Source organism: Lontra canadensis, unplaced genomic scaffold, assembly GCF_010015895.1.
Source record: "Lontra canadensis isolate GAN:19392208 unplaced genomic scaffold, GSC_riverotter_1.0 scaffold2, whole genome shotgun sequence".
In the NCBI taxonomy this organism is placed as follows: Eukaryota; Metazoa; Chordata; class Mammalia; order Carnivora; family Mustelidae; genus Lontra; species Lontra canadensis.
In genome coordinates this window covers 59047208-59191386 of record NW_022630996.1, presented here as the reverse complement: position 1 = coordinate 59191386, position 144179 = coordinate 59047208, and the positions used below count along the sequence as shown (strand labels likewise).

The 144179-nt window shown below is 38.8% G+C and overlaps 1 protein-coding gene across 1 annotated transcript; it reads left to right on the top strand.

Moving 5' to 3' along the window:
- The first annotated feature begins 53210 nt into the window (after positions 1-53210).
- SDHAF3 (succinate dehydrogenase complex assembly factor 3) lies at positions 53211-113149 on the top strand. The gene is made up of 2 exons (XM_032874576.1): positions 53211-53440; positions 112915-113149. Exons 1-2 carry the CDS (start codon positions 53267-53269, stop codon positions 113116-113118), a joined length of 378 nt encoding a protein of 125 aa, XP_032730467.1. The 5' UTR covers positions 53211-53266; the 3' UTR covers positions 113119-113149.
- The last annotated feature ends 31030 nt before the right edge of the window (positions 113150-144179 follow it).

The window sequence follows — 144179 nt, the reverse complement described above, 5'->3', positions numbered from 1 at the left end:
CAGGCTTTTCAAAATCTGGTCTATAGAGAGGATAAATGCCATACCTAAACTGACCGTTTATCCAGGGGCCGTACTCCTTTTCTTCTGTGAGTTGTGCCATGTATAACAAAGACATTTCTCTCACTGCCAAGGTCTCTTCAAAAAGTGAAACTTGGAGAACTGTTACCTTCCACAAAACTTTTAAAATGCCCTCCCTGCCCTTGCAAAAGATAGGATGATCTGGTGCAATTAATGTTGGACCATAGCCCCAAAGAACAATGGATGTTTCAGACACAAATTGCTTTTGAGAATCGGAGTCCTATTCTGGGCTTGAAGATATTCATGTAGGAAATTAACAGAGAATCTTAATAAAAACTCTTTGGATAAAGAAAATTAGATGAGGAATGCCAGTTTGTCTTTTAAGTTGCTTGAGCACATCTGTCATAACAGACATTGCCCCAGATTGTGGAACCCTTTCCTTCTAACATCTTTTAATGGTAGTAGAACTTACAATGCCATGATTTCCTTTCATTTTTGACAGTGTTACACTATCTTTATAGACTTACACTGACAGCATTTCATCTTGACATCATTAGATCATCTCACCTGACTTTTGCCTGGCGCACATCATTACATTATGGTGAGGGCACTATACAATTACCAGTGAAATGAATAGGGTATTAACATGATCGTTGAAAAAAAAAAGTTAGCAATACAGATATAGTATTCTGCATTTGAAAGCATTTTATAGCTATTAATTAGTCTGCCCAACGCTCCTGGGATCCAGTGAAACTTACTATTCTTTTTTTTTTTTTTTTTACCAAGTAGGATAATGAAATAAACTGATTTTCATTCGTCAGTTTATACAGGACCAGGCAGTGGCTGAACTTTTCTCAACTTCTTTGGCTTTTTTAAGTGTAAAAAAGTGGGACATAAAGATGTATGGTAACTAGTCACTGTCTGAAAGGCTAGGCATGTAAGAAAATTTCATTTCATTTAGTAATTACACTTTTCCTCTCTTTCATTTACATAATTATCATGGCAACTAATGAGCATCAGCTCTTCTAGGTTTTGGTGAATATTGGTCAATATATAATCTGGGCTTATTTAAAAGTTTCATTTAACAAGATGGCATTGATTTGGTCCGAGAAAAATCACTTAGGTTTTCATCACTAATCAGGATATCATGTGATTAAAAATTAAGTAATTTTTCTTATATGTGATAGAAGCAACTTTAGGGCCATAGAAATCTTGATAATGGAAAATTATCAATAGTTCTTTCATATTTTTTTATAAAATAATAATGATAATGCCTTACCAGAGACATCCCAGATATCAGAGTTTATATGTTATCTGGGTAGGAGACGTTGGGCCAGTTATCTTTTCCCAAGTCCCATAATTCACCCTCATTTGCAGTTTTAAGGTGGTGGTATACATTGGTTTTATGAATTAGTCAAAAATTTTATACACTTTCTGAGCCTCATTTTCTCATTTGTGTAGTGATGAAGAAAGTGATTAATGTAAAAAGATTGTCGTGATGATATAATGAGATGTCAGGGGCGTCTGGATCACTCAGATGGTTAAGCCTCTGCCTTTGGCTCAGGTCATGATCCCGGGGATCCTGGGATCAAGCCCCACGTCATGCTCCCTGCTCAGCGGGGCGCCTGCTTCTCCCTCTCCCTCTGTCTCTCCCCCTGTTTGTGCACTCTCTGTCTCAAATGAATAAATAAAATCTTAAAAAGAAATGAGATGCCAGATATAAATCTCCTGGCTCCGTGCTTGGGCATAGTAGGCTCTCAGTAAAGAACAATCGCTCTAACTTGAGAGACCTTGACTAGCCTGGGAACTAGGGCAGAAACTTCGGCAGCTTGGGAGCAAGACTTCTCAGGGGACATTTCTTCACTCTTGGCCTTTCTCTTGCTAGGTCTGCGCTGCCAGGATAGGGCAACATTCCAGAATCTCAGGGATGATTATTTTCCTTGGACATTCTCTGCAGTGATTCAGCAGTGAAAGGGAGCAGTGTCAGCAGATGGAGCCTGGAGATGGATCAGAACCAGTTTATCTAACTTTGGCTAATACTGTTTTACCAAATCTGTCTCTACCCGCCTATAAAAGGAAGAAACCAAAGGAGAAGAATATATATTTTCACCTTAATCGAATAAAGTCCTAACTCCTGGGATTATACATTTTTGCCCATGTATACTGATCTATTTACAGTTAAATCTATTTTGTGGCAAATTCGTATTTTTAATCAAATGTACTTCTGAGGTCAGGAATTTTGCTTCTTTTATGTCTTATCCACAACCTCAGTTTTTCCTTGTACCTTTGAGTTTACTTTTCCCTCTTCATTCCAAGATCTCTAATTTTATTCTGGGCCCTCCTCATCTCAGACCCTCCTATGGCAATAGCCTCCAGTGGGTCTTCCTACTTACACCTTCTCTGCGTTCTATTCCATCAACCCCCACCCCATTCTGCTTCCCCAATAATAGCCATTTCCTATGAGGTCTAGTCTGAACCCCACATTGTGGCATGAAATGCTCGACTCTAGCTCACACCCCATTGTTCCCATGTACCTCTATCTCCTCGAGCTCCCAAAACAATCCCATTTCTTCAGTCCAGCTGATTTCCTCCTTGCGCCCTGTTATACCATAAACCTTTTCACCTCTACATCTTTGACCGTTCTACCCTATGTTGAGGCTCAGGGTGGAAAGCAGAAGTCATTTTAGATGTTTCAGGCAGCAAGGGGCCGCACAGAGGCAGCTGGGTGCTTGCAAAAGTGTTGAAGGGCTGGAGGGAGAGTCTTGGCCCGGCGTCCAGGGATGACTCCTGGAGCACCGCAGAGGCGGCTACCAGACAGAGTTCATTCGCCAACACATTGCAGTGACGCTGGGATCAGAAGCTGCAGCCATCACTGTAATTACCTCTCAACCAAAGAAGCTGAAGGAAAAACAAAACAAAACACTCACATGTGGAAGAGGGGGGAGAAAATCTCAAACTCCGTTTCACATCCTGTGGCTAGCAGTAGAGAGCTCGAAGTGGTATGAAAATGGCCTGTCCTTCACTGCTGGTTTCTACATGTAACACAGGGCCTATCGCTGCAGCCAGAATCCTAGTTGCAAGAAATCCTGGTGTGCATGACAGCAACTAGAAAGAAGGTGAATGGAGGTTGAGAGAGCTAGGCCATGGTTTTCGCACCTGTGCTTGCTCCCCTCCCCTGCATCTAGGGCGATGATATACATGTATGTACGTGGCCTACCACCAGGGTCTGCCCTCTTCCTTGTCTACCAAAATTGACCCATCTCATGGCATAGCTCAAAGGTCTCCTTCTCTTGGAAAAAGCAAACAGTGTCATTGGTAGACCTTTATACTTCCTAATTATCTTTAATGTACTCTGCAGAAATGGTAAATATGTGGTTCACATAGCCACATCCTGCCTGCTTACACCTATGGTGGTTATCCCACTTAAACAGTGAGATTAAAGCACAAGATTTACTCAGCCTGGCATTGGCCTCGGAATCCTTCCTATCCGAGTACTCAAGTCAGCTTCAATCAACTGATAGACCATGATGCTTCAGATGAACCTTGTTGGCTATCCTTGGTGTCTCTGCCGCAGGCATCTGGAAAGCTTTTGATTTTATTGGATTGTAATTCTGACTTGATTGTTCCCCAATCTCACAGTACAATGGCCTGTAGGAAGGTAACTGCGGATATGTTGGGAGAAGGAAGGAGTCCCTGAATCATAGATTTTTTTGATCTGGAAAGGGCTTCAAAAAAATAACCTGGGATAGCTCTTTGTCTGTAAGTAGGAAAAGTATTTTATCTGGGTTTAAAAATGACTGAACTAAGGCCCAGAGAAATTCAGTAAGTTTCTAAGAGTATACAGGTAAATTACAGAATTTTATCTGATCATTAAACATTGCGCTTCAAGGTGGAATTATAAATGAATCACATCTCCCAATTTTTATACTTTAAAATTTTTTTTAAAGATTTTTATTTATTTATTTGACAGAGATCACACGTAGGCAGAGAAGCAGGCAGAGAGTGGCGGGGAAGCAGGCATTCTGCTGAGCAGAGAGCCCAATGCAGGGCTTGATCCCAGGACCCTGAGATCATGACCTGAGCCGAAGGCAGAGGCTTTAACCCACTGAGCTTTAACCCACAGGTGCCCCTATACTTTTAAAGTATAACCTTAGTTACTGGGCCTTTCCCCTTTTTGCTATGTTTTGTCTGCCAGGAAGTAATCACAAATAGCAGAAATAGTACCCAGGATAAGATTGGAGGCTACTGATCTGTTCTGCAATGTTTATCTTTGAGGAAAAACAAAATTTGCAAAATAGGTGAAATTTATCTAACTTAACACCTGTTTTGAAGTGCTCGTTTCTTTCTTTACCTTGGCTTCCCAGGACTGTCTTACGGATACTTAAGGTTTCCTCCCCAGTGAATTGCCCTGTACTCAAGAGCTTTTTCATTAATCAGCACATTCGTTACCTCTATAGTGCTATTAACCTAAAACTGAGAGCTTTGTGTGCCCCTGCCTTCCCACAATCTGTATCTTATTGACTTCTCTTTACTTGCCTTTGCCTGCTATATTCATTTTCTATTGCTGCCGTAACAAACTAGCACAAACCTTAGTGGCATGAAGTAACACAATGTATTATCTTACTGTTCTGTAGGTTAGAAGTGTGGCACACGTTTTGCCAGACTATAATTAAGGTACATGCAGACTGTGCTCCTTTCTGGAGGCTCTGGGGGAGAATCCATGTCCTGCTTCTGGGGACGTTGGTCAGTCTCAGTTCCTTGTAGTGGCAGGGCTGAGATCCCAGTTTTCTTGCTGGCCATCAGTGGAAAGCTGTTCCATTTTCTAGAGGCTGCTGGGCTCTTTGGCTCACTCCTCAGCTTTGTCTGCAAAGCCAACATCAGTGAATGGAGTCCTTCTCATGCCGCTTCTCTCTGACCCACTCTTTTGCTTTAAAAGGCTCGTGTGATTGGATTGGTCATACTCAGATGATCCAGGATAATCTTCCCATTTCTGGGTTGGAAACTTAATTACATCCACAAAATCCCTTTTGCCATGTAAGGTAACATAGTTACAGGTTTCAGGGACTAAGTCAGACAAGGTCACCTTTAGGTGGCCGTTATTCTGTCTGTCACACCTGGCTTCCATGGTGTTACCTCATTCTAATCCACTCTTCCCTCTGTGTTTCTTGCCCTCCCTCTTTCTTTTCTTTTAGTCTTTCTTCTTAATACACTACTGAGCATCTCCTTCAATGGTAGGAACTTATACGTATTAGTGATACAAAGATGACAAAGACATAGCCCCGGCCCTCAAGTATCTGGTGGTGGTTCTTGTTGTTGTTGTTGTTGTTCTTCTTCTTTTTCTTCTTCTTCTTTCTCTTCCCCCTCCTCTTCCTTCATCTTCTCCTTCTCCTCCTCCTCCCCCTCCTTCTTCCCCTCCCCCCACCCCCATGCCCAGCGTGAAGCCCAACATAGGGCTTGAACTCATGACCCTGAGATCAAGACCTGAGCCAAAATCAAGAGTCAGACACTTAACTGACTTGAGTCACCCAGGCACCTCTTTTTTTACTCTTCTGATCGCCGCCTTTTTTTCCTTTTTTTAAATCATCCATCTTTCTGTCCACATGTGGAGCCTGTCAGTGTCCTGGGATAGCTCATTTGGTGCTGAGATTTTCAGCACATGAGCCTTGATTCTACTTCCCTTTTTTCAAATCTCTCTTCTGAATTCCAGTGATACATCTGCAAGTCGACACTTCAACTGATTCCATAATTACCTGCAACTCAGGCAGGATGGACTTAATCATTGTGCTTCTGATTTTCCTCTTTCTTCAGTGAGTCAAAAATTCTCCCAGTCACCAAGGGTAGAAAACTTTGTAACAACCTTGATTACTCTTTCTTATATCTTTAACAGAGATGATATTTCTGGGGGCAGGATATCAAGTTGGTGAATTTTATTCTTGGCAAATCCCAATTCCTGTTATCCCCCAGTTTTCACATCCAGTGTTAGCTAACTTATACCCCTAGAGGTTTTGTCATAATATAAGGAAGATTTACCTTTCTCCTGGGCTGGGTAAGCTGTGAAATTCTGCCCCCGGGGTAGAAGAGAGAGGTGACATAGAAGAGCTTGAACTGAGAAAAAGAGGAAAATGCTTCTTTAAGGCCAAATAAGTTTCCATTGTATATATACTATATTGTCTTTATCCATTCATCTGTCAATGGACATTTAGGTTGTTTTCGCATCTTGACTCCCAAGTCTTTTCTCCCTCATTGCTGTGATGGTACATGAATCTTCCTAACACTGAGATGCATCTTGGGAGGAACGGGGAGAAAAAATCTGAAAGATTAATCAGCTTTCAAAAACAGGGGCACCTGTCTGCCTCAGTTTGAAGAACATGTGACTCTTAATCTTGGAGTTGTGAGTTTGAGCCCCACACTGGGGGTAGAGATTACCTAATGAATATATAAATAATAATAATAAAAAAAAGACTGAGTTTCTGCAAAGTGACTTAAAGCAGGGAGACCAAGACACTTGAAGTGTAAATTTTCTTGATCTTAGATTCATACTTATGACAGTGAGGTCTCATGAGAAAAATAAGATTGGTTATAGAGAATAAAGAAGCACGATTTTTTTCTTGCTTTTTTCTCATGATTTGTAACTATGAAGCTCTGCTACATATCTCTTGTGAAAAGACACCTTCCAAAAATCACTCAAATTCTTTATCCCTCTCTGTATCTGCCCCCTTTGCAACATGAACCTGGAGCTGCCCCCAACAAGAAGTAGAGTATACTTTTTGATTCTGGGCTGAACTTAAAACTTTCTCTGTCCAAAAGAACATGGTAGAAATCATGACATGCCAGTTTCAAGTCTAGACCTTAAGCTTATGCTCACTTTCCTGGACCTCTGCTTTCACCATGACAACAAACCCTGGCTAGCTTGCTGGAGAAGAAAACCACAGGAAGACTCAGGTCATCTCAGATGTCAACCTAGATCAGCCAGCCCCAGCCGACAGAACAAATAACTCATGCCTGTCCCAGCTGAGAAGAATCTTCCAGCCCACTCAAAGATTTGCAAGAAATAATACAGTTATATTAAGCCACTAAATTTTGGGGTGATTTATTATGCAGCAGTAGCTAACTGATACACCTAGAGAAAAAATAAGATGCCCTCCTGCCTCTTTCTTTCTGGCACTGTACCACAATAACCTTATTGCCATACTGTGCAACTCTTTCCTTCTCTAACCATCTTGTACCTCTAAACCGGATCAAGCCTCTGCATGCCTCTTTTTTTTTTTTTTTTAAAGATTTTATTTATTTGACAGATCACAAGTAGGCAGAGAGGCAGGCAGAGAGAGAGGGGGAAGCTGAGCAGAGAGCTGGATGCGGGGCTCGATCCCAGGACCCTGAGACCACGACCTGAGCCGAAGGCAGAGGCCTAACCCACTGAGCCACCCAGGTGCGCCTGCATGCCTTTTTCTTTACCCTGAAGTCCTGAGGATCAAAATCACAATAGTATTTGACACCAAATCCCTCCCTGATTTTATTTTCAGGGTAAAATTCCTTCCCCTTACCACAGCCCTCAGTACTTCTTAGCCTTCCTGGGTCACTGTGGTCATTGCTACCCCGAAGCTCTTCTGGGAGCAGCTGCCCCAGCTGAGGCCAGGGATGCAGGTCACTGGGGCATCACCCTCTGTGTATCACTGCCCCCAGTCCTGACTCCAGAGGGGAGTTTTCCTGATAGTGTTTCTATCCGCCGTTGGTTGGGGAGTCTTTCGGTGATGACAGCTCAACCTAGAATAATCTGCCCTCCCCATGGCTAGTACTCGAAGGCCTTCAAAAGGATGCCTACACTTTTCGTTTTTCAGCTTCAGTTGTCAGAAAAGGTGGAACAAGAAGGAACCGCTGGATACAATGGACCATTACTCAGCTTTAAAAAAGAATGAAATTCTGATACTGGCTACAACATGGTTGAACCTTGAAGATATTATATTGAATTAAATAAGCCAGACACAGAAGAATAAAAATGGTACAATTCGGGGCGCCTGGGTGGCTCAGTGGGTTAAGCCGCTGCCTTCGGCTCAGGTCATGATCTCAGGGTCCTGGGATCGAGCCCCGCATGGGGCTCTCTGCTCAGCAGGGAGCCTGCTTCCTCCTCTCTCTGCCTGCCTCTCTGCCTGCTTGTGATCTCTCTGTCAAATAAATAAATAAAATCTTAAAAAAAAAAAAAAGAAAAAAAAAAAAAAAGGTACAATTCCACTTACAGGAGGTACCCAGAACAGTCAAATACATAACGACGGAATGTGGAACAGTGGTTCTCAAGGGTCAGGAGAAGAGGAGGATGACCAGTGATTGTCTAATGGGTACAGAGTTCCAGCATGGCAGGGGGAAAAGTCCTGGGGGTGGAGAGGCATGATGGTTGCACGACCATATGGACGCACATGATGCCACTTAACTGTCCACTTGAACATGGTTAAAATGGCAAATTTTTTGATTTGTATATTTTACCAAATAAAAAAACACACAATGAGATGTCACTTCACATGCACTAAGAAGGCTAGCATAAATTAAGGAAAAAAAAAAAAAAGGAAGGTCCCACTGCAACTTTCAAACTGGTCTAAACTTGGCATAGTCTCTAAACTCTTTCTAGATCCCTTGAGACTTCATTTTCCTTCTGGGTTTGAAAGTCTTACTGTGCTCGGATGCAAGTCCTCAGCCCCAAAGCCACTTTCTTGTTTGGGCCCTTTCCCATCTCTACTCTGTTGAGTCAAACCCCTCCCATCCTGAGGTCTAGTTTAAATCCCATTTGCTGTATGAAATCCTCCCTGACCTCCCTTGGAGCTCTTCTTGACCTTGTTGTTTGTAGTTACTTAGCCCTTTCCACAAACTGTTTCTCATTATGAAAAGAGTTCTAACTAGTTCTTGACATGTTCAACTCTGTCCACATCACCATCTGTTTACCCTGTGCTGGAGTCTCATTCAACTAATCTGTACACACTTAAAAAAAAAAAGAAAAGAAATGTTGTATCTCTTTGGTTCTCTTGTAATAGCTAACATAGAATGCTGTGTATATTCTTGCTCAGTAATTGTAGGTCAGTCATTGATTTTGTGGTGTTCCTGCTAACACAATCATGACAGAGCTTTTTTGAGGAAAATACCCGAATCCAGTGTTTCTCAACTTGTTTTTCACCATGACACCCTCTTCCTTCTAGGAGCTGTTACAAACATGTTTTCCTAATCTCCTTGCCCCCTGAAATTTTAACACCACAGATAAATCAGTATATCCCTTTCTGCAACATCCGTGTATCCATACATAAAGAGTAAACTTGCTTCTCCTGCTTGGGGGTGATCCTACCATGGAGAATGTATGCCTTAGCCCAAAGAGGGTGTGATCTCTCAGTGGTCTGCAGCCCAGCAGTGAGGATGGCTGATCAGGTATTTCGGATTATTCTAAGCACAGCATCATGGAGAAGTTCTTCTACTCCAGCCCCGGAGTTCCTAAAAAGCTCAGTTCTCCCCATCCCCCCACCCCCATGAGTACCTTGGTGCTAGTCTCTTGCATTCCCAGGTGAGGACAGAGCCTGAAAATCTCTCTGCGGAATGAACCGATTTCTTTAAATCTCACTATTGTTCAGTTATTAACTAATTCACTTACTTTCAAGGGAAATGAGCTGTTGACACAAGGAAACATACAAGGTTCCCTCTTCTCTCAAAGTGAGTGAGACCAATTAGAAAGCCTCGAGCCCTGTTGCACTTTGTGTGAATGAGAGCGAGGAGCCCTTCCTTCAGTCCCGCAGCTCTGGCCAGCGCAGCTGTCTCTCCCCTGGGCTCCCTGGTCTGGAGAGTGCTAACTGCACAGCCTCAAGCAGTAACACCTGACAGGATAAACAGATGTGAGTATAGAAATTAATCTATTTAAAATATATTTTAAATGCTATGAAACATGCCTTGTGTAGCCATACGCTCCTCCTCCCCTCTTACAGACTGTGCGGGGCTTGGAATTGGGAAAGCCAAACCAAGCTCTTGAGTTCACATCCCTTCTCTTTGCTTGGATGTGGTGTGCAGCTGGCACGGGTCCCACACTGGAGTGTGGGAGCATCCGGAGTGGAAGCATTTCCAGAGAGAACTCCAGACAAGTCATCATGTAGAACACATATCTCCTGGGACGCTGTGCCCAGAGTTTAATTACATTTTCCCCTCTGTTTTGGGCCCTCCATCCAAACTATTAAATTTTAGTTCAGATGAAAACATTCTGTTAATTTTGTGACCGATAACAAATTGTTAATTTGCAAAGACATTTTAACATCACCAAACTTATTTTTTTCAAATTACCAGTGATGAAAAAATTTTTCTGTTTCTTTAAGCTGAAGCCTAGGATTTCTGCCAAATGTCTGATTTTCTATTGTTACCACATTTGACCTCAAGTGAAAATAACCAACTACGTTACAAATGTTATTGCATCATATAAATGAGGGAAAATTTGCATGGCTTCTTGGTGGAACAGAGGAATACCAGTAATTTCCTTTTTGGTTGTTCTGAGTAGCCAACAAATGAATTAACAAACTCCCCAAAGTATCGTTAGCATGATTCCTAATGGAAAATATGTAAACTTTTTTATTGGTAAATATTTTACCTTAAAAAATGTAGATTCCACAATATCAGTTTTTTCAGATTGCTTAATTAAGCTTTCTGGATTTTTGTAACAGAAGATGTGATGAAGGTAACTGAATGTGAGCTTAATTTGAGATTTACAAACCTCTGACTTACATATACTTAGTGACAAACAGAACGATCCTATTTTTCCTTCAGTATCAAAAGATGGTTTTAAAAGAAGTTATCCAGGGGCGCCTGGATGGCTCAGTGGGTTAAGCCTCTGTCTTCAGCTCAGGTCATGATCTCAGGGTCCTGGGATCAAGCCCCAGGCGCATTGGGCTCTCTGCTCAGCGGGGAGCCTGCTCCCCTCCCCCCTTCTGCCTGCCTCTCTGCCTACTTGTGATCTCTGTCTGTCAAATAAGTAAGTAAAATCTTAAAAAAAAAAGGAAGTTAACCATATTGTTTCTATGTCTCCTTTTACTTGAAATGTTTCTTTCATTGTATATCTCAGATTTTACTTGTAAGAAAAATATGTGTTCATTCTTTGAAAACAACCAGTATGTGAAAATCTGAATATAACAAGCAACACAAGGACTTGTCACGGTCCTTGTTTATAGTGTTTTAAAGAAGTTGGTTTCCGTAGGGCATTTAACATAGGGATTGATGTACTTTTCCACATCTTCTTGGTCCATAAAGAGAGGCAAAGTTTTCTCATCCTTCAATTCCACATTGCATGGGTATGCTCAAGGAATCTGTCACCTTGAATCTGTCCTTTGCGGTGAGTTAGATTAAGTGGCAAGAAGAGAAGGTTTTCTTTGGAGGGGGTGGAGGAGGAGGAAGAACATCTTTCTCTTGTAAATCGTGGCGCCCTCAGAAACCGGGCTGCTTGCACACTGCCAGACCAGCACACCATGTCCGGGACCTTGAAGAGCTTTGCCGTCAGAATGCTCTGAATTCTCTACCTCGCCCTGACTCTGGAATATTTGGTCTGCTGAAATCACCGTGCGAGATGAATTAGAACACAGGTCATGAGGAGACTCTCAGTTTTTGTGCTTTTGAGAGTCTGGCTGAGGAAGTGGCCAAGCAGTTCTTCAGAGATGCAGATGCCTGGGGGAAAGAGGTATTTTTTTCCAAGGCATAGAGATCTGGCTACATATGCCTCCCAAAGTTCCTGAAAAAGAATGTGGTTTGGAAGCATCCAACATATAAAAAAACACAAAACTTTCCAATAAAAAAAAAATCAGGGCCCCTGGGTGGCTCAGTGGGTTAAAGCCTCTGCCTTTGGCTCAGGTCATGATCCCAGGGTCCTGGGATCGGCCTGCATCTGGCTCTCTGCTCCGCAGGCAGCCTGCTTCCTCCTCTCTCTCTCTGCCTACCTGCGATCTCTCTCTGTCAAATAAATGGATGAAATCTTTAAAAAAAAAAAAAAAATCTGTACTCCCTCTTATGAATCTGAAGAACAATCATGCATCCTCCTTGTCTTTAATCACCTTAATTCAATGAAAGGCTGTTCTGTGAAACCCCATCTTTAGCCCCTTGATGGAGGAACTATTGGAGATAGACACAGGAGCTGGGATCACATGTTTTTGTTACCCCCAAGAAAATGAGGTGGGAAAAAAATCCAGATGCTTCCTGTGGCAGGCTTATGAAGTCAGGGCTTTCATTTCAGTGTGTGTCTGGCTTCCCATCACCTTGATTTAAAAGTTTTCTTTGGGGAGTAGGAAGAAAACCCAAGAATTTGGGTTAAATACAATTCAGTTACCATAGGGAATGGCCATTAAATATTTCATGAGGTATTTTATGTAGTATCTATTTACAAAAAGTACATACAGTGCTACTTAAAAGCCTTTACTAGGTACACAAAAGATATTGTTATAGGATGCTGTGTTCAGCACATAAGCCATAGCATAAACATCTCGAATAATTAAAATATCCAAAATATCTTTAATGGCTTTGTAATGAAGACTGTGTAAACACATGAGAAAATGTGCTTTGAGCTTCCAGATTGCCCACTGTATTAAAAACTCCATCACGGAATAGTGATGCAGGGAACTCTGGGATTCTGCTGTAGCAATCGACCTCTGATCCATGCGACGAGGCTGGACACTACGAATCAGATATTTGGTGAATAAAATTGCAAAAAGTCACTTGAAAAAGAACCAATGTGTTCGGTCAGTAAGGCTGGGTACGCTGCTTAAGAAGCAGCCAGCCCTGCATTCAGCACTGCTGAATGCCCAGTGCTAAAGAAGGAAGCTATTTTAAAAAATAAGAACGCAAGAATTGCAACCAGTTTATTTTAGAAGTTCTAATCTGCCCTCAGACAGGTAGCCTGAATTTGCCTCTTGGGAAGAGATTGGATGTGAGGGAGAGCTAAGTTTTGGGGACAATTTGGCTGTAAATATTATGGATTTTAGATTTTTTCTCTTGCGTTGAAAACTCAGTTTATTTTTTTTATTTCTTAATTTCATTTTTTTAGTTTATTTTTAAAAATTATGTTATGTTAGTCACCATACAGTACATCATTAGTGTTTGGTGTCGTGTTCCATGATTCATTGTTTGTAGCACCCAGTACTCAATTTATTGTAAGCCCACTGAATGCTGTACTTTTAACCTCAAGGTAGGCTGGCAACAGTGACATCTAGTGGTCACACCGATTCCTCTTTTTTCTCTCTGTCTCTATCTCTATCTCCATCTCGCCCCCCACCCCTGACTCTCTCCAAAGAAAGGGTGTTATCAGAGTTCAGCATTTAAAGTTGAATTTCTCTATTAATATCCACACTTAAATGGTCTTTCTGGGTCTCTAAGGTGCTTCAAATACGTGTGTTGATGGATTAAGACTGAAATATTTCACTTTGACCATTTCTTTGACTCGTATGAAAGTCACCTAGCCAAACAGCAAAGGGAGAATAATTGGGCTCAAATATTTAAAAGGACAAGTTTGACAGCCCAGAGCGCTTAGTGATGGAGAGAACGCTCACAGGTGCGGCATTTGCTTTAGCGCTGCCCCGCCCACTTCGTCCCATCCATACAGAAGCCTGGCACCAGACTAATCTTCCCCAAGAGTAACTCTCATCGACCCTCAGTTGCTCCCAGTTGCCTACCACATTGAATTCCTACGTGCCTCCTTGGTTTTCAGACAGCCCCTAAGAACAGTCCACTTTAATCGTTTCTCACCACTCCTCAGCTCATTTCTCCATCTCAGCCAAGTCAGTTTCCTCTCTGTCCTCTGAACCCAACATGTTAATTTCTCCTTTCCTGCCTTTGCTTCTCTTCTTTCTCCCTTTCTTCTCTGCTGCCTATTTTTCAACGCTCATGGTAAGCCCCTCTCTTCTCTGAAGTCATCGCATAAGATTTCTCTCAGTTGGGGCACTTGGGTGGCTCAGTGAGTTAAAGCCTCTGCCTTCGGCTCAGGTCATGATCTCAGGGTCTTGGGATAGAGCCCCGAGTCAGGCTCTCTGCTCAGCAGGGAGCCTGCTTCCTTCTCTCTCTCTGCCTGCCTCTCTGCCTACTTGTGATCTCTGTCAAAAAAAAAAAAAAAAAAAAAAAGATTTCTCTCAGTCTACGCTGATCTCTCTGTTCTCCGAATTCCCATCTTATTTACATTTAGAACCACACTGTGAAGCATTACACTGCTTTTTGAGTATTTCATGCTTCTTTGTCTTGTCTCCCCTTTTAAAACTTAAACCCTGCAAAAGCAGTGGTTTGCCACTTACTCACTGTGTGTCTTTTTAAAAAATATTTTCCTTACTTCTTTGGGGGGTGGGGTGGGGTGGGAGGGTACCACATGACTTTATTTGAAGGAATGGTACAAATAAAAGAACTTAAGCTGAAATTTTGGTACAACGTTAGTTTTCTTAATGGTGTAAAATATGTAAAACGTATCTTTTTCTAAATTGGTCCTTAATCTTCTCTCATGTTTCAGTGGAAAAACTCTATTTCCTTCTGTCCAACCAGCTGATGGACTAGAGTTTTTGGCAGCTACTAGTATAATGTTAAGCTGTGATGCAAATCAATGAAATAAGCCTTAGATCAACTTGAATTGTTATGAAAGTTTATTCCCGGGAGATTTTTCAGGCAACATAAACCTAAAACGAAGGCTTTCACAGATATCAGACCCTATATAACAGAACAAAAAGACGTGTAATACTGTGGAAATCTTTCTCGCTATTTGAAAGCTCTATTTACTTTCATTTAGGAAACTCATCTGCTCCAAAAACGTGATTCTGTATCTCCAACTCCAGTTCTGTTCACTACTGTTTGACATCTCACTGCTTTTCCAATACTGTGATATACTATCATGTGGACTATTTAAAGAACACTAAGTGTCAAATGAAGATTCCTAGTTTCTGCTATTTTTTAAATAAAAGAAGGTTCCATACCAGAACTTGGATAAATAGTATTTAAGATTCTATTACCCGTCGACTAAGCATTGGCCAGGTTCTTACCATGTTGGTTAAGATTCAACTGGAGGATTGAATTCTCTCCTGGGTACCACGTTTTGAAAGAGACAGACAAATTGGAGAGAGTTCAGAGGGGAAGAACAAAAATGATCAAAGGTTTGGAAAATCAGCCCTGTGAGGAAAGGTTAAGAGAATCAGGTCTGTTCTGCCTCGAGAAGAGAGGGCTGAAAAGGGCCATAATAACTCTCCAAAATACATAAAAGGATGTTTTCAGGAGGAAAGGGACCAATTATCCTCATTAGTCAACAAGAACAGGACCAGGAGTAATGGGACTTAAGCTACAGCAAAGGAAGGAAAAAAGATTAAATATTATGAAAACCTTCATTTCAAGGCTGGGCCTAATGCTTTTTCTGAGTTAGGGATAAAGAAATCAGTCCTGCTGTGACTGTAGGAAAATATCAGAAAATTACCAAAGAAAACCTTGACAACTCAGTAATTCTAAGAGAAAAAAAGGGAGGGAATTTTGATGTTACTTTTCAGATTTACATTAATGTCCACCACACCAGCCCCATGAAGGAGTGATTTTCACCCAAAGTCATATAAACACACGTAGACACACAGAGGTGCACAGAGACATAAATCACAAAGAAGAAAGACTATTAATTACCCATTTCTATACCATCTTGGCTCAGTCTTTCACAGCATTAACACACAAAATAGATTTTATCTTAAAGTAATATACTGTCAATGTCCTTCGTTCATGGGTTAAATATAATAATTACGTTAAAGTGACGAGAGGACTGATAGACTTTTAGGTATGTTAAGTGTGAATGCAATGCTGACACATTGGAAGAAAATACAATATATCTGAAAGTGATCAAAATTTGTATGTGATTTGTTTTTATTGCCTGCCATGTACTCACTGTTTCCTTAACCTCCTGCTTCACTAAGAAGGTCGGGGTTAACCTGCTTGAGTGCTTTTTATACGTTCTATGCCTTTTGCATATAGGTACATTTCCTTTCTGCACATTTCTGAGTCTAAACCTCCATTTCTCTGTCTCTTCCTTCTCTTGACACATATTTATGGTTACCTGCTGTTTGGCCAGAAACTAGGGTGCTTTTACCCAGTCTCATTCACTTATGTGATTTTTTTTTTTTTTTTACGATTTTATTTATTTATTTGACAGAGATCATAAGTAGGCGAAGAGACAGGCAGAGAGGAAGAAGCAGGCTCCCCACTAAGCAGAGAGCCTGATGCGGGGCTTGATTCCAGGACCCCAGGATCATGACCTGAGTTGAAGGCAGAGGTTTTGACCTACTGAGCCACCCAGGTGCCCCTGCTCACGCAATCTTTATCAGCAAATACTTATTGGATGTCTTCCGTGCCCTGGGCACTGTGATAAGCACTCTGGCTCTAGCTGAGGGCAGGACAGTTTTTCATGGCCTCACGGAGCATGCGGGGTTGACTTGAGCACACACGCTGAATGTGTGATGTGTGTTGAGAAGGAAAGTAGAGAGAACAGTGGGGCAAAATAACTGGGGGACCTAAGCTTGGGTAGGGAAAGCTGCCTTCCAAAGGCAGTGAGACCTGAAACGCAAATTCGAGTTAGCAGGTACAAGGGCAGGGAAGTATTCCAGGTATAGGGCAGGCATGTGGCAGATTTCAGAGAGGAAAATGAGCGAGCTGTTGGGTTCACGAATTTATGTGTTTTAGGAAACTACCTTAACAGAGCTTTTTTATTTTTTTGTTTTTTTAAAAAAAGATTTTATTTATTTATTTGACAGAGAGACAAATCACAAGTAGGCAGAGAGGCAGGCAGAGAGAGAGGAGGAAGTAGGCTCCCCGCCGAGCAGAGAGCCCGACTCGGGGCTCTATCCCAGGACCCTGAGATCATGACCTGAGCCGAAGGCAGAGGCTTTAACCCACTGAGCCACTCAGGCGCCCCCCCCCCTTTTTTTAAAGTGGGATTGGATGATACCTGTTTGCCCACAGCTTCTTACCATTTGTAGGACATGCCCCATAGACACAGTCTTCCGCGGGAGAGAGATCTCCTCTACAGAAAGAACAAGTTCATAGTTACGTTCACTCTATGAGTGTCATCTGCTCATTTTTTTAAACTAGATTTTTATTATTCTATTACATCTATACATGTAGAGAGATTGTATTATGAATTCATTGCTTAGCTTTAGTGATTATCAACGTAGGTCTGGTTTATCTCTGCACCCCTTCCTCCCCACCATGTCAGTCATTTGGAATTAAATATGTGGCTTTGGGTTTTGGTATGAAATAATATTTTGTGAGCCTGTTCTGGAGTGGAGGCTAAGGGAAGACTATTACTGAGTTTCCTTTAGGAACTTGGGAAGGAGGGTCTAAGGTGCCCTCATAGGCCTGAAAGAGGAAGAAATTGGAAAAAGATGTATGCGTCCAAGAGAAAAAGATCCTCTAAAATATGCTGGAGTGTGGAGTCCAGGGAGAACAAACTTACATTCAGAAATTCCCTAGGTCTGTGATGGGTAAGAATATTTTAGATTTATAAAATTCCACTTAATGTTCTTTATTATTTAAGGCTGACCTGTAGTTTGTCTCCATTTCCCTCAAATTCTAGTAAAAATGTGAATGTCCGTAGAGCTTTGGTTGCCAGTAGCAAACCAAAATCAACTCTGGATAATTACAACAAAAAAAGGAAATTAGTAGAAGGATATTGTTAGCAGAATGAAAAAAAACCTACCAGCTCCCAAAGGATGGGAATTAGAATAGTCTAGAGATGTATGTAGCAAGCATCAGTGGGCTGTTCTTAAGGTTACCGCCATGAGAGTGAATAACTTGAATTTATTTTTGCCTTGGTTACCTGCTCATGGTTCAGATTCCAGCAAGAGAACCTCAGATGGACCTAGCCTGGATCACGGGCTCATGGCCTTGATTTATGTCCTCTTGGAGGCATAGCCGATGGATGAGGCTTGGTCTCCCGGAGCAGAACAGTTAGTAGATGCTGAGCGGGCAAAAACAACAGATGTGTGCTTCTCAAAAGCATTTTCTTTTACAAAAATATAAAGTGCCACATAAGTAGCATTTCCGTTGTACCATGCAGAGTGATTCTTGAGCTTGAAATTTTGATTAGGATTCATGAATGCGAAGCTACTGTCTTCGTGGCTTTTTTGTTGGTGGTGGTGTTAATTCATCAGAACTTAGTTCTAGATTCCAATTAATACGGCCCAGAATGCAGATACCCAAACGCAGAGACACTTCTGGATCAAACAATAGTCCCATATAAATGCAAGTCATAGGCCTGCCTTGAAAACCAGAAAAAGCAAACAGTTTTCCAGAGTCCCATGCTAAAATCTTTTTCAAAAGATAAATCCTGCTCGTAGTCAAATTATGTGTCCGGGTAGGAGAGGAGAGGGAACCACTGTCTTCTCAGGACTTGGGGTCAGCCCTCAGCAAGAAAGGAGGCAGAGGGATGAGCTGGGGGAGGTTGGAGGCCATCCTCAGAGAAGATTGTGTCTTTTTTAGATAAGGGTAGTGACAGTGGAAAGGAAGACAAATATGGAGACTCGAGATATTTTGGAAGGGAGACTTGTAGGATTCTACACTGTAAATACTTTCTGAAGTGAGAATCCAAAAAGGTTGTAATGCCTACTACTGTTTGCTTTTCATGACCACAAAATGTTCCTCCAAATCTGAGTAACATTATTATTCTTCCAGCTCCACAAATACAGAAAGAAGCCCCGCACGTGTTTAGTGATTTATCCAAGATGAAAAATGAATCCTTTCTCTTTGTTGATTTCCAGCTTGTTTTATATTATATTATAGCACACGTGGCATCTCATTTTTCTTAATGATAGGGTTTGAAGGCACTTCCAGGTACCTTGATATCTTCAAAATCAAGATATCGTCTGTCTAAAAGCCCCCATTTTTTTTTTTTTCATGTTGTTCGTTTTGGAATGGATGACAACTGTCTATGTGTTTTGAATAAGAAAACGGACAGCATATCACAGAAATCAGGACCTTTTCAGAAACCTACTTGGAAATTCTACTTCTCTTATATCTATTTTGTCATATTTTGTTCATTCTGACAGATGATGACAATTTCCGTGAAGAACGTTTGGTAGGGCAGAAACCAATCATGATTTATTTTTACCACATCTCCTATGTGGAGACTCCACAGTTGCAAAAAGACAGATGGCAAAAACCATGTCTGCTCCACGGAAAACATGAGGTTTCTTAGCATTTGTTTAATTAAATACGGCTGCTTCCACAGCTTCTGAACCGATGTTTTGAAGAAATAAACTCTCGAAAAAGAAAAACTTATTCATTTCATTTTATTTGCAGAGTTCATGCCAAGTTTTCCAACCAACGCTGTTTCCAGAGCTATAATAATATCCAAGAGAACTCAGGAAACTATGTGAAAAATGGACTGACTCGCCAGTGTTTAGAGCAGGGACTTGGGTTCAGTTCTTAGCGCTCCCTCGTTCATATGTAGCACCTACTGGTGGTGTTACAGTTTGCCTGATTTCTAGCCTTTGGAATGCACACCCAGAAAAATCCAATTGCTGAGGTTATGATGCTTGTTGGAAGGATCTAGGGACTAGACCGGAGGAAACAGGATTTTGGTTGCTGGCTCTGTTAGTGATTGTCTGTGTGACTTTAAACAAGTTCCTCAGCTTCTTTGTGCGACTCCCCTTCCCCACCTGACACCTTTCTTTCCCCCCAGCAATGAGAGGAGCCATGAAAAAGAGAGGGGAAGACACTTCCGGGCCAATCTAAGTAAATCTGAACTCAGGGTTCGTGATACTCAGTCTCTTTAAGTGGAAAAGAGGATGATTAAGAAGACCAAGTAACTGACAAGTGATCCTATGTAACCCGGTTCTTTGGTCTACACTTCCGGGGAAGTCTTTTTTTTCATTTGATTTTGACATACAGTGTTAGTTTCAGGGGTACAATATAGTGATTTGACACTGTATACCTTGTGAAATGATCACCACCATAAGTCTTGGTCTCGTCTGTCTCCATACAAAGTTGATACAGTGCTAGCGACTATACTCCGTATGCTGTACGTGACACCCCCATGACTGGCTTATTTTTATAACTGGAACTTTGTACTTCATCCTTTTGGCTCTCTCCCTCAGCCCCTCCGCTCTGGCATCCACTTATCTGTTCTCTGTATCTATGAGTCTGGGTTTTTTTTGGTTTGGTTCTTTTAGATTCTACATATAAGTGAAATCGTGCAGTATTTGTCTTTCACTGTCTGGCTTATTTCATTTAGCATCATACCCTCAAGGTCCATCCATGTTGTTGCAAATGGCAAGATAGATTTCATTCTTTTGTGTGTGTGTATGTGTGTGTGTGTGTACTTTTCAAGTAGTGTTTTTGTTTTCCTCACATAGATACTCAGAAGAGGGATTGCTGTATCCTCTGATAGCTCTAGCATTAATTTTTTGAGGAACCTCCGAGCAGTTTTCCATAGTGGCTGCGCCAAATTATATTTCCACCAATGGCATGGGATAGTTGGTTCTATTTTCTCCACATCCTTACTAGCATTAATTATTTCTTGTTATTTTGATACTAGCCATTCTGAGAGGTGTAAGTTGGTATCTCACTGTGGTTTTCATTTGCATTCTTCCAATGATGAGTTAAGTTGAGCATCCTTTCCTAAGCCCATTGGCCACTTGTATGTCTATTCAGAATCTCTGTCCATTTGGGGGGAAATACCTATTCAGAATCTTCGGGAAAATGTCTATTCAGTATATCTGTCCATTTTTTTAAAAAAGGATTTATTTATTTATTTCGGGGGAGGGGCAGAGGGAGAGAGAAAGAGAATCTCAGGCAGACTCCCTGCTGAGTGTGGAGCCCAACTTGGGGCTCAATCCGAGGACCCTGAGATTGTGACCTGAGCTAAAATCAAGAGCCGGCCACTTAACCAACTGAGATGCCCAGGCGTCCCTCTGTCCATTTTTAAATTGGATTGTTTGTCTTTTGGTCATTTAATTGTATGAGTTCTTAAATATTTTGGATGTTTCCCTGATAGGATATATGATTTGCCTTGTCTCAATCAGTAGCTTACCTTTCTCTTTTTGTTGATGGTTTCCTTCATTTTGCAGAAGCTTTTAATTTTAGTGTAGTCCCAATAGTTTATTCATTTTTAAAATTTATTCATTTTTTAATATTTTATTTATTTATTTGACAGAGATCACAAGTAGGCAGAGAGGCAGGCAGAGAGAGAGGAGAAAGCAGGCTCCCCGCTGAACAGAGAGCCCGATGCGGGGCTCGATCCCAGGACCCTGGGATCATGACCTGAGCCGAAGGCAGAGGCTTTAACCCACTGAGCCACCAAGGCGCAGCCCAATAGTTTATTTTTGGTTTTGCTTCCCTTGCCTTTGGAGTCAGATCCAAAAAAATAGCACTAAGACTATTATCAAGGAGCTTATCGCCTTTGTTTTCTTCTAGGATTTTTTTTAAAAGATTTTATTTATTTATTTGACAGACAGAGATCACAATTAATCAGAGAGGCAGGCAGAGAGAGAGGAAGGGAAGCAGGCTTTCTGCTCAGCAGAGAGCCCGATGCGGGGCTCGATCCCAGGACCCTGGGATCATGATTTGAGCTGAAGGCAGAGGCTTTAACCCACTGAGCCACCCAGGCACCCCTCTTCTAGGATTTTTATAGATTCAGGTCTCACATTTAGGTCTTTAATCAATTTTGAGTTGATTTTTGTGTATCGTGTAAGAAAACGATCCAGTTTCATTCTTTTTTTTTTTAAGTGCATTTGTTTATTTATTTATTTTTAGTAATCTCTACACCCAACATGGGGCTTGAACTTAACTATCCCGAGATCAAGAGTCGCGTGCTCTTCTGACCGAGTCAGCCAGGTGCCCTACATTCTTCTGCATGTGGCTGTCCACAGTCCCTGGCACCATTTATTGAAGAGACTGTCCTTTCCTTGCTGTATATCCTTGCCTCCTTTGTTGCAAATTAATTGACCATGTATACTTGGGTTTTTTTTTTGGGCTCTCTAGTCTGTTCCAGTGGTCTGTGTGTCTGGTTTTATGCCGATACCATCCTGTTTTGATTATGATAGCTTTGTAGATGGTGTGAAATCAGGGAGTATACCTTCAGTTTTGTTCTATCTTTCTCAGAATAGTTTTGTTTGGTTCTTTGGAATCTTTTGAGGTTCTGTATACATTTTAGAATTATTTATTCTAGTTCTGTGAAAAATGCCATTGGAATTTTGATAGGGATTGCACTCAATCTATAGATTACTTTGGGTGATATGGACATTTTAACAATATCAATTCTTCCAATCCATGAGCATGGAATATCTTTTTCTAAATTTGCACCTTCTTCCACTCCTTCATCAATGTCTTATGGTTTTGTTGTTGTTGTTGTTTTGTCTTATGGTTTTCAGAGTATAGTTCCTTCACCTTCTTTGGTTAGTTAAATTTACTCCTAGGTATTTCATATTTATAGAAGACTTTCATTGTACAATTCCACGCATTGTTGAACTTCTAGATTTCAAAATTCAGTTCAATCAGCTTCTAATGGTTTATATCTATCTGAACCCTACAAGCTGAAAATGTTTCTCTAAAAAGATATACTTTTCTGTTATTATTTTTTACAAAGCTTTTTATTGTTCTTTTTTACTCCAGAGAAATTTTGTGCGGAGGAAAAGATAATAATGACTGATGTGTCAAGGGAAGGTTTGTTTAGACATGCGTTAAGGATACAACCTGATGTTGTCATAATATACTGTGTACAGTAGATCTAGTCCAATTCTTGCTTTTAGCAGATGCCTAGCTCTAAAAGAGAGCATTAGTTTTGTCTGTGGGAAGTTAAGTACTCGATAATTGGTCACCAGCAAGTACATCCTGCCTTTTACAAATGATTACTTTGTGATTATTTGTTCTTCAATTCCCTTTAGCCCAGGAGAATTTACACCCAGTTGAAGCATGGAAATACACTAAGGCCATACGCCATGGTGTATCTACAGTTAGGGACTGTGTAGTTTTCCTTGGCTTGGCTCAGGGGCTTGTGCCATGCAATCCTTGTTGCTCCAAGCTCAGCTGGACTGACTCCATCCCCTGGTATCTTGGTTGGCACATGACCTAGGCTTCACAAATGAAAGTACTACTCTATCCCTTGCCCCTCGTGACTGGTTCAGGACTCTGTGTGTTATCCTCTCCAGGCCAGTGATAGTTTGGGAAAGAGAAGTTCTTTTGGCACGGCCTTGCTGGTAGGATGTAAGCCCAGAGCTGTCTTGCCCATCTTTGCCATCATAGCCTATTTGTTCTTGTAAAAGGACATAAAAAGACAATTTGCTAAAAAAGTAGTAAAAATGAGTAATAAATATTCAGTCTTATTAGTAATTAAATCAATGTAAATTAAAACAACAATAAGACATGATTTACTTTTTGAATTGGAAGGTGACTGATTAATTAGATGACAAGTATTGGACAGGATGCTATAAATGCTCAAGCTTATAGGGGTAGAAATTTCTGTGGTGTTTTTGAAAGCAATTTGAATGTGTATCAGTATTCTTTTTTAATTTTTAATTTTTATTTATTATTGTTATTTTTAAAGATTTTATTTATTATTTGACAGAGAGAGACACAGCGAGATAGGGGACACAGCTGGGGGATTGGGAGAGGAAGAAGCAGGCTTCCTACCCTGCAGAGAGCCCAGTGCGGAGTTTGATCCCAGGACTCTGGGATCATGACCTGAGCAGAAGGCAGAAACCTAACAACTGAGCCACCCAGGTGCCCCAATATTCTTTTTTTTTTTTTTTTTTAAGATTCTATTTATTCATTTGAGAGAGAGAGAGAGCACACACAAGCAGGGGGAGCAGCAGAAGGAGAGGGAGAAGAAGGGTCCCCAATGAGTAGGGAACCTGATGTGAGCCTCGACCCCAGGACCCCAAGATCATGACCTGAGCCGAAGGCAGATGCTTAACTGACTGAGCCACCCAGGCACTCTTGTATCAATATTCTTTATCAATATCATATTCTTTGTTGCAATAACTGGGAATCTATTTTAAGGAAGTAATTCTAAATACAGAAGAGTTTGGGGCACAAAACCAAAAACAATTACTATCTAAAGGCATGAAAATGTTACATAAATTATAGTAGATGCATTTGGGATACTTTAACGTCAAGCAAATCCAGCAGAATATAAAATTGTAGTTTCATAGTCTCTTAATGCCATTTGTAATATAATTGAGTTGTTATATGTAATAGGATTTGTCTCTATGATATTTTCCTTTGAAATAAATACATTAACCAATGACTATTGTCCACTTTCAAGATCTTTTTCCTCCTGCTGCAAGGACTGCTGTGCTCTCTCCTCGGGTGAGACCTAGGGGAGCCTCGGGTCAAAGGTCACTAACATCTGCCAGCAGAACAGGCACAGGTGCTATTTACACTTTGGAGGGTCCCTCTTCATACAGTTTGTACTGAGTGAAGGGTTTTGCCTCAAAATGGTGGACACAATGTACGTAAGTGGTAGTGGAACCGGCACTTCCAAGCATCGGGTATTAAAGCCCAATTTTTCTGGAAGCTTGAGGAATCTTCAAGGAAATGGCAGAGGAAATAAGAAGTGAAATAAAATGAGTAAAGAGGATCAGGAGGTTAGGGATTGGGGGAAATCCTTCAACCTTCTGGAAGCATCTAAACATCACTGCAAATCAGTAAGCTTTTTTTTTTTTTTTTTAGATTTTATTTATTTATTTGACAGAGAGAGATCACAAGTACGCAGAGAGGCAGTCAGAGAGAGGGGGAAGCAGGCTCCCTGCTGAGCAGAGAGCCCGATGCGGGGCTGGATCCCAGGACCTTGAGATCATGACCTGAGCCGAAGGAGAGGCTTAACCCACTGAGCTACCCAGGCGCCCCAGTAAGCTTTTTTAGAACAGAATTTCTCTTTTTGTTTATGGGAAAACAGCTCTTTCTGACTATTTTTGTAACACATTTTTATAACACATTTCTGACTAAATTTATAATACATAGGGAAAATGTAATACAGACTCTCTGTAATGCATGCATAGTACTCTGCAGAATAAAAACTTTCCGACTACGTAATTTTTAAGTCTCAATGCATAAATAGAAATATGGAGCCCTTGTTTAAAAGATTTTATACAGAGAGAGGAAACATAGCCAGAGAGGGAACACAAGAAGGGGGAGTGGGAGAGGGAGAAGCAGGCTTCCTGATCCAAGGACCCTGGGATCATGACCTGAGCCAAAGGCAGATGCTTAACAATTGAGTCCCCGCACCTTAACAACTGAGCCCCCTGCACGTCCCTGGAGCCCTTGTTTAAAAAGCAGGGGGGAAAATAAACAAAAAGTGGGGAGAAAAGTGCTGTTAAAGGTACGCATGAAGCCTTTTCCGTTTTGCCGTGGCCTCTCTCTCTCTCTCCACGTTGTCAATGTGTTTTATTTGGTATCCTATGTCATTCTAAGTAAAGAAAAATTTAGATATTAAATGTTTGCATGAGATTTCCCATTTATTTTTATACTGTGCAATGCCAATTTTCAGTGTAAATATCAGGACACAGTATAAAAACGAAGGGGAAATCTGCCTCCGGAGGTTCGGAAGAGAAATACGAGCCCCACTGAGGCAGAGTGGAAGAAGGGCAGGAGCAGAGCAGAGCCATGGGGGGAGTGCAGACCCTCACAGCTGTTCCAGGGCGTACGTGGCTTGTGTGCAGGGCCTGATGGTTACTGGCCTCTGCTGCCGCCAGCTGCTGCCAGCCCAGCCTTCGTGGGGAGAGGGACAAGCGCGGGATCACACAAAAGCTGAGGCTCCAAGATCCAGGGGCGTGCTCCACGGTCCCATTGGACTTCAGTCACAAAATCCAAATCCAAAGATAACATTATTAAGCATTTCAAGGCGGTGACCACAGAGCATGACACCCCCGTGTGAGGCCCTCCTGAGCACCTGGCCCCGTGACTGCCCTGGTCTCACAGGAGGTGAAGAACACACCTCTGCTTGCTCGCCTTGCTGCCGTCTCACAGTTTCGGGATATGTGGTTCCAGTCTAGGTCACATTTCTCTCTCCCTGGGTGCAAACGGAGCTTAAGATTATATAATTGAATTCCGTGCTTATTAAAAAACATTACCCAGGGACGCCTGGGTGGTTCAGTTGGTTAAGCGGCTGCCTTCGGCTCAGGTCATGATCCCAAGATCCTGGGATCGAGTCCCGCAGCGGGCTCCTTGCTCGGCAGGGAGCCTGCTTCTCTCGCTGCCTTTGCTTGCCTCTCTGCCTGCTTGTGTGTACTCTCTCTCTCTATCTCTGGCAAATAAATAAAATCTTAAAAAAAAAAAAAATTACCCATGGGTGCCCGGGTGGCTCAATCAGCTAAGTGTCAGACTTTTTTTTTCTTTTTCTTGTTAGAATGGCTATTGCTATTTTTTTAAACTTTAAATTCAAATAGTCAATGTATAGTCCATCATTAGTTTCAGTTGTAGTGTTCAATAATTTATCAGGTGCATATAACACCCAGTTAAGCGTTGGACTCTTGATTTCAGCTCAGGTCATGATCTTAGGGTAACGGGATTGAGCCCAGCCTTGGGCTCTACATTCAGCTTGAGATTCCCTCCCTCTCCCTCTGCCCCTCCCCTCTCTCAAATAAATAAATGAATCTTCAAAAAAAATATTACCCAAATAAAACCACTGGACACTAATTAGACCCTTAGTGTGACAAGACCAATGTGAACCTTACTTATTTTCTTACAGTGAGGGTTCTGTTTCCCTAGCTGGTCTGCAAAAGCCCTTGTGGGCGGAGACACTGTTTTGTACTTCTTGAACCCCTTGCCCCTCTCATCACCTCCTCATTGCCTAACATGGGACTGGAGTCTTCTATTTCTGATGGTGATAGCTTGGCATGTTAAGGTTGCTCTCTCCAAATGAGGTAGTTTACTCTCTTTAGAACAATAAACCAGTGCCGAGTCCTGGGTACTGTTCTAAAATTATTTGCAAATTCGTTAAGAAAGCATATTGAATCATAGGATTTTTTTTTTTTAAGATTTTATTTATTTGAGAGACAGAGATCACAAGTAGGCAGAGAGGCAGGCAGAGAGAGGAGGAAGCAGGCCCCCCGCTGAGCAGAGAGCCTGATGCAGGGCTCTATCCCAGGACCCTGAGATCATGACCTGAGCTGAAGGCAGAGGCTTTAACCCACTGAGCCACCCAGGTGCCCCTTGAATCATATGATTTTAAAGCTGGAAGAAGGTGGTGGGGTTCACCAGCAGGTTTGCACTCCTGGTCTAAAGTCACACAGCTCATTCCTGACAAAGCCAGGACTAGACACCCCATCTCCAAATCTCAGGTCAAACGTTCTTCGTAATACATGAAACTCCTGCTAAAGCTTTAATTAGCAACCTAATTTGAATCCTCAGATTCTGTATGACACACGATGGGGGGGAGATGGCTGATATTTGAGAATGAGAAGAGTAAGAACGGATGAGAACTGATAGAGAAATGTTAGAATGATTCATTAGTAACTTGAGAAGAATAATGAGAAAAAGGGAACGGCTTCTTCACATGATTTAAAGCACAGCTGTTTGTATTCTCCTGCTGAGTCTCCATTGCCTCCGTGTAGTTTATCCTTTGTGGTATAGAAATGGAAAATGTAACCTCCAGACCAGCTCCCCCATCGTTCTCCACTTGGCTGGCAGCCTTCCTCCACCGTCCACGGTGCTAATATTAACATCAGTCTCCTGTTCCCCTAAAGCTACACCCGTCGATTTCCAGCAGGTTTTTGGTGCATTTATCTTGTCTTGGCTGCAAATCTAAGCTGTTGGATACTGTGGAGGATATAAAGGTAATTAAATAAACAACAAGACAATTCTGTTTTTAAAGAGCTCAGAAGCAAGGGCAGGAGACAGCGGGTTTCTTTGCTGTTTTGTTTAATCCGAGTCACTGCTACCTGTTATTATGACTAATCAAAAGTTGAGGTGTACTAGAAAAAAACAAACAGCAGATGGGGAAGCTGGAGACACTGAATCTAGTTCTTACTCAGCTTTTAATTAGCTGTATGACTTGGGCAGCTCACTTAATCACACTGGATCTCCAGTTTTGTTTTTTCATCTCTCAAATGAGAGGTTTAGATGGGAAATAATTTCAAAGCGCCCTTCGAAGTCTAAAATCCCAATTTATGATTACAATATATTTATGCGAAGTAAGCCATCACCTAATTTATTCCAGATTATGCTGAAATTATCTTATGATTAACTGATGTTACCCTCACTCTCATTCAGAGTGCCGAATAAAATCGAAGTTACAAATTGAAGTGAAAACGAAACCGAGCTTTTTAGCGTTGGTGATGTTGGCAAGAAAGTCAGCAGGGAAGGTTTAAATGATGATTATATTATATTCTTTTTGTTTAGCCTTTGCCTAATCCATAGCAGCTGAGGGGGGAGGCCCCGCCGTGTCCTGTCTTTTTATTTTAAGGTACAAAGCGCACACATGTGTGTGCGTGCACACGCACACATCTTATTTCAGGGCAAAGGAAGGTAAAAGAAGGTATTTTGGCCCAGGGCTCACAATTCACCTATTCTTTGCGCCAAGTGAGGGTTTCCTCTTTCAGCTGTGGTTAGTCTTGATTTCTGCATGAAGCCCTGGGCAGGCTGGTACATATGCATATACAGCTTTGCCACAGATCATGCCCAGAAACCCTAACAGCTACAAACTGTGCATTGGTGGTCCTGACCCGAGGACCCCGATTGGATGGGACACAGTATAGAACGTGTGCTCTTGTCCGCGTCCTCAAGGTTGGCTTTTTTTCCCTTAACATTTCAGCATATCTTTGCTTTCCTTTGATTCTTCTGAGGCTTTAGGGCGGCCACTGGCAGAATTACACAAATAGAGTGTTCACAGCTCAGCAGTCCTTGGGTCCACATTGGGAGTTCTACGTGGGTGGCACGGGAGTAAATGCCAAGAAGAAGCCAGGACAGATCTGTTAACAGAAATTAAATGACTCAGGATACGGCTCTGAAAGCTTCCATTAAAAGGCTGGCGACACTTAAAAATTGTAATAGGAGAAGAGAAACGTTGATTTAAAAATTGCTAATAGTTTGAATTTGTGGGCCTTTTAAAAATACAACTTTTCACATGTCTGCCAATTAGTATTTTTTGTACTTTTAAAATTAAGAGGCAAGGTAGCCTTTAGGATAGAGTTTAGTTTTGCATTGGACTTTTTAAAAAAATTGAATTCAGCAACAAATTTTCTTTGTGTTTCTACTCTGGCAAAAATAGGGTTGTGGAAACAGATTGAAAGGTGAAGAAAATATCAGCAAAATGTCACCTTAAACATAGCCTATTCGTCTACATTTATATCTTCTAAGGGATGCTATCATTTATCTTGGTACAATCAAAATCAATTTCACTGAATTCAGTGTGACTACATTGAATTTCCAAAATCTGAATAACTGCTTATTTATTTGAATTTCCAAAATTTGAATAACTGCCATATCAATGATCTGTGCCCATCTTTCTCTTTTAAGATTAATGATCTTACTATTAACGCATAACCTGCTCAGGATTTCCATTAAAAAATTACAATGATTGGGGTGCCTGGGTGGCTCAGTGGGTTAAAGCCTCTGCCTTTGGCTCAGGTCATGATCCCAGGGTCCTGGGATTGAGCCCCGCATCGGGCTCTCTGCTCAGTAGGGAGCCTGCTTCCTCCTCTCTCTCTGCCTGCTTCTCTGCCTACTTGTGATCTCTCTCTCTGTCAAATAAATAAATAAAATCTTTTAAAAAAATTACAATGATTGAGCAGTTCATATTACATATATTTAAAAGTATAGTCATTTCCCCCACCCCCCAGAAAATAGTCTCAATTTTAGCTTTTCAGGTGGCAGTTATTTCAAGTTCTGTTTTTGCCTGGTTAGAGGCATACCTATCTGAATATACAGCAAAATAACTTATTTTCATTATTTTCCTTTAACTATTGGACATCAGAAGGTTAAGAACTGTCCCTGCAGTTCCTTCCCCCTGGTTGTTAGCCTCCCCGCGCTGAGCAGCCACAGAGCCTGGTTTCTATACCAGAGCAATCTTTTCCTCCAGGAGGCGCCACACTCAGCTAAGATCCACATCAAGTAATGGCTTCGGACAAGGCTTTCCTGGGACACAGTTATGTGTTCTTCCCTGCCTCATTGCCAGGACCATTATTCTCAGGGAAAAACTATTTCCAGAGAGAATATAAGAGACTTGCTGGCTGCCAAGGGGAGGAATTTTGAAAAGAGCTGTGGAGCTGGAAGAAATGAATCTGACTGTATACGTTCCCTGGGATCTCAGAGAGAGCAACTCATAACAAGAGAAGACTTCAATTCTTTCTCCTTCCTGAAGAGGAAGGGAGTCATCCCCCTGTGGAGTAACAACAGAGATTTAAGATGGGAAGCAGCATTCCCCCCTACAATCAAGGAAGGGCTAAGATCTTTCATCTGTAATGGAGTAAGTCAGAAGATAACATTTAATTGTAGTCGACTCTACTGAGTCTGTTGGCATTGCAGTAGAGGGAAGCCTACCCATCAAATTGTTATCCCTTTCATGCAGCTTTGGCTTCTTACATGACCTTCCTGAAGATGAGCAGGCATGAGGCAATCATGGTAACATTTCATGTTACCATGGTAACAATCAGGTAACATTTTCTGAACACTTTCCTTGGGAGGATTGTTCCTCTGGTGTCTTGTTGTCCTCTACAGCCTTCCTGAGAGCCACACAGGCTCTTTGTAGATGCAGATTCTGAAAAACTCAAGTAAATTACTGAAATTATCCTTTATAAACAAGTTCAAACAAAGGGTAAAGACCAAGACTCTTGAATCCAGACTCTGTGGTCTCTATGCTAAAATTCTTAGGTTGCTAAAATTCTCCCTCATGGTCCCAGCAAAATTAGGTAGTGGGTTCTTTGCTTTTGGTGACTGTTATAGTCATCTATGCTGTGTAACAAGCCACCCCAAAACTTAGTGGCTTAAAATAATAGTATCTTTTATAGTATTTCATTTTTTTAATGGTATAGCAATTTAAGAAGGGCTCAGCTGGGTAGCTCTGGCTCAGAATTTCTCATCTGATTGTAGTCAGACAGTGGTTGGAGCTGGAATCGCAGATGGCTAGAAATCTGAGATCTGGCCAGTCATCTCTCTCTTTATATAGGATCCCAGGCCTTTCCCTGTGGACTCTCCCTATAGGTTTAGTTTGTGCTTCCTCACAGCATGGCAGCCCCAGGATAGGACTTCTTAATGTGGTATCTTAGGGCTTCAGCATAAGTGTTTCAGCAAATTAGGTAGAAGTTGTATCTGAGATTGAGAGTTAAGAGGTATGCAGCTTCTGGCTTCTCTGATTGGAGCCCTCCTTCTAGGACCCCAGTTTTTAGACCTAATGTGTTCCTGGAAAATATGCCATATGGTAGAGTTCTTCCTTGGACTACTAGGGCATTGTTGAAAAACTGCAAATGCATGCACTCATGTAACAAAAAGTGACACCTAAGTCTGCATTTGGCAAAAGAAAGACAAAATGAGAAAAGGCCAAAATTCGATGGCCACCTCCTAGAGAAACCACAGAAACCACAGTCTGTAACTCAAATAAAACAATAGTTGGTGAAGGAGATGTGCCATGTCTGTATTGTTATTACATTCTTAAATAGGTTTGTATATTGAGATCAATCCAGCCAGAAGCCAGATCCTGTGCATAAGCTTCTGGAAAGTAAATTATGTGGTGTAATCAAGGGACAGAAGTTGTTCTTATCAAGTCTTATTTATCTGGAAAATGTCTATATTAATTAGGGTAAAGGATAAGTGACTCTCACAAAAAGATTTGAAAATACCATGGCGCAAATGAGAAAGAATGTTATATTTCCTTTATACATCGGTCCAGAATTAATTGGCAATTTAGAGTATGTGGGTTGTTAAGCTTCATGACGTAACTTAGGGACTCAGGGTGCCTTCGGTCTTATTGTTAAGCCACCCTCTCATGTGCTGGTATGTTCAAAATTGGTTCATTAGTTTTTTTTTTTTTTTTTTTTTTAAAGATTTTATTTATTTATTTATTTATTTGTCAGATAGAGAGAGAGAGAGAACACAAGTAGGCAGAGAGGCAGGCAGCGCAGAAAGAGAAGCAGGCTCTCCGCTGAGGAAGGAGCCCGATGTGGGACTCAATCCCAGGACCCTGGGATCATGACCTGAGCTGAAGGCAGTGGCTTAACTGACTGAGCCACCCAGGCATCCCGGTTCATTAGTTTTATGCTCTGCATTTGAGCCTGGGTGCCGGAAGGGGAAATAACTTAGATAGAAAAGAATTTCAGTTCTTATTTGGTGGATCTGACTCAGAATGTGCACACATCACTTTTGTTTGCAACCACGGGTTAGGATTGAGTCATATGCCTCTGCCTAGATATAAGGAACACTGGACGAGGTGATGTCGGCTTGGCAGCTACGCGTTCAGTTAAAATGTGAGATTTCTGTCTCTAAGAGGAAGAAGGGAGAATAGTATTAGGGGACCATGAACAGCCTCTGCCACAAAATTATCCTGGAGTAACAGAGCCTCATGGAAGTGCTAGGTCGGGAGGTAATTATGCTAAAGACATGATGTTCATCTCATTCTCACTTTTGACATCTGAACCACTGCCACCATATCTAGTTTGAATATTGTTGGAGAATATGCAGGGTTCTGGCTGAGGGTCCAAAAGGAGTGGAGCCAGATAGCTCATCAGCTCCTGATTACAAGGCAAGTTTTTCTTGTGGTATTTCTATGGGACCACTTTGCCATATCAATGGCAAATGTGTTGCATGAGAAATCAAGAAACCCGTACCTGTCAAGCACCTAACATATGCCAAGTATTGTTTTGGGAGCTCTGTTAGATAAAAGGAGTGTGAGGTGATCCTTGCCTCCGCAGAGCATAATATCTACTTGGGTAGGGTCAATCTTGAAAATTTGAAGAGAATGAGATCATAAATAATGATTTAACATCTTTGATGACTCATTGCGTGCTCTATAACCCAAAAGGAACCTATGGCCTGTTGAAGATCCATCTAAGGTCTCAGCTGGGTGGGCTGCCTTATGCAGGCAGAAGACAAGCAAAGACAGAACAAGAACAATACTGAATGGGAAGGAGCTAGAGAGAGAAGGTACTCCAAGAGTGCGTGGACGGGCGATTGACAGTGCCGTTCAATCCAAATCATCTACCTGTTTATCCCGACTCATGGTCTAGTGAGTTCTACAGAGAGTAGCACGATGATGTCCAAGGATGAAAGGCATTCTCGGGGTTGAAGTTCTCTTAGGGAATTTCCTGGAGAAGTAAATGTCACCTATCTTGGAGAATGGATACAATGGAGAAAAGAAAGGGGATCTTTGAGGATAAAGAGACAAAAATGGGAAAGGGAGAGGCGTATTCTAGAACCCACTAGTTTTGCCAGTTGCCTGGACTGAAAGGTTACACGGAAACAGCCTGGGAGGAACCAGGGCTGGCATCAGTTTATGAAGGACTTTAAAGGCCTCGTCAAGAAATCTTTTTAATGTGCTGTCTGTTGTGGAAAGCAACAGGGTGGGCTTGGCAACAGATGTTTTTAAATAACATGCTACACCTAGACAGTGAAGGCACATGACTTAGCTACATTAGAATTTAAATGTTAGCTGGGAGTTGTAATCACAGTGGTTTCTTGTGGAACCTGGGGCACACACAAAAGTTCCATTTTGGAGATCTATATTTAACTAGCTAAGCATCTTTTACTGACTTTGGTCTTTGAGTGTTTGATCAGTTTCTGTTTATTGTGTTTAATGAGCCTGGTCTCACACAGCCTCCTTTGGGGCTTCCTAAATATGAGTGTCTTCAGCAGGGGTTCACTGAGGCCTCCCCAGGCCTGCCTTTCCCTCAGAGGAGTGTGGGGGCTGTGGTAGCATTACTGGTTGTTGGCACAAAGCCATGAAAAGATAGACCCGGGGCCTATACATGTGTGCTTTCATGGCCAAAGTCAGGTACTCCTGTAACATCTGGGGACATCATCTTACAGATCTGAACAAAGTGATAAAAAAAAAACTCGCTTGAAGTCATTCTACTCTACCAATATTATAGAAAGGCAGAAAATAAGGAGAAATTGAGTAGAGGAGCAGGTGTAACCTGGTGCCTGCGTTTCTTGCACCTTTCCACAGGCCAATGAAAAGCATTTGGCTAGACATTTGTTTGATAAAAACATGTAATGTGTGTATATTGGCACATTCCCAATGCCAAGCACAATGTCTGGCACATCGGAGATTCTTAATAGATTGTGTTGGACGATTGAATTAGTGATCATGTAAAATAGTTGCGGGACAAAAAGCAACAAGAAAAATCATTATGTGCCTGCTTGTGGAATAGTTTTTTTGTTTGTTTTGTTTTAAAAAGGTTAAAGGGGGGAGGGAGAAGTAAGACATAAAGAGAAAAATGAAAAATCACTTCTAATTTCACTTTTCCAAGATAATCACTATTAACGTTTAGGTGTATTTCTTCCATTCTTTTTTCTTTGTATCTCTTGGTCGTATATACATTTTAGCTAATTTAAGCCTAGTACATAACCTGCAAAACAGAGACATAGATTACAGAATACTGCAGGGACTTATTAAGCTTTTTTATAAGACATAAAAAAGATAATGCAAATTGATAACTACATCTTATATGAGTCACCATTAGCTTTTTTTGTGAAACGAAGTTTATTTATCAAAAAATCACTTAAATGCTGTGAAGTGTGTAAACCTGGTGATTCACAGACCTGTACCCCTGGGGATAAAAATATATTATATGTTTATAAAAAATAAAATAAAAAAATCACTTAAACATTAATATTAAAACAATGATTGATATTTTTACAACCTTTTTACATTTTATTGTGTTAGGTCTGAGATATCTGATGTTACAGAGCAACATGGGTTTGAACGACATGGGTCTACGTCTATGCAGATCCTTTTTGATAAACACAGTATGGGATTATAAATGTATTTTCTCTTCCTTATAATTTTCTTCATAACATTTTCTTTTCTCTAGCTTTATTTTAAGAACGCAGGTACACTAAATGTAACGTACAAAATAATACGTTCAAATCAAGTATGTTATTGGTCTGAGATAATGGTAAGTGGGTTAGTAGTAGTTAAGTTTTGGGGAAAGTAAAAAGTTATACATGAATTTTTGACTGTGCAGGGGTTTGGCACCCAACCCCTGTGTTGTTCAAGGCTCAACTGTGTTTGATTTTACGTTTAATTCAGACCCGCCGTATCCACATTTCAAGTGCTCCAAAGCCAGGCGTTCGTCCCCCATGTTTGGAGCCTACTGTATTGAAACACATACTTTATGTTGTGCATATGCTCCTTTTTCCTCAGATTTTTAGCAGCATTCAGTTAAGGTCTACTTGATATTAAACTAAAAGAGAACAAGATTAAGAAAAAAAAAGCAGATAAAAATTCGAAAGGTTTTGAAACCACTCAGTAGTGTGTGTGCGTTAGTCAAACTTGACCTTCTCTGCTGAGGCTTAAACAAAAGCAAGAGGGAAGTGAGAGGCGTGTATCCTGATTGCCCCCGTACTGGTTATTTTGCTAGGACATGATTGCAGCCTCTAAGAGGTGGCTTCTCAGAGGAGCCTTCAGTCCAGAGATCTAGGGTGAAGATAGCACTCAGGCCAGGAAAATATTTTAATACATTGGCATTATGTAAATTGGATGCTATCCTTGTTTTCCATGAGCCCTGGAAGGCTGTCCACACACTTGAAGTTCAATGTTTGAGCCTCCTCTGCTCTATCAGTACGCCAGGAAAATAATGGGCTTTTCTTAAATACGATATAAGGCGGCTTCTGTGAAAGGCATTTATTGTGCAGTTGGGATGTTTTCCCCTCCCTTTTCTTCTGCTTTCCTATCTAGCTGCACAGGAGGTACGATCAGGCGCCTGGGAGGGACCCCGGGGGAGGCTGGTATGTGTTCTCCCAAACCTTCACCACAAACCCAGGCTGCCTAAGCTGAAGCAGCCACACAGAGAGCTAAGGAAACTTTAAAAACTTAATTAAGGGAAAAAAAGCAAACAAAATAATACTATAGTGTATTTACTTCGTGCTGTAGCCTCGCCAGGGAAACCGCAGAGCCTGCGTTTATATGTTTCTTCTGTAAGACGTATCTAATTAAAACAGGAGACCAGACAACAAGCTTTCTTCTAAATTCATTTAAATACATGTTTATGTTTGTGTTTAAATTCCCTGTGGGGTAATGTAACGCTGATCCAAAGGCATAAAAGCAATTTGGTTAGGCAAGTGTAGGCCTTCATGAATACTTTTAGCCTTAAGTACTTAAGATCTAATCCCTCCCTTACCTCATACAAAAGCTGCCTACTGAGGCTGGGCAAGCCCCATGACCTGAAGAGAAAACTTCCCTGTTTGGCCTAATTCACATCCGTAGTATCTTTTCTCTATTGCCTTGGCCTCATTAACTCAAAGATTCTTATACCTGAACCTTATTTTTGCTCTTTTTTTTTTTTTTTTTTTTTTGCTCTCAATTATATATGTTATTCTTTCAGATAAGATTTTTCTTTAAAAAAATTACTATTTCTCTTTTCTTTTTCTTCTCTCTCTTTTTTAAAGATTTCATTTATTTCAGAGAGAACAAGCAAGCACAAGCAGGGGGAGCGGTGGGCAGAGGGAGAGGGAGAAGCAGGCTCCCCGCTGAGCAGGGAACCCTGGGATCATGACCGAAGCCGAAGGCAGAGACTTAACCAACTGAGCCAATCAGGCTCCCCTTCTTTTTCTTCTCATACCACTCTTTTTTTTTTTTTTTTTTGAGAGCAATGAAAATATTTTACACTGGACTTCAATTTGGAAAAATTTTAGATAATGGCAAGTTATCCAAAATATCCACATTATACATATCTGAATAAGAAGATGCAATTTGGGGAGGTGAGATGTCATTCTCTGTTAGCTGAAGATATGGATTATGTTTTAGGACCTCACTTCTTCATGTGTGGTCTGTGGCCCGGCGACATCGGCATCACCTGGGCGCTTGTTAGAGATGCAGGGCCCCTCCCCGCCCAGTCAGCTGGATCGGAATCTGCATCTCATTAAGATACCCAGATGATTTGTGGGCACTTTACGGTTTGAGAAGCAACAACACAGGGTAAATGCTCTTTCCACACAAATTGTTCTTCCCTCAGGCTTATCTTCTGGCGACATTATATAGGTTCTTCAGTAAGAAGACTATGGAAAACATGGTGTGTGCTGGAATTAGGCATCTCAAGTGGCCTTTTATGGACCGATTAGGAGCCTTTTCAATAGAGTAAAAATGAAACATTACTGAATAATTTTTTAAGCCTTCCTTTAATTATGTCTGAACTGAATTTATTATGGTGCCGGACTCTAATTAGGTATCTTTTTTTTTTTTTTTAAGTTTTTATTTATTTATTTGACAGAGATCACAAGTAGGCAGAGAGGCTGGCAGGGTCGGGGCTGGGGGGCGCAGAAGCAGGCTCCCTGATGAGCAGACAGCCTGATGTGGGGCTCAATCCCAGGACTCTGAGATCATGACCTGAGCCGAAGGCAGGGGCTTTAAACCATTGAGCCACCCGGGCACCCCTCTAGTTAGGTATCTTATAATGTGATTTGTTTTAATTTGTGAACGTGTATACATTGGGTACCTGTGAACAAATAAATTTCTTTCTTTCTTTTTATTTTTAAAAATTTTTAAGTAATCTCTACACCCCATGTGTAGAGACTCAAACTTACAACCCCGAGATCAAGAGTGTCATGCTCTACTACCTGAGCCAGCCAGGTGTCCCCCCAAACTTTTCTTTAATATCATGCATGTATACACAGCATAATAGACTCTCTCTATTTCTTCTGCCACAGTACTCAAGAGAGGCTGTAATTCCATAAAGGAAGATTGGACTTATATTCTTTTTCTTTAGTTCTTGGGGCACCTGGGTGGCTCAGTGGGTTAAAGCCTCTGCCTTCGGCTCAGGTCATGATCCCAGGGTCCTGGGATTGAGCTCCGCATCAGGCTCTCTGCTAAGTGGGGAGCCTGCTTCCCCGTCTCTCTCTGACTGCCTCTCTACCTACTTGTGATCTCTCTCTCTGTCAAATAAATAAATAAAACCTTTAAAAAAATAAAAAATTAAAAAATTTAAAAAATTTGTTCATATGATCCTATTTGATCTTAGAAATGTATATTTCATTACCAGTTACATATGTTGTGACATACTTGAGAAAGGCTATAATTCCATCATATCTCCATTTTAAAATAATCTCAGGCAAGGGAGCCCAATGTGGGGCTTGATCACAGGACCCTGGGATCATGACTTGAGCTGAGGGCAGATGTTTAACAACTGAGCCATCCAGGCGCCCCAAGAACAGTTGTTCTTAAAGAGATGATCTCTTGGAAATCTGCACCACGTTTACTGATTCAAGATAAATACTGCAAGATCTGACAGACTCTCAGCATCAATGATAGGAACAGAACGTTTTAGTCTTGGACTTGTGTTGTGAAATCACTCGAATTGCTACTACTCATGCCACCTGAGAATGACAAATTAAGTGAAAATTAGTGGTTAGTCTCTGTCTACCATTCTATAGTCATGATGATGAAGAAGGATCATTTATCTGGGGAAAGAAGTGCGGAGGCTGGGATAATTCTAGGGACTACATTATTCTGAACCAGTAATGTCTTAGAAATTCTTTTCAAGGTTCCATTAAGAGTGTTTAAGCAAAGTAACATTTGTTCTTTCTTCATAAAATAAGACTTTGGCAGTGAATGTTCACAGGATATTTTAAAAAAATATAACAGCAAATATCACAGATGTCTTAGAATTAGGCTCAATTTTAGAACAAATCATAAATTTTTTAACTACTTTATTTAATTGGATCTCAAAAGGCCTTTTGGATAGTACGATTTCAGTTAATTTAAGTTTCACACACCCTAAATTGATGTTATGTCTAAAGTGAGGTAAGTTTAGGGGCACCTGGGTGGCTCAGTCAGTTAAGTATCTGCCTACAGCTCAGGTCATGATCCTGAGGTCCAGGGAGACTGCTTCTCTCTCTCCCTCCGTCCCTCCCACCTGGGCTTTTGTGCATTCTCTCTGTCTCTCTCTCTCTTGTTCACTCTCTCCCAAATGAATAAATAAAATCATGAATAAAAAATAAAGTGAGATAAGATTAAAAAGACCTACTTCTTAAAATAAGAAGTGCACTTTCTACAGGCTATCAGTTCATATCATCATCATCGCTAACACTAATCAGCATTTTTTTCTAAAGATTTTACTCATCTCTGACAGAGAGAAGGAGAGAGAGCACAAGCAGGGGAAGTGGCAGGCACTTCAGACGCAGGGCTCAATCCCAGGACTCTGGGATCATGACCTGAGCCCAGGCAGCTTAACCAAGGAGCCTGGGCGCCACCCAGGCGCCCCTAATCTCCAGTTTTCTTTTTCTTTTCTTTTTTTCTTTCTTTTCTTTTTTAAAGTTTTTATTTATTTATTTGGCGGAGAGAGACTCAAAGAGAGAGGGAACACAAGCAAGGGGAGTGGGAGAGGGAGAAGCAGGCTTCCCGAGGAGCAGGGAGCCCGGTGCGGGGTTGGATTCCAGGACCCTGGGATCATGACCTGAGCGGAAGGCAGAAGGCAGATGCTTAAGGACTGAGCCACCCAGGTGCCCCTAATCAGCACTTTCTATGTGCTGTAGACTAGCTAGTCTAAATCCTTTTTGCATATTAAATTGTTAAAACACAGAAGAGGCTTTTGAGGTACAAAATATCATTCTCATTTTAAGAGACAGAAACAGACCCAGAGAACTTCAACATTAGTCCAAGATCATGCAATTTAAAAATGGCAGAGCTGGAGTCTAACTGAATATAAATATGATTTAGTCACTTTAAATTTGTGAGTATGAACAACACATATTGTGAACTTACTCCAATTTGGGGGTTGGGGAAGAGGAATGACTTCCCTTGTCAGATAATTATTTTTTTGTATTTGTTTATACATATGCTTACCTTTGCTTTCTGCAGCTTAAAACCATAATGGCACTATGAAGTTGAAATCTTTGTCTATCATTTAGAATTTTCTTCTTCAGTTTTTTTTTTTTTTTAAGATTTTATTTATTTATTTATTTGACAGACAAAGATCACAAGTAGGCAGAGAGGCAGGCAGGGAGAGAGGGGGGAAGCAGGCTCCCCACTGAGCAGAGAGCCCGATGCGGGGCTCAATCCCAGGACCCTGGGACCATGACCCGAGACGAAGGCAGAGGCTTTAACCCACTGAGCCATCCAGGTGCCTCTTCTTCAGTTTTAAAGAAAATTGTATAATATACAATTTTACATTATAATGTATATATAATAAAATTATGTTGTATATTATAAAAATTCTTTTATACATATATAATATAATGAGAAAGTAGATTAATAACTGCTCAGCTGCAAGTCTTGCCTTTGGTTTCAATGTGATGTTTTAATCCAGTTTTATATTCTGTGGGCATAGACTTTACCCTCAAGACAACGGGAAAACTTTGAAGACTTTGAAGACATTAGCTGACTGTGTGATCATTTAAATGAGGGAAAGAGTCTCGGCAGGTAGATCAATGACATCAGAAAAAAGTGATGTACAAAAGAAGGTTCAATAAGAATTCCTCAATAACAAGATAGAGGAAGAGCGTGAAAAGTGTTATAGATGTCTCTCCAGTCTTGAGTCTAGGTATACTGAAGAATGGTAGAGAAAGAGGTCTTTGGAGGAAAATGATGAGTTTAACTAGGACCTAGACTCTAAAGAGATGAGGCGTTGTCCAATTTGAACTTATCCTATGGTTAGATAGAAGGGAAGGCTGAAATTGTAGAGAGGTCAGTGGTGTGTGTGATTTGATAAGGTGTCTTGGCACTTTTCCAGGCAAGGGTACATTGAGAACCTCCAAAGTGGTTAGAATGGGCTTGGCCAGGTGGGGGCAGCAGAGCATCACCAATCGCTGGGGACTGCTGGACAAGACAGTCCACTGACTGAAAGCTGATATTTGGACTGAGACTTTTATATTAACATTTAGGGATGGGAAGAAGAACTGCAGCTAGCTAAGGACACAGAGGAAATGGGGCCCTAGATCTGGGGTCACTTGCACAGTACAGACGTATGGGAGCCAAAAGATTTGATTTCTAGAAAGATTTCTAGAAGGTCAGGAGACAGTAGGTATATAAACCGAAACCAAATGTCAAGTGACTTTGAAGTAAGTGATTTTAGAAGAGTAGTGGGGCCAGTAATATATTAAAAGGGATTAAGTGGGGGAATAAGAATGGAGATAGAGAAATATGTAATTTTTTTTCAAGTTTGCCAGTGAAGGAAGCAGAGTGATAGGACGGTAGTTTGAGGGGGAGGCAGACTAGATGGAGGCCTTTTTTTTTTTTTTAATTTTTTTTTAAAGTATTCTCTTAAGTGTTTCTGAGCTGCATAGAATAATCTCATAAACAGAATAACTGAAGATACCAGTGAGAGAGAGAATGAGTGGATAATTATGAAGCCACTTTGCAGAAGGATTGGGATATAATCAAGAATGGAAGTCTTGGGTTGGAGGAAAGTAGGAAGGAAGATCAGGATAATGGAGATTTTGTGGATCTTTACTGAGAGGGCCCACTTTTTATAGGTAAGCTGTGTTCTGAGTGCTGATTAGTTACTTGGAGAGCTTGCACCATGTTCGGAGAGAAATACTCCGGCATATGGGGAATGTGGCATGTGGGAAGCGGGGGCAGTTCTGGACTGAGCTCTTCACCTCCTGCTCTGTCATTGTGGATACAACCCAGAGTTCTATCCATCTCTTTTCACTTTTACATTCTCTTCCTCAGAGATAATTTTTGCCTTTATGGCTTAAAATATTGTTAGCTATGTAAAATCTCCATTCCCATGATCGTAGAAACTCTTTGGTATTGAAGTACTGGATATTTAGTAGCCAGTTTTTAACACAGTATCTTAATATCTTGGGTACTTTTCCCAGAACCCACGTGTCTCCAAGTTGGAAATTTAGACCATAGGTTCCCAATCCTGCCTGCACATTAGAATCACTGGAGGAGCTTCTAAGCAGTGTCAGTGCCTCACCCCACTCTCAGGGATTCTGATTCAAGTGGTTTGGGGTGGGGCTTGATTATCAGTTTTTTTTTTTTTTTAACTAGTTTTCCAGGTGATTGTAGTGTACAGCCAAAGTTGAGAAGCACTGACACAGGCCAATAGCAAATTCCACTGGTACAAAAAGCAACTTTTCAATGCATGATGTAGGATTGGGCTGTCCCTTCAAATTCAATGTGACCAAAGTATAATGCATTTCCAAAAGCAGCAACCCCCAACCGACTTTTCTGTCTTTGTCAGTTGTACCACCCAAGGGAGACCAGGGTTACTCACTCTTTCATTCAGCCAGTTTTCCCATTTCCCCCGATCTGGTTTGTCCCTAAATCCGGCGTCCTTCAAAGTCCCACGACTGTACTCCCAGAGCTCTGCCTACCTCAGCCATCACCTCCTGGCTATCTCTTTGTAGTCATGGGTTCATTATAAGGCCCTTCTTTCATTTGAATGAAAGTAGGTATTAATTTTTTCTTTTAACAGCCCACTTTGCTCATGGCTGCCAGATTATTCTTTTTCAAGCACTGTTCTCACCATGTCCTTCTGGTTCAAATTTTCTAGTAACTCCTTATTCTTACCCTCTAAATAGTGAACTGTGGGGGCATATGGCTGGCTCAGGCTGTAGAGCATATGGCTCATGATCTCGGGTTTGGGGTTCAAGCCCCACATTGGGCATAGAGCTTACTTTAAAAAAATGGTGAACAGTGTTGTATGCTTTTTAGGGCTCTTCATATTTTAAACCCATTCAAATTGCAAAGTCACTTCTCTGGTCTCAGTTTCACCAACTGTAATCAGATGTTAAAAAACATGTATGTGTAAAATATATGTGTTATATCTACCTACCTATCTATATATATCTATATCAAAACATATTTATATTCTTTTTAGCGCCAAACATTGTATTTTTTGACAATTTCCTCCTACTGTCTGGACTATTCACAGTAACTAGCCTATTCACAATTCTAACTAGCTTGATTCTTCACTGTTTTAATGTTTTAATGACACAAGTGCAATGTTGCTTCTTATGTTGTTTTTCTCTTTTGAAGAGCTCTCAGTCTTTCCTTCACCTGCCCATACTGTATCTACCATTCAAGGCCTAGCAGAAATGCCAGTCATCTCTAACGTCTTCCTAGAAGAGCAACTGAGTATACGTCACACAACTTAAAATGAAGTGCATGTTTCGTGTATTTCCCAGTCCTTTGCTACCTCCTTTTAATATTTTCTAAATACTCTGTTATTGTTATATCCCTTTCTCTTGCTGTAACATTTACATAAGAGAATATTTGAAAACTTCCAAATGGTTGTACTTTTCTAATGTAAACTTTTGTTATGATTTTCTAATTGCATGTGTGGTGGTCAGAGCATTTGGTCTGTGTATTTCCTGCTTTTTAAAAAAATTCATTGAAGCTTTTCTTTATGATACGGTCTACTTTGTTTTTGAAAAGATTTTATTTGTTTGAGAGAGACAGAGTGCAAGCAGGGGGAGGAGGAGAGGAGAGGGAGAAGGACAAGCAGACTCTGCACTGAGCAAGGAGCCTGATGCAGAACTTGATCCCAGGAGCCTGAGATCATGAGATCATGACCTGAGCTGAAACCAAGAGTCAGACACTTAACCAACTGAGCCATTCAGGTGCCCCATGAGCTAGTTTTTGATTAGTTTTTGTAAAGATTTCATGCAAGCTTGAAAATAATATGAACTCTTTTTTCAATAGCTTTTAAAATAGTAACATAAAATAAAACATATTTTATAAATACAAGAGATAGAACCTATTCGGAATTGGAAAGTACATCAACAATCCTCCCAGAAACAACAGTATTGTTCATATTTTAAGTATTTATTTCTAGATTTCCTTTTTACCTTAAAAAAATCACTATTTATCTGTCTGTCTATCTATCTATCTATCTGTCATCTTCTGCTTTTGGTGCTGGTGCTTAACAATAATTCAGATGCACTTTCTCACACTAAATATCATCATAGGCATCATTTTTAAAAGCATATTAGATATTCCATTGCATATATATCTCATAATTTACTTAATCAGGTCCCTGATGTCAGACATTTCATTTCATTTTGATTTTCTTTCATTTCAGTTTGATTCTGATTTTTACAACAATAAATAATGTTTTGTACTTCAAATGTTAAGGAAATAGGCAGGAAAAATAGTATAGTCACTCCTTTCTGCTAATTCTTAAAAATGCAAATAAAGGTATATTTTCAAAAGCTACAACTGGATTGGAAAAATAAAGGAAATTCATCACGTTCTAGGAAGAATCCCTGAGAAAAGGAGAGTGGATGGAATTTCCTTTAAAAAGGAAATTAAGCTCAAAAGGTGAGTAGAAGAGTAGTGCTAGCAGCAGATGAGAGTGATTCAAAGAACAGGCCACGTTTGGGGAGATGGAACTAGGAGCAGGGAGGGTCCTGGCAGGTAAGAAGGTGTCTGGTTCGGCGCTTACCCGCTTACCGCAGGAGCAGCCAGGTATGTCTGTAAGCAGGTGACTGCGGTGAGTACAGGAGCCTGGCTCAGAGAGGTGAGTGCCCTTTGGTGGCTTGACAAGGGGAAAGGAATTTTTAGAAGTGGAAGACTTCCCACTGAGATACCCACACCAGCATGACAGCCTACTGGCTCAGCCTTTCAGTGCTGCTACTCTCACTGAAAATAGATGGGCAGACAATCCTTCGAGCTCACTTTGCCTTTCCCTTGAATAAAGCAGAGAGGATAGAAGCACTAATACAGCGTCTGAACCCAACAGTAAGTCCCCAATGAGAATCACCCACATTTGAGGAGAACCAATATCAGGAAAGATAACGAACTTAAACCGAGGAACCCACACCTCAGGAAATAGTTACAGACAAGCAGAACAGGGCTTTAGAGGAAGTAGACAAGGACTTTTGCATAAGAGTATCCAAGAAGAGAAGAGACGAGAGTGCATTGTTAACTAAGAACAGTGAATGAGACAGAAAGCTTAATGGGTGAGCCGAAGGGCAGAGGAACACACTGGGAGAGTCAAGGAATTCTTCCAGAGCAGACTACCAGGGGATACAATTATGTAAAGTAGAGATATAAGTGACTAATGTAAAGTCTCAGCATTCATCCTGCATAAATTCCAGAAGGCAACAATGGAGATAAGAGAGGGAAGATACATTTTAAAGAAATATAATAGACCAGCATGTCTCAGATTTGAAGGTCACATACCCTCAGTTTGAAGTGGCTCAGAATTAAACCCAACCAAAGCAAACCTAATAAACCCAAAGCACCAGAAGCCTAGTCCTAGGTTTGAAAATAAACTGAGGAAGAAAAAAATGGGGTATAGAAGTTGTGGTGAGGCAAGAAATTCATAAAAATTAATGTTAAACTTAAATATGTATTGATTATTGAGGAAGAGTACTTTTAAGCAGCACACAATTCCAACTGATAACCACAGGGGACTTGGCTGAAGGTAGGCAGGCAACGTTTTTAATTTTAAGGGAGGAGGTGGCTACTGCTTAACTTTAAATATTATTTGAACAATGTAAGAGTATAAACATACCTTTAAAATGCAAGAGTTATAACCAGAAATACCGAAATAGAATATAAATCTTTCCAATTAGTAGTTCAATAAAAGGAAATACAGTAGAAATAATTTGGACTTTGTGGTAAGCAGAATATAAAATATGACAGCAGGGACTAGTTCAAAAAGGCACAATCAGTATGAATAGGCTAAACTCATTTACGGAGAGAGTTAATAAAAGTAAATCTAGCTATAAATAATGAACAGGGGATGAAAGAGAATGATAGATGATGGCTGACAATAAAAAGGTACCAGAAACAAATACTAATAAAAGGAGAGGTATTGTAACTATGTATTAATATTAGACAAAATAGAATTTAAGACAAACTATTTTAAGGGTCCAGAGTAACTCATTGCTAAAAGGTACAAGATATAACAATCATAAATCTTTTTTTAAAAGATTGTTATTTGTTTATTTGTCAGAGAGAGAGAGAGCACAAACAGTAGGGAGCAGTAGGTAGAGAGAGAGGCAAGGGGAGGGAGAAGCAGGCTCCCCGCTGAGCAGGGAGCCCGATGTAGGACTCAATCCTAGGACCCTGGGATCATGACCCGAGCCGAAGGCAGACAGACGCTTAACCGACTGAGCCACCCAGGTGTCCCAACAATCACAAATCTTAATAGTCTAACATAACTGACTTTCAAACTAACTTTTTTGTTTAATTTAACTTCCGAAACATAGAAAGCAAAACCAGATATAACCAAATAGAGAAACGGACAAACCTACAGTCATACTGGGCAACTCCAATGCTCTACTTTCTGAAACTGAAAATCAAGTAGACAAAAACTTAAAAAACAGAAAATTTGAATAATTTAGCTTGATCTAAGATATGTTTCACATATACATTTTGTACCTGCACAATAGAAACAATGTAGTCTTTTAAAATTTATTTATTTTTACTTTTTTATTGTTTTTAATTTGAATTCCAGTAAAGTTTCCATATAATGTAATATTAGTTTTAGGTGTGCAATATAGCGATTCGACACTTCCATACAACAGCCAGTGCTCATCACATATCTCACCCATCCCCCACTCCCTCCCCTCTGTAACCACCAGTTTGTTCTCTATAGTTAAGAGTCTGTGTCTCTCTCTCTTTCCCCCCTTTGCTCATTTGTTTTGTTTCTTAAATTCCACATATGAGTGAAAGTATATGGTATTTATGTTTCTCTGAGTTATTTCACTTAGCATTGTACTCTCTAGAATCATCCATGTTGTTGGAATGGCAAGATTACATACCTTTTTTTTTTTTAAAGATTATATTGATTTATTTGAGAGAGAGAGAGAGTGAGAGCACACAGTGGGAGTGGGAGCAGAGGAAGAGGAAGAAGCAGACTCCCTGCTGAGCAGAAAGCCCAATGCGAGCCTGTATCCCAGGACCTGAGATCACGACCTGAGCCCAAGTCTGAGGCTTAACCAACTGAGCCACCCAGGCATCCCAAGATTTCATTCTTTTTTAATAGGTACGTAATATTCTATTGTATATATGTACTATATCTTCTTTATCCATTCACTTACTGATGGACACTTGGGCTGCTTCCATAGTTTGGCTATTGTTGATAGTGCTGCTATGAACATAGGAGGGCATATATCCCTTTGAATTAGTGTTTTTGTATTCTTTTGGCAAATACCCAGTAGTAGAACTACTGTATCATAAGGTAGATCTGTTTTTAACTTTGTGAGGAAACTCCATACTGCCCCAGTGGCTGCACCAGTTTGCATTCCCACCAACAGTGCAAGATGGTTCTTTTTTCTCCACATCTTCTTCAACACTTACTGGTTATTGTGAAACAACATATTCTTTTAAGCATACTTAGAACCTCAAAAAACTGTATAAACAGGCTCAAAAGAAATTTGAAGAATTCCTTTTCCCAAAAGTCGATAAATTACAACTTTTCTGTTGATTATAATGCAGTAAAATTAGAGAACAGTTATGAAAGAGAAGTAAACATCATTTTTTACATCAACTAAATAACTTTTGGGAAAGGAGGCTATAGGTGTAAGCGATGTACTATTTTGAACAAAATTCACATTGTATGGCCAAAGCAGTGTTCAGCAATCATTCTTAAGGTTTGCTTTTTTTTTTTTTTTTAAGATTTTATTTATTTATTTGTCAGAGAGAGAGAGGGCGCAAGCAGGCAGAGTGGCAGGCAGAGGCAAAGGGAGAGCAGGCTCCCTGCCAAGCAAGGAGCCCAATGTGGGACTCAGTCCCAGGATGCTGGGATCATGACCCAACCTGAAGGCAGCAACTTAACTGAGTGAGCCACCCAGGCGTCCCTTAAGGTTTGCTTTCTATATTAGTGTTAACTTCTGAAAAATTTAATGTGTTTTCTTTTTTTTCCCTATGTAAGATATTTTCATTGCTCAAAAGTTGAAACTATATAAAAATGTAAACCTAGGAGCATCTCACTTTCATTCCTAGCCTCTCTGCCTTGCCTCTCACTGAAACTCATCCCCATAGGTAACTTTAAAAAATAATTTTTGTTTTTTTTTTTTTGTATGAGGGATATATCGTATATTTTCTTTTTCAATTCCCGTTTATGCAAAAGCTTGCCTACTCTATTAGACATTTTCCTATTAACTAAGATGATGGATTTTGTGTTGAGAAATCCATTGATCTCTGGGGTGCCTGGGTGGCTCAGTCAGTTAAGCATCCGACTCTTGGTTTCAGCTTAGGGTCATGAGATCAAGCCCCATGTTAGGCTCCATGCTGGGCATGCCTCCTTAGGATTCTCTCTCTCCCTCTCCCCCTCCCCACTTCTCTAAAAAGTTAAAACAAACAAACAAACAAACAAAGGAAATATATTGATTTTATTATTATTTGAAAATCAGAAATGGGTATTAATTTGTTTTTAGCTTCTGGGGCAATGGTCATTTTTTTCCTCTTAGGAAATACTCGTATCATTAGTATTTTAAATTATTACATATGACAGTGTATCTCAAGTTGGTTAATTTTACATCCTCATTTATCAGAAATTGTAAACACTTAAAACATTCCTTAGAGTTAGATATTTCTGTCCAGGTATAAACACATTTAGTGCCTCTTTGATATTTCTTATGTAACATACTTCAGAAACTTTGGAGTATACTAAATGAAGACTAATATATTTTCTAAACTGACTTTCAAAGAATAGCCTCTCCATGAATGTATTTGCTTCTTCCATTCTTTGAACTGTTATGTTTAAGCTTGAAATTTTGGCTTTCAAGAAAATGTGCTTCCTTACCATTGCATTTCCGTAGTTAAGAGATACTCAGACACCAAGTAAAAGGGTTTAAAGTAGTCCTTCCTCTTAACATTTTCACCTTCACGTAGTAATGTTCCTATTTAGGATTCCAGGGTAAAGCGGAAAATGAAAGACCATTTGTGGTGCTGTTTGGGGGACTATAGGTAGTGACCATAGTTAAATCCAACTTATTCATCTCTCCAGGCTTCTAAGCATGTGAAGTTTATTTGAGTCAAAGATGTATCTGGTTCCAGGCATTTAACTTTTCATTATTCTCAAAGACTGAACATGTAGAATTTAGTAGAAGTAAGTTAAAAAATGAGCCACTTCTGCAACAAATCCAAGTCTGCAGGTGTGTTTCCATACCTAATGACATAAAACAATTTCCAGATCTTTCACTTTTTTCCCATTCACCAACCCTCTCTTATTCTGCTGTAACCTTATTCCCTAGTAAGAATTATTTTTCAACATACTCATGTAAACACTAGAGAATAATACAAAGTAACAGTGCAGTATGCTCCACACAGGTGTTTCCTCTCTTCTTTCAGTCTACTTTTTCTTTTTTTAAATTAAATTAAAAAAATTTTTTTCATTGCATTTTTTATTGATCACAAGAAAAAACTGAATAGCTTTTTCTGATGCATAGAAGTACACAATTAAAAGCTAAAACAAACAAACAAACCCAGCGACATAAGTAATATAAAGCTATAGCCTAATATAAAGAAATAGGAAATGTAAATGTACAGGGCGCCTGGCTGGCTCACTCAGAAGAGCATGTGACTCTTGATCCTGAGGTTGTAGATTCAAACCCCACACTTGGTGTAGAAGTTACTTAAAAGTAGAATCTTCCCTCTCCCCCCCAAATTTATTTTTTCTTATTCACTGTTTTTTCTCTGTCTCCTTTGACCTCAAAGTTCTCTATCTGCTTGTCCGGAAACTTCTCTAGCAGCCTCTTCTATGTTTGTGCGGGAGTTGGTCTGCACAAGTACCACACTGCAGAGAGCACCTGCTGCGCTGATCTTCTTTATGGGTATATCGTGCTGGTTATGTTTTGTGTGCCCTGAAAGGCTTACATGATGTGTTCAACACAGAGTTTGGAGGAATTTCCCCTTTCTCTTAAAAGTCCTTTCAGAGCAGGGTGCCTGGGTGGTGCAGCCAGTTAAGTGACTGGCTCTTTTTTTTTTTTTTTTAAGATTTTATTTATTTGTTAGAGAGAGAGAGAGAGAGATAGAAGGAGCGGGGTAGGGGAGAGGCACGGAGAGAAGCAGGCTCCCTGCTGAGCAGGGAGCAGGGTGGGGTTGGGTGAGGAGGGTGGGGGGTGGTGTCAATCCCAGCACCCTGGGATTATGACCTGAGCAGTCACTTAACGGACTGAGCCCTCCAGGTGCTCTGGAACTGACTCTGATCTCAGCTCAGGTCTTGATCTCATGAGTCTGAGCCCTGCACTGGGCTCTAGCTGGGCGAGGAGCCCATTTAAAAAAAAAAAAAAAAAAAAAAAAAAAAGATCTTTCAAAGCAGTGATTTCAGAATGGATATGTGTCTGCTTCTACGTTTACAAAACATTTTGGAGGGAATCTGGGAGAAATCATGATTAGATTAGTAGAAGTGGGAGATACTGAAAATTACCTAACCCAGCATTTGGCATGTAAGACAATCCAGCACAGAGTGGTCGAGTGACTTGCTTAATAACACACAGGAAAAAGAAACACATGGAAGAAGGATAAAGGAAAGGCCTACATGAAGTGTACTGATCCAGATTAGTGGCCAGGAACAAAACTCAGATCTTATTTTCAGTTCATGGCTATTTTGACCACAGAGGAAAACTGGTCAGCCTAAACTGGAAGCTCAAGGAATAAGAGAAAATTTTATCTTCAAAACATACCTCACTGTCTAGCTCATTGTAAATAATAAATAAATAAATAAATAAATAAATAAAGGCCATCTGTCATTATAGATGTTATTACTTGATTCCTCTTCCCAAGGCCTAACAGCTACATCTTGGCTTCTCTCTCACCCATCATTTGTCATTTCTGAGTATTGATTGCCCAATGTTCTGTGGCCCTTTTCTGCTCCCTTTAGACTGAATTAAGTCTTTTATTGTTATTTTTTATTAATTCATTGGCAGAATGTTTTTCCCACATTTTTATAAGAGTTTTGGCTCTGAAAGAAGTATTTATTATACATGTAATTTAGCACTAAAGGAAACCAGAAAAAAAGTAAACGAACAAGAAATTAATTTTCAATTTATAAGGATATTAACAGATGAAGGGTGGTTAAAAAAAAATTCCTGAAGTAAAATAACCACACTGCCATCAGTTCTTGCCATTAATGTGGTTTGTCGTAATACCAAATTAAATCCATTTTTAAAAAAATGTTCTGTGCTCTTTTAAACAAATATTTTTCCATATTTTAAGCTGAAGGAAAAAGTCCATTCAAGGTAATCAATATTAGAGTACTTACTATTTGTCAGGCACTGTGGTGGGCCCTGAAAAGGACACCAAAATGAGTAAGTCCCTGCCTTTGCTAGCAGGGTGTAGGCCTTCCTTGTCTTTCAAAAAGTCTTTGCACAGAAAAAAGTGTTTGAGGGAATCATATAAATTCCTATTCTCTTGCCCCTTCATCACTAGCAGGTCATATGAGTCATTTGACACCCTCAAAATAACGAGATGTCTGTCCTCATGGAATCTGTATTCTAGGGTGTGTGTGTGGGGGGGTGTGCAGACAATCAGCAAGTATGTAAAATTTGTGTTTTAGAGGAAAATAAAGCAGGGGGGAGCATAAGGAGTTCTTGGCATGGTGATGTAATTTCGAAGAGGGTCTTTGAAGGAAGAGTCTCAGAAGGGGAAGTGAAGTAAGGAGCTGGGTGAAATGAAGGTGTTAGACAAGATGAGATATATGTGGTAGAGAATTTGAAGCATAGGGAACAGCCAGTGCCAAGGCCTTCTGTTAGGAGTGTGCCTGGCCTGTTCAAAGATGACCAGTATGTCTGGAACTGGCCTACTAGGGAGAAAGCAGTAGGAGAAAATTTAGAGAGCTAAGAAGTCAAGAGTGGGTTTTCCTTAAAGATTTTGTTGAGCAGAGGAGTAACATGATCTAATTCACAGTTTAGGTGCATCATGACCAAAGCTGATCCTGGCCAGAGCGGGTACCCAAGAAGCTACCACAGTATCAGGAGGTGTTGACTGGAGAGAGAGAGAGATGGTTGTGGTTGAGGGCATGGGGAGAAATGGTCGAGTTCTGCATGTATTTTGCTGGTGGAACCATCAGGATTTGCTGAAGGACCAAATGTGTGATGGGAGGGAAGGAAGGAGGCCAAGTTGCCACCAGCTTTCTATAGAGTAGCGGTACTCTCAGTATCACCTTTGAAAAAGGTGGAGATTTTATGTTTTCAGCTAGGCAATTTAATCAGCCTCTCCAGGATAGCAGCCCTGGAAACAATACATTTAAAATGTTTCTAGGGGCGCCAGGTTGGCTCAGCCGGATTTCCACTCAGGTCTTGCTTTCAGGGTGTGAGATCAAGCCCCGGGTCGGGCTCTGCACTCAGAGGGAGTCGGCTTGAGATTCTTTCTCCCACTCCCTCTGCCCCCCCCCCCCCCCCCCCCTCACAAAAAAAAAAAAAAAATGTTGGGGTGCCTGGGTGGCTCAGTTCTTAAACACCTGCCTTCCTCTCAGGTCATGATCCCAGGACACTGGGATTGAGCCCTGCACCGGGCTCCTTGCTTAGCGGGAAGCCTGATTCTTCCTCTCCTGCTCCTCTTGCTTGTGTTCCCCTCTCGCTATGTTTCTCTTTGTCAAATAAATAAATTAAAAAAAAAAAAGTTTCTCTATGATTCTTCTGCAACCAGTCTGACTTCAGCTGATGAAACCTGCTGGCTCACGGCTCACTTGAGTTAAATGAAAGAGGCTGCACCTTCTGGGTACCATTTAGGAGCACAGCACTGTGCAAAGTACGTGGGTTGATGGGCTCCTGAATGGAGAGATTAATCCTAATCCCACTCTGATTCCTCTCGGACAACACAGGAATTTGTAAGATAACTGAAGTGGGTCTAGTTAACCATGTAAGACTTCCTCTTCCAAGAAGAGGATTTGATGAAGGCTTTCTCAGGCCTTTATCAGCAGAGAAGGGTGAGATGAATGGAAAAGAGGATGCGACGTGACTGAGGGGGTGACAACAGGCCCACGCCAGTCCTCTGGCCGGCTGCCTCTCTCCTTGGGACAAATTGGGCTTTAGCAATCTGGCCCGACCGCAGGTACATCTCCACCGAGGCCACGCCCCCTCCAGGCAAGAACCCGCCCACTTCCACGTCAGCCGCAGCCGCTCGGTTTCCGGAAGGTCCTGATTTTAGAGCCGACCAAACCGGATGAAGGTCGCGCGCCCTCTTCCGCTGATACCCGGCTTAAAAGTGCTGTAAGCGCGCTTCGTTCCTTTGCGCAGGCGCGGTGTGCGGTCCACGCGTGGGGCTATGCCGGCCGGGCACGTCTCGCGGGTCCGGGCCTTGTACCGGCGCATCTTGCTGTTGCACCGGGCTCTGCCCCCAGACCTCAAAGCCCTTGGCGACCAGTATGTGAAGGACGAATTTAGGAGACATAAGACCGTTGGTTCTGACGAGGCCCAGCGTTTCTTGCAGGAATGGGAGGCAAGTGAATGCCAACTTTTCTTCGTCCCAGACCCTAAAAGGTGCCCCTGTTTGTCCCTGTGAGAGACAGCCCGTCCCTGCTGGTTTCCCCGGGCGCCGCGCAGGATCCAGCAGCGGCAGCCTGTTCCGTTTGAATTAAACAGCGCAAAGCTGTTCAAACAGTACTTCCCAAAGTTACATCCCGAGCCCGTCTTTCTCTATGGGTTCTTGGCTGCAGCTGATCCCGTTACCTTGGCGTCCCCAATACAGTTCCTCCTTTTAAGCTCCTGCGCGTGCCAGGCACCGGAGGGGTGAGAATGGCAGCTTACGAAACTGAATAAATCACGTCAAGTAGCTTTTTGCTCCTCCAATGCCTTGCACATAGCAAGCTCCTGTTAATAAGTGAATGGTTTTCTCATTATCTAGTTTTCAGATTTACAGGATTGTTTCCGTAATTACTATTTTTTTAAACTTCCGTGCTCTTTCTTGGGTCTTAATGTTCTCAGTTGACTGAGACAGGTATCGGATATGACCATAAGCGGTGGAGGAGAAAAATGCTCAGAGTTAAGTCAGGCTAAAGTTGATTTCTCCGGAGTCTCACATTGCGTTACTTTGTTACATTGCCCTGTCTCCTTGCCCTAAATCTTAGACACCTGCATTAGCGATTAACTCTTTGACTATCCCCCACCCCCTTTTTGAGTGAGGTTAAAAGAGTATTTCGTGGGGTTGTGGGCCTAGCAGCATTGCTCTTAGATATGATTTGCAAATACCAAGAAATGAATGGAATTGGAAATTAGAGCGACATCTCAGGTATTTGAAAGCAGGAAGCAGTGTCGGTAAAACAGCAGGTAAGGGATTATTGGAAAGCCCCCAAAATTGGTGGCTAGACTGTTATTTTATTTATTTATTTATTTTATTTATTTATAAAGTTTTGGGTTAGGGTGAATACAGACCGTTTTCACTGTATCTTAGATTCTCGATTGTAGCTTGCAAGAGTTATTTAGGACAATCTTGAAATTTAGAACTTTAAAATCATGTGTGTGAGTGGTAATTAGCCTGTATGGAGCCAGGGGAAGTTGAATCTTAAATGCAAATGCTTTCTTTTAATATGGTTACTTGGTCTTAGAGCGAGAAGAACTGTATTCAAGTTCAGATTCTGGAATTTGTTAAATGTCATTATCACTTAATTTTTCCTAGTCTTCTTATTTGTGAAATAATAAGTATTTATGCACCTCTAAATTAGTGTATGTTAATTCATTTAAAAGCTCTTTGTAAATTGCTAATTGCAGTGAGTCTGTAAGAAATTAAGAGTGTTTAAGTGACATCTTTTAAGCCAGGTCAGTTTGTGGCAGGACAGGAAGGAGAGGCTAGCTTTGAGAAGAAATAAGGGCATTTTGAGAGTTCTAAAGTATAAGAACTTGGATGCTTTTCAGCAAAAGAGTAGAAACTCAGAATAAATTGTTAATAGGCTGGAGGAGAGAGTATGGGTGAATGTGTTGATTGACTGAGGAGGTTTGGTATCAGGAATTCAGCTTTTTTTTTTTTTTTAATAATTTTATACTTCCAGAAGAATTACAGAGACAGTACTGAGTTTTCCTCCATACATCCTACATCCACCTTCCCTGTATATAAACATGTATGTAACCATGGTGCAGTTATCAAAAATAAGAAATTGACATAAAGAAATTAACATTGCTGCAGTGATGGTAACTACAGGCTTTATTCACACTTTGCCAGTATATCCAGTAATGTTCTTACTCTGTTGCAGGATCCAATCCAGGATCCCACACTGCATTTAGTTATCCTGTCTTCTTAGTTTTCTCTAGTCTGACAGTTCTTCGGTCTTTTCTTATCTTTCATGTGTGACACTTTTTGATTATCTCTCAATTTGGATTTGTCTGGTTTTTGTTGTTGTTCTCATGATTAGATTTTGATATTGTGCATTAGTGGGAGGGATACCAAGGGTGAGGAGTTTTTCTCAACATACCATATCAGAGGGCACATGTTATCAATACAATTTACTACTTGTGATGTCAACTGTGATCACTTGGTTAAGTTTCTCCACTGTAAAGTGACTGTTTTCCTTTTTGAAATTAATATGCATTTTGGGGAGAAACTCTGAAACTGTACAAATATTCTGTTTCTCTGATTTTGCCAACTAGTTTAGCATCATTGATGGATCTTGCCATTGTGTTCTCTTGCTGATTTTCTATTTCTCTCATTCCTTTTGAACTTATTTATTGGAAAGTTTCAGTAGGTAAGCTGTGTCCCTTCTTCCCCATTACTGATCTGACATTTCCACTTATTTTTTGGAATGAAGAAAAGTGTATTCCGTGGGGGTAGGGCTCTGTAATTAATGAGTTAACAGCTGGGTAAAGTTCAGTTTAAACCTAGTAATCTAACTGTTTGGATAGAGTAGTAATTCTCACAGTTGTAAGGCAGCTCAATCTAAGCCTGGAAGGGGTGGGGTGATGTGGGCTCTGCCAAGAGAGCTAGTTTCTCTTTTTTTCAAGGATGAAGGATAAAGAAGATTCTAATGACTTGGAGGGGAGAAAATATTGGAAAGTGTTATCCTTCAGTCTTCTGGGCTTTTCCCTCCTATGAGTTCTTCAAAACATCTGATTTATGATTATGTTATACCTGTTGTGACTAGTTATGGCCTGGATTTCTGTTTTGGTTAATGATGATTACATATTTGGCACACATGAGTATTACTAGCTTGATGCCTATGTTTTTGTCAAGCTAATTGAGAGTAACACAGTTGTGGACTTCCTGTGCTTTGTGGTCTTTGGGTTTTGACACTCTCTCACTTCTAAAATGACTTACGAACTTGAATGGATTCTGAATTTTTTGTACTTTACGGGGCAAACTTAGGTATGGGTCCCACTGGAGAAAAGAGAAGGGAAAGCTCAGGCATCTTAGAGGCCCCAGCATTAGGAGGAAGTTTCTCTGTTCCTTTCATTTGTAATCACGGAAAACCATGGCAAATGATAGAGGGAATTCAGCTGGGGAAGTTTCTGTTCCAGGACCACTTAGGGGAAGGTAGGAGAAAGTATTTCATTTTATCTTAAGGATAAAAATGTATATGCTTATTTACAGAGTAAATAGTGAATTTATATAGTATTTTACCACAAGAGAAAAAAAATGGAGGTTCAGAAGAGCTGTTGGAAATATTTGAAGGAGAATGTTTGATATCTGGTTGGTAAATATTTATTGTAATCTTAAGTCTTTTAGGAGGCAACTGTTAGAAGTGGAATTGGGTCTGGGTGGATCAGGGAGGGGTCTTATTTATTGCATTTTTAAAATTCTAGCTGCTCAGTTTTGAAGAGAAGCTGATTTAGGTAATACTTTCCATTTTTTTCTCTGGTGTCTGTCCAGTTGTGGAGAGAACTTCTTACCACTTATTTTCTGGGAAATTAGAATAAGCGCTGAAGATTAACTGGCAAATAAAACATGTTTGTGATAGAATGTGAGATGAAGGGTAAAAAAGAGTGAGCTCTCGGAAGCCACTCTGAAGAGACTCCATACGTTTAATTTTTCCTTTTCTGCCCTATTTGCTTATGTCTCCTGCTTTCTTGCTTGGTTTCTTTTGCTTTGCTTAAGGAACTGTTTTGCTCTGTGTCTATAGTTTGTAGATGTTTACAGTAGAACTTGTTTCTGGAAAAAGCCAAATGGCTTACACATTCTAGAAGTAGATATTGATCACTTATTATTGCAGGGCAAAGTGCTAGGCATTGTGGGGCACAAAAATGAACAACAGTTGTATTTTACTTTGACATGTCCAAGATTTAGTTGTGTGTATTATACAATTATAATACAGTATGAATGTGTGTCTGTTAAATGTGATGGGAGCAGGTAGAGAATGGAGGAAGTTGAGGGCCACATACAATGTCTGAGCTAAGTCTTGAGTAAGTCAAAATTACCATGTCATGAAAAAGACTTTCTAGGCAGAGGGAGTAACATATGCCGAGGTACTGAAGTAAGAAACAGTATGACTTTTTCCAGGATCTTCAGTAATGTGTTTAAAATTTAGTGTCTAAAGTGAGCAATTAGGAAGAAATAAAGATAGAGAGGTGGCCGGAGACAGGATATTCTGCTAAGGACTTTAGATTTTTATTTGGAATTACTGAAAGATTTTAAGGAGTGGTGAAATGACTCAAATTATATTCTAGAAAGATCACTTTAGCAGCAATATAAAGGAATGATTGAAGAATGAGTCAGATTGAAGGTAGGCAGAACTGTTAGGAGAGTTGTAGTAGAGATGGTATCTATCTGTCTTTATATATGTTGAGAGTATAGGGTATGGCTGTGTGTGTTATCTTTTATAAGGCAAAAATGGGACTTAACTTGAGGACCCACATAGGATTAGTGAAAGGGAAGGAAAGAGAATAGAAAACTCTCAGGTTTAAGATCACGATACCAGTAACCAGACTATGTATTTAGAAGGAGCCTGGTGAAGAATGAGTATGGTATAGTACATTTTGTGGTAAGCATTCTGGTGGGACAGTCAAGTGGAGATGTTCTAAGGTATATATTAGTCTCATACTCAGTAGAGAGATTGTAGCTGGAGGTAGAGAACTGAAATTCCTTATCTGTAGTTAGTTGCTGGTTCAAAGTTGTGGCTGAAAGTGCCCAGGTTGGGTAAACTGTGGGGGAAGGTATGCAAAGGTAGACCACTAACATTCAGGAGTTAAGAGAATGAAGGTAGTAGTATGGTGCTGGCACTGTTCTGTTCTTCTCTTCTGTATCTGGTTGTTTCTGGCTACTTCTGCAAAGGAGCATACTTGTGTCCTTCTTGTGTTTAGTTCTTTAGATTTGTATGGTGGTCTAGATAGCATATGTAACATTTGATGTTTTGTTTTGTTGTATTTGTTGGAGAAGAGGAAGTTCTTCATATTTCCTGTAACCATCCATTTGTAACTCACATGGGATATCTTTGTCTTGTTTAGGACTTTGAAGTAGATCATCAGATAAAACATGTATGATTAAGTTGCCTGTTGCCTATATTTAAAGTTTCCTTAACTTAGGATAATTAGGCTTGGATGGGTATTCTGCAGTTCTTAAAATTGTATGCCTTTCTTGCCTGATTTGGGGACCTCATTTTGTTGCTTTTGAACATTCTGATTTGTAGTTTGTATTTTAGCTTGCAGAAGAAAAGGAATGAATTACCTCTCTGTTCAGTAGACAGATCATATATGTCCGGGATGCATCTACCAAGTATGAGTGAACCTCTCAGTTGTACGTTTATTCAGCATGTTACTCAGTGTAGTGTTTTTGTGATAGTTTGTTGGATGTGATGGTTTACTGAATAGTGATGTATGTTTTCAACATTAAGCTTTACCTCTTAAAAATTTTTCAACCATATTCTGGTCCTTATCTAGTGGTTGAAAAAGGGATAAAAGAGAGGATATGAAACTCAGTCATTGGAACATAAAACATTTTTTTCCCATTTCTTAGCATTTGGCTTTTCAGTGATACTTTTAAGATACTGTTTTTATTTAGGAATATTTAACTTTTATTGGTGTCATGAGATGCGTTCTAATAGTACTTTTGTTATAAAGGTATTTTAAAAATTCTAATTTGATCAATATTGCCTATATTGATGTTGTTACCAAAACATAGAGGTCTGTTTTATTTAAATGATTTAAAATTTATTTGAACTTATGGATTTAAAATACTGGTGATAATATAATAATAATATACTAGTGGTTATGGTTCTAAAATAGATCTCTACACCCACTGTAGGGCTTGAACTCAAAACCCTGAGATCAAGACTTGCATGCTCTAATGACTGAGCCAGCCAGGAGCCCTAAAAAAAATAAAATAAAATAGATCTGTTCATGTGTACACATAACACATAGTCTTAAAGATCTGAAATAAGTTTTTGCATAGAATTTAAGAAGATAAAAGATTGTATGCATATAGTTTTACTGGTTTTACCTGTTTTTTAAAGTATATTTTACAGTGGCTTAATAAGAACAAATGTCTGAAATTTTACATAAAGAGTATTCGAATTTAAAGGGAGCTTCAGATTGCTGTAGTAAACTCATTTTTTTCAGTTAATGTACTTAAATTAAAAAAAATCAAAATAATGTTATGTGATTAAAAAGTTAGTGTGGGAAGGTTTATAATAAAGAGCAGTATTTTCTATTCTTTACCTCTTTTTAAGGTGACATTTTTCTTTTTATTTTGATGTCTTTTATGTTTCAAATATCTTATGAATTTTGGTTTTCTGTCCTTATTTACAAGAAAGCAATAAGAAAGAGAACTCTGCCTACATATAGGCCTTGTCGATTGGAAAGTTACTTTTAGGCTTACAGAGTTTTCATTATCTGCCTTAGATTTGCTTCTCACTCCTGATTTCCTTACCTACATGGTATCTGTGTTCAGTTGGTTCTGGCAGTTTGGCTTTTTCTTCAGCTCTGTTCTCTCTTTTCTATTCTAAGCTGTAGATCCTAAATCTGCACTGTTTCATGAGTTCACTCCTCTACCTGCTTCCTGTCTTGAGAAATTCACTGAAATCTGTTGGTGGCTAATGCCTCCATTTTTGTTCTCGATCATTATGGATTACTCCTTTTGAAAATCCTTTATTATCAGTTCAAAGGGGTTTTGGGAGGAGAGGAAATAACAAATATGCTGCTATAATTTCTCCAGTATGTCCTCTTAAACTGAAACCCCAGTTCTACCATTTTAAAGAGAAAGTAACTGAGGCTTATAGAAGTAAAATGACTTGTTTGGTATCACACAGCTAGACAGGACCAAAGTCTTGTGTTCTTACTTCATGAAATTAATGTTTCCAAAAAACTATTAAACTTTTGCAGTATAAAATGCTATCAATATTTTTCTTTTGAATTTTGCTTGTTTGCTTGCTATAATTTGTGTATTTGCTTCTCCATTTTTTGTATTTTTCCTAAGGGAAAGAGAAGCTGCTTTTCTTTTTTTAAAAAAATATTTTATTTTTTTATTTGGCAGAGAGAGACAGAGAGGGAACACAGGCAGGGGGAGTGGGAGAGGGAGAAGTAGGACTCCCTGCTGAGCAGGGGGCCCAATGTGGGGCCCTATCCCAGGACCCTGGAATCATGACCTGAGCCCAAAGTAACTGCTTAACAACTGAGCCACCCAGGCACCCTTGGAAAGAGAAGCTTCTTAATCATGTTTTTATCCTGTATACCTCTAGTGTAATAAAATGTTTAATTATTGTTTAAAGAGTGATTTAAGTTTCTTAGCCCAAGGTGTGGTTTTCAAAATTCTTTTCAGTAATGAAATGAGAATAGAAGTTGCTGTGATATAACTGTTAAACTGTAGTTAGTCAGGCACATGTGTTTTCTGTGAAATTTTTGGAAGCTCTATTTAGGTCTCAGTGGTCTCAGTTGGAAAAATAATGTTTTATCCTTGAAGATAAGGATGCACCCATAAGTTCTTTTACCTCTAAGATATGGTTATATTAGATGAGTTAAAACTATATCAAATGGCTTAACCTATTTTACAGTTTTCATTGGTAACACAGATTTTTTTCTCTTTCATCTTTTCTGTTTTAGGGTAATATGTTTTTATAGTAATAGAATGGTTAAAAAAAATTTTGTTTTTTGTAATACAGTTATAATTAACATAAAGTTAATAACCCCTGAATTTTAAAAAGTTAAAAAAGCAAATGAAATATATTTTGAATTAATGTGATAACATGCTTAATTAATATAAAAAGCTGGTTAGGTTGGATTGGGAAAACACAGCTTTTAAAAAGAATGGGCAAAAGGGACCCCAGTAAAAGACCATTCTATGATTTATTTACAAGGATATTAATTGTGCTGTATATATATGGTAATAATGACAAATCAAAAACAGTATAGATACCCAATGATGGCAGAAGAATGAAATGATAGCATAGCCATATGATGGGTGGGTCACTATGCAGCTAGAAATAGTGTTTCAGAAGAATTAATGACTGGGAAAACTATTCATGTTATAATCAAATGTAAATGGTGTTTATCTTTGGGTCATATGGTAAAGGATGATTGTAATTTTCTTCCTTGAACCACCTATTTTCCAGATTCTTTGCAAAGATGAGTGCTACTTCAGTAATTATAAGAAAAGCCAATAAATGTTATTTTTAAAAATGCAGCTGTGTATACTCAATATTTTCGTTACCAGTCTCATGTCATAAAGCACTTGAGGTAAACACATTAAGAGTCAAATACCAGCACCTTATAAATACATTTCCTAATTTTGCCATTTAAATTTTGTAAGTTACGGGTGTCTGAGTGGCTCAGTCGGTTAATCCTCTGCCTTTGGCTCAGGTCATGATTCCAGGGTCTGGGATCTAACTGGACTCGGGGTCCCTGCTCAGTGGGATGCCTGCTCCTCTGTCTCTCTCTGACCCTCCCCCCCCAACCTTGTGCATGTGTGTGCTCTCTCTCTGTCTCAACTAAATAAATAAAATCTTTAGAAAAAATAAATTTTGTAGGTTAACTTAAACTACTTCATGATTAATAAATAATGTCAGCTATATATTTTATGATTCTTGCTGAGTTTTGTAAATGAAATGAAAAAAAAAAAAAAAACCCTAAACATGTATTCAACAATGTAAATGGCCACTTAAATGAGACAAAAGAAATGAAAGGTATCCAGATTGGAAAGAAAGAAATAAAACTCATTTTATTCACAATGGGATTATGTAGAAAATCTGATGGAATCTACAAGAAAAATCTAAAATTAGTAAGTCAGTTTAGTAAGTTTGTATGATAAATGATCATTATACAAAAATTAACTATTTTTATGTAGTAGCAACGCAAACTTGGAACTTAAAACTTAAAAATACTACTTACCATAAAAAAATATTAAATACTTAGGGATGATGTAAACAAAGGATGTACAAACCTGTACACTGAAAACTATAAAGCACTGCTGGAGAAAAGATGTGTAGACTCAAAATAAAACTTACCTAGTTATTATTTTTTTAATTTTTAAATTAAAAAAAATTTTTTTAAATTTCTTTTCAGTGTTCCGGAATTCATTGTTTATGCACCACACCCAGTGCTCCATGCAATACATGCCCTTCACGATACCTACCACCAGGCTCACCCAACCTCCCACCCCGCTCCCCTCAAAAACTCTCAGTTCCTCAGAGTTATTCTCTTTTACCTAACCACTGGAAGACATATTTTAGAATCTTTAGTGCTCTAAACTGATATCAGAAAAGAATCATCAGGGCTATTTTCTGGTATAGTATTAAGTTTATTTATTTATTTTTAAAAGATTTTGAAAGAGAGTGCATGTACGCACACAAGTGGGGTGGGGAAGAGGGGAAAGGAGAAGCAGGCTCCCCACTGAGCAGGGAGCCCAATGTGGGCTGGATCCCAGGGTCCTGGGATCGTGACCTGAGCTGAAGGCAGCTGCTTAACTGACTGAGCCACCAAGGTGCCCCATGTTAAGTTTTTTTAAAACAACATGAAGAATCTTCTCTTGCTTAATTTCCGAGAGATCAAACTTAAATATCAAATGAATATTTGATCAAAATTAAATTGCTACTTAATAACTTTAAAAAATCTGTAGTAGTTTAATTGTTCGCATTTTCTTTTTCTAAGTATTCTAGAAGACTTGTCAGGCTGACAGGTGGGACTGGGAGGGAGATTGGTTAACTATTGGTTAGTCTTCTGGTAGGAATACCTGTAAATAGCTGAATTGGTGGCTTGGAAGCTAGTAGGTTAAGAAAGAGATTCCAGGTGGGTATGTGTCACTTAACATTGTGGTTATAATTCCTGGTAATTGACCTTGTAGGTCTGGAATTAGACTTTATATACCAGTATACCCAGAGATGATCAGATGTTGGCATCAGACTCACACTAACTAAATTTATAAATTTTGAAATATAAACCAGAATGATGATTGAAGTATAAACTAGAATATTCATTTTTGTTGGTTGGTTATGGGGACTGGTGAATTGGGGTGGGGTGGGGCTCTTCTTTTCCAGGAGTCAGAATATTTATATCTAGATCCAGGGAACTCTTTTTCGGATGTGTCTCAGAATTCAGAATTTTTTAGATTTTTAGAAAGGTAATAAGGACTGTGACTGAATTTTAAGAAATAACTGGGGTGGCACCCTGTAATCAAATACATTAATACTCCACACTAAAATATTTGACTTTTAATATTAAGTGAAGTAAATAAAGGGTTTATGTCCATTTAGATCAGGATTTGCTGCCAGGTAAGTTCTGAAAAAGCTTTTGTTTGTCGAAACTTTTTTGACTTCAGAACTGTAAGTAAGGGATTGTGGACCTCTATTAAGCTTTCTCGGAAACTGAATTAGTGTTTAGAAGGTTGCCGAGTAAACTTGGAATTAAAATAATGGGAAGTGGGTAGGCATGAGAGATTTTTCATCAGGCCTCACTATATCTACAGCAGAGAACATCGTGGGTTCTGCTGCTTCCCTGCTCTTTTTTTCCTGGACAGTGCTGAACACATACTAGCAAGTTTGCCTCCTTGTAATAGTTTATTATTTTATTATTTTCATTGTAAGCACTTTCTTTCTGTCAAAGCATTATTATTATTAACATTAATGTGTTAATAGATTAAGCTAGCAAATTTCTCATCTGGGCCCTAGAGAATTCAGATACTTCCCATGGTATGTAGATTTAATTAGCTTAATTCCAAAGGGAGGATCATATTTATCTTATTTACAAGGTTTTGCTCTTCTCAACTCCCTAAATCACTAGAACTTGGAAGCATTTCCAAAATAAACTGCATTTTGACTTTTGTGCTCTCAAACATTAAAATATTTATGCTTTATTTGAGTAGATTTTAAATATATACACCCACGTGGTTTATTTTCCTTTGGAAAGGTATCATTATTATAAACAAATAAAAATTGTAAAATGTTGCTTATTGTATGTTTAAATTGGAGAGGTTTCTGGACTTTGATGCAGTGACTCTTTGCTGAAGGTGAAGAGGTCTACAGTTTGTTTGAAAATTATTCCATTGAATAAAAAAATGCATACACTTCTCATAGAAAGCTTACCCCTTCCAAACTAAGAACGGCCAGAGGTGGCATGGCAGACACACATGTACACATATACAGAATCAGCTATGATGACACCGGCGTGTAGTATCAGCGGGTGTAGCTTCACAGCACACGTTCTAAACCGTGACTCCTCCGAAAGGCATCTTGTTCTAGTGCCTCCCACTTCCCAGCATGGGCTTCAGTGGTTTGTGCATGTTACTTTTACATTTTATAAGCAGTGGATATGTGCAATTGATAACTCAGGATTTCTGGCCAATAACCTTAGTTAACAATCTTAGTTAATAACCTTTTTTAGCTTGTAAAAAAGGCCATGAACATCTTTGGATGCTTTTACAAGGCCAGGAGCAAGATGCACACAGTGAGAAAAACTTATTTTATTTTATTTTTTATTTTTTTAAAGATTCCATTCATTTATTTGACAGAGATTACAAGCAGGCAGAGAGGCAGGCAGAGAGAGAGCGAGGAGAAAGCAGGCTCCCTGCTGAGCAGAGAGCCCGATGCGGGGCTTGATCCCAGCACCCTGGGATCACGACCTGAGCCAAAGGCAGAGGCTTTAACCCACTGAGCCGCCGAGGCGCCCCAAAACTTCTTACTTTAAAATATTTGGAAATATGTATAACTTTGATAAAGTGTCTGAGTGTGGTGACTCCCTTGGCTACTTCATTCATGTAAATCACTTAATATTTCTAAGATTTTTTTAGAAACTGCGGCATGATCATATTCTAACTTTGTAATTAAATCCGATGAGGGGCTGCTCTTTTGCTGTCAGATTATTCCACATCTATTTGGTCTTCAGTGGATATGCCAGGGTTTTTGGATTCGATCGTAAGCTAGAACTCTGAACAGAACAGGAAAAAATTAGCCAGTAATGACCATTTGGGGACATTAGGATCTTTCCTTCTTCTCTTAGTTGGTCCCAAATGCTCCATTTTTGGGCCATCATGTTTGGATTTCCCAGATACTTCTACATCTCAGCACTTGGAGCACTGCAAAGGAAAAACAAAGCAAAAACTGCAATGCTGTTTGGGATCTCTGGATTTTTCTTTTTTTGTACTTCTGGCTTACTTGCCTGAACAAGGCAGTACAGACTCTTTGTTCTTTGGTTTCATGGGTCACTGTTAGCCATATTGAGTATTGTTTGCTAATCTGTACATATAATTTTAAAGAAGAATTGGTAGTTTAATGATTATTATTAGGTCAGTTTTAAAAGTATATATTTATATACTATATATTTAAGGACTATTTAAGATAGACATTTCTACGCCATTTTTGGCTATTTAATTTGTTAGTTTCACCTAGATTGGACAAGATTTTGTGACAGAGTTTGTAATAATAGAAGTTTCTGAAGCTTGATACTTTTTGTAACTACTTTAATGCTATATTTCTGAGAAGTTGTTTATAAATTGATTGCTTTTGAAATTTAACTATATTTTAAGTATCCTGGCAAACTTACTATTACAGGGAATTCTTTTGAGAATCCTTTTGTGAAGTGAATAATCAGCCCATAATTTGTTTCTTTGTGTAAACCTGCATTTGCATACATCAAATTTGTTTTAAATAGGGTGTGTCTACAAATGTCGATGGCGTGTGTCTAAAAAGAATAAAATTTAATTTCTGTTTGATGTGAAGAACAAATTCAGATTTGGCACTTTTGATGAGTGAGACATAACAGATTATTTTAGTTCTATTCTTTTCAACTAAATGCTATCAAAATGTGCTCTACACCCTAAATTAAGGAGGTGGCAAGTGTTCATATATTAAGATTGAACTACAGTATATTTTAAACTATGTTTTCTTAAATAGTAAGAGGGTTAGTATGAAGTTATCCAAAGTTTAAAAAGTTATTTAGTAGTTTTATCTTTCTTAAAAGCAAACTGGATCCCAAATCCTAATGATTTGTTTTTCTTTTTGTTTTATCTTTTTAATTACAGAAGTGTATGTTGCTTTTAATTACAACATGTTTGTTAGCTTTCTAGTTTAGTTTGATTCCCAGCAGCTTACTGCCTTGCTTAATACTTGGAAGATACTAATGATAATTCATCCTTCTTTTATGGATACTGAAATGCTTTTAACCAGAATTAACCATAAACAGCTATTTAGTCCATAATATAGCATAAATACGGTATATTTATAATGAAAACATAAAATGTAATAGCTATTGTGTAATATTCTAACTGTTCTGTGGTTAAATAGACTTTTTCTGCAGGACAGTCTAGGAGCCCAACTACTATTTGTTACGTTATTTCTCTGGGAAAGGATATACAAATCAAAGCTGAGAGCATTGGGAACTTGGCCCCATCTTTCAGATCCTCTGCACAGCCTAGTGGATAGTAGGAGAATCTTCTCAAAATTGAACATGGGTACTGTTGGATCCCATGGAAAGTAAAGCCTTTCTTTGATAACTGAGGAGGGAGTCAGTGGATTAGGGAACCTTTGGAAATGTCCTGGGATTTAGGAGAAACACCTCTTTCAACATAAACAGAGCTAGCCATTTGTTTTTCCATGGTCTTTACAAATTGAGGGTGTTGATGGGTAATCCAGAGGACATTAATAAGGTCGAAACCTGGAAAGGAAGCAAAGAATCAGGAGAGAGTTTTCATCACATCCAATCAGGAGAGAGTTTTCATCACATCCAAGAGAACAATCCAAAACATTGTTCCAAATGTAGGCCTTGAATTTTGTAAAGATGTTGGTCACACTGTGCCAGGGAGGACTAAACAGAAGCAGCCCACCTGAGTTGATTTCATTCAGTGCCTCATTCAGTGCTCACTCATTCATTCAGTGCATACGGTTTTTCAGGGGATTCAGAGATTAATACATGGTCAGTATCTTTAAGGAGTTTATTAAGTTTGCTACAAGTATGTTTAAGATAGTATGAAATCAATTTACCTGAAAGAATAGCGGTAGAGGGGTGCCTGGGTGGCTCAGCCAGCTAAGCATCTGTCTTTGGCTTGGGTCATGATCCCAGGGTCCTGGGATTGAACCCCGCTTGGGTTCTCTGCTCAGCCGGGGAGTCTGCTTTTCCCTTTCCTTCTGCCCCTGCTCGTGTTCTCTCTCTCAAATAAATAAATAAAATCTTAAAAAAAAAAAAAGTAAAGTGGTTGAAAATGTTGGTCTTTTGTCAGAGCAAACAATGGGTACTATGAGTTCATTGGGAGGAAAACTTTTTAGCCAATTGAATTTATGATTAGGCAGTTTTCTACTCAGTGTATCTACCTTGTCACTTGTTCCTTGATATGGATCCATTCTGTTGGATTTGAAGATCTTTTTATCTTTGAGCTTGTTTTAAAAATATGGTTTACCCCTATGGGAGATTGCATTGTAACCTTTCGTCAGTAACACTTAAATGATTATCTGACATTGGCTAACATCCAGTCACTTACCTTGTGACCTTGGGTAATTTGATGAACCACTCCAAGCCTGTTTCTTCATCAGTAAAATGGGAATACCAGCAGTAGTTACCCCTTAAGGTTAAGGAGTCAGTAAGATAATAGATTCATAACAGTTGCCTTCTATGGTAGTACTCTAGAAATGCTAGCTATTTTACCTCTAGTGTGGGGTACGATGGAGATTAAAAGCAAAGAGGCAAGATTTCCAGGGAAGACCTTTGAGGGTGCTGAAAACATTTTGTGATTTCATTATTTTTAATTCTTCCTTCTCTCTTATCTTATATATCCAGTTAGTTGCTAAATCCTATTCTGTTTCCTTTTACCATGCCAGAACCCTGACTTACTGCCTCCATTCTCATTACCTCTAGATGTTTGTAGTAATTTCATGAATAATCTTGCTGTTAGTCTCTTGTCAGCTTATAAAACACAACTTTGACCATATTATTGCCTCTGTCAAAAATCATCACTGTTTTCCCATTGACCTCTCCTTAACCTAGAGTTTACAACTGCAAAATCTGGCTCAAATATATTTTTCTTATCGTTCATCTCCGTATTCTCTGCTGTGTATCCTACGTTCCGCTTCTACTTGCTTGCTGTTCTCTGGATGTAGTCGTAAGTTGTTTGGCTTTCACTGTTCATTTGGCCTAAATATTTTCCTATTTCTGTATGACCAAATCCTAAAATGACTTTCACAACAGCCCTAGTACTTTCCTATCCACCCTTTCTTAATTAATTCTTCCAGTAAAAAAGCAAAATTCTATTTTCCAATTTCCTGAACAGTATTTTTTTGGTATTTTTGTTTTGGTACTTAATGCTTTCAACATTGTATTATAGTTATTTGTGTACATCCTTTTGGTAATGTTGGTGTTAAGTTTGTTGAGGACAAAAATTATGTTTTACCTATCTTTGTGTACTTTAAAGCTCTTAGGACGGTATTTTGCTTATAATAAATGCTCAGTAAATCTCCCCACCCAAAGAAAAAATGTGTGATTATATTTCAGATGAAGACCAAACATACTGATGTCCATAGTTAGATTAAAAAGTTAACCAATCATTTGAATGTGTGAATTGTAGTCTTTGTAAATATTAATAGTTTAAGCAAAGGCTTTTACTCTGATAGAATTCTTATGTTGTATCTTATAAATACATAAGAAATTTTATTATTATTTATTTATTAAAATTTTTATATTATATAATATTAATATATTATTATATATTTATTATTATTAAAGATTTTATTTATTCATTTGAGAGAGACTGAGAGTACAAGGAGAGGCAGAGGAAGGGGAAGAAGCAGACTTCCCGCTGAGCTGGGAGCCTGACATGGGGTAGATCCCAGGACCCAGAGGCAGAGGCTTAACCATGTAAGCCACCTAGGCACCCCTACATAAGAATTCAGTGCTGTATTTCATAGGGTACTATGAATTCATGTTTTTATCTAGATATTGATAAGTCAGCAGGCATCTGAATGTATGAAAAGCAGGCTCAGTTTTTATTTTTTATTTTTTGCTATGTAAGTGTTAATAAGCTTTTGGTCTTTATAAAATTTATATTCAACACCTGTGGTTCCTAATTACTCAGGACAAGTTAGTGTAGCTTATATTCCTGTCTCCTTTTCCACTGAAAATAGTCTTGTAAGTACCTAAAGTGGGAAAGAGATGAGGAGTAAATATTTAAGGAATTTGAGATCATGAACTGGGAGAGACCTAGGATAGCCATAACTGCTAAGAGTCTTGGAAACAAAAAAGAGGTTGAATGTCTGTCTTGCAGTTTCCTTAAGCTGCAAGGAACACTGTCTTTTCTTAGGAAGAAGACAGGAGCAAAGAGTTCCTGTGCATGATCATTTTCACTAAATTCTTCTAAGAATATGGATCTAGCTTATAACCGGATTCTAATATTGGGAAACAAATACTCTAATGAGATGCTGGCATTTTTTTGTGCAAGTGTAATTTCAAAATTTTCCACATGATGGCAGAAGATCCTTTTATCTGGAAAGGCTAGTCACTGAAATTTAGAAAAGTTGGTTTCAATTTTATCTGAAATAGTATTTATCTTTCATATTGCAACTAGTAATTTTCATGTTTATATTGTCTGGTATAGATACGTTATTGCTATTTTAAGTATTTTAAATATTTTCACTAATTTTAAAGTGGGGTTCCCCCCCCATTTTCTTGTATACAGTTTAAATCCATTTTTGAAGATTTCATGGGTTTCTCTAGAATAGTGTTTAAAATAATTGTTTTGGTGTCTTTTTTTCTTATTAGTGTAGGGGAAATTTAATATGGTTTTTTACTATCTATGAAAGTATGAAGCTCGATAGGTAGAATCGTATTTGACTTTATTTTAGAAATTGAGAAATTGACATAACATGCATTTTTTTTATGTTAACTTGCTTAGAATTTTGAATGGCTGTTTCATGTTTCTTGCTCTCTTTACTGTTTTCCCTATCATTGTCAGGTCTTCTCTGAAATCACCCTTGTCTTAATTTAAGAAATTCATTCATTCTATAATTATTTATTAAATTCTTGCTGTGTTTCATCTACCACTATAGACAGACGATAATTCATAGTGGTAAAAAATTTCACCAGATATAATCTGTTTTCTGGAGTTCAGTCTTGCAAGCAGATAGCTACCCAGATACATTGTTGTGTTTGAGTTAATGTTTGTGATTCTCACTAAAACAGTATACTTCTACTAAAATCTTAAACACCCTGCAAGTTTTATGTAGGTACAGCAGATTAGCTGTAAAATTATGAATTATTCAAATGAATACTTGAAAAAGATCAAAATAAAGATTTGGAAGTTTCATAGAAACTTAAATAGGCCAATTGTTTTGTTTTGAACACTAGATGATTATCTGGTTTAAAAAAAAGGAATAACATGACATTTTTTACTTGTAGCTAGTAACATTCTGGCCTTTTTCAGTGTGCAAGTGTTTTATCTTAAATATTATCTGTATCATTTGTCAAAACTGAAATGCTTGAGAGTAAAAGCACGAATATAAAATTGTGCAACATACATAAAATGTATGTTTATTAACTTATATATTTGGCTTATATTGGTAGACCTGTAAAATAGCTCTTTATGGGGGTTCCTGGGAGGTTGAGTAGATTAGGTGTCTGCCTTTGGCTCAGGTCCTGATCTCAGGGTCCTGGGATTGAGCCCCATATCAGGCTTCCTGCTTGCGGGGAGCCTGCTTCTCCCTTTGCCTGCCCCTTGCCCTGTTTGTGTGCTACTCTCGCTCTGACAAATAAGATCTTTAAAAATAATGGCTCTTTATGAAAACTTTCCAAAAATAAATTGTCAAAATATAAAAATTATATATGTATCTGTTTACTTTAAGGCAGACCCCTCCCCCCCCCATAGTGATTATATGAACAATACAAAAAGAACATTTAACTCTTGGGATACATTAATATTAGACCTTTCTTTTTAGCTGTTTCTCTTTGTAATTCTGGGTCCCTTTTTTGTGAAGAATATAGTTTTGGCAATATGGTTTTGTTATTGAAGGTTTTCCCTTAAAATTGCTTGCTGTAAGCTTTTTCAAAGTTATGTTTTATGATTAACAGATTTTTTTTTTTAAGATTTTATTTATTTATTTGACAGAGATCACAGGTAGGCAGAGAGGCAGGCAGAGAGAGGAAGGGAAGCAGGCTCCCTGCTGAGCAGAGAGCCCGACGGCTGGATCCCAGGACCCTGGGATCATGACCTGAGCGAAGGCAGAGGCTTTAACCCACTGAGCCACCCAGGCGCCCCTGATTAACAGATTTCAATTATTGACTTCTTTAATTGAGAAAACCACTTTTCTGTAGGTGTTGAGATATCAAAGGAGTTAAAGGTAAATTCTGCTTAATGGAGGATACTTTTCAGATCAATATTTTGTGACACTTAAATGTATCAGTATTTAAGCCCAAATATTTTAATAGGTACTATGTTTTAGTCTCCCTTCAGAATAGTTTTCTTAAGTATTTTTAAAAAATATTTTATTTATTTATTTGACAGAGAGAGAGAGAGAGAGAGAGATCACAAGTAGGCAGAGAGGCAGGCAGAGAGAGAGAGAGGGAAGCAGGCTTCCTGCTGAGCAGAGAGCCCAATATGGGGCTCCATCCCAGGACCCTGAGATCATGACCTGAGCCGAAGGCAGAGGCTTAATCCACTGAGCCACCCAGACACCCCAGTTTTCTTAAATATTTTTATAAGACAGAACTTGACAGACAACAACAGAGAAGTTGTCTTTATGATTATTTTGAATGTTTTGCCAAATTCAGATGCTCTAAAATAATAGGACTTTTCAATTTTTATCATTTTAGTATGAATATAAATACTTCCAATTATAAATAGCCTTTTTAAAAGATTGCTGTCAGAAATTGTGATAGATATGTAATAGAACTTGAGAATTAATTTTGTATACTATTTGTACCCTTAAAATTTGATTTCTTGTTTTAGTGGCAGTAAATTTCAGTCTTCCTGCTTACAAGCTTTGTTTTAAAAAAAAATGCCATTTATTGAAAGTTAAAAGCTTAAGCTTTTTGCCTCTTTGTCTCATATGTTAAGAATTCCTACTGATTTGAACAAAATGCAACCCAAATTTAAAGACTCGTTTACAAAAAAAGCTCAATATTATTGTAGAATACTTAGATTGATTTACAAATTAGTTTTTTTTTAAAGCTCCAGTATTTTTTAAATCTGTAGATGAGAGAGAGCACAAAGAGAAAGTTCATGCAGCCATGCTGAAGTGTTGCATTCAGTGTCAGCTTTTTACAAAATTTTGTGGATTACTCTTACTGTGTAAACTACGGCTTTTTTACAAGTGTCAATTTTGACAACAAATTAATGTTTTGATTAGAATATCACAGTTTGGGCACAGTTATAAATTATGTATGCATCACAACTAATTCCAAGTACATTCCTTCTCTGAGGGTCTCTAGATTTAATAATAACTGTTTCTTTGGCACTCCACCAAAATATGTTCATATTATCACTGTAAAAATGATGTTGAACTCCCCCCCGCCCCCCCGGAAGAATTTGCAGTAGCACTCAAATGTCAGATATTTCCCCTTTAAGAGAGTGAATTTCTGTCTACTCTAGACTGGAAAGTTAAGAATCTGCAGCCACTGTGTGTGAGTGCCCTTGCTTATCAGTCAGGTGTTGCTTGCTGCATCAGGAAAGGGTCAGGGAAGAGACGTGGGTTATTAATAGTCATCTTCTAGATTTAACAGCGCATTAAATTGAAAGCTTGTCTTTGTTGCATCTCTTACACTACTAGACCAGACCGGCAGAAGTTGGAGGTACAAATGAAGCCTATCTTAATGCTAATACTTTGGTAAAGAGTGAAAAAATTTCAGGACAGATTTTAAACTGGATGAAATGTGAAAACCATGGTAAAAAACCAGGATGATCCTTTACCATCCAGAATGTGTGGTTGTTATATTTTTATCCACTTAAAGTTTATCAGGCAATAGTTTTGGTAGCTAAGTAGTGTACTATAGTTTTGGGAATAAAATACTGAATTTAGTCAAGATTTCTTATTAGTTCTTGACTGCACTGATTTGCTCTATCACCTTTGTCATATTTCATAGTTTATTATTTAATTTCTCCATCTTCCAAATAAAAAGAATATTTGCCTCATCCATTTTGCTAGAAAGTATTACATGAACAAATTAGACCTGGCAAGACATTTGGATCTTAAGAAGCAAGTCTAAACCTAAAAGAATTATTGACCGCATAAGGTGAAAAGTTAGGGCTGCCAATAATAAGAAATACCAATGAAAACGTTCCACTAAGCTTAAGGGCTTAAATCCAGACCTTGCTGGAGGGCGCATAGCTATAATTTACTGGATGACAGAGAAATTGCTGTGGTGCCTTGCTGGCAGAATGTGCTAGAAATCTGCCTTTTGAAGTTTGTCAGAAATTAGTATCCAAGCTGTGTACAAGGCAGTGTCTCACTGAAGAGGGGCGCTGTTAGCCACTGGTTGGTTGGCCACTGGGCACTGCCTGAGTTGAGTGTTGTAGAGGAGCTCTGAGGGAGCAAGTCTGAGGTAGAGGAGCTCTAAGGGAGCAAGTCTGAGGAGGGGAAGTTATGTATTCCTACGGAGGCTCTCCTATGCCCTCTACTGACAAAGGTTAACACTGTGCCAGCTGGAAAAGAAAAATATTTAAAGGGCCCAGGTCTGTTTCACAGAGCAGTCTTTGGGTGAATTTGGAGCTATAAATTAATAATTGGCACAAAACCAAACAGCTTCCTCATTTTGCTCTGCTCTGGTAAATCACAGTTGCCATTCATCGTGAAATTTGTAATTGCTTCTTCCAAGGTTTTTTCCTTTTCTTTCTCTTCCTTTCCTTTCCTTTCCTTCCTTTCTTTCTTTTTTTAATATTTTGGTCCTAGTTGTAGCTTTTGAATGTACTCAGTTCTGCATCAATACTATCTTTAAAATTTAAAGTTGTCCATACTATATTTTTAACATGAAACAAATTTAATTATATGTTATTTAAAAAACAGGTATTTTGATTTAATTACGATTTAATAGGTATCACTGTAAGTCATGCTGTCTTGCATATTCTAATATGCCTGATACTGGTGCCTAGAAGAACATCAGTTGAGCTGAAACAGTTTGTGGACACTAACTGGGTTGGTTGTATGCCTGTGTGTAGCACTAAAGTTATGCTTGCGCTTTCTTCCCTTAGTACAACACAAGACAATGTCTTTACACAATGCAGGTTTTTTTTTTTTTAAGATTTTATTTATTTGACAGATTTTATTTATTTATAGGCAGAGAGGCAGGCAGAGAGAGAGAGAGGGAAGCAGGCTTCCTGCTGAGCAGAGAGCCCAATGTGAGGCTCGATCCCAGGACCCTGAGATCATGACCTGAGCCGAAGGCAGGGGCTTAACCCACTGAGCCACCCAGGTGCCCCTACACAATGCAGTTGTTAAAGTAAAATGTTTCCTATCAAAACAGGAAGGTTATGTTTATTGGGGAAAATATTTTATTCAGCTCAAGTCTATTTTGAAAGGAATTGCCAAACTATATTCCAGAGTGACTGCACCATTTTACATACCTGTCTGTAATATATAACCAGTTTCTCTACATCCTTGCCAGCACTTACTGTCACTATTTTGGTGGCCATTTTGGTAGTTGTGTAGTGATATCTCATTATGTTTTAATTTACGCTTTCCCAATGACTGATGATGGTGAACATCTTTGCATATGCTTCTCATCTCAGGTATGTTGTCTTTGAAATGTCAGTTCATGCCTTTTGTCCATTTTCCAATTTTTTTTTCTATTGAGTTTTGAGAATTCTTTATATGTATTCTAGATTTTAGGCTTTTGTCAGATATGTGGTTTGCATAAATTTCTTCTAGACTAATTTTTTTTCATTCTCTTATAATATTATGTCTTTTTCAGAGCAAAGTTTTTAGATCTTGATGAAGTCCAGTTTATCATTTTTTCTTTTTATGTATCATATTTTTGGTGTTAAGACAAAGAACTCCCATGTCCTGAAGATTTGCTCCTATGTTTTTTCTCCCCTTGAAGTTTTGTATTTTTAACATTTAAGCCAGTGAACCATTTGAATTAATACATGCATAGTGTAAGGTTTAGTTCAAGGTTCTTTTTTTTTTTTTTAGGCAGTGGATGTTCAATTGCTTTGGCACCATTTGTTGAAAAGACTATTTCTCTTCCATTGAATTGTTTTTGCACCTTAAATCAATTAGGCGTGTTTGTGTGAGAGTGTTTCTTGGTTCTCCATTCTGTTCCATTGATGTGTGGCTATTCCTTTACAACACTGTCTTGTTTGCTCTAACTATATAGTAAGTCCTAACATCAAGAAGAGTGATTCCTTACACTTTATTCTTTTCCAAAATTGTTTTGACTATTCTAAGGCCTTTCCCCCTCCATATACGTTTGAGGATAAGCTTATCTATGCCTACAAAAGCATTTCTGGGATTTTGATAGAAATTGTGTTAAACTTGGGGGAGAATTGTTATCTTGAGTGTGCTGAACTGCTTCACTCTTTAAATGAAATAAAATTAAGAATACAGGTTCTCAGTGGTGCCTCAGTGGCTCAGTGGGTTAAAGCCTCTGCCTTCAGCTCAGGTCATGGTCTCGGGGTCCTGGGATTGAGCCCCACGTCACGCTCTCTCTTTGGCAAGGAGCCTGTTTCCCTCTCTCTCTCTACCTGCCTCTCTGCCTACTTATGATCTCTCTCTCTCTCTCTGTGTCAAATAAATAAATTAAAAAAAAAAAGAATACAGTTTCTCAGTAATCATTATTTCAAGAGTTCAGGAGTCACGTTGGTTAGTGGCTATGCTCTTGGACAACATAGCTCTAGACTTCTATACATGCTGGTCGCTTTTTTCTGGAACATCTTCCTCCTATTTAGTTTGACCAACTTCCTATACCTTGAGTGTCCGTCTAGATGGCACCTTGTTCCAGGCCTCTTCTCTGCCTCATGTCTCATTTCTCAGCCCAAGGGCTCCCATTGAACTCTAAATTCATTTCTATTTGTGGCAGTTATTCTCTCACTGCTTTTTATGATTACATTGTGTATTAATTACCTTTTTACTTCTCTGTTTGATCACTAAATTATAAGCTGCTTTGAATCAGAAATTGTATGATTATCCTCGTATCTCTAGCACCTACATTTAATGTGTACTCAATAAATAATTGGTGATATATTAACAGTAGTATCACACCTAATTAACCTACTCACCGGTTTTTAGAATTGTGGTCTCCATGCTTTGGGGGCATAGATTTATATATACTTACTATTTTATAACTTGTGAGCATGTCTTATGATTAGCTAGTATCTGAAGCACAATATACACTTCAGGCCGAATGTTCATCATTAACAGCAGTGAGTATAACTTTGTATTGCAAGTAGTCTTGATGATTTTGAAAATTTTGGGCTGAGTTTTTTAAACCTGAATATGTTGCCATTTTTCAAAAAGTAAAGCATATTTATCACAACCAATGAAGTTCATTCTGTATTCATATTTGTTTAGTTTTAACCTAATGACCTTTTTTCTGTTCTAGGAATTTGTCTAGGAGACCACATTACATTTAGCTGTCCTGTTTCTGTAGCCTCTTCTGGACTGGGAGAGTTTCTCAGACTTTCCCAGTTCTTGATGACCTTAACAGTTTTGAGGATGCAAGTTGGGTATTATGTAGAATGTGCTTCAACTGGGACTGTTTTGACGTTTTCCTCATTAATAAACTGGGTTCTGAGTTTTGGGAAGGGAGACCATAGAAGTAAATTCTATTCTCATCACATATCCAGGGGACATTTTTGCCATTATTTTTACTTCATGAATCTGGTCGATGTACTAGCAGTACAGGTACTATTAGTGTGATGTACTAGTGCTAGTAGTTGGAAAAGTGACTGTTGTATTTGCTATATCTTCTTTGCTGGTGCTTGTGTTATTTATTTATTTTTAAAGATTTTATTTATTTATTTGACAGAGAGAGACACAGAGAGGGAACACAAGCAGGGGGAGAGGGAGAGGGAGAAGCAGGCTTCCCTCCTAGCAGGGAGCCCGATGTGGGCCTCGATCCCAGGACCCCAAGACCATGACTTGAGCTGAACGACTGAGCCTCCAAGGCGCCCTGGCACTTGTGTTATTAATGCTGTGTTCACCAAAAGATTATTCATAGGCATCTTTTAAAGCCACCTCACCATTTTATGAATTAGTTAAATTAGATAATATAAATTGAAAATCTCTTTAACTGGTTTATCAAATTAGCACACCCAAATACCATACACCAGAAGCAGACAGAGAGGTAAGAGGGAGAGGTCTCTGTCATCTTCAGTGTCACGGAGGACCTGGAGAACTAACCTCATGTACTGTGTGAATCCTACATGATTGTGTTACAGAGTTTGGAGGGTGCCAGTGACAACCTGTAACTTAAATACCAATAAAACAAAATTTCCCTTATTTTTTAAATAAGAAACTTATGTGGAGATTCTGATTCTTTTCTTCCCTTGCTCTGGTGGGTTGCCTTGCTGGAATCCTGTATCTCTCAGGAGCTCACATCTCACCCTGGAGACAATGGGCTAGTGAACTCAAAGAATTTCAAAGATCATTTGTCTCTCTAAATTGATTCTTCTCTATATTCTCCAGACTTCTTCAAGTTATTATTCCTTTGTGCATGATACCCTTGTTAGGACAATTTCCTTCTGTTTCCAGATAACAAGACAATGTTTTGGTTTCTACATTCCATTAAGTTAGAAGGGGGACCCTTAAAGAAATCACAGCCATTGTTAGGTTCCTTGGTTTCCTTTTCAGGGTGGGTTAATGAGATTATTTCTAGGAGACTGACATTTATTTCTTTAGGAATATAGAATTTGAATGCTGTCATTGTTTTTCCTTTTTTCTTTTTAAATTTGCATTTCTTTTACACTTTTAAACTTTATAACCACTTTCCTAGTTTATTTATAAATACTTCTTTGAAATGGGAAGATACATGTGCTATAATGCTAGAAAAAAGTAATTAGAAAATAATATAGAACAAAATCATTTTAAGGAAACCCAGTGTACAGAATATGAACTTAAGCTGTGATTAACTAGGACTGATGATTTTATTTCCAAAGGGATTTTTTAAACATTAACAGAGTTTTAAGAATAAACCCTTTCAGTCTGTAGTTCATTTAACAATTCAACTTATAAAATTAGGTGCATGCGACTTTTTCAAAATTGTCCATTATAAACTAAGGTATATATCTTTAGTCATTTTTGACAGATTCCTATTGTTAAGAGTTAATAGATTCTGTATAAAGCAATATTTGGACAATCTGTGCTGCCATAGATTACAAATGTAATAGTTAATGAGCCATATTTTGTGGGGGGCGATTTGGGTGGACATCTGTAATCTTTTTAAGGAAAACATTTACCTTATGCATTTAGTCTATAATCTATTTTACCTTATATAATGCTATATATTCTATACATATTAATATAATTTTGTTACTTTTACTTATTTTAGCATTTATGGGCTATATAATAATCAGAAAATTGAAAGTACATTAACTAAATAATACCAACTATTAAAACTCCAAATAGGAATGGTAAATTGGAAAACTCTGTAACTGGCATTATGATGCTGCTGTAAGAAAAAGAAACTCATGATACTTTTAAATAAGGCGTGTGGCAACATGCTTAAGGAAATTAATATTTTATGTCTATTCGACATTTTTTGAGATGCTTCCAATTTTTTTTCTGTATATTTTTTAGGGCATTTTGTAAGTGTATTGTTAATTTTTTTGTTTAAAAATATGAATTCAAGGTGAATGCATGCTTAGGGCGGTGGTCATTCCAGGTGAACTGTTAACAATTTCACATTTTTCATTTGTTACTTTGCCTTCCCATTGTTTCAAGAGATTCTCTTTTTATTATTCACAGTTATTCTTTGTCATATAGTTCTCATCTGAAGCATTACCATTTAGAAGAATAATTGCATAGATTTGAATACATATGAATATATTTGTATCGATTGTGTTGTTGTTCATTTTTAGCTTGAAACTAGTTCATAGTTGTTATTTTCAGTTATTGCTCCCAGGTGTTAATGCTAAAACTGTCTGACTCAGGTGAAACTGACCTTTATAAGAAAGATGTATTCTAGCAAACTTAAATTTGAGTACATGAAATTCTATTTACCTAACAATATGTATTATGAAATTTAAGATGTGGGGGAGCTAACATGTATTGCTCTAAATAACTTAGAGAAAAATATACCTATATACACATATGAAAACAGCCTATTTTATGTTTTCTTTTCAGTGTTTGTTGATGATTCAACAACATAAAGAAAATACATTTGCTGAGAGCCTGAGTGAACAGAACATAGTATAAAAAAGTCACTCATTTTCTTTAGACAAATTCTTCATTTTACAGCAAAATAGCATGCACATTTTCTAGGTTCCTTAGATTCTAGGTCTGTAATATTCGTATAATTAATGCCAACTTCTGTAACAATCCCAAAGTCTCAGTGGTTTATAGTAAAAATTTGTGTCTTCCTCTTGAAAAGTGTGTGTGTGTATGTTCCTGTTCAGGCAGCCCTCCTGGAGGGCTTTCCTCAAAGCAGTGACACAGAATCTAAATTCCTTCAACATTTTAGACATGTGGCCATTGTATATGACCTTTAAATTCCCAGAAATATGTGGGTGCTTTCCAAAACCTTTATTTTGCAAAGCATCTCATTCATTAGCCTTTTATTCCAAGTTTTTTGGTTAGTCTGGGTTTTTTTGCCTCAACTGTTAATCTCTTGCCCCAGGCATCAGTAACTTGTATGTTTGCCTGATATATTTTTGACAGATGTCCCTGTTGATCCCCCCCCCCCCCCACAGCACTGGGAGAGTTCTGAGAGGACAGATAAAAGCAAGCCCTTTGAGCTGCTCCTCTAAGGAGTCACCAAACAGGTCTCAACAAAAGAACCCTAATTGTTTGAGAATAAGGTCTGTTCTGTTCCCTCTGATACTGGATACCTGCACTGGGAAAGTGACCTGTTGTCCTTCACCACTGTCTAGCTGGAGAGCATGGGACAGGACCAAAGTGAGTTCAAATATCACAGAGCTCCCTGACCAAGATTTGACTATTTTTTTCATGGCTAAACGTTTACTTGGTTGCTACAAGCTTTCCATTAGTTTCCAGAGTTCTGAAAAAGTTGGTTTTGCCAGTTTTTGCCAGTGTACTTGTTGCCTTTATGGAGGGATAAACTATTGGAGTTTCCTACTCTGTTATTTTTGGTGACATCTGTTTGTATGATTTTTAATGTTTGAGAATGATTCTATTCTGATGACCTTGGGAAAGACAAGGACATGTTACCTACTGGATGCTGATGAGAAAGTATCCAAATGGAGAACTGTAGGCAGTTGTCAATACAAGATTGTAATGAAAGGCAGAGATGTCAAGGTTTGAGATTAGGCTTTGGACTTGGTAATGTCGAAATTTGGGAATTTAGAAGTAGATTTGTGAAAGTAGCAAAGGGCTGCTAAGGCCTTTAGTTTGGATAACAATATATAGTCATTGTGTAAAAGGAAACCTGTGAAACTGGTGTAGTAGATTTTTTTTTTTTTGAATGAGAAAATTTGGGGGATTTGGTATAGACTAACACATGTGTCAGTTTCTTTGTCACCCCTTTTTTATTTCTGAAATTTATGTATTTATTGAAATGTGATTGAATACATTATCCTATTAGTTTCAGGTGTACATCATACTGATGCAATATTTTTATACATTATGAAATTCCCACAATAGGTCTAGTTACCGTCTGTCACTGTACAAAATTATTATAATATTATTGACTATATTTCCTATACCTTACATCTCCATGATTTATTTTGTAACTGGAAGTTTGTACTTCTCTCTTATTTTTTTAAAATTTTATTTATTTATTTGAGAGAGAGAGAGAATGAGAGAGAGTATGAGAAGGGGGACGGTCAGAGGGAGACGCAGACTCCTTGCCAAGCAGGGAGCCCAATGCGGGACTGGATCCCAGAATTCCAGGATCATGACCTGAGCCAAAAGCAGTTGCTTAACCAACTGAGCCACCCAGGCACCCAAAAGTTTGTACTTCTTAATCCTCTTTACTGACTTAGTCCTACCTATCCCCTCCCCACTCTGGTAACCAGCAGTTTGTTTCTTGTATCTGTGAGTCTGTTTCTATTGTTTGTTTGTTCTGTTTTTTAGATACCACATATAAGTGAAATCATATGGTATGTCTTTGACTTATTTCATCTAGTACAATACCTTCTAGAGCCATCTGTGTTGTCACAAATGGCAATATTTCATTCCTTTTTAATGGCTGAGTAATAGTTCATCACACACACACACACACACACACACACACGTCTTCTTTACACATATGTTTATCATTGTACACTTAAGTTGCTTCCAAATCTTGGCTACTGTAAATAATGCTGCAGTGAATCTAGGGTCTTTGTCATCTCTTAAAAAAAAGAACTTAAAAAAAAAAGAACTTAAAAAAAAAGAACTAGCATGTAGTCTGTGAGACTGTACTTAATAATTAGCTGCTGTTGGGACTGGAATGATTACAATAGCAGCGTTTCTTAGTTTTAAATCAGAGAATCACTAATTTGTACTAAATAAGAAAGACCTAAATGCTCAGAGTCTTCTTTATTTTTGTTATTCTTTTCCCCTCACTTTGCCAATTCTTTCTTCCTTCCAAAACTCAGGTAGCTTATTTCAAGTTACCATTAATACCAGAACTTTTAAATCTCTGCTGAATCAACTTGAACAACCATTTTAACAAATATTTTCTGCTATCCTGTCCTTCAAGTAATCAAGCTGATCTTATCCTGTTCTCCATTTCTTCTCCTTCCCATATTTACTTCTTCATATTTAACAGTTTGTTGCAAACCTGCAGGCATTTAAGAAAAAGCAATGAGATGAAATTTATAAAAAATTCCAATATACTTTGCCAATTTCCAGGGTGGAATACCAGAGGCTCTAATTATTTGGAACTGAAAAAAAAAATCCCATTAAATTTCAAAAGTGTAGTTCATAAATGTAATATAGACTGAATCATGGCCCTTTGGGAATTTCAAAATAATTTTTCTCTAGTGACTTGTAAGTTATTTGTCTTTTAAAAATCAATCCATAATTAGACTGGAAAGGGAAGGATCTATCATGAAAGTTTTAATTGCTCCCTGAGTGTATTTTACTAAAGTAATAGCATTTTTTTTAATTGGAAAAGGAGGACTGTATAGTATTAGATTGTGTTATTGAAATCAGAAACACCAAAAGCATTTTCCCTACCATAGTGGTCTAGTTAATGTTAACAATTTGTATATGTACTAATGAAGTGTAGAGATTTTAAGGATTCTATTTAGGGCTGAATATTCAATTATGTGAAAATGTATTTTTTAAAAATATTATTGTTCTATCATTGTATGAGGATTAGTATAAAAACTTACCTCTTTACACTGGAGATTATGTATATGTTTTGGAAGCTGGTATCATTTCAAGGTCAGGGCCTAACTCAGTGAAATGGGGAAACTTATTAAGAGAGATGGGAGCAAAAATTCTGTGGAATGCAGCATCTCCATTTCTCTGCATTTTCTTACTGTCTGAATATGATCTTCCCAAAGTGGGAAGTGAAAAAGATGAGAATTAGAGGATGCTGGCTCAGTTCCCCTTGACTCAGTAGGTTGCATGGGGGACAGGTCTAACACTCACTGTCTCATTTTTCTTGGAACCTGTAGTGATTAAGATTCTTAGTAGCTGCAGTGGTTCTGAGCTCAGCTTGTTAAAACTATAGTATAGCAGGTCATACTGTTTTTGGAAAAATAGTCTAAGGTCTAGTTCAGCTGAGCAGAGTATACATCAAATGTAACCGTATGTGACTTGTATTATACTCACTATTGTATCTCTTTGTTATTATGGCAGTTCAGAACTATTTGTTGTGGGAATTAATAATGTTTACATTTTGAGATTTTGTGGTTAAATTGTGTTTAAGAGCCTTTTAAAAATAGGGTCCTATTTCTGTTTGAGAAGTTACTTTTTTAAAAAAGAATAGATAAGACTGTATGTGAAATTGTAAATTTGTTTTGTAAAAGAGAATTGTTTTTCTTAAATTGATTCTACTACAGTATGGTATAACATTGAGAAATAAGCCAGAGTTTACAGTTGGTCTTACTACTATATGGTATAATATTTATGAAAAATAAGACAGAGCTTATAGTTGGATGTACTGTGTAGCCAGGTGCATTATAAATGATTAGAAATTATGTCTTCATAGTTTTCACCTTGAGTCATTTTATGGATCGGCCATCATAGAAATTTGTCCAGTTTTTCTTTATTTTGATTAAAGCCTAGAATTTTTAAGGTGAAATTATTTGCTATATGAAACACAATATGGACCTCGTGTTTCTAGTAAATCTAGGCTAACATGTTTTGGTTGAAAAAATTTCCCAGAAACATTACTTTGCTAAATATATATATAAAACTTTTTTGCATAATATTTTTTAATAATCATTTATAAGTCTGTTATTTTCATCCTGAGATCATACTGAATACATTAAATTTCCACTTTGGGATGAATGTGTGACTCAGTGGGTTAAGGATCTGACTCTTGATTTTGGCTTGGGTCATGATCTCAGGGTCCTGGGATTGAGGCCTGGGTCGGGCTCTGTGCTCAGCAGGGAGTCTGCTTGAGGATTCTCTCTCTCACTCTGCCCCTTCCCTGCTCAGGCATGTTCTCTCTCTCCCTAAAATAAATAAATTTAAAAAAAAAATTCTATTTTAATATAATGAATAAAAGTTTTATTAAGGAAAGTAACCTTCCTCTAAATCCATACCACTGAGTATATTAATATATTTGTGTTTGCTTGAAAGTGTTTGCAATTTAAGATATACCAAAGTAGGATAAATATACAAAAAATCTTGCTAAGATTCTGACCTGTATAGCCACTTTAATTTTAATACTGATTAATTTTTAGATACTAAAACTAGCTACATATTACGATTCCTGCAATTAAAATTTACTTTGGTACTAAGCTAAGCTCCATTTAACTATATTGTTTTCTTCTCTAAGAGTTGATTTCAGTTTTGTTCCAGGGTCCATATTAGCTTTTCATTGTTAGAATGACAGTGACAATTGGTTTTTCCAAATACTTATTGCTGTGAAGAATTAATAATCCTTAGAAGCTTCATTTTGGTTTATTAGCATTTATGGGCATGTGTTATAGAACACATTCTATGGTGTTATTTGATGCAGAATTAAGAGAGGATGAGTCAAAGTGATAAAAAGTGATATTGTAAGTACATCTATTTTTTTTTTAGTGTTATAGTAGTTGTTTTTATTGTCATTTATAGTTATGAAAGATTTTTTTTTTAAAGATTTTATTTATTTGACAGAAAGAGGGATCACAAGTAGGCGGAGAGGCAGAGGGAGGGGGAAGCAGACTCCCCACTGAGCAGAGAGCCTGATGTGGGATCGATCCCAGGACCCTGAGATCATGACCTGAGCGGAAGGCAGTGGCTTAAACCACTAAGCCACCCAGGCGTCCCATGAAAGATATTTTTATTTGATGAAAAGCTCTTCAGGGCATCCCTTTCATACTGTTTCTTTTTGTGCAGCACTTAAAACATTGCAATTTTATTATTAAACATTATCAGTTTCTGGATATTAGAGGGTGGAATTAAGAGCAGGGTTGGTGATAATTGGCCCCCTTTCCCAGGTATTTATGTTAAGTAGCACCAATTTTTTGCATGGGCTGTGAATGTATATCTTTGTTTATATGGATATTGTTAGGATGCAACCTTTGTGAAGGAAGGAGTCACGACAAGAGACTGTTAAACTATTATAGTGGTGGTTCTCAAACTTCAGGGTATAGAAGAATCATTTGGTCAGCTTCTTAAACCACAGATTATTGGATCCCACTTGAAGTTTCTGATTCTGTAGATCTGAGATAAGACTAGAAATTTGCATATTTGTAAGTTCCTGGTGATGCTAATGCTGACTCTTCTTGTCTTAGAGATTTAAGACTGATAAAGCTGACAGAAAAATCTGAAGACAGACTTCACTTTAGGAAATGAATGTGGATTAGAAATCTAAGAGGCAGTTAGGGTATATGGTCACCTGCCAGAAAGACATAATTATCAAACATTCTTTTTATTTTTTCAAAGCTGTAAGTTTACATAGCTTTAAAAGTTAGTAGCACCAAGACATTTATAATAAACATTACTGTCCTATCCCCTTCCTCCCCATTCCTGCATTTTTTTGCTTCCTAAAGGCAGTCACTTTTAATTAAGTCAGGTGATCTGACGTTCACTTGGTCTCTCTCTCATGAGTGCGCACACACAGAATGCCTTTATAGTGTATGCACATCGCCTGTACAAAGCAAAATAAATTTGTAAGCATCTAGTTGAAATACAGAGAAGGGAAAACATAAACATTTCTAATGTGCAAATAAGTAGAATTGGACAAATTATATTAATTTACTGTCTAGTATTTTTTAAAATGTGAATCTTAAAATATGAAGAGCTCTGATAGCTATAGTTTCAATGTTGGTCTACCAAATCTTCCCTACAAGGTTTTAGATTGATAAATAAGAAAAAGGAGGGCATTTCAGATGGGAAGAATAGCTGGTGTAGAAGTTTAGAAGGAGGAAAAAGCAGATGTAGAGATGGATCTAATGAGAAAGGTGATTTGGTATTTATTTTCGTAATTCATTGATCTTTCCTTGTCTATTTGAATAAAATATCTTCCCTGCTAAATAGCAGCTTCTAGTGGCCGTGATAGATACATAAGTAAAATAATAAAACTGTGGTGGTACATGCCAGCATAGAGTCAGATACACACACATACACACACACACACACACACAGTAATATATATTATTGTGGGAGTAGGGAATACTTGTTTAAGTTGAAAATAATTTGGGGGTTGGTTCATAGATAAAATTTGAATTTGATCCAGTGGGAAATAGGACAGACACCATTGTGGTTTCTAACATAAGAGAATGACTATATTTCATATCACTGTTTCTGAATGTATAGTGGCAAGGTAATAATTATCCCCAAACTAAACTTATGGTGTGTTGATTCATGGTTCTTTTATATATCTGTGACAGTTGTACTGCTGGTCCTCTTGATGAATTGTTTGAATAACCAGGAGTGAAGTTGTGGAGTAAAACCTATCTACCAATTTGGGGATGGAGGAGGACAGACTAACATAATTTCGCATAATTTGCTGTACACTGAAGCCATATACTATTATATAAATAATTGAATGGTGAACTTAAAACTGTAAGAAAGATGGAAAAATAAATATATTAGGGAACATAGTTAAAAAGTTGTTACCGTGGCTATGAGGAAACTCTACTGGAAAACAGTAGCTTGGAGTTCTTTGATCAGTGATGGAGTAACTCACTTTGAAAAAGATTAAACTGTAGTTGGTTGAAAAGGAGAGAGGTGGTATCTCAATGAGAATCATCCTCTGAAAATAACAGTTTCTGTTAAGCAGTCTTTAAATTTTAATCATCATTTGACAAAGTTTACACATACATAAAATAGCTACATTTTATCATTTACATAAAAATGAAAAGCTAAAGGAAACTGATGTGATTATTTACTACTGAGACTATTCTTTTAGGATATAGGTTTTACATACAGAGGAAGTGAGGAAAGTATGGATGTCCTTACATAGAGAGGAAGCGATGTCCTTAGAACTGCTTTTAAGTTTAATTTTAGGATACCGGGTTATACTTGTATTTTATATATTGGCAAAATACATTTCTTGACTTCAAATTAGGTTATCTGAAAGAAATTTTCCTGTTTTTGTTTTGTTGCTTGTTTTTCTTCATTTTGGTTACTGTTTAGTATTTATTTGAGTGGTTTTTAAAGTATTTTATTGATTTGAAGATTAACATTTGACTCTTAAGTATAGGATTAAAGAGACTTTTCCTTTTAAATATTTTTTGATGAAAAAATTAAGATCTTAGGGCAGATTCTGTGAAACAGTATGAAGGAGACATGAAAACCACCCCCAGATAATCACATTTTTATTAATCCTCACTGAATATCTTCATTTTTATTGGGATAAATTAGGGTCTGAATTCTGATATTTAGATTTACAAGCTCATCCATTCAAATTCGTCAAGTTCTGTATGCTTTGTGAAATGTAAGGGGTAATATACAGATGGCTGAATTGGCTATTTCCCTCTTAAGACAAAATTTGTTAGGTTTTGGTAGGTCAGCACATTTTATTCTTTTTCCTGCCTGTTTTCTTTAATAACTATATATTGAAGTTGGTGATGCTAAACTCTGAAGGCATGAGTGCCTAGCCCTGCTCCTTTGCCGGCAGGTTTTTTACTTCAAAGTCTAACATAAAGAACATAATAACATAAGTAATTGCTGTAAGATGTATGCTAGCAGAAATATGTACAGAGTGCCAGGGGAGCTCCGCAGGCAAATGGGTTAGGGATACAGATGTAATGGAGAAGAAAGTGACACATGAGCCGAGTCTTGAAGTCGTATGCTGTGGAATGAATAAGGACATTCCAAATAGAGGGAATATATGCCTGTTGTTCATGCGTGAATGAGAATGGGATCTGTTTGGGAACTATAAGTAGTTTGTAATGAGTCTGGTGACATAAGCAGGTGACATAAGCAGATGATGGAGCATCTTGTAGAACAGTAGAAATAATGGTAACCATCCTTGTAGTTTGAAGAAATTGCATGTCTGAAAGTTATTAAGCATACTAAGAGTGACATAAAAGGGCTTTTATAGTGGTATAACTTTCTCCACCATAAGGTCATGCTTAGGGGGTCAAAATACTCATTTGACTGATCCAGGCAGTTGGACACTTGAAAATGCTTGATAAAAGTTTTAAAAAATTCAGTGCCCTTCTCACGCCAAGGCACTTAAAAGAGGAGTGTTGAGGATGGATTTACACTTTGGCTTTGTGTTTTCCTCATGTTTTACATTTTTTAAAAAAATTGCGTTGTTTATAAACTAATTTCTGTTCTCTCTTCTTATTATTATTTCTCTTTTTGAATTTATCAGTAAATATCCTAAGTTCATTTTTCATATGCCTAATCATATAGTCTCTTTTATTTGTGTTTATTTTTTTCTTTTTTTGGTTTGTTATAGGTAAATGTTTTCTGGGTAACTCATATAGTATATCACTGTGACAGTGATAATGCTACACTCTCTTATTTGGTTCATTAGAATAATGTTTAAACGCAGTAAATAACTTTTTAAGACCTAGTATATTCTAATTTTCTGTTATATTTGTCTTCTGGAAATAAAGTAGTATTTAACCTGCTTTGGATCACGTCACATGACCCCAAATTTAAATGTAAAATTGCTGTCAATTTCATGTGTGATTTAAAAAATACTTTAGTTTGATCAAGAGTAACTCACCTGATCTTTTGATAGATTGCTTTGGAGAATATCTGAGAATTGTGTAAATTATTTCGGATTTTTTTGGATGCAAGCCAAAATATAAATTAGTAATTAGAAAGCACTGCTCATTTTCTAAAAAGATTACATCAAAGTATAATTTGAATGCATCATGTTCTTTCTAAGTTAGTTTATGTAATTGTTCATTTCATCTATTTTTAAAAATGGATTATCCTGCCCTGTAGATGAATGGTAAAAATACTAAAAAATTTTTAGAAAAATGTATAGACTTTATACAGCTTATTTACCAAATGTAAATCTGTAGAATAAGAAAGTAAAATAATTACTGAATTCCAAAATTCATTGTTTATGCACCACACCCAGTGCTCCATGCAATATGCATCCTCCACAAAACCCACCAACAGGGTCACCCCATCCCCCACCCCCCTCCAAAACCCTCAGTCTCTCATGATTTGTCTCCCTCTCCAATTTTCCCCAACTCACTTCTCCTCTCCATCTCCCAATGTGAAAAGAGGGTTTATTAAAATGCTTTTTGAGTCTTGTCATAATGATACCAGAGTATCACCCACATAAGCTGTTTCTGTTTCCTGTGAATTATTACATCAGTTATGTATTATATTCAGTTATGTATTATATTCTCACTGTATTCTTGCCATCTTTAGATATTATAGTTAATTTTATCTCCTTGCTGATTTCTTAGACTCCCCCTCCTCCAGTGGCATTGGGTTTTGAAGAGGGAGTAAGTAAGGAGGGGGTTGGCTAGTTTTTGTTTTGTTTTGTTTTGTTTTTACCAGCTTTACTGTAGTGCTATTGATCTGCAGTGATTTGCATATATTAAAGTGTACATTGGATGAATTTTGACCTGTGAATCTATCACCACTATCAAGGTGACAAAATACCCATCACTCCAAAAAGTTTTCTTGTGCCTCCTTCTAGTCTATTCCTTTTATTGCTTTTCCCCTTCCTCCTTGGGCCCATGTCAGCAGTGATTGTTTGTGTCACTATGGATCAGTTTATATTTTCTAGAATTTTATATAAATGGTATTATACAGTAAGAACTTGTTTTTGCCTGGCTTCTTTTACTCAGCATAATTATTTTTGGGATTCTTCAATGTCGTAGCTGTGTAATGGGTAGGTAGTATTACATTGTATGGCCATACCAGAATTTTTATATCTATTTATCTCTTGTTGAACAATTTGAGTTTCCAGTTTTGGTTATTACAAAGCTGTTTTGAACATATAGGTACAAGTCTTTGTGTAGACATATACTTTGATTTCTCTTGGCCAAATATCTATGATTGAAACAGCAGGCATTTCTTTAACATTTTAAGAAACTACCCAACTCTTTTCTAAAGTGGTTGTACCATCTTCCATTGCCAGCAGTTGAGAGTTCTGGCTGCTCTGCATCCTTGTCAACACTTCATGTGGTTAGTACTAGTATGTATGGTTAGCCATTCTAGTGGGTATGTAGTATAGCTCACTGTGATTTTAATTTGGATTTCCTTATTAATGATGTTGAGCATTTTTCCATGATCTTATTGCAGTCCCTATTTTCTGTTTAGATCTTTTGCCCCCTCCCTTTTATTGTTGGTCTCTTTATTATCAAGTTATAAGAAATCTTTTTATATCCTATTCAGGTTGTTTGTCAGGTCCATGTTTTGCAAATATATTTGCTCAGTTTGTGGCTTATCTTTTCATTTTTCTAACAATTAAATCTACTTTATCAACTTTTTCTTAAACAGATTGTTTTTATTGTTGTATATAATAAATTTTTACATACCCCAAGGTCACAAGAATATTTCCTTATGATTTTTTTCTAGTTGTATAAATTTTTATATATGGCGTGAGGTATGGGTTGAGTTTCACTTTTTTGCATTTTACAATTACTCCAGCTTGTTTTGTTGAAAAGATAATCTGTTTTCCAGTCGGTTGCCTTTGCACTTTTGTAAATAATTGTTTGGCTGTAGGGGCTATTTCTAGGTTCTCTATTCTGTTATTCTTTGTCTTTTTGCTAAGTAATACCACATTTATCCTGGAGTACTGTAGCTTTATAGCTAGTCTGGAAATCAGGTAGTATAAACCTTCCAACTTTGTTCTTGTTTCTCAAAACCATTTTGACTATTCTAATTCCTTTGACTTTCCATATATGTTTTAGAATCAGTGTGTCAATTTCTACAAAAATGCTGTTGGAATTTTGATTGGGATTACATTGAGTCTATAAATCAGTTCAGGGAGAATTCACATGGTTTATTTCTCTAAATTATCTTTGATTTTTATGTGTGGGTGATGCTATTAATTTAGGTACTAACTCATTTTACTGAGCACCCTTACTAATTCTAATGTTTTTAGTCTTTTAAAGTTTTCTTGATTGGTAACTGTATTATATGCAAATCATTTTGCCTGTTTTTCTGTAGTTTTATTTGTTTCATATTTTACTGAGTTGATGATTGATTTCTTCACATTTTGACACGTTTTCTCCCAAACAGAAATTATAGAGATATTAATCATGTTTTTTATAGATTGTATTTTTGTTAAATCCTATTAGCAGTCAGATAATGATAACTAGAGTAAGGACTTAAAGAAAAATGCAAAGTCAAAAAGAAGAGTAACTCTTCTAGAAGGCAAGTTGGAATCTTCATATTAAAGATGAGGTTTTATAGTTCTACTAATGTTTTCTCAAGTATGTGCTTTGAGATCTGTTTAATTTCTTTATTAAAGAGGTTCTGTAGATTTTTTTTTTTGGAACATTTGTTAAACAGAGTTTTACAGTTTTGTTTTTTTTTTTTTTTTTTTTTTTTTTTTTTTTACTTCGGTACTTTTCAAACCCTAAAATGCTAACAAATAGAGTTAATTTCTAAGAGGGCATATAGTATGCAGCATTTTCCAAATCTAAGCAGAGAATTTTCTAAGGAAGAGCATATAGTCAGTGAAAAATACTTTGTGAAAGACTGTGCTCTAAAAGTGCAGCTGATGGTTCAGAACCAATGATGGTAAAACTGATAGCAGTTAAGCACAAATTGAGGCCACAGCACAGGTTGAATTGTATTCATCACTGCTTTGCACTTGCAGTTTTTTTTTTTTACTGAAGTATAATTAATATAAAGTGTTATACTGGTTTCCAGTGTACAACATGGATTTTATAATTCTGTACATTACTTAATGCTTACCACAATATGTGTAGTTACCACGCAACATTACTACAGTATTATTGACTATATTCCCTATGCTGTACCTTTAATATCCATGACCTATTTTATAACTGGAAATTTGTACCTCTTAATCCCCTTTATCAGTTCCACTCATCCTCTACCCATCTCCCTTCTGGCAGCCACAAGTTTGTTCTTTGTATTTAAGAGTTTTTGTTTTTTTTTTTCCCCTTGTTCATTTTGTTTTTTAGATTCCAAATATAAATTAAATCATATGGTATTTATCTTTCTCTGACTTATTTCACTTAGCATAGTACCCCTTCTGCCCATTCATGTTGTTGCAAATGGCAAGATCTTGTTCATTTTCATGGCCCAATAATATTCCATTGTGTGCGCATGTGTATATACATACATACATACATTCATATTTATCTATATATAGCATATCTTCTTTATCCTTTCATTTATTAATGAGCACTTGGGTTGTTTCCATATTTTGGCTATTGTAAATAATGCTGCAGTTAACATAGGAGTGTGTGTGTTTTTGAATTAGTATTTTCATTTTGTTTGGGTAAATACCCAGTAGTGGAGTTAACTGAATCACATGGTATTTCTATTTTGGATTTTTTGAGGAGCCTCCATACTGTGTTCCACAGTGGTTGTACCCGCTTACATTCCTACCAACAGTGCACACAGATTCCTCCTTCTCTACATCTTCATCTACACTTTTTTCTTTTTTATGCTAGCCATTCTGACTGATGTGAGGTGATATTTCACTGTAGTTTTGATTTGCATTTCCCTAATGATTAGTGATGTTGAGCATTTTTTCATGTGCCTGTTGGCCATCAGTGTCGTCTTTGGAAATATGTTTACTCAGGTCCTCTGTCCATTTTTAAAATTGGATTGCTTGATTTTTTTTTTGGTGTTGAGTTGTAGGAGTTTTTTGTATACTTTGGATATTAGCCCCTTAGCAGATATATCATTTGCAAATATCTTCTCCCATTCACTGGATTGCCTTTTTGTTTTGTTGATGGTTTCCTTTGCTGTGCAAAAGCTTTTTATTTTTGTGTAGTTTCAGTAGTTATTTTTTATATTTTTACAGATTTTACTTGAGAGAGAGCACAAGCAGGGGGAAGGCCACAGGGAGAGGGAACAGTAGACTCTTTCACTGAGTGTGGAGCCCAATGGAGAGCTTGATCCCAGGACCCTGAAATCATGACCTGAGCCCAAGTCAGATGCTTAACCTATTGATTGAAAAACCTATGATTTTTTAAAATGTATTTTTTATTTTGGTTTGCTAATATTTAGTTGAGGATTTTTGCATCTATGCACACCAGGGATATTGACCTGCAGTTTTCTTTTTTTTTGTAGTGTGTTTGATGTTAGGGTAATGTTGGTCTTGTGGAAGTTTTCCTTTCTCACATTTTAGAAGAGTTTGGTTTGGTAGAATTCATATGTGAAACCATCTGGTCCTAGACATTTGTATTGTATTAAGACTTTTTTGATTGCTTATTTAATTTTGTTGCTAGTAGGTTTGTTCAGATTTTCTCCCCCCCCCATTCAGTTTTCGAAAATTGTATATTTTTAGGAATTTATCCATTTCTTCTAGATCGTGCAATTTGTTGGCATATACTTTTTCATAATAATCACTTAAAATTCTTTGCATTTTTATGGTGTCAGTTATTTCTCTTCATTTTGGATTTTGTCTTCTTGGTTTCATTAATCTTTTTAAAATTTTATCTGTATGTGTATCTATATATCCATCTATACACATAATTTCCTTCCTTCTATTGGGTTAGGCTTTTTCTTTTTCTGTAAAGTTAGTTTGAGATTTTTTGTTTTGTTTTGTTGAAGTAGTTCTGTATTGCTATAAACTTTCTTAGAACTGCTTCTGTTCTGTCCCAATGATTTTGGATTGTGTGTTTCCCTTTTTATTTGTGTCCATGTGTTTTTTGATGTCCTCTTTGATTTATTGGTTAACTCACTCATTGCTTAGTAGCATGTTGTTTAGCCTCCATGCATTTGTGTTCTTTCCGGATTTTTAAAATTTCTTTAGATTTTTTTTTTTAATTATTTATTTGTCAGAGAGAGAGAGAGAGAGAGAGAGAGAGATCACAAGTAGGCAGAGAGGCAGGCAGAGACAGAGGGAGAAGCAGGTTCCCTGCCGAGCAAGGAGCCCGATGTGGGACTCGATCCCAGAACGCTGGGATCATGACCTGAGCCGAAGGCAGCCGCTTAACCAACTGAGCCACCCAGGCGTCCCGATTTTTAAAATTTCTTATTTCATATCGTTGTGGTTGGAAAAGATATGTGACATTTCAATCTTCTTAACTCCACTTTCTCTTCCACATTTTAAGTATATGATCTCATATCTTACATCTTTTTGTGTCTCTTGAGTAATTTATTGAGACTTATTTTGTGGCCTAACATGTGATCTCTCCTGGAGAATGGTCCATGTGGACTTGAAAATAATGTGTATTTTTGGATGGAATATTCTGTATATATGTTTGGTCTATTGTGTTTTTCAAATCTACTGTTTCCTTGCTTTTGAGTCCAGGTGATCTATCCATTGATATAAGTAGATGTTAAAATTCCCTATTACTTTATTGCTGTCAAATTTCTCCCTTTAAGTCCATTAGTGTTTGCTTTATCTATCTAGATGCTCCAGTGTTGGGTGCTTATATATTTATACTTGTTATATCCTTTTGTTGGATTGATCCCTCAATTATGTAGTGTATTTCTTTGTCTTGCTACAGTCTTGGTTTTAAAATCTGTTGTGTCTGATATAATTATTACTGCCCCAGTTTTTTTTTTCTAATTTCCATTTGCATGGTTTATGTTTTTCCATTTTTTTTCACTTTTAGCCTGTATGAGTCTTTAGGTCTGAAAGAAGTCTCTGGTAGGCAGTATATAGGTGGGTCTTGTTGTTGTTTTTAAAATCTATTCAGTTACATATATTTTATAGTTGGAGCATTTAGTCCATTTACATTTAATTTTTGATAGCTATGCATTTATTGCCATTTTGTTATTTGTTTTCTGGTTCTTGTAGTTTCTCTTTTCTTGCTCTCTTGCCTTATGTTTGATGGTTTTGTGTGTATCTATAGGTTTTTTACATTATGGTAATGCACATATGTATATTTGTATTAAGTTGATGGTCACTTGAGTTTGAACATATTCTAAATTGAACACATTCTGTAACTGCTATATTTTTACCTCCCCCTCCACATTTTATGTATATGACTGCATATTTTACATGTTTTTATTTAGTGTCTCTGGACTAATTTTATAGACCTAATTCACTTTACTACCTTTGTATTTTAACCTCCATATTGGCTTTATAAGTGATATATCTACTACCTTTACTATATGTTTGCTTTTATAATACACTTCACGTCCCTTTAACATTTCTTGTAAGGCTGGTTTAGTGGTGATGTGCTCCTTTAACTTTTTTCTGTCTTTATCTGTCTTTTAAAGGTTTGCAAAGTTTCTGCTGAAAAATCAAGCGATAGTCTTACAGGGTTTCTCTTATATGTAGCTTTTGCTGCTTTTAAAAATCTCTTTATCATTACTTTTTGCCATTTTAATTATTATATGTTTTGGTGTGGAACTTCTGGGGTTAATCTTGTTTTAGGGGCTTTCTGTACTTCCTAGATTTGGAAGTCAAATTCCTCCCCGCCGATTACGAAATTTTCAGTTATGATTTCTGTCCCCTTCTAACTTCTTTTTTTAGGGATTTTTATAATATAAATGTTATTACACTTAATAGTATCACTGAGTTCGCTTAATGTATTCTCAATTTTTATTACTTTATTTTTTTCTTTCTGCTGTTCAACTCAGTTGCTTTCCATTATCCTGTCTTCCACATTGCTGATCCATTCTTCTGCGTCCTCTATTCTGTGGATTCCCTTTAGTGCATTTTTTCACTGCTTGAATTCTTGAGCTCTATGGATTCTTTCTTATATTATCCATCTCTTTAAGTTCTCACTGAGTTCTTCCACTCTTTTCTCAAGTGCAGTGAATATCTATGATCATTACTTTGAATTATCAGGCATTTTGCTTATCTCCATTTCATTTAATTCATTTTCTGTCCTTTTGTCCTGTTCTTTCATTTAGGACACACTCTCTCCTCATTTTGTCTAATTCTTGTGTTTGTTACTATGTATTAGAGAAGCTGGCTCCATTCTCCTGGTCTTGAAAGTAGTGGCCTTGTGTACAGCAGGTCCTGTGGTGCCCTGTTGCTCAATCCCATTTAGTCATCAGAACCAGGCACTCCAGGGGTGTCTTCTGTGTGGACTGCATGCACCCTACTCTTGCGGCTGAGCCATGCTTGTTTTCAGCCCGGTTAGCTGCAATGACCTGATCTGCCTGCTGTGAGTGCACCCGTCAGGGTTTTGTCCCTGTGCTATTAGGAGGCTTTACTGAGGCCACCACAAGCTTTAGGTGGGTGGGGCCAGCAGCCAGACGAGTTGTCTGCAGTTAACCTCCCTGCCACAGTTGCAGGTGCATTGAATGGAAGGGCTTGCTCCCTGTGCAACCAGCTAAGAGGCTCGGTTATACAAGAACCGCAGGCATGCTGGTGCGTGGGGTTATCTTCCCCTCTCCTCAGGACAGTCGTCACTTTGGAGTGGTGGTCTCTGCAGAGGATGCTTGCAGGGTGTGGTAGAGCTGGAGGTGCTTTGGAGGGAAGTCAGCCAAGGCAGGCAGGATAGATGGGTGGGTCCTTAGGAGAATGCAGGGGCCAGGCATGTTGTACTAGCAAGATAGATACTGTTAGTTCTGGCTTTCCAGGTTGGGGAAAGGAAACAACAAAATGCCAGCATTTTGTTCCTGGAGAAATTTCCTGAAGATCCCTGCCCTGCCCACATAGGTTCTGAGATTAGTAAATAAATCTCCTTCATGTATATCCAGGCACTTTCAAACTGCTGCTTCTGTGCTGTGTCTCTGGCCCAGTTCATTATGCTGGCTCTTAAATGGCAGGGACTAGGTTTCCTGTCAACCTTGGCCCTCCCTGGTATTAAGCCCAGTGAGGTTTAAAGTACCTGGAGTTAAGTCCTGCTTATTTGAAAATCTTGTGAAGTTAAGCCCCACTTGTTTTCAAAGCCAGATCTTTATTGTGGGGACTCATCCTCCCAATGTGGATCTCCATTGCCTGGTGTGGTGTCTGATTTTCTGGTTTCTCTGTGCTTGGGGTGTCCCTCCAATTTGTGTTTAGTTTTTTTGGAGTTTCTAACTCTCCTGCCTTTTCAGTGTGGCCTCTTCTCTGTGAGTAATGTGGAAGGTCTTTTCTGCTAGTCTTCAGGTCATTTTCAGAGCCAGTTGCATATATGTAGTGGTTATCTTGTTATGTCTGTGTCTGTGGGATGAAGGGAACTCATGATCCTCTTCTGGATCTTTCCTGAACTCCCCTGCCTCTCTTTTTTTGAAAGCCAATTTTGTTTAAGAATATCCTTAATGAAACAGCAAATGTTATTAATTTTATTCAATCTTTACCTTTGAGTATGTTCTTTAAATATTCTGTGTGAAGAAATAAGAAGTACTTATGAAACAGTTTGGCCTCATACCAAAGTATGATGATTGTTTTGAATAAAAGCACTTATAAAGATATTTGGGTTGAAAGTTAAGGTACTCACTTTTTAAAGTTTACAGTTTTTACTGAAAAGAACGACAACAAGTAATCATTTCTCAGATGTGGGTATTTGCAGATATTTTCTCAAAAATGAATGGAGTGAGCCTGTCACTTCATGGAAAATTGACATTGATGGCCAAAGATAAAATTTGAGCTTCTGAGCAAAAATTTGGATTTTGGAAAACTGTCCTCCCTCTACCCCCAATTGGTAGACAGTTCCCAAGACAAAGACTTTTCTCATTTTATCAGTGGAGATATTAGTAAATGTAATTTTAAAATATTGTATAGTAAAACCTCAACATTTGGGAGATCAGTATAACTTAGTGAAAGTAGTGATTTTACAAATGACCAGTGCATGGTATTACAAAGCCATGTAGAAATAAAAATTTCATTCAGAGAGTAAAGTGGAGCAAGTAAGAAAGGTTTATTGATATGGTACATTGCAACTTTCCAGAAACTCCTACTTGTTTAGTTTTGGTGTAGTATCAAAGAATAATAAACACAATTATCAGAAAAGTTACTAAAAATGCTTCCCTTTTACAACTGTTAATCAGTTTGAGGTTAGATTTTCTTTACTTCAAAATTAAATATTGCAATAGAAAAGAAAATCCAGATGTCTTTGTAGTGAACCAGTCATTAGATTTGCAGACCTATAAAACAGTACCATTCTTTTAAGATGTTATTTTTGAAGTTATTTTTCATAAAAAATGTGTTGTTACTTTGAGTTTGTTGGTAATTTTTAATGAATTTTAAAATGTTTTAATTCTTAATATGGTGAATATTGATATAATTCACATAAAAACCTCTTTGTATTTAAGAATAGGAAATTTGAGACTAAAATATTTGACAACCATGAGCAAAGATAACCTTTGACAGTGTCATCAGTAAGAAATAAGATTTTGTATTTTCACTTTATGAAAATATCCATACTCCCCTCAAATGTCTGAAATTATGAATCTTAAAAAAAAAACTAGATAAAGCAGGCATATTTGGAGATTATGCATTAACTTTGTGCCTATAATACCCTGGGAGAATGGTTTCTGGTAGATGTGTGGACAAAACTCATTTAATTCATTATTAAGATGGTAATAATTATGGAGTACTTTCTTTGCTCTAGGCACCATGTTAGATGAAGGGAATTCAGTAGTGAGAAAGAAAGATGTGTCCCTATGTTCATGGACTTTTCATTCTAGTGGGAAAAATAATACCAGATTAGGATTAGAACTGAGCAGAAATTTAGGATACTGAGAACAGGAGTAACAGTTATATAGGAAGGAATCCGGAAGGCCTAAGGAAGAGACATTTAAGCTGTGACTTGATGGTAAGAGGCCAGGCATGAAAAGAGTATTCTAGGCAAGAGTACTCACAAACACACATAACCACAAAGAGAATTCTACAGTCTTTTACAGACTAAATGCAAAGATCTTTTAAAAATATTAACTGTTTATAATTTAATTCTCACAATAATCCTATACTATACATGTAGGGTAGTTCTAATTAATAAAGATGTCCAGTTAGAGAGCTTGACAATAGTTTTTATCATGTTAAAATATCCTGTGTTAATTGTTCATAGTATTATACATTTAATTCTATATCTAGAACATAATGAAGTATTATAAAACTTATTGAAGCAGATTATATTACAAAAGAATAAAGTTGCTAAATCACAAAATGTACATATAATGCATTTGCCTTCATAGTTTTATTTATTTTTAAAGATTTTATTTATTTATTTGACAGAGATCACAAGTAGGCAGAGGCAGGCAGAGAGGGAGAGAGGAGGAAGCAGGCTCCCCTATGAGCAAAGAGCCTGATGCTGCGCTCGATCCCAGGACCCTTCCTCTGAGGCTTTAACCCACTGAGCCACCCAGGCGCCCCTTAACTTCATAGTTTTAAAAATGACCAGGAAATTTTTTTTTTTTAAATTTTGTTTTTGGGTGATGAAGAGTTGCCTTTAAGTAAGATATCTTATGTAATAATATTTACCTTAAGTACAATGCTAATAGCAAGCTTCTAGGAACTTTTGGATGAATTTCATAAACAGAAATGTACTTACTTGTACTGATTTCTCATTTCTGCCATTACAAAATATTCGATTTGTATGGGACTAATGTCAAGGACAAATAGAATTCAGAGTAAACAAGTATGAAGAGTGTTTGTGAACCAGATCTCCTCTACATTTCCTTACTACATCCCTACCAGGATCCTTCCATGTTCATGCTTTTTAGTCTCTTTTTTTTGCTCTGCTTTGAGTAGCCACTAACACCTTTTTTGCTTATCCCTGGAGTCACAGGTGAGTCCTGAGTCTGCCTCCCTTCCCTGGACAGAGGAACCTGGGGAACTTGATTCCAGAGAGGCCCAGCTCATGGCCACCTGAGAAATAGAAAGAAAAACTACTTTCTATTCTTGTTGTTTGTGTTCTGTGAATCAGTGTGATGTTTTATAACTATTCAGGTGCTGAGAAATAGTGTAAGTGGCATTTGATGTTTTGTGCTATAACAATAGATCTACTATCACTGACGTGAAAATTATAAAATCTGTCAGCCAAAAAAAAAAATCAGATTATTAACATAGATTCCTTTTTTTCTATAATATAACATATTCTGTATTAACAACTTGGGCAGCTGTGCTTCAAATCCCTAAGGTGTCTTTGAATTTAGTTATTGTAATTCAGGTGACTTTCAGGTTTCTTATGGAGGGGGGTGTTTTGTTGTTTTTCTTCCTCCAGAAGGCCTGGCATTTTTAATCAGTTCTCCAGGGAAAGGTTGACTGAATGTTCCAAACTTTGTTGGTTCAATGTTGCTAAATAAAATCTTCCAGTAATTAATTTTGGGGAGAAAGGTAACTTTCCTTCTGGATCTACTAGTTGTCTTTCTCTTTGGGAGTTTACATTGAAGGAGTACAAATAATTTAATTTAGCAAAACTCTGAAAGATTACTCTTATTTTAGCTTTCCAGGAGATTGTGGGCATGGCAGCACCGTATATGCCTGTAAGGGGTATTGATATGATTAATAATAATATATATAATACATAGTTCAAAAGAAAGATTAGGCTTCTTAAACCATTTGTTTTCACTTTTCAAAGGGGCCTATGATAAATGCTTTTCTAAATATGAATATCCTTTTGTGAAGCGATTTTATTTAGGGTTTGACAATTTGCATTATCATATCATGATTTTTGGGCTGTTCAGTTGTAATTTTGTTTTAAAGAACAAAGGGCAAGTAACAGATATGTGATTAAACAAAATGAGAATTTGAGTTTTCTTTTGTTCGTCTTTATGGCAAATTGATTTGGTCTCTGCTCTTGGGGCAAATCATGAAAACCAGAGCTCTAACTTCCTCCATTCCAAAATTTGTCAAAAAAAGCTTTTTGCTTTGTTTTCCTTCCATTTAATTACTTAAATAATATTTAATATTATAAAAGATCAAAACATTACAGAAGTGAAATGTTCAGAACAAAATATGAAAGACCACCCCCCCAAACTTTTGTGGGCATCCTTTCAGCTTCTTCATTTTCATGTATAAATACGTAAGTATTCTATTACCTATGTAAATGTGTATGAATTTTAAAAACATATAAAATGACTTTTTTTTCAAAATTTTTTTAAAAAAACAATCTGCAAGCTGCTTTTTTCACTTAGGGGCCTCTTTTTTAACTGTTGCATAGTTTATGTGTACTATATTTAATTTGACCAAACCTTATATCTGTTTCTATATACATGTAAGACTTTTTTTTAAAGATACGAATGGGTCTAATACCTTTTCTGCCCTGATAGTCCTATTATTCACAATTATAGACTGAACTGCCTGAAGTCCATAGATTTATTTACTTGATTCCTGGCTTTTTGTGACTATCACTGTCCCATGTTCAAATGTTTTTCTCTTACCAACAGTGTTCATTATTGGCATCTTAAAAAATTGTGGCCCATATTTGTCTCAGTTTTTTCTATGCCAGGTTTATAAGGAGTCTTATTCTACTTTGATGCTGGCTTGTGGGGCAGATGGTGCAAATCCAGTGATTCAGATTATAAATCCAAGTGGTAATTTAATGGTATTTAAAGTGAATTTAATCAGGGTTCACAAGCATATGCTACAGTATCAAGTTGAAATCCTATTTATTCTTTTGGTAAGGAAACTGCTGTGAAACCTATTTAAAAAGTTTGTTACGTCTTACTTAGATTTTAAAAAATATGTATGGCTTAAAAATGATGACAATGATAAGGTATTTAAGAAATAGTTCCAGAAACAGAAAGAAGAAAAACTGCTAGTAACAGTAGAGTTTTTTTCATTAAAGAACCTAAGTGTGTTCTCTAATGAACATTTACTACAGAGGAAGGAGAAACTTAAAGAAGTGGCTAATTGGCAGGAGAGTGAGGATCAAACAATAGTAATTAGCAGGAAATAAAAGGGACAAAACTTTGTTACCCAGGTAATCGTTAGGACCTAATTAGAAATAAAGATCTCCGTGTGGGGTGGGGGGCAGCGCCTGGCTGGCTTAGTAGGTGGAGCACGCACTCCTGATCTTGGGGATATGAGTTCGAGCCCCATGTTGGGTACAGAGATTACTCAATAATGTGTGTGTGTGTGTGTGTGTGTGTGTGTGTGTGTGTGTGTGTAGTTTAACAGAAGTTTATTTCTCATTCCCATAAAGTCTCATTCCCATAGGACTGTGGGACTCTCCAGCTGCGCTCTCCATGTAGGGGGCTCAGCATTCCAAACTACTTTGAGTTTCTGGCCCCTTTTTCTGTGTGGGCTTCCATGACTGAGGCAGGAAAAGTACTAGGGTCTTGCAACAACAAATAAAGCCTTAAGCCCAGAAAATTAAGTCTTTAAAAAAATATTTTGAGGATAGCCTCAGAGCAAACTAGTTTTCTTCTTTGAACCCTGATGACTCTGTAAGTAAAAAAAAGTTATTTTAGAAGTTGACATGGCAAAGAACAGTTGATACTTAATCTGAAAAAGTTTTTTTTTTGACTTACAAAAAATAAATTTAGCAGTAAAAACATTTACTATCCTTCATTCTTTGAAGCAAAAAGAATTGAGAGCTATGGTTTTTGGTTAGAGAACTTAGTATGGGAGCACACTAGTCTAGAATTGAGAGCTATGGTTTTTGGTTAGAGAATTTAGTATGAGAGCAGACTACTATAGAGTCACAGGCCTGTGCTTAGATTAGGCCAAGGGAGCTTTCCAGTGCTTTGGGAAGCTTTGTAGGTATATTTAAAGGACTGATTGAAATAATAGTTTTAGTTGAATGGTATTTGTACATGGCTAATTCTGTTTAAATTGTGTTATGTGTGTGTGTGTGTGTGTGTGTGTGTGTACATTTTTCAGTGAATAGAAAAAATTTCAAACATACACAAACGTAGAGAGAATATAACAAACCACCATGTCCCTATCACTTGGCTTTAGTATTTTTCAACTATGGCCAATCTTGTTTCATTTGTACCTTCATCTACTTTGTTCCCTCACCCTCAGATTATTTTAAAGCAAATCACAAGCCTAATTTTATTCACAAATACTTTAATATTTATCTCTAAAAGGAACTCTAAAATTTTGATCATAATACCATTATCATAACTCCAAAATTAATGGTAATTCTTAGTATAATCAAACATCCAGTTTTTTAAATTAGCATTTTTGTTTGAATAAGAATCAAAATAAATTGATATATCATAATTGATGTCTGTTAAATCTCCCTTTTCTTGAAATTTAAAAATAATTTAGCTTTTTAATTTGAATTAACTTTAGATCTACAGTGGCAAAAATAGTATAGCTCCCCTACTTGTTAACATCTGGCATAATTATAGTACAATGATCAGAACTAAGAAATTAACATCAGTATAATATTATTAACTACTTAGTAAGTTCAGTCTCACCAGTTCTTACGCTAATGTTCTTTTTCTGTTCCAGGGTCTAATCCAATGTTCTACACTGCATGTGGTTGTCATGTTGCCATTCTTTCCTCTGATCTGTGACAGTTCTTTAGTCTTTGCTTTCATGACATTAAAGCATTTGAAAACTACTGGTAGTTATTTGATGAAGAGTCCCTTAGTTGCAGTTTGATGTTTTCTTATGATTGCATTGAGGTTGTACATTAGAGAAATATTATGGAGATGACATACCCTTCTCAGTGCAGCATTATCAGGGGTTCCATGCTGTCAGTATCACTTATTACTGGTGATGTTAACCTCGATCACGTTAAGGTGGTGTCTTAGTGGTTTCTCACTGTAAGGTTATTTTTCCTTTATTTGTTCTTAGATTGAGGTTGTTTCTGTAGTTTTTTTTTGTAGCCTGGATTTTGCTGATTACATTCCCATAGTGATGTTTAACATGTGATTATGTAAACTGGGTTAGATGTATAGGGTTCTTAGGTACAGGTTGATTTTTGGTATAGGTGATAAGTATCGGGGGGTACTCCTGTCTGGTTGTTTCTCTTGTTAGATTATCCTTTTAGTTTTATTAATTTCCAAAGCTGGCCAAAAATAAAAAAATCTATAGTTCACTTTTGGGGGGGGGATTATTTATTTATTTATTAACATACAGTATATTGTTTGTTTCAGGGGTACAGGTCTGTGATCCATCAGTCTTACACAATTCACAGCACTCACCATAGCACATAACCTCCCCAATGTCCATCACCAGGCCACCCTATCCCTCCCATCCCACTCCCCTCCAGCAACCCTTAGTTTGTTTCCTGAGATTAAGAGTCTCTTATGGTTTGTCTCCCTCTCTAGTTTCTTCTTGTTTCATTTTCCCCTCCCTTCCCCTATGATCCTGTTTTGTTTCTCAAATTCCTCATATCAGTGAGGTCATATGATAATTGTCTTTCTCTGATTGACTTATTTCAGTTAGCATAATACCCTCCAGTACCATCCACCATTTGTTGTTGCAAATGGCAAAATTTCGGGTTTTTGACAACTGCATAGTATTCCATTGTATACGTGTGTGTATGTGTGTATCATACATATATATGATGTCATATATATGTCACATATATATATATATATGACATTTTCTTTATCCATTCATCTGCTGATGGACATCTAGGCTCTTCCCATAGTTTGGCTATTGTGAACATTGCTGCTATAAACATTGGGGAGCATGTGCCCCTTCAGATCACTACATTTATATCTTTAGGGTAAATACCCCATAGTGCAGTTGCTGGGTTGTAGGGTAGCTCTATTTTCAACTCTTTGAGGAATGTCCATTCTGTTTTCCAGAGTGGCTGCACCAGCTTGCATTCCCACCAACAGTGTAGGAGGGTTCCCCTTTCTCCATATCCTTGCCAGCATCTGTCATTTCCTGACTTGTAAATTTTAGCCATTCTGACTGGTGTGAGGTGGTATCTCACCATGGTTTTGATTTGTATTTCCCCCATGTGAAGTGATGTTGAGCACTTTTTCATGTGTCTATTGACCATTTGGATGTTTTCTGCCCATTTCTTGATTGGATTATTTGTTCTTTGGGTGTTGACTTTGGTAAGTTCTTTATAGATTTTGGATACGAGCCCTTTATCTGATATGTCAGTTGCAAATATCTTCTCCCATTCTGTTGTCTTTGGTTTTGTTGACTGTTTCCTTTGCTGTGCAAAAGCTTTTGATCTTGATGAAGCCCCAGCAGTTCATTTTGTCCTTGCTTCCCTTGGCTTTGATGATGTTTCTAGGAAGAACTTGCTGCAGTTGAGGTCGAAGATGTTGCTGCCTATGTTCTCCTCAAGGATTTTGATGGATTTTTGTCTCACATTGAGGTCTTCGTTTTGAGTTTATTTTTGTGTGTGGTGTAAGAAAGTGGTCTAGCTTCATTCTTCTGCATGTGGCTGTCCAATTTTCCCAATACCATTTGTTGAAGAGACATTTTTCCTGTTGGATATTCTTTCCTGCTTTGTTGAAGATTAGTTGACCACACAGTTGAGGCCCATTTCTGGGTTCTCTATTCTGTTCCATTGATCTATATGTCTGTTTCTGTGTCAGTACCATACTGTCTTGATGATGACAGCTTTTGTAATAGAGCTTGAAGTCCAGAATTGTGATGCCACCAGCTTTGGTTTTCTTTTTCAACATTCCTCTGGCTATTTGGGGTCTTTTCTGGTCCCATGCAAATTTTAGGATTACTTGTTCCATTTCTTTGAAAAAGTTGATGGTATTTTGATAGGGATTGCATTAAATGTGTAGATTGCTGTAGGTAGCATAGACATTTTTGCAATATTTGTTCTTCCAATCCATGCACATGGAACGTTTTTCCATTTCTTTTTGTCTTCCTCAGTTTTTTTCATGATTACTTTATAGTTTTCTGAGTACAGATTCTTTGCCTCTTTGGTTAGAATTATTCCTAGAAATCTTACGGTTTTGGGTGAAGTTTTAAATGGGATTGATTCCTAATTTCTCTTTCTTCTGTCTCATTGTTAGTGTATAGAAATGTAACTGATTCCTGTGTACTGATTTTATATCCCTACACTTTACTGAGTTCATGTATGAGTTCTAGCAGTTTTGGGGTGGAGTCTTTTGGGTTTTCCACAAGTATCATATCATCTGCAAAGAGTGAGTATATTAGCTGTTGTGAGTAAGCTGTTATGAACAGAGGTGTGAAAGTAGCTGAGTTCCTGCTTTTATTTATTTCGGGTATATACCTTTGAGTGGAATTGCTGGGTCATATGGTAATTCTCTCACCTTGTGAGGAACTGCCAAATTGTTTTCCACAGTGGCTATACCATTTCATATTCTTATCAGCGTTCCCCAAGGGTTCCATTTTCTTCAGATTCTTGCCAACACAACAGGGCTTTGATTTCCATTTCCCTAATGATGTTGAATATCTTCTAATGTGTTTGTGGACCATATGTATATCCTCATTAGAGAAATGTCTACTTAAGTCTTTGTCCATTTTTAAATAGGGTTGTTGTCTTTTTGTTGCAATGTAGTTCTTTTTATGTAAGTCTGAGTTTTTTCATCAAATAAATAGTGAATATTTTTTCCCATTCTGTAGTTTGTTTTTTCATTTTCTTAATAATGTTTTCTGCTACATATAGAAGCTTTTGATGAAGCCCAGTTTATTCTTTTATTGCTCATGTTTTGGGGTCATATTTCAGAATGTGTTGCCAAATTCAGGGTCATGAAGATTTATCTATTTTCTTCTAGGAGTTTTATGATTTTATCTCTTATATTTAGGTCTGAAATTTCATGGATTTTTGTGTTAAGTTTTGTTTATTATGGGAGGTAGGGATCCGGTTTTCCCAGAAGTATCTCTTGAAGAGACTATTCTTTCCCCCACTGAGTGAACTTGACACCCTAGTGGAAAAACAATTGGTGATATGTGGAGGGTTTATTTCTGGACTCTTAGTTTTATTCTGTTGGTCTGTATGTTTATATTTTGATTATTTAATGTAACTTTGCCAGTTTTTAAGTTGTATGCTGTGAGTGCTCCAGATTTGTTCTGCTGTTTCAAGGATGTTTGGCTATTCAGAGCCTCTTACCTTTCCATGTGAATTTGAGAATGAATTTTCCCATTTCTACAAATGAATAATTTTTTTAAAATTCACTTTTCGATTCTGTTTTGGACATTTGTCCATGCTAATAGGGATTTACTTAATTTACCTGTTAATGGATTATAAAGGAGTATCTGAAATTCTAGTCCAAGATGGCAACATAGAAGACCTTACCTCCAACATTGACACACCAAATCCATAACTGTTGTTAGAGCAGTTCCTCCTGAAAAAAAGCTGACAGGTGACTGAACAGCTTCTTCACAACAAAAGATAGATATACTATATTTCTGTTTCTTTTGTTGTTCTCTATGTGGTAACATATGGAACCCAAACCACTGCAGACTATAGTGGGGAGGGACTATAGTACTGAGGGATGCTAAGCAGATATGTTTGCTCTAGACAAAAGAAAAAAAAAACTGGTTTAAAATGGTAACTAGAATGTAAAGGAACCAGCTCTAGAGCCCTGCCAAACAGCAGGAGAGCTGTTGGTAAGCACTAGACTTTGTGTTCCTCCTCCATCTTGGAAGTACAGCTGGGAGAAGAGGCTGGGTGCCTTGACAGGCCTGCTGCCTCAGGGAGCCCCAGGCCATCTAGTGCATACCAACACCAGATGCCTTGGGGCACAGTAAAAAAGGCTGCCATTTAAAAAGAGCAACTACAAGAAAAACAGAACTGGAGGCATTACAATTCCAGACTTCAAATTTTATTACAAAGTGGGAATAATTAAAATTGTATAATATTGGCATAAAAATAGACCTATAGATCAATGTGACAAAACAGAAAACCCAGAAATAAACATGACTATATAGTCAATCAATCTGTACGAAAGGAGGAAAGGATATACAGTGGGAAAAAGACAGTCTCTTCAACAAATGCTGCTGGGAAAACTGGACAGCCATATGCAAAAAAGTGAAAATTAGACCACCTTTTTTTTTTTTTTTTTTTTTTTTGCTATATGCAAAAATAAATTCTAAGGGCCTAAATGTAAGACTTGAAACCATAAATATCCTAGAGGAGAGGACAGGCAGTCATTTCTCTGACATTGGCCATACCAACATCTTCTTAGGTATGTCTCCTGAGGCAAAGGAAATAAAAGCAAAAATAAACTTTTGGGACTACAGCTAAATAAGAAGCTTCTGCACAGTGAAGGATACAACCAACCACATGAAAAGACAACGTACTGAATGAGAGAAGATATTTGCAAATGACCTATCGGATAAAGGGCTAGTATCTAAAATATATAAAGGACTTAACAAACTCAACACCCCAAAAAACAAATAATCAGTTAAAAAATGTGCAGAAGACATGAACAGACATTTTTCCAAAGAAGCCATGCAGGTGGCTGACAGACACATGAAAAGATGCCCAGTATCACTCACCATCAGGGAAATGCAAATCAAAACTACAATGAGATATCACTTCATACCTATCAGAATGGCTAAAACCAAACCGCAAGAAACAAGTGTTGTCAAGGATGTGGAGAAAAAGGAACTTTCATGCACTGTTGGTAGGAATGCAAGCTGGTGCAGCTACTGTGGAAAACAGTATGGAGTATCCTCAAAAAGTTCAAAATAGATTCTATAAGCCAGTAATGCTGTAATAAACTATGGAAGGAGGCCAAGTGTCCACTGATGTACAAATGGATAAAGAAAGTATGGTATGTATATACAGTAGACTGTAGCTGAGCCATAAAAAATGGAATCTTGCTATTTACAACAACATGGGTAGAGCTAGAGAAAATAATACTATGTGAAATAAGTCAGAGAAAGACAAATACCATACGATTTTACTCATGGGGGGTGCGGGAGAAGAGAGACACCAAGAAACAGACTAAGAGAACAAACTGATGGTTACCAGAGGGGAGGTGGGTGGGAGGATGGGTGAAATAGGTGATGAGGATTAAGGAGTACACCTGTCATGATCTAAACAAAACAAAAACCAAAGAACAACTACAGTATAAAGGATCTGAACAAGAAGGGAAAATCTGCCAAACAAGAAGGGAGCTGTTGAAATTCTTTCTGGGTAGGAGGGGCTGGTAAGAGCCTTGCTTTACATTTCCCCTTCACCTTGATAGCATGGACAGGAGAAGGATATGGGTGCGCTAGCTGACCTATCACCCCAGTGAGCCTCGGGGCCCTAGGCCACACCAGCCCCAGCCATCCCACCAAGGCAGCCTCAGAGCAACATAAACCAGGACTCTCATGGTCAGCACTTACTGCAGTTCCAGCCATCATCAAAGGTGACACAGGTACCAACCATCCTGGAACACTCTAGACCCATACCACTCTGGCTCCAGATGGCTTTGCTAGGGCCCTCTTAGAGTGCTCTGGAACCTCCTATCTTAAGTGTACTGAGTGCGCAAGGACACCCCACTTTTCTTTCACTTTGGCTCTCCTGCCAGGGTGCCTTCTGCACAGAGAGATTTGGGACCCCCCAGCCCATGCCAGCCATAGCTCCAGGCAGCCAACCCGGCACACATAGCTTCCACTGGGGATGACCATATAAAAGACCATTTCCTTCAAGTTTAGGAGAATTCTAATTCATAGAAAGAAACACCAGATGTCAAAGTGAGACAGAGGAATATACTCCAAATGAAATGGAGATAAGCAATATGTGTGATAGAATTTAAAGTAATGATCATGAAGGTGCTCACTGGACTGGAGAGAACTCAGAAAATACAAAACAGAACCATCAGAGTTGAAGAATACAATAACTGAAACAAGAAATACACTAGAGGGAATCAACAGTAGATTAGTGGATGCAGGGGAACTGATCAGTGATCTAGAAGACAAGGTCATGGAAAGCACCAAGCTGAACAGCAAAAAGAGTTTAAAAAATGAGAGGCTAAAAGATGTCTTGAACAATATCAAATGCACATTCACATTATAGAGGTCCCAGAAGGTGAAGAGAGAGCGGAAGGAAATAGGCGTCTTGGTCAAGGAATCACACAGAGTTCTAAACAAGATGAACCCAAGGAGGTCCACATCACTCGACACATAGTAATTGAAATCTCAAACATTAGAGATAAATAGGAAATTTTAAAGCAGCGACAGAGGGAAACAGCAGCAACTTTGAATGTATATTATTACTCCCTTTTGGCCCGTAAAGAGCTGAGAGAATATTCTTGGTTGTAGAGTTTTTTTTTTTTTTTCTCCTATTTGGCAAAGAGTGATAGAGTTTTCCAAAGAAAAGTTAAACTAAACCAAGCTTACAAGAAATTAGTTAAAGGGAATTCTTTAAGTGGAAAAGAAAAGGCCCTAACTGGAAGTAGGGAAATATGAATAAAAAGATGTATAATATGCCAACATTTATATGAACTGTGGAAGTGGGAGTTAAAAAGTTCCTTTAGAATGTTTTCAAACCTAAGTGGCCACCATTTTAATATAACTTGGAATGTTACATACAAACCTCATGTTAATCACAAACTGAAAACTTACAGTAGGTACACCAAAAAATAAAGAGAAGCCAAGCATAACATCACAGAGTCACTAATCACAAGGGAAAAGAGTAAGAAAGGAAGAAATGAGCAGAGAACTACAAAAGCAACTGGAAAACAGTTTAACAAAATGACAAAAACATACCTGTCAGTCATTACTTCAAATGTAAATGGTTTATATGCTCCAATCAAAAGATATTAGATTACTGAATGGATTAAAAAAACACAAAGACCCATCTATATGCTATCTACAAGAGACTCACTTTAGAGCTGAAGACACATATAGACTGAAAGTGAAAGAATGGGAAAAGATACTCCATTTAAAAGGGAGGAAAAAAAAAACGGGGAAGCAATACTCACATCAGACAAAATAGACTTTAAAACAAGGACAGTAATGAGACAAAGAAGAGCACCACATAATGATAGAGGGATCATCCAACAAGAGGATATAGCAGTTATAAATAGCTATACACCCAAAAGATAGAAAGGGAGAAATTGGGAGTAATACAGAAATAGTAAGGGACTTTAACATCCCACTTGCATCAATGGGTAGATTATTCAGGCAGAAAACTAATAAGGCAACAGCAGCTTTACATTTTTTTTTAAGACCAGATGGACTTACATATATAACATTCCATCCGAAACAACAGAATATACATTCTCTTCAAGTGCACTTGACAATTCTCCAGGATAGATCACATGTTAGGCCACAAAACAAGTGTCAGTAAATTTAAGAAGATTGAAATCCTATCATCCATCTTTTGTGACCACAAGGGAATGAAACCAGAAACCAGTCACAAGGAAAAGATGGAGAAAACCCATGGAGGCTAAACAACGTGCTACTGAACAAGCAGTGAGTCAACAAAGAAGTCAAGTGGAAATGAACAAAACATGGAGACAAATGAAAATGAAAACACGACAGCCCCAAATCTTTGTGATGCAGCGAAAGCCATTTCAGGAGAAACTTACAGTGGCACAGGCCTACCTCAAGAAATGAGATAAATCTCCAACAACCTAAGCTTACACCTGCAGGAGCTAGCTAGAAAAAGAACACACAAAGCCCAAATCTAGTAGAAGTTAGGAAATAATAAAGATCAGAACAGAAATAAATGAAATGGAGATGAAAACAACAACGGAAAAAGTCGATGAAACCAAAAGCTGGCTCTTCGAAGAGATGAAGTAGCTGAATAGACCTTAGTGTATTTGTCCTTCCTCCTACTGAAAACTACCATGAGATCGCTTCCATTTTTGCTTTGACAAGGAATACCGAGCTTCTTGTGCTCCTCATTCACATGTTTGAAAGTCTCTTTAGGGTCATAGTTCTCAACCTGGATCGCTTTTGCCTGCCAGGGAACATTTGGCAATGTTTGCAGACATTTTTGATTATCAAGATTGTCAGGCATACCTCAGGGAGGTATGCTCCTGGCATCTAATGGATAGAGACAAGAGATACTGCTAAAACATCCTACCGGGTAAGAACAGACTCCAATCCACCCCACCACAAAGTATTATCCAAATTATCCAGTTTGTTAATAGTGCGAAGGTTGAGAAACCCTGCTGTGGGGCATATACTTTGAGGTGGGATTGCTAAAGCTTGGGGTATGTGCAACTCTTTTCTAGTTATTTTATGAAACAGATGTCTGTAAAAAATATTTTCAATACAGGTAAAGGTTTGGAATGTCTTGAATTAAAGTTTCTTTGGTGATAATGGCAACCCAGCAGTTATAAGCAATTTAATTAAACCAGATGGAGTTAGTGGCATTACATAGAGTTAACTCATATATTTACTTACATAGAGGGTGCATATAATCTTTTAACTTCATGAACTAAAACACATGGTTGCCTCCTGTCTGATGAAAGATTAACTGTACAGGAGAGTCTGCTTCAAAAAAGTATCCCTTGTGTAAGACAATAGTAGTTGGAATATTAGGCTGAAGATGATGATTAAATAAGAGAAAAATGACAGCATGAAAAATGTAGAATTTTTTCCTGACAGAAATTATTATTAAATATAGAAGGGTTAAAGGTTTGAAAACGTTCTCTCTAGTGTGATTTAAATTAATGCTTTAATTGTAAGCAAGGGAATTGATCATGAATTTTGCAACCCACTTATAAGTCTTTAAGACCCCTCCACCCCCATAAAAACCCAAGGAAAGCTACAGCCCCAGAACTATCGGCAATGCTTGTGTGCATACAATTTAGCACATGACTGTTGGGTGGTTTATGCATGTTCTTTGAGTCTGTTCATGGGTCACACCCAGCCCACAGATTTCTAGGTTAAAAACTTTGCTAAAAAGGTATATTTGAAATTGTCAGTGAGTAGTAAAGACACAACTATATTGTTTGTATCTTCAGTGATGGAGAGAAATAGGTGACTTGGAATTAGAATTTTTCAAGTCCTCTAACATTAAGTGGATGAGTACTTAATTATATATATAAACATACATATATATGTGTGTATATATACATATATATATAATTTTATATATATATATAAACCTTTTTTTTTTTGTCTTTTTATTAGGTGTATGCAGCAGTGCTATGGCAACAAACTAATGAAAACAGACAAAATTCAACAGAAAAAGTATGTTTTGGAGTTGCCCTCCCAGAAGAAAAACTTAATGAGTTTCGTGATGAACAAATCGGACAGTTGCAGGAGCTGATGCAAGAAGCGACTAAACCCAATAGACAATTCAGTATGACTGAATCCAGGAAACCAAAATGTTAGACTATACAATAAAGCTTAACAAGTATTTTAAGTTGCACTACTGGTTAATTACCCCATAGATACAGGTGTAGTGAAAAGAAGGGCCATCTGTACCCCAATGTTCACAGCAGCAGTGGCCACAGTCATCAAACTGTGGAAAGAAACAAGATGCCCTTCAACGGACGAACGGATAAAGAAGATATGGTCCATATATTATGCCTCCATCAGAAAGGATGAATACCCAACTTTTGTATCAACATGGATGGGACTGGAAGAGATTATGCAGAGTGAAATAAGTCAAGCAGAGAAAGTCAATCATCATATGGTTTCACTTACTTGTGGAGCGTAAGGAATAACGTGGCAAGTATTGGGAGATGGAGAGAAGTGAGTTGGGGAAAATCAGAGGGGGAGACAAACCATGAGAGACTGTGGACTCTGAGAAACAAACTGAGGGTTTTGGAAAGAAAGGGAATGGGGGGTTGGTTGAGCCTTGTGGGGGTATTAAGGAGGGCACGTATTTCATGGAACACTGGGTGTGGTGCATAAACAATGAATCTTGGAACACTGAAAAAAAATTAAAGAAAAAATAACTATTTTAAGTTCAGAAGCCCTTATTTTAACTCCCCTGGTTTTTTTACACTTTATTTCTTAAGCTTTTAGGCTTTAAGAATGCCTGGTATTAATGAAATATTTTATTTGGGGATGTTATTAATGCTGTCTGTAATATATAGATCAATATTAGTAGATAAGACTTCATATTATTGAAGTAACACTACTTGCTGGATAGGATTTGATTTTTGGACTAAACAAGAAAGTGACTCTTCCTTGGAAAAGTAATGGAATTTTGCCAGAAGTTTTTTTTTTTTTTTTTTTTAAGATTCTATTTATTTATTTGACAGAGAGAGATCACAAGTAGACAGAGAGGCAGGCAGAGAGAGAGAGATAGAGAGGGAAGCAGGCTCCCCGCTGAGCAGAGAGCCCGACACGGGACTCGATCCCAGGACCCCGAGATCACGACCCGAGCCGAAGGCAGCGGCCCAACTCACTGAGCCACCCAGGAGCCCCCAGAAGTTTTTTTATATATAAATTTAATGCTGTTCTTGTTGAAGCATTATTAGCCTCATGGTTTTAGCTTCAACAGGTAAGTATATTGTGATAATAACAGATGTGGAATTCTAACAAGGTTGTTATTTACATGCATTGTCAACCTGAAAGTTTCATCATTTCTACTTTAATAATGTATGATTATTTTTGTAAACAGCCCTTCTCCCTGAGTGATTGTTCAGATACAATGAAAGATTAAAAAGAAGCTTTAAGATTCGGTATCATACATTGTATAACCCATCATATAAATGATAGTGTAATGTATTTACAGTGTTTTTCAGTAACAGATGACCCATTAATATATAGAGATATAAAACACTTTCATAAAACTTTTTGTTGATTATAAACAAAAAAGTTAAGTGGTAATCCCATGCACATCCTGAAATGTTTAATTTTTAAAAATTACTAAAATGACTTGTAACTTTAATTATGTATGTCTACTTTGAGATTCTGAAGTGATCATTTTTCAGATGCTATTGCATTTATTCAGATCTTTAAAAATTGATCCATATTTACTATCTTGCCATATTGGGCTTCTCTCTGTGAACAGCTGCCAGACTCCTCACTCCATTTAGCAGTCCTCATTGAGTCTACAGCCCTTAATGTAAATTGATATAACCACTGTGGAAAAGAGTATGGATGTTCCTCAGAAAATCAAAAATGGAAATACCATATGATCTAGTAATTGCACTACTGGGTATTTACCCAAGAATTCGAAAACACTAATTCAAAAAGATGTATGCACCCCTATGTGTACTGCAGCATTATTTACAATAGTCAAGATATGGGTCCTAAGTGTCCATTGATAGGTGAATGAATAAAGAAGACACAGTGTGTGTATGTGTATATATAAAATGAAGTATTACTCGGCCATAAAAAAAAGAATGAGATCTTGTAATTTGCAACAAAATGGATGGACTTAGAATAATACCCTCTAAGTAAAGTAAGTCAGACAGAGAAGGACCAATGGCATATGATTTCACTTATATGTGGAACTAAAACACAAAACAAATGAACAAACAAGCAAAAATCGAAACAGTCTCAAATACTGAGAACTGTTAGTTGCCAAAGGGGAGCGGGATGGGGAATGCAAAATAAATGAAGGGAATTGAGAGGCATAAACTTTCGATTATAAAATAAGTCATACTGAAAAATATGAAAAATATTTTTCGTATTTTCACTGAAAAATACGGTATAGAGAATAGGACAGTATTCTAAAATAGTCTATTATTGTAATAACTTTCTGTAGTGACAGAGGGTAACTACACTTACTGTTGTGAACACTGTGTAACGTATGTAATTGTTGAATTACTATGTTGTTCACTTGAAACCAGTGTAATAGTATACATTGACTATATACTTCAATTAAAAATAGAAAAAGTAAAGCGTAAGTTATATAAGAAGAGAATAAAGGTATTTTAATTTAAGTATAAATGTGATTTCTAATGTTTAACTCATTTTTATATAAAAACCACTTTAGTGGTTACACGTTATATAGAATTTTTGAATGTAAAACCAACCACTAAAATTATTGTTTTATAGAAATGAGTGTGTAACTTTCAAGCTAGTAATTGAGGAAAAATGAGGTAGAAAAAAATTTTATAAAATAAGGAAAGTAAAAAGAAAAACAGAATGAACAGAAAAAATTTGAGATTATAGAATAAATAAAATTTGTTAGTAACACATCAAATATGTGGACTAAGTTATCCAGCTGGAGGCAGAATAAGCTGATTGACAAAACCATTTGTATGTGCTTATATACACACCTATAGCATAAAATAAAGTTTGAAAGTAAAATTTTGGTGAAAGGTATACCAATGAAAAGTAATCTGATATAGGTATATTTATATCTGAAAACAACTGTAAAGACAGAAATACCATTAAAGAAAGCAAACTTCATATAATGAAAGGTTTAATTCACTGAGAGGGTAATTTTTAAATTGGTTTACCTAGAAGTAAATGATTAAGCAGCCCCATATTTTAGGGAGTTAACACAGTTGTAAATCACCAATGAATCAATCAAGAAATACTAATGGATCCTATATTTTAGAAAATGAACACTGGTGAAATACTCTGTGAAATTTATGGGCTGTAGCTTAAAACAGTAGCTGGAGGAAATTCATCGCTTTGAATGTATCTAGCAAAAAGAAAGACTGAATATTAATGAGAAGTATCTATCTTATAAATTAGAAAAACAGCACAAAATAATCCCAAAGGAAATAAAGATTAGAGCAGAAAGTAATAAAAAAATGAAGTTTATTCTTAGAAAAAGACTTTTTTTCAGTGACAAATCTCTGGTAAAGTTGGATAAGAAAAAAAAGTATCAGGAGGGAAAAGAGGACATAACCATTTCTTTTCTGACATTTAATAGATATACTATGAACAACTCAAAGCCAGAAAATTTTCAGTGTATAAGAGCTAATTTTTAGAAATTATATAGCTTAGCAAAGTAGACCCCCCCCCAAAAAAAGGTTCCATAGCTCTTCCATTAATTTTATCAATATTAATAGAAAATTTAAGGCTTAAACAACTTCTTTGGTGAGTACAGCTAAATATTCAGGAACTTAAACAAGTTTTTCCAGAGAGTAGAAAAAGAGGTATACTTCTTCCTAACATCATTTTGTGAGACGGTCAAATATCTGATACCAAATAATGGTGTCAGTAAGGAAAATTACAGGCCAATTTCACTTATGATATAGATGCATAATTCTAAATATTAGTAAAACAAATACAGTAAAAGATGATTCATCATGACTTGGTCACGTTTATGTTAGAAATCCAAGGTTGTTTTCACATTAGAAAATCAATTACTATGATCCACCACATAATCAAATTAAAGATTTAATTGTGATCTCATTAGAGCTATAAAAAGCATTTGCTAAGCATTCAACATCTATTCATGATAAAAATCCTCTTAGCAAACTAGATATAAAGGGCACTTCATCAGTCTAATTAAAGGGTTTCTATCAAACATCTGCAACAAACATAATGAATCCTTGAAAGCTTTCTCTTTGAGATTGGGGAAAAGACACGAATGTCTGTCATCACTGCCTTTCAAATCAAAACTGTAAGTCTGAAATAATTTTAATGTATACGTTGAACATCCCCAAGAATCTACAAATTATTAGAATAAGAAATTTAACAAGTTTGTTAGATGCAAAAATTGCTGTATAAAAATCAATTGCAGGGCGCCTGGGTGGCTCAGTGGGTTAAGCCGCTGCCTTCGGCTCAGGTCATGATCTCAGGGTCCTGGGATCAAGTCCCGCATCGGGCTCTCTGCTCAGCAGGGAGCCTGCTTCTCTCTCTCTCTCTCTCTCTCTCTCTCTCTCTCTCTCTCTCTGCCTGCCTCTCTGTCTACTTGTGATCTCTCTCTGTCAAATAAATAAATAAAAATATTTTTAAAAAAATCAATTGCATTTTTTTCTTTTAAGGTTTTTTTTAAAGATTTTATTTGTCAGAGAAAGAGAGAGTTCGCACAAGCAAGTAGAGCAGCAGGCCGAGAGAGAAGCAGGCTACCTGCCGAGCAAGGTGCCCAATGCGGGACTGGGTAACAGGACCCTGGGATCATGACCTGAACCGAAGGCAGCAGCTTAACCGACTGAACCACCCAGGCGTCCTAAATATCAATAGCATTTTTATATAAACAGCACCAATGTGAAAATTTATAAAAATATTAAAATAATAAACAGCAATTTCACAAAAAGGTATTCAACTGGAGAAAAATTTGAAATTCTACTTAAAGACACTAAAGAAAACTGAAAATGTGCTATTCTTTTGTTCACTTTGTTATATTTGTATACAGTTCTGATTGCCAGGTGCTCAGGTAACATGGGACAAAGCAAAATTCTTTAAAGTGTTAAAGGTCCTTATACCTAAGGCTAAACCTTGAATATATTATTGAATTCATTCATATCCTGAGGGCTAGCAGATTAGCATCTGCACATTTGGCATGCTTCATTTTTTTGGATTTAGTTTCTCATTGCAGATTTGTCAATGTCCAGCAAATTTTGTTAACTTGTATCAAGTTTATGAATAAAGAAACATTAAAAAAACCATTAAAAAAAGAAACATTAAAGTGTTACTCCATGCTCAAGGAGTGGGAGATTTAGAATTGTAAATATAATCATTCCCGAACGCTTTATAGTTTCTAAGTAATCTTCATCAAAATTCCAAATGGTTTTTTAATTAAAAAGCACACTTTAAGATTTATATCAAAGTGGAAAGGACCAAAAACAGCCAATAGACTAAGAAGAAGAATGTAATAGAATTTTCTCTGCCTGTCAGATATTGAAACACATTATAACTAGTTATGAAGAGAGTGCAACATTTTATTATATGGAGGCGTAGCTTATGGCAATGGTGGTACCATCCTATAGGGCAGAAGGGACTGCTTTTCAACAAATGGTTCTGGGAAATTTAGGTAGTCTTATGGAAAAAAATTCTTGGGTACCTAGAGTTGGTTGTAGATTTCTTAAAGATCAAAAGGTAGAAGGCAAAATTATGACACTTTAAGAATACAATGTAAAGAATATCTTGAAAATACTGAGATAGGAATGGATTTTTTAAAAATAGGCTTCACATCCATCATGGAGCCCTATGCAGGGCTTGAACTCACATCCCTGAGATCAAGACCTGAGCCAAGATCAAGAGTCAGATGCTTAATCCACTGAGCCACCCAGGTCCCCCAGGAGGGTTTTTTGTTTTTTTGTGTTTTTAGCGCAAAAGTGAGTGAGAGAGCACAAGCAGGGGTGGGAGTGGAGGGGCAAAGGGAGAAGGAGAGAGAGAATCTCAAGTAGGCTCCACATCCATCGTGGAGCCCAATGCAGACTTGATCCCACCATTCTGAGATCCTGGCCTGAGCTGAAATCAAGAGTCAGATGCTTAACCAACTGAGCCACCCATGTGCCCTGGGAGAGGATTTTTTAAAGACACAATCAGCTCTAGCTGTAAAGGAAAAAAGTGAACATATCTAAACAATTAGCAAGTTATTTTTTCCATCAAGAGCAATAAGCAGTGCAAATGCATGCCTCAGATTATGAAGAGGTAGTTGTATCACATCAATAACGCTCAAAGAAATAATGCAACATCTAAAGAACTATATATCAATAAGATGTAAGATCCAAAACAAAATGGAGGAAAACCTTGAACAAGAGATTCACAAATTCAGATGGTCAGTAAACAAAACAAAAGCCTTTGTTTCATTTGTAACAGAGAAATGCCAAGTATAAATCACAATGAGATTGTATTATACAACTTTCAAATTGCCTAAAATAAGGAAACTGACAATAACATCTCATTGAGAATGATAGAAAGTAATGGAAACTCTCCTGTCTTGCTAATGAGAGTGTTAATTAGCATAACTTCTTTTAGAAAACAGTTTGACATTCTCTAACAAATTTGAAGATGTTAAACTTTCTAAACACTACTGCATTATGATGTGGTGGTTGAGTACAGACTCTGTTGCCAACTCCATGGATTTGAATCCCATCTTTTTACTTCTATGACCTTGAGTATGTGACTTCATATATAAGAGGAAGATTTTTTTCTCTCTTACTCCCAATTACTGTCCTAGGAACTAAGTTTTGCCCTCATGGGATTTTTTGGTGAAGATTAAATGAGTTCGTCTATGTGAAATGCTCATAACAGTATCCAGAACATCATAAATACTATGAAGAGCTTTCTATCATTGTTATTGCCATCATTATTATCAATATTACTTTACAACCCACAAAATCACTCTGATATGTACACAAGATAATCTTGTGCATTTGTAGAAGATTAGGATACTATACAAGAATGCTCATAGAAGAATGATTTTAGCAGCTCCAAGCCAGAACCGATCCTAATGTCCCTCAAACAGACTAGATAAAAAGTTATGGTACATAGAGAGCAATGAAACAGAATGCACTACAGCCTCTCCTAACTACAATACTGATGGAAAGAAAGAAGTCCTATCTAAGCACACACAGTATGAATCCATTGGTACAAAGTTCAAAACCAGGTAAAGTGAAATGATAGTGTAAGGGATGCAGATACTAGTTGTAAAACTATAAAGAAAAGCAAGAAAATAACAGTCACAAAAATTAGGAGGATGGTTACCTCTAAGGGAACAAACAAAGCTAGGGCTGAGAATGATACATGGAGCTTTTTAGGGTTCCTGGGTGATGGTGTTTTATATTTTTAAGGTTTCCATGAATGTTTACCATTATTCTTGGCCTCTCCTCTCCCAACATACGGCAGACTGGACCTTGTTTAAAAAAAGGAACATTGCTGTATTGAGTATGAGGTTGGATTAAAAACAAACCAAAAAAACCCAGGTACCTATACTCAATATTCAATAAAATAGGAAAATAATCATTTTATTTTATTAAGAATCAACTACAGATTTTTAATATAATTAGTTCCCCCTTTTTTACTGTAATCCAACTGTCTACAGTTTTGATTTATTCATAGCATTTCATGAATGTGTTCAGTATGTACTGCAGGAATGCACTGGCTTGAGAAGGAAAATAAAGATAAGGGTTAGTTTTCTGTTTACTCTTGTTTTTTGTTTTTGTTTTTTTTTTTTTTTTTTTTTTTTTAATAAAGCTCTTTGCTTTCTAGCCCTTGGCACTGTTTTTATGTTGACGTGTTTCAAGTGAACTTGGTTTTGCAGTGAATGGCAGGTGAGGTTTGTATGAGACCTGACAGACAAAAGACTCTAGGACCTTTATAATGTCAATTAGATTCATATAAAGCTGTTTAATCTGAAGAGGCGGATAAGTTTATCTGGTCTAACCACATTTTTCACCTTTTCATTTTTAGAATTTATTTGGTCAAGAAATGCATCTTCACTTTCAAAGATTAGTGAATTTGAAACACATATTTGCTTGTTTCAACTAGTTTTGTGGTCTGAATATCTCTAACTGTGATAGAAATGTAGAAATGCTGGGCTCAAGCAGCAATTATTATGGGCTTCAATAAATGGGTGATTTCTAGACAAGCTCTAAGACTCTGTGCTATTTTAGCAAAGAAATAATGGAGTTCAATGCTAAATACCTGACATAGTACACCCTTTTCAGGGTTTCAAAACATCTCAGTGCAGAAGCTGAATATTAAATAATTGTTGCTAAGCAACTTTAAAATAATAACTATCTGCAGAGGAGCAGCCTATCTGGTGAATGCCGCCACTCACATGAGATGACTGAAAAGAGAATCAAGCACCAGGATAAGAAGAGTAAAACTGTAAATTTAAAATGTGTATCACAACGAACTTGTAAGACAAGCTCACTCAAAAGCAATGTGATTTTTATTTTTATTTTCGTAAAGATTTTGTTTATTTGGCAGAGAGAGAGAGAGAAAAAACAAGCTGGGGGAATGGGAGGAAGAGGGAGGGAGAGGGAGAAGCAGGCTCCCAACCTAGCAGGGAGCCCAATGTAAGGCTCCTCCCCAGGACCCTGCCATTGTGACCTGAGCTGTAGGCAGATGCTCAGCCAACTGAGCCACCCTGGCACCCCCAGCAATGTGATTTTTCAATGATTAAAAGAAAACATTATGGTAAAAACATTTGAATGAACTAGATTTGAATTAGTTGACCTTTTACACCAACTATTGTAATGTTAAGGAGATGTGAATTGGATCTCAAAGCTTTATGAAATGTTCTGCCTTCTAGAGACAGGCATCTCACATTGTTTAACTGGTGTGCCCATCTGTCTTCCTAGAGAATGTAAGTTCCATAAGGGCAGGAATTTTGTCTTGTTTGTTGCAGTTTTGTCAGTATGCACAACAGTGTCAACCACACCGCAAGCACTCAATAAATATTTGTTCAATAAAATAATGGTATCAAAAATAGCACATTGGTCAAGATCATTCTGGAAACAGAAATCACCATTAATTTGAATATAGAAGGTTTACTATAAAAAAGTATTAACTATAATAGAGAAGCAACTAAGAAGATCTAGGGAGAACTCTAAAGGATGCACTATCCAAGGAAGGACTGAGTTGGGATGGGGTTCCCTCCCCAAGGCTGGGATTCAGAGCTTGCTGGAAAAGATGCGGTTGCAGCCCGCGGGCCAGCAGAGATGATGGCTGTTTTTCCCAGGTTAGAGGTGGTCTGTCTTTCTGGGCAAACAGGAAGCTGGCAGGTGGGTTTGCAGAGGCAGCTGGGGTAGTTGGATCCTGCTCATCGCAGGGCAGTGTGCAGCCCGGGGTATGCGGTGTACATTTCTGGAGGACCTGGTGTAAGAACTTTGGGAGTGCGGGCAGGCTGAGGCAGGCAGCAGGCACAGAGAGAATTAGGTGCTGGGAGGCCTGGGAGGGCCATGTGAAGTGTTTGCCAGGCCAGGCCAGGCTACAAGCTTAACAAGAGACTAAATCCTGGGTGTGCAGCCAGGGCAGAGCACCCCTGGATATCCCAGACCTGTGCCACTGACCCCCATGCTGCGGGAGCCAGAAGCAAAGATGGCAGCATACCGTCATCAGGGAGAAAAGTTCCCCTCCCTGCAGTAACCCTCCACCGACAAAGCTCAGTACTGTGCTCACTGCAAGGGAGGATTTAAGTCCGCATTAGCATAGAACTGGTGACGCAGGACGACTTTGGAAAGGAGAGGCAGTAAACCGGCATCCGGCACATCCAGCTAACAGAGATGCTCATTTCATGCCAGCCGGGCTTCAGATGGAGCCTCTCACGTAAACATCAGCTCTCTCATGGTTTGGGTTGCTGTTATTTTCTGTTTTATAGATGAATAATCTGGAATTTACAGGAGTGAAATAACCAGCTAGAGCTGAGAGAGCTGGTAAGTACAAGAGCTGGGATCAACGTTTAGGAGTTTGCTAGCACCTGTGCCCTTCACCACTGCACTGTCACACTTCCTCCCGAAGGAAAACGGGACTGAATTGGTAAAGGTGATAGACGGGCCTGCTGTTGGGTCAGCACTTATGGGTCATGTCCTCATCAAGTGACACATCAGACACTTGCTTTCCGGTGGCCTTACCCTCCCAGAGAGTCTCAGGTTCTCAGCGTGCACCCCTGCATCAATTCTTCCTAGATGAGTGCCCTGCGCTGGGCACCTAGTGGTCAGGCCAACACACAGGACAGTCCTCACTGGAGTCCCCTATGCAGGGAGACACTGATGGCGTGGCAGGAAACACTACATGACACCTCTCTCAAAAGTAGGAGACTGTGTAGTAAGTTTCCCAAAGTTCTGACGTCACACAAATGGGCTCTAAAACACAACAGAGCCCTTAGTATCTTTCACATTCAGGAATGGAGAGAAATACACCTGTTCACTCTGAGAACCACACGAAACACCCTCCCATTTTTGTTCTTAGGATTTTAGCCTTAGATCTCTTCACTCCATTCTCTCCCTGGGTAGTCCGTCAACTCCTTTGGCTCTCGGTACCATGTATTTTGATAATCCCCAAATCTCTGTCTCCAGATCACATCTCCTCCTCTTGGTCTCCAGATCTCCGAATCCAACCACCCCCAGGTGTCCTAAAAGCCGAAGCCCACAGTTCAAAACCAAATTCATTTCATCGCCTTAAACTTGATTACCCCTCAGTGTTTGGGCTTCTTTTCTATGAATTGAATTGCTTACCCAGCTGTCATCACCAGAGACTGTCAACCTTGATAGTTTCCTCTTCGTCACTTCCAAAAGAATTCATTTCCTTCCCTCCTTCCCTAATTTATCCAATCCAGCCCAAGTCCTGATGGTCCTAACTACTCAGTAGCTCCAACTTCGTTTTTTTGTTTTGTTTTTTAAATCAGCACTTTCATTTCTTCAGCTCAAGGCATTCTCTCATCTGGATTTCCCTTCTTAAATGCCTCCAGGACTGCCCCCTGGAATGTATTCTCCAGAATGCAGCTGGGGTACTTTTTCTCATTCGAAATCTCATTGTTACTTTTTTGATTTAAAAACCCTGCAGTGCCATTTTATTGAGACTAAGTCCAAACTTCTTCTTCTTTTTTTTTTTTTTTTAAGATTTTTGTGTATTTATTTAACAGACAGAGATCACAAGTAGGCAGAAAAGGAGGCCGAGAGAGGGGGGAAGCAGGCTCCCTGCTGAGCAGAGAGCCCAATGCGGGGCTTGATCTCAGAACACTGGGATCATGACCTGAGCCGAAGGCAGAGGCTTTAACCCACTGAGCCACCCAGGCGCCCCCTAAGTCCAAACTTCTTAACGGTTGTTCTAAGATGCTTTATGATCCAGCCTGTGTGGATTTTTTTGGTATCGGTTGGGGGTTAGTCAGGCACAGAAACCACACCACAGTCACTGCCACTGGGAGAACCGAATATAAAGAACTATTAACTCATTACTGAAGGGCACCTGGGTGGCTCAGTGGGTTAAGCCTCTGCCTTCCGCTCAGGTCATGATCTCAGGGTCCTGGGATCGAGCCCCACATCGGGCTCTGCTCAGCAGGGAGCCTGCTTCCCCCTCCCCCTCTGCCTGCCTCTTGGCCTACTTGGGATCTCCCTCTCTCTCTCTCTGTTAAATAAATAAATAAAATCTTAAAAAACAAAACAAAAAAACCTCGTTACTGAAGAACTGACAAAGCCGAAAGAGAACGCTGAGAGGGTGCAGAAGCAGGGATTGCAAGAAAGGGCTCTTACTCTGTGGGAGGGCTGGAGGAATGAGGGAAGAAGGGGAAGTGAATCAACTTGAAAAGCTTAGAGGTGCTGCCCTGAGCTTCTCAAGCTCCCCAACACCCCATGCAGACAGGGCAGTGGGCAGCGGGTGCTGGTGGCTCTGAGACGAAGCCTGAGGAGGTTAGTTTGCAGCTGGGGGAGAAGGGGCTGCTGCTTCCTGAAGGGAGAAGTGAGGCCAGGGTGACACTCACAGAACGAGAGCAAGTAAGGAACAAAACGGTATGTATCGGGTCGGAGCTACCCCTCCCCACTCTGGTCTGGTTTACCCGGCATCCCCTATTAGCAGAGCGTAAAGAAGCCTTTTGGCAGAGCAGACATGTGATTTGTAGAGTCCTGGCCCCAACATCTCAAACCAGGTAGAGAGGGCTGGGTTCGAAGCTAACCAAGAATGACTTAATAACAGGCTGGATCTGTCCCTTCAACGGGTCAGTGCGCACACACATCCTTTCTGTGCCTAACGGGTCTTCCAAACAACGACAGAAACAAGTCTGTGTTTTCATTGAGCAAGGTAACCATCCTTTGCACAAAGACGTTCTCATCCTTTTTTCAAAATGAGGAACCCAGAGACTCAATAAACACGTCTACCTTCATTAGTAACCCTACCATTTATCTCTGGGCTATAATACCTGTTCCTGAAATTCGGTCACAGTTCCATTTGAGTATTTAATTGCCTAAAGGCTAAATCATAACCTGCTAAAACAACTTGCATAAAATAATAAAGGATAGGATGTAAGAGAAAAATAAATTTGTACTTACAAATACGCAAACATATACCCATTCATCTAATCAGCAAAGAAGGAAAAAACTGATAGCCATTAGTCATTGTTTCTACAACTGGTCACAGGGCCACTGTTTATATTTATAGCTCCCTCTTCCTCTGCCCATCCCTTGTTTCCTTTGCTGACAGCCATAACTTCAGCAGGTCAAGGTATTTTAATTGGTGAAGGTTCTAAATCTTCGTTCGTAACGGGTCTGATTCGTAAGCGGACCTGCCATTTTTTGGGCAGAGAAATCCCTAGATTCCACAGGTCATCCTCCCTGTTTCAAACCAATTTCCTTCTAGTAACCAGGGATAATCCTCTCAACCAGCAGATCAAGTCCCCCTTCACTTACGGAATCAGTAGCCTGAGGGACCCTCGATGGTCAGGTGGTAGTCTCCGTTTCTAATTCAATAGAACCGTCCTTGAGACTCTTGATGGAAACATTTCTGCCTTCTAAACCAGCAAAGCTCAGAGGTGTAGGGAGAGAAAGCAGGAATTCTGCATGTGGAGTGTGAATGATGCGGGAACCACATGCAATTCCTTATGTTGATTCCTGGACCCATGTATTCTAACTGTGGGAGAGGCTGTTTTACTGACTGGTCGCTGATTCAAAATAGGAACTGGATCCTGTAAAATAGAATCCTATCCTTTCAGGATATCATTTCCCAACTGGCACCCTAACTGTCTTCAGGAAGCTGCTTCCCCACTCTCCTGGGCAAACTGCTGCTAGGTGACGGCTATTGGAAAACTAGCGAACCCCCTTGGCATGAACCCAACGTATGTATGCCTTCTTTGTTCTGGAATGAGTTCCCTGATTAGACGTGATAGTTGCATAATGCTATGATGATGAATGAAGCATTTCAGAGGTTCACAAATTGTGGTGCTGGCAGGGCGTTATAAATAGGGGTGGTCCATTCACAGCCAGAATCGGGTCTATTTGATGAAGATAAATTCCTGCCCCCCCCATGTAACCCGTGGGATTCATCCCTGAGGAATACTGGCATACCAGGGCTCAGTCTCGGATGCTGGCAGGTTAGGCACCCAACAACAGTGGGAGTCAGGTCAGATTTGGTGAGAAGTCAGTGTGTAGGGAGCCCACTGACAGCCTCCATTCCTGCTACCTCGGCCACTTTGTACAGGGGCCCATTGAGTAAGCACTGGGATGACCGGGGAGAGAATGGCATCTACACAACTCATCACCACACCTGATTACTGAGAACCTTCTCTGCAATAGATGCTTTTTGATGACCAATAACATAGCATACAAATATTTTCATACCCTGTGCCCTTCCTGAAAGTTTCATCCTCATACTTCTTCCCCAGACCTCACTGGAGGGTATTTTCCAATATTGTTCTTTCCAAGTCCTTGATCATTGAGATCAACTGTTAACAACTGCTCATAAATCCTTGTAGATACACAGGTCTTTTGGTGCAAAGTGAACAATCAAATAAACCACCACTGTTTCCTTTACGGCTACCCTTCACCGCCAACCCTGAGAAGGATTGTAATGCTGCCACCATCCACCTCTGGTTGCTGCTAGAATATCACGTGGAGACACCTGTAAACCAGGCCTGAGTTTTACTCAGTTCAATCAACCATCCTAGGAATTCCCATGCAGACTTAAGTATGGACTGGAGGAAAGGGGTGACGCAACCCAAGTGGGCACCAAAGAAGTCTGAACCATCTACTCATGGAAGCTGCTGACAGGTTGCTATCGGATACACTCAGCACCCAGGTTTCACTGGTAGCTCAGATCGCATGGTCCCCTGATACCTCATAGTTAGGCATTCAATCTTTATCATTACCTTGGAGCAAGCCAAAACCCATTTCTCAAAAGGAAACCTTTCTGTGGAAAAGGGCTTGGGTCTGCTTCAAAACCCCCTAGTTCAATGCTGTTTCTTTTTTCATGGCTTCCCAGAGCCTGTCACCTCACCCCAGCTTGTCACAGACATTTTGTGTCTCATCGGATCTGCAGAGTCAGAAGGCCCAAGAGCAGGTGCATTGCAGTACCGACTTGCTGAAGAAACATCTGTCGCTTTGGACCTCACTCAGAAGTGGCAATGGTATGGGTTACCTGGTAAGGGTGGAACCCTCATCTCAGCCTTTCCCCCTTCCAGCTTGGGCTTTCTGGTGAAGACTGTGAACATTGTGCAGTCTCATTAGTGTGGCAGGCTGGCTTTCTCAACGCTACGACTTTACACGCAATGCTCCATTGCTCTCGCAAGCCTTCCTACACTGCTCCTGGCCCTTCCTTGCCATTTTGGCCTCAGCTCGGGGGAGGGGGGGCAATGCTGAGAGACTGCAGGGCAGTCTTCCTGTCCCCTCAAGCCCAGGTTAGGTGTCTCTATTTTGTGTTCTCACCGTCCACTTGGCTTATCACATTGTGTTGGAACTGCTTGTTAAATCATCTGTATCAGTGTTTCTGAAGCCATTTTTAATATCGTCATCTCAAAATAACCATTCTAGATATCTTTATCTAATTCCTATACCCCACCCATAAAATTTTAACACCACATACATAGTCATATCTGTTCATCTGCTGCACGTATAGCTGTGCCTTATACACTTTAAAATAGTTTTTCACCCTCACAAGAGCCAATTTTCACCTCACTTCTAGGCGATATTACCTCTCCCCTCCCCCATCCTCCTTCTAGAGAATGCCTGGTCTATGGCACTAGCCCCCACCAAGGCAAAAGCCGTCTTGTTCTTTTTGGAATTACCAGAGCCTGCATGGTACTTGGTATGTAGTGAAGACTCAGTATTTTGTAACGATGACTGATACAACCTACAAAGGACATCAAAGATCTGAGATCAAAGCAGAGTGGTATTCCTACTGTCTTTCCCCTTTGATTTACTCTTACAGAATTTGCTGGGCTATGATTTTTTCTCCTTGATTATAATTTTTAAATATTTTTCTTCCCAAATTGTAATTTTCTTGAAGGCCAGGACCATTCCTTATCCGTTCATTGACTCTTTCTAGAAAGATGGTGCATGGTGTTTTGCACAAGAAGATAGTCGATGACTAGTTATTCAAGTGTTGGAAATAAACTAAGAAACTTAAGTCCTGTCTGAAAGCAACAGTTGCTTTCAGTTAAGCCCTCAGGAATGGGTCAAGAAAGAGGGTGGGGGGTGATTTCCCTAAACGGATTCCAGGACCATGAGAGAATTTTCTACAAACTGCTGCATATTCAATTTCTTCTTCCTCTGTACTCCCTTCGTTTTTCTTTTCTGTGTTTTTCTATATGTCAGTCTCCCAGATCAACTGGAAATTCCCCTCACCAAGGACTATTTTTTTCCCTCCATCTTGTGTTGCCTGCCCCTCACATGCTATCAGACATTAAACAAAACAGCAGAAGCATATCCATGTGTGTGAGTTCTCCTTTGCCTCTGACTGGCTGTCATCTTTGGCTAATTATTTGACTTCCTAGGTCTCCATTTTATCGTACGATAAATGAGATTAGTAACATTAACTACCTCAAAGGAGTGAACACCTCCTTTCTAAGGTGGAGTGTACACTCATACCCCCTCTGGGTCTCTGGCCCATGCCAGACGAAGGTAATAGAGGTGCCTTTGTTAATACAGAGAGAAGGACAACTTTCTGTTAGCCAAATAATGCAGTAGATTATATGAAAAGGGGGTCATTCTTAGAATGCAAAGAGTTTATCTTGGAGTATTTTATCCTCAAACTGACTCATAAGGGCTGACTTCTTCCTTTCAGGCTGATCCCTGTACTTTTAGCATTTCTGGATTCTGCGCCAGCCCTTTTCCTTATGTTCAGATTTTTCCCTCCTTCTGCCATGTTATTCTTCTCCCTTCGAACAAGCAGGTCCACTCACTCACTCACTCACTCACAGTTTTCCCAGCTACTCCGGGCCAGAACTGGTCCACATCCACATCTGCAAAGGAGGCAGGGACACATAGCCTTGTAGCCCCCAGGAGCAGAGGGGTTCTATTAGTGAGAAAAATGGGAGGCAATTATGTGTCTCTGCTGCGTATGTGAATGATTTCAGTCGGATACATGTAAGCACTCAGGTGTACTTAGTAATTAGTTATTATTGGGTACTTAGTGCTTATTGAATGAACGTACGGATGGAAAAATTCCCATATCTACAAGAGGAAGAATGACACCTACCCCGTATTTATTCTCCTCATTTCACAGCACATAGCCTGTGCCTGTTTATCTATAGTCACCCAACGTGAACCCTAAGTTCTGAGACATACAGGAGGCAACAGCCTTAAACCTTTTGCTCTTTTTGCCTTTCTCCATTTGAGGACACCGGAGCAACAGCAGCACTCAAAATTTAGGACGTTGTTTAAGCCTCCTTCCTGTATGTTCTCAAGGAGCACCTTCTTTCTGCCTTGTTCATGTAACCATCTCTCTTTCAGCAAGTAAGGCCACCCACTGGCAGTTCCCTCGACATTCCTACTTCCTCTCTGCTTTGTTCACCTAGTTCCCTCCCAACTTAGAAAGTTGTCTCCCTCCCTATCCACCCACCCCAAATGATGCCTCTTCATTTTTAGAGACTTTCAGCTTCAGGGTCCCTACCTTCCCTGGACCAACCATTCCTCCGTCTCTTGCTATCCACCTTCCGCCCTGATCTCTAACTTCCTCCCTGGATTCCTCTAACACTGCCGAAATGCAGCATAAGAGGCTTGATTTTTCTTCCTGTATGTTAGCTTCCTGTGAGCAAGAATTGTGTCTTTCTCATTTTTTTTTCCCTTTGCAGCTTTTACAATGTCCCAATATCCATTAGATGGTTCATAAACATATTTTGGTCAATTGCGCCATTGACCATGGTGAAGCCTGGGCCTTGCTGCTGTGATGGGTGAAGGTTGATGAGGGTCAGAGGGAGACATCGTCACCTTGGCAAGGTGGATGAGATCTCCTGTTGCACTGGGTCTCCTGCCTCCTCTGTGAGCAAAGCAGGCTCTTGCTGAAGCTTTTTCTTCCAAAGCTTCCTTTCCCTTGGCTGTTTCATATTCCTAAGGCCAGACAGGCCTAATTATCCCAAACTTTCGTGGTAACAGGGACCCAAGCAGAGTTAACCACAGGCCCAGTTTCCCTTCCTCTCTGAATGATGGTATCTCACTGACAGAAAGACTTGGGTTGATGGTCAAGGTATTCTAAACACATCATAGGCAGCTTTGTGGGGCTTCCGAATTTTAGGCAAAAGGCTACAAAAACAAATCTTGCCCCTCAGAGCCCATAGGTAGGATTGGTCTATCTCTGATCAGGGTTTTACACAGAAGCCAACTGAAGTAAAATGCTCAGAACAATCCCTTCAATGCGAAAGACAAGAAACCCCTAATTCCACTGATCAAGATTCTTGAGAGCAGAAAAAGAATCCATTCTACGTGGTGAAACGATGCTTATTAAAATGGTTCGGTTAGGCCATATAACCGACCCATTCAGGAGCAACATCTGAAAATGCATCCCACCGTCTCTTACTTATTTTGGAAAAATCCCTGGGGCCATAGCTAGCACCCTCTTGCAGTCTGGGCTGTAGAAAGACGGGGACATTGCCTCAGAAAAGCCAAAAACATCTGCCACTGTGCCTCCTAGAAGCTTCGATGACCTTGCACGTGTCCACATCACCTGGTGCTCACGTCTGCCTACAGCAAGCATGTTTGTGTTTCCACTTGGTGCAACCTCAGTGCAAGATCACCAGGTGGGTTTCCACTCTGGATGAACATTCAGACCTTCAAGGCGCAACAGGATTCCCCAGGACAATGTCTACTTATCTTTAAGAAAGGAGCCAGAAGAGAGGGCATCCAGAGCAAGAGCATCAGAGAGAGCTTGGCTGCAGCTCTTCACGTTGCCAGTCTCACGCACTGCTTATGTTCCGGCCACAGGAAAGGAAAATATGCTGCATGAACATGGATCGCGTCGGCACAGGGAAGCTGCTGAGTTCAGAATCCCTGAACTGAGACACTTTGCTAATCACCTGGCACCCCAGAGGTCATGTGTTGAGGTCCCACCCTTACTTAGAGCCACAGTCCATCCATAAATGACAAGTTATACAGCGAAAAATCTCGGATAGTGACCTACAACATGCTTAGGAGTACTTTTGGTGCTCTCGACGGACCACAATGGATATGTCAAGAAATTTGACTGTAGACCTAGCTGTGCCCGAACATGTCTGAGGCTGGAGGAAGATTTAGAGTCCAGCTGTTAATTCTTTCTTTTCACCAGGTCATGTGTGGAATCCTGATGAAAGGGACTGTGGGAAATATCTCTCCTATCATCTGTGGCCTAGGGAGCCAAACGAGAAGAAACTTGGGGCAGACATATTGACAAGAGCACAGTAGGGCCTGCTGCCTAACTGGCTAATGTCCTGATAGGCCTCTAAGCCATCTGCCCTAAGCTGTGACTTTGGACAAATCACATAATCACTGGGGCACCTGGGTAGCTCCCCTCGTTAACTATCTGCTTCTGGATTTTGGCTCAGGTCGTGATCTCAGGAGCTGTCCTGGGATCCAGGTCCACATCAGGCTCCCCACTGAGCAGGGAGTCTGCTCTTCTCCCTCTTCCTCTGCCCTTCCCCCTGCTCTTGTGCACGTGCTCTTTAGCTCTCTTAAGTGAATCTTTAAAAAAAAATCACATAACCATTGGGGTACAGATGGCCCTTCATTTCACTACATCTGTATCTTTGGGGTAAATACCCAATAGTGCAATTGCAGGGTCAAAGGGAAGCTCTATTTTTAATTTCTCGAGGAATCTCCACACTGTTCACCAAAGTGGCTGCACCAACTTGCATTCCCACCAACAGTGTAAGAGGGTTCCCCTTTCTCCACTTCCCCTCCAACACATTTTGTTTCCTGTCTTGCTAATGGCCACGGTCGCCAAACTGTGGAAAGAACCAAGATGCCCTTCAACGGATGAATGGATAAGGAAGATGTGGTCCATATACACTATGGAGTATTATGCCTCCATCAGAAAGGATGAATACCCAACTTTTGTAGCAACATGGACGGGACTGGAAGAGATTATGCTGAGTGAAATAAGTTAAGCAGAGAGAGTCAATTATCATATGGTTTCACTGATTTGTGGAGCATAACAAATAACATGGAGGACAAGGGGAGTTAGAGAGGAGAAGGGAGTTGAGGGAAATTGGAAGGGGAGGTGAACCATGAGAGACTATGGACTCTGAAAAACAATCTGAGGGGTTTGAAGGGGCGGGGGGTGGGAGGTAGGGGGAACCAGGTGGTGGGTATTGGAGAGGGCACAGATTGCATGGAGCACTGGGTGTGGTGCAAAAACAATGAATACTGTTATGCTGAAAATAAATTAAAAAAAATCACATACTCACTTGGGTTTTCATCTTCTTTATTGCCACAAGACACTTTCAGACCATATTGCTTTAGCAATTAGTCTTGCTGTAGCATTATACAATCCCATAATCTGGGGCAAGTCTATTCTGGATTCACAGAGGACACATAAATAGATAGGCTCTGCGTTAATACCTTCAAATGAAAAATCCATCCTGCGTCAGAACCTTTGCTCTTATGCATCATCGTGCTATTTTTAGATTTTTAAAGTATTTTTCCTGCTCTTATGCTAATGGGACTTGTTTAAAAGTCAGTTGGCTTCAATTCACATTCATAATATTCAATTTTATAAGGTTAGCATCTGTAAGGATGTTTTTAATTATTTTGGACACATTTGATTTATGGGAAAACCATTTTTGTAAAGAAAGTAGCACTACGTGCTATTGTGTATGGATTGTACACACATAAAATATTGTGTCGGGTGGTATTCATCAGCTTGTGAGGTGAAAATAAAACCACCTCAGTGGGACCTAACATCCGAGTACAGAGAAGTGTCAGTTTATTACCTGCTAAGTCAAAACCCCTAAAGGAACTATTACCTGGGGACCTCTCTATCTGACTTGGCTTTCCTCTCAGATTTGTTTAAATCCTTGTCAGAGGAATGGTAAAGCTCTATGCACTTCATTATCTCTTTTGAATGATCTGAACTTCAGAAAGACATTGAAAGGGCATAGTGATTTACAGAAGCAGAATTGAGAGAGGTTCTATGATCAAATTAATTTAGAAATGAAAAATCCTCTTACAAATGATATTCACCTCACTGCAGTCGTCACCAAAACACCCCCCAAGTTGAAGTGTATTTTTACAACCTTAATGAATTGAGGTCTTATTGGGTCAAGTCATTTAGTCCCAATTAGAGGGATAACTAAGAAGAGATTAAAAACATCAAACTAATTTGGCCATTTCTTTAGCATGTTTCTCAGGGGCAGTTTATCTCAAGCCTCTAAGGGCGGGATTGATTTTGGGAAAGAGGCAGATGCAGCAAATCCTGGGGATGCCTAGTCTGACGGTACGCACAGACTCTACAAATAGACAATGGTAAATTGACAGATTTTCGTGTGGCTGAGACCCAGTTCTGTCGTGGAGTTGGACACACGGTTGACAAAGCATGCTGAGAGTTTTTGTTCCAGTTCTTGCTTTCACAGTTCTTCATGTGCCACCCTAATTCCCAGCCCTCTCAGTTTTGATACCAATACAGGTTATAGGTCTTGAATTATTTACTTCTCAATATGACCCCACCAGCTCTTTTGGCTTTTCTCTCTTAGTTTTATAACAATGTGATGATAGAAGAGGTCAGCACATGCTTTTACCTGAAAAAGTCTGAGAGCTGTTATTGGCAGGGAGATGGGAGGCCGGAAGAGCCACGTGAAACCTTAGCAACCTCTGGGGAAAACAATTACAAAAATCACCCCTTCATGTGTCAACCTCTGTGACATAAAAACAAATCACCAAACCTTCCAGAGGTCCACAGGTCTATTCCTGTTACACTCAGAGAGAGCCCAGAGGTTGGATGCAATGGCCTCATCAAGCCCGGGGCCGAGCAAATATTTCTTATTTTATGATTTTGGCTTTAAAAATGTTGTCACAAAAATTCAAATGCAGAAAAGATGGCAAGCGTGTTGTCATGTAGTGTCTTGCTTCTAATGAATGAAGAGAAGGACTGAAAAAGGATGCTTGAGGATTGAATCACATAAAAAGAGTGCGGTGAGTTGCAGCAAATAAAAGCAGCAAAACAAAGTTGGGGAAAGACTTCCAAGCACAGCAGTAAAAAAGACAAGGTTGTGCCCCAGAAGATGATGGTGCTGAGGAAGGATTCACAAGAATAGCCTTCCTTCATTAAGTAATTCATGTTTAAGGACTGTCCTAAAGTTTACCTTGGTGATAGGAGAAAGACAGGGGTAAAAATTAGTAGAGAGACTTATTTTTCTATTATATCAGAAAGAAAAATGACAGAATCTTTCATTTGTCCACTACGGAATTACAGTGAAAATAGGGATAGTAACTCAAGAGAGTGGATCCATTTGGGAAGAAACACTAGACAGGTCCTATCAAAAGATGAAACACTTGGTCTCTGGGGTGATATTTGAGCAGGGAGAAAGATATCTTAGAGGTAGGGTTTCCAGATTTAGTAACAAAACGATATATAGTATAATAACAAACACGGGACAGTTAAATTTCATTTTCATGGAAAAAAGAAAGTTCTGTGTGTGTCGTATTTTTAGTTAACCCCAAAGAACATACTAAATGAATCCAACGAATACATATAATTTGAATTTTACTGGGTATGCTGTATTTTACACCAGAGAAAGCCAGGATAGCTCCTAGGAGAGTGTGGAGGCAGAACTGGATGGTTATAGGAAGACCTGGACACTGGTACTATTTTTGACAAGGAGGGGAGTGGCAGCTAGAGGAAGGTAAGAGGAGAAGCCAGAATTGGGTGCCTTTGGAAAACACTAGGTTTCCTGCAATCCTGAGGTGTCCTGTCCTCCTTTATGGTAGCTGTCCCACCTGGCTGGAGGCATAAAGGACAAAGCTTCAGGAGAAAGGAGATCTATATGAAGCATCTCAAACTAAAATAGTAATTGGGACCAGCTAGTCAAAAAATACATTATCAAACTAAATTATTACTCTCATCCACTTTTCTGGAAACATGAAGCACAACAGAGCTCACATGATGATAAATGGCAGATGCTGGGGAGACAGAAGGATCTGGTGAGGGCAATGGCGATCTCCAGCTAATAAGTCTTGTCTGAAGGTGACCATATCAAAATACGTAGAATATACCATCCAAAGAGTAAGCCTAATGCAGACTAGCGACTTTTACTTAACAATAGTCAATATTAGCTTCTCAGTTGTAACAAATGTACCACACTAATGCAAAATATTAATAATAGGGGGAAAACCAGGTGTGTGAGGAGAGGGTATATATGGGACTCTGTACTTTTTTGTGAAATTTCTCTGTTAACTGAAAAACTGTTCTAAAATGTGGAGTATATTAATTTCAAAAATTGATTATTATGCTGGAGATCACCTGGAGCTTCTTGGAAATGAAGAATCACAGCCTATGGAAGCATCCTGAATCGGCATCTGCATTTTAGGAAGCTCTTTGTGGGGTCTCCATGCCTGTTCAGTTGAAGAAGCACTAACTAGCACAGCCATCAGAAACTCGGGTTACCATGTCTGATGGACTTGGTTTTCACTTGCATTTATCCTATCTTTTTTTCTAATGAGGCCCCTGTGGGCAAGTTACTGAACATCTTCAAACCTCATGTTTTTTGTTGTTGTTGTTGTTTTGTTTTGTTTTTGTTTTTTTAATTTCTGGCACAGGGCAGTGAGAATACCTAGCTCAAAGAGTTATTAAGAGGAAGAAATGAGGTCGTGCTTACAAAGCTCCTGGCATGGTGCTTGGCAAATAAAAAGTAGCCAGTAAAGGATAAGGGTTGCTTATTCCTAACAATGGTTGGAATGGTAGCCAACACCCAGGAAGAATTCGAACTTCTTAGAGTTTTGTCTTCTTAACTTCCAAGATGCCTTTTTTTCTATTGAAGGAAGGAGGGAAGGGAGAGGAAGAAAGAAGGAAGAAATGTCTCATTCCTTAAAGGACTATGCATGCTAAAGTCACTCCTCAGAGAGGATTGTTCCGTTCTATTTGTGGAAATAATTGGCACTGTTCTCTTGGAACTCTGCATGAAACCCAAATGAATCAATCTGCTAGACTGACACGACATAAATGAACTCATTTAGTTCTCATTTAGTCCAAGTGACTCGTTAGCTACTCATCCTGACTTCCCTGCTCCATGGAAGGAAACACAAGAGTCCCCTTCAGTCCTATTAGCAGCCGAAGTCCCATTGTGTCTTAGCACTGGATCCGGTAACCTGGCACTGGTGTCTCTTTGAGATCCTATTTTTTTCTGGAAGATAGGTAAGGCTAAAACGGTTTCCTTAAGGTAGGCAATTTAGGAAGACTTATTCTTCCTAAACAATAGTCTTCCTAAAGAAAGGTCTTTGTATTAATCAATCCTTTTCATTTCCTGTGTTTCTGATGCTTTGATGTCTTGCGGCCTTGTTGACCTGGAGAGTCTGTCCCTTTTAGGGCTGGCCAGTTCCTATAGACAGTAGAGGAAGTAAACCCAGGAGCATGCCTGTCACACGCCAGCTGACCAACCCAGAGCCTGCCCTTACCCTGTCTCCTCTCTCTGGACCCTTGGCCACCTGCCCACCTCATCCCAGGGCCAGGTACCAGAGGACCAGGGGCTGTCCCTACACCATGGAGCCCACTGAAATTACTCAAACCACCAATCCTAAGTCTGCTTCCCTGGCTTTGCTTGTTTCTTCCCCTAGACAGCACCACAAAGGCCCTTGCCCAAGATTCTCTCCTCCTCCCTCAGCCTCTTGACCAACGTTGGTTGTTCAGCAGGTGGCCCATGTGGCATGGTGTGGCCCCCACTCTCGGGATGTGTAAGACACTCTGTTTCTGGCGGCATCCACCTCCTGATCTGTGGGCTTCACCAGACCTGCATAATAATGCCTATGTTTTATTTATTTATTTTTAAAGATTTTATTTATTTATTTGACAGAGATCACCACTAGGCAGAGAGGCAGGCAGAGAGAGAGGGGGTGGGAAGCAGGCTCCCTGCCGAGCAGAGAGCCCAGTGTGGGGCTTGACCCCAGGACCCTGGGAACATGACCCGAGCCGAAGGCAGAGGCTTTAACCCACTGAGCCACCCAGGCACCCCAACGCCTACATTTTAAAACAGCGTTTTGAAATGTGTTTTACAGAGGACTCTATTTGACAACAGAGCAGTGGGTTTTGAGCATACAAATGGATGCCTTAGGGTAAGTGCCCATAGTATCAAAAGTCAAAGGATATACAGTTTGTTGTCATGGATAGATTCCTGCGGATCTGAGTACAGAGAATTATTCAACTCTCCATGCCAGTTAAAATAGGACGATGTGATCCTTTCCTAAAGCTGTTTGTTCCATTTCAAAAGTTTGTTCTTCCCATTTCTATCGAATTCCTATTTGTGCCTCAGATCCAGACTCAAAACCACCTTCCCACTGTAGTTACCATAGCCATGGTTCGCTCTCTGTTTGGTCCTTCTCTCTATCGCATTCCATGTATCTCCCTGGTTCGTGCTGGTTGTTGGTGGATCTGCCTCCCCTGGCCCTGCTTCCCTGGAATTAGGAGTTCCTGGAAAGTGGGGGTCATGCCATTCATCTCCGTATTCCTGGCACTCCGCGGAAAGAGACGGTAGCCAACTCCTAAGTCATGGTTTTTGACTGTAGCAGTGAGCAGGAGAGCTAGTCTCAGTGTACTGGTGTGCTAGGGCTGCTGTCAGGAAGTCCTTCCAATGGCAGAGATGTACTCTCTGCTCTGGAGGCTAGAAGTCTGACATCAAGGTGTCACTAGTTCCCCACTTGCTCCAAAACCTCTAGGGAAAAAGCCATTCTTGCCTCTTGCAGCTTCTGGTAGCCCCAAGCATTCCTTGTCTGTGATAGCAAAACTCCATCCCTGTGTCAGTGTCCACATGGCCAATGTCCTTCTGTGTCTGTGTCCAAATTTCTCTCTTGATAGAAGGAAACCAGTCATTCTGGATTAAGCAGCCACCCTACTTCAGTATGACCACATCTGAAGTAATTACATCTGCAGCAAGCCCATTCCTAAATAAGGTCACATTCTGAGGACCAGGGGTAAGGACTTCAACGCATCTTTTGTGGGGGACACAATTCAACCCCTAACAAATAGTAAGGATCTTACAGGAAGTCCCACAGAAGATGTGGTCTGTCCTTCCATGCCATCTTTTTATAGGAGAATTCGGGCTGAGAATTAAGATCACATATGACTTTAATAAATAGCTAGAAATTGAACATTAGAGAAACAAAGTGAAAAAACTATAGCTGGAAATTCATTCTCTCAAATGATATAAAAATACCTCTGACCTAGAACTCTTAACATTCACTAAATGAATGAAAATTAATGAACAGATGTCCTTATAATTGTCATTGGAATGAAATACCATTTACTCTTTACACAAGTCTGATCCAGATATTAGAATAATAGTCACTGTTATTTCATGTTAACTAAAATTTGCTGGATGAATTACTAAAGTGTTGGCAGCTTGCATTCTAATAACTTCAGTAAATAACAAGAGGAAAGTGGGATAATTAATTCTTGAGGACACTTTAGGAATATAATGAAAAGGGTGGTAAGACTTTGAGAGTGTAAGATGTCAGTAGTGTTGGTATTGGCACTGATGGCAGATGGCATCCCCTGGGGGGACATCACTACCTTTGACATTTAGCCATTGGCAACCTTGCCCTGGGTAGGAGCAATGTGGGTGGTGGGGGCATCGTGCAGACCCTGCCGCAGGGGTTCCAGCAGTGGTAGAAAATAACACCATGCTAAGCTTGGACAGCTGAGGAAGAAAATGGCAGGTTCCGATAGGTAACCAAGAGGCCTTGACGTGACACACAGCAGAAGCTCCCTCCAGGTCCCAGGATCCTTGGGGAAGAATTAGAGCAGCCATTCTGTAGTTCTGGCAGAACGCTGTGAGGCAGAGCTGGACAGCTGTGGAGTGGTGATATTCACAGCGACATTTCTTTATCTGCAGTCTTGCCCAACTTTACGCGCCCGATTCTACAAAGGGATAAAGATCAACCAGAAGGTCTGAGGGAGCAAGAAAGTGAACCTTGTGAGAGCAAGAGACAGAGGTGATATAAGGGAGGAAGGCGGACTGAGAAACAGAAGGAGAAGTCCCCAGTGAGATCACGATGTCCTCCTGATTCATCAGGGATGATCTGAACAACAGGGTAGAGAGTCCCAGGGATGGTCTGGAGAACGGATGAGGCTTGGAAGATGTCTGGAGACTTTCTAAGAAGCATGTCAAACAGAGGGAAAGATGGGTGAATAAACTTTTTTTCCCAGAAGATGGGAAGGGAGTGGGGAATATTTAGATGGATTTGAGAGGGTAGAACGGTGGGAAAGGGGTAAGAGTATGGAGGCAGCTGGTGTGTGGTGATGAGACGCCTACGGAAGGTTGCAATGATATGTCAGGAGGGCCGATGACATGCTGTCCTAAATGTCCTAATATGCCAGAGGCGAAGCTGTTGTGTACAGTTGTTCAGGTGGGGCACTTCTAAGGGAAGCTGGCTGGGGGGTGTGTGGGGTTTAGACTCCACCAAGCTGTGGGTCCCACCTCAAGACCGTACTCCCTTTGGATAAAGCAGGAAAGCTTTGTAAAATTCACAAAGCACCGTGTGGACTGGTGTCCTGACACCTTCTTTGGTCATTTCTGACTCCTGGGCCTCTAAGGTATTATCTTCCGTTTACCTCCTGTTTGGAAATAATCGTTCATTCTGTAAAGTCTGGGGCCTGTGTTAGTTTTCCCCACCAACTCTGACAGAAGTCATCAACACGAACCTGAGAAAGCTTTATGCTGCACCTCCGCTTTCGTTCTCTCCATCTGTTACTGCTCAATACTTTCCTCGCCTTCATATCCAGGCCTTGCTTTCTGCACGGACCAGAACCTTCGCGGCAACATGCTTGTTTGGGTCTCAGTCATTCCTCCTTCTCAACAAGCTCTTGGTAACACTCACTCCCAGTTTGCGCACAAGCTTCTCTGAGAGGGAATGGCATGAAGTCTTTCTCTTGGCCTTTCTTAGGCTAAAGCTTTCTCTTTTGAGTCTTGAAACATTTGAATATTTGTAAAACTATCAACGGTCTCTCCATGAAAGTGCATATAATTACATCAATGTTTTCAGTAGTTCCCAGATTCTGTACAACTCCTTCCTTGCCCAGCTCCACAGACAATTTGAAGGAGTTGTAGACTCTTATATGTTGTGTATTGTGATTATTTCCTCTTTTGTAGAATTCAGGGTCAAGTGCAAAACAAAACCTTGACATAACTGAATGTCTATGGTACCCAGAAGCATCTGCGTTTGCCACGACTGTTCTGAGAATCCTGTACTATACTTTTGCTCAAGTCTATTTCCTGGTCTCCAGCTTCATTCCCTGCATTCAGGCCTTAATAATTTCTAACCTGATTCATTACATGTGGCCTCCTTGCTTATTGTCCTGATTCATACCCTCCTTCATTCCATGTTCCACTCTGGCTTCCAGAGTGATCGTTGTAAAATAAACTCAGGTGCCATTCCCTTGCATAAAGCCATTCAAGGATACCCCAGCAGCTTATAGCTAGTATGTGATCAGACCCCGTTACCACTAATCCTTCATAGATAACAGTGTAAAGCTTCAGTGAATAAAATCTGGTTTTGCTCCAACTGAGACAACGTGATCAGAGAGAATGGGAGTGGAGAGCGTCATGCGATCCCACACAGACCGGAGTGAATCTTGCTCTGACATTAACAACAACCCAGGACGAAAGAACAGTCCTTGTTTCCCAGAGCTGCGGCACCCTCGTCTCAGAAGCCTGGAAGAAATCTCCGGAGTGAGGACAGAAGACAATTCTATCCCAAGACCACACAATGCTGATGGATGGCCAGAGTTAGGCTCTGGTTGTTCTACTATGGTTTTCTGTCCAAATCTCTACAAATTAGGGTTCTCAATTCTCACAATCTTCTGTAATTTTAAGATGTATGAAAAAGGGAAAAATGAGTTTTCTGGAATGTGAAATGAGACTTATAATTTTTTCCTCCTAACTTTGCTAAAATACATAGAATAGATTAACATCCTGGACCTGGACCTGAGGATTATTTGGGGGGGCGACTGGAGGAAGCATGGTGAGGGGCGGCGCAGGAAGATGGGGAAGGAAAGAGAGCCATGAACAGGTGTGTTGCTATGGTGTTATTGCTGTGAGCAATGGGGCTCCGTCTGCCAGGGGCTTCTGGAAGAAGGTATAAAAACAAACAAGCAAACAAACAAAAAAATAACAAAAACAAAACCCTGAAAATTGTCTCTCTGGGGGTTGAAGAAGCAGGACTATCTTCTATACTCTTCCTTCATTGTTTGAGGGGTATCCTGGCTCCCTTAGGCACTTTTGCCTTCTCCCTTGTACAACCTGAAGAATATATATATATATATTTTTTACTACCAGGAAGAGCCCTCAGATGACAAAAAAGATGTTGGGGTTTGAGGGAGATGTCCGATGGTGACTTCCTGAATCACCTGAGGGGACAGGGGCCAACAAGTTGGCTATAAACAGCTCAAGACTGATCACTTTAAAATGTAGCTTACTTTACAATTATGGGTTTTGAATAACTATGGTACTTCATTTAGTAGTAGGTGGCATGTAGATACACAGACACACATACACACAGTATTGAATATTTTTATATACTTTAACTTGATGTGATAGCATGTTATTTTCCATTCAGTTCTCTACGGGAGACTCAAAAATGATAGAAAATCATTGGTTTAAAGACTGGCAACCAAGCCGCTAGCATGACATTCCAGTCCCTAATGATCTAGGCACCTCTATATCTGGGGCGTCATGTGCCTTATGGCCAAGCATGACAAAATCCTGTGTCGTTTCATGCTCCAAGGCCTTTCAACATGTGGTTCCTCTCCCTGCACTGTTATGGACTGCATCCTTCAAAGCTCCATTCATCTTCTCTTCTGGGCAGGCTTTCCTGGCTGTCCACCTCCCAACATTCCTTTCCTGCTTGGTTCCACCCCTCCACCTTGTATGCAAGTCTTTCTGCATGTATCTCCTTCTTCTCTCACAATTAATTGACATATGTGTCCCCCGCCAGACTGCATAATTGTCCGTGTTTTATATAAACGTATATCTCCATCGTCTCCAACAAAGTTGACCCAGGATAGAAACTTACTGATTATTGTTTAACTAAATCAAACTGTATTTCTCAAATCCCTGTAAGGAGCTCCATGGCTGCAGAGCTGGGAGTGGGTACATTCATTCAGGCTTCAAAGACTAAGGTCAAAAGAAATAACAAACGCAAGCGCATTTTTCTTTGCCATTGTGGTAAAGAGTTGGAATTTTATTCTAAAAGAAAATCCACTGAAGGGATTGAAACAACGAGTCACGTGATCCAATTTGCATGTTAAATCTATCACTTGGGTATGCTTTCATTTGGATACTAAAGAAAGCATTGTTCATGGGTACTGAACCATTTCTGCCACACGCATTATGCAAAAACAAGTCCACATCGTTGAAATCGTCAAGGATGATTAGAAAGAGAAATTTAAATGTGGCAAGTCAGACAAAGAAATTATCCTGCCACCTTCCAAATCTCCCATATATGAATTTTCTATTGGGAATTCTAACCTTCCTACAGAAATATCTCAGCCAGAACATAGAAATAGGTCTTTTAAGCCTTTGGCAGAAAACCCGATGGCAGTTCCCAAGGTAAAAAAGTATACAGTGTCCTAATGATAATCTTGGGGGAAGTTTAAAAAATGGGAAGTCTAAAAAATGGGCAGGCTCTGTGTGTGTGTGTGTGTGTGTGTGTGTGTGTGTGTGTGATCATCAGGCCCTCTGGCTGGGTCTACCAGCAGACCGGCTGCCTGATCCAGGCATCCCATCCCCGGGAAGGGGAACCTCTACGGTGTTTCCGAAGCCAATCAGAACCTTTGGATCTTCCATACCTAAAGTCACCTGTCTTATATTCCCTGCTCTGTGACTATCTCTGAGAGGACATCTCTCTTGACCCCTTGTTCACTAGCATTTACCTGGGCTTAGACATTTCTATTGCAATGCCTGGAACCACGGCATGGACTGGGATTTCAGAATGATAACCATTTTTCAAGGAACACTGAACACAGTTCAACTTTAAATATACTTTACTACATGATTCATGTAGAAATGTCCCCTTAACTTCAGGTGCCCTGGTGGCATTCTGAAAGCAACAGATGGAGAGGATTAGGAGTCAGTCAGATTGTAATATTGGTCATCCCTGACATCTCTGACTCCACTCTTGTCATTTATAACATGAGGATAATAGTGCCTACCATATAGGGCTGGGAGAAAGTTTAGAGTTGGTGTATATACTGTGCCTGGCACATAATAGCTACTAAACTAATAATAGTATTTATTACTTTTATACTTTTATTACTTCTACTGATTCTACCTTTACATGGGATTCACAACTTTCTAACCATGAAGAAATAAGAGTTGCAGTCTCTTTTTTCTCTTTGATATTTTTATTCTGTCATCTCCATGGTGATGCATCTTGTCTTTTCTCACAAAAGAAGTCATCCCTCCCCAAAGGAGAGGTCAGAACTCAATTTCTAAGCTTCCTTTGCAGCTAACTTATATTAGATTGGGATGCTGGAAATGGGACCTC

Bases quoted from the DNA above. Each gene is read 5' to 3' on its own strand.
- SDHAF3 (XM_032874576.1), top strand. From the start codon at position 53,267: ATGCCGGCCGGGCACGTCTCGCGGGTCCGGGCCTTGTACCGGCGCATC. The intron at 53,441-112,914 runs GCAAGTGAATGC...TCTTTTTATTAG, and splicing joins GTTTCTTGCAGGAATGGGAG to GTGTATGCAGCAGTGCTATG.